Genomic DNA, 113,339 nt, shown 5'->3' with positions numbered 1-113,339 from the left:
ACTTGTAAAGACCATTCCCAATAGAGTCTAATTACAAGAATGACAGCTACCTCATAACTATTAATTATCTTGACTACAGAGAATTTCCATCAATGAGCTCAGTGCCGTTCCTGATGCGCTGGCTGTTCAGATATACTGAATAAATCGGGAAACAATCAGAGTGCCTCCTCTGCAAATGTTTCTACATTTTCTGACCCAGGTACAACCAGCCCAGAGAAGCATAATAAGAAAAAAAACCCACATGTTAAATGACATGCTACAAAGGTAAAAAGGACAGCTCTGTGACCTTGTAAACTCAGTATTTTTAGTTAGAGGACATAGAAACTTATAAGGAATTTGTTTATTAACAACTTTCATAGACTATCGTAACAAGTCTATTAATAAAAATAAGATATGCTGACATGAAATACATTATTCATACAAATAGATGGTCATTTTACCAGTGCAGACGGTACAACAGATTTAACAGAGATTTACAGAACTAATAGTTACTTTGTCCTGGGTTATTGGTAACCTTTACTTTTTTTCTGCAACTGTTTTTGCTATTGCTGGTTTGCCTTCATACTTCCTGGTGTACTTCACATTCAAGTCTACAAACAGAGAAAAAAGGAATCAAGCAATGTGTAGCACTGGTCCTGTTATTGCATTTATATGCCTGAAAAAGTAAACTGGGAAAATAATTACGGTTCTTTTGTGTCTTACATCTGCAGTCATCTCTTAGGGAACAGAAACCCCCCAGTTTCTGTGCTTGCCAAAATATTACTGAAGAACGCAGTAACAGACACACCCAGTGAAAAGAACAAGTATTATAAACTGAAGCAGTGCCCTCTAGCCCAACTGCCTATAGCAGAATGCCCACAAGACTGTGGAGGGTACCCTAGAGCCTGGGACCTCTTCAAAGTAGACCAAGAAGAATCACCACAATCTCTGCACCCCCGTAAGGAGTAGCTAGGACGCAAGACACTTGTAGTAATGTGGAGCAGGAGCTGGTGCCAGAGTAGCTGCTGCATCTTTCTCCAGCAGCCCTGGTATAGCCCCCTGGTGCTGGGGTAAAATCACCCCAGATTCTCAGCTGGCTGGGGCAGTTCCTCAGCTTGGGCAATGCGCAGACCTCAGATGGCACTTGGTGAGCTTTCACTCTTGGGATATTCCCATGCTTGGGTGTGCGAGAACATTCCCTTCTAGCATCTCAGCTTTTTTACCCCAGCATAAAACAGGGGCAAGAAATAATTACTGTAGAGAACATGCCAGGGTGCGGGGGGGGGAAAGGAGGGGTAGGCATCTAAGCTCTAACTTCACAGTTCCAGAAAGAGTTCACAAAATCAAACAGCCTGCTGCTGTTCTGACTTTCCTACAGCAGGCATGTGAAGGACTATCCAAAGAGGATTGCTCTCCCATCACCTTGCAATTGTCTGATTTTTCTCATCCTCTGCTGGGCACACTGGGGAATGGGAAGAAGGATGAGTATAAATATTTCATCCTTCCATTTTGTACCAGCAGAGGGTTTCCTGAGGAGTGAAAGCAATAGAAGGGAAATGTTTGTGGCTGTGAAACATCAGAAGACACAACAGTCTACATCTTTTCTTCTCAGGACATAAATGCAAACAGCAGCTGGCAGACAAGTTCACGGCCCATATTCCCTCCTCACCATAGGCTGGAGCTCTGTCCCATCTTCGTTGTCACATCTCATGGTTCTGTGTTTATGCCCTTTTGTTAAGTTGTTACTTTGATTCACAAACATCTACAAACAAAAAGCAGGGTGAGATCATTTGGGAATGCGAACCATTATGTAAATAAAATAGAAGAAAACATCCTTGTAAGGGAAGATAGTTAACCTGGGGCTATAAAACTAGCTGGTTCCTAGCTGGGTGACACTGAGTGATACTGGGAGGCACTCTGCAGGGTGATGAAAGCAGCTGAATAGGATGAAACAAGAATCCCTCTTACTTTCTCTACTGCAGCAATGAGAGCTCTGGCTGTCTGAAATCACTCACCCAGCTCTCCACCTATTGCCTCATATCATCCTGAGGGCCACAGAGCCTCCCTTCTACCCCCAGATGTTTATCACCCAGCTGTAACACAGATGCCACACATCAATGCCTTCATGTGTTGGGAAACTCCAAGTCCTTGTCTATGTGATGAAACATACTATTGGTCATGCAATGAGGAGGAGTTTGGATGTGCTGCCCCCAGTTTTTCCATACAAGGTTAGACTGCCTGCCCTGCCTGGATGACTCGCCCCTGTGGGAAGTCCTCTCTTCACCCCAGACCCCAGGGAATGGCTAACTACGAAGAATTACAAGTTAAACCAGAGTTAAAGAAAAACTACCACAAAGTTTGGAAGTGGAAAAAGGAAAGCCTCTGTTTGTTTCATGAAGGAGAATTGGCTTAAGAAGTATTCTAGCATTTGGCAAAACAGAGGAAGAAGAACAGAGGTCAAGGCTTCAGCGTTTTCCATTAAGTAACATATTCCTATTCAGGACATGTGCTTAAGTACTGTTCTGAATCAAGGCCAAAGAATAACCATCTGCTTTCTTCTGTAAAAAGGGTTAAGCCTATGTTTATGCTGCCTTTTTATTGTTTTTGTTTGTTTTCAACAAAATTCTAAGAACATTACAGGAAACAAACAAACAAACAAAACCAAAACCAACCAACCAACCAAACCAAAACAAAGCAAAAAAAAAAAACAAACCAAACCAACCAAACAAACCAAAAACAGTTCTGACACTGTCCTGAAGAAATCCTTCCAGAAGATTCACATCATCTGAGCTAGTCTGGCTGGCTGTTAAGACTTTCTTTGTTGCATGGTTTATGAAAGAATGGACAGGACAGGCAAAAATAGTATGGAAGGAAAAAAAGCTTCCACATTTCCAATATTCATATGAAAGGGATGGCATGTATACATTCAAATGCTTCAGATGCAGCTGTTAACTAAAGCTCTCCATCACTATTAGCTATGCAGTGATTCTGCATGGAAAGCTTGCAGTTCAATACAGTAATTATCAGGGTAGAGACAGAACAGTCAGTCCAGAGACAGAAGGATTTAATCAAGAAACATAGGACAGTATTTTGGCAAAAGAATCTGTATATGTATGAAGGAAAGCAACTCAAGTTTGAATCAAGTTTGTTCAAAACTACAGCATCCATAAGATGTATATGAATACCTGACCTGCTACAAGCTCCTTGTTCTTTAGTTTTGCTCCTTGCTGTACAGAAAGGAAAAATGGACATAAACATCTAATCTTAGGGCACACTGTGGATTGTACTGCAGCTAGCTCAGCTATTTATTTATATATTTACTAAGCCTTAAAAAATCAGCCATTGCCTACAGGGTATGATCTAAAACTAGGTAGCAGATCATAGCTAGAACGCAGGGGCCAGAGGGAGGAATTCATTTATTTCAATTTTTAAACTCACTTTTTTAATTTGCATCTCTGAGCCCATCCTGTTCTAAGGGCTTGGAAAAGAAATCAGATGGATTAAGAGTTCAAATTACTAGGTCATGGGGAAAGAGAGTCCTCAAAAGCTTAGAATGGCTCAAATATTTTTGCTGTTATCACTGGGGCTTACCAGCAGTTCCTGATCTACAAAGTATGGCTTCTCTGCAGATCCATCATTTGTTTCCATATCAATAGCAAAGCAAAGGAACATGGCATCCAGCGTCACTTCAAACACAGACAGGAAGCTGTGGGACATCAGGTAGGCAAAAAATCCAACCAGCAACAGAGGAACTACCCAAGCTTGCAACTCCCGATGGTAGTTAAATGCCATCAATCCTCCAAAAACAGTAAAACATACAACAAACACCTATAAAGGGCATTGAGAGAGAAATGCAGCCTTATTAATCACATAATTTGTTTCTTTGTTTTCCTAAAACATAACAAAAAACTCCACCAAAATCCTCAGACAAATTACAGCTAATATTTTAAAAGAACATCTAATGTGAGAGATGGCTATGCATTTTTTGGAAAATAGTTGCCACATTTTGCATTCAATTCAGTATGCAAATTTTGTAGGGCAGGAGCAATCTTCTACTATATATTTACCAAAGACTCATTGCAACAGGAACTGCAAGAGTGGCACCAAGGACACTAACACAAATAAGTAACTCAGTAAAAGCTATGAAAAGGATTAAGTTCCTCAAACATTATCCTCTCTCCCAAATTCATTTTACAGCATTAACACCTAGTTTAACAATAATATTACCTTATTTAAGCTTAAAACCTTATTTACTTTTGGTACAAGAAACAGAATCATACTCTGATTATTCACTTCAGCCTTACGGAACAGTACCTTTTCTTACTCTTACCTTTCCTAGAAATATGATAAAATCTCCAAAACAACTAATGGATGCAAATTCAGCAGAACTCTTTGCCAAAATAAAGACAGCATCCTTTGCTGATGTACAAAAACTTGTCCCATTTATGGCAGTAGTTGTGTACACATGCTGAAATGAGAGAAGATAATGCAATGGGAGATGAAAGACCCTTTTAATCTAGATTTTACTTCAACAAAAATGAAAAGCTTTAAACATGATTTGGAAATGCTGACTTTGTGAATAAAAAAAGTTATTTTGCATAATATGACAATTTTATTTCAAGTGACTAGAGTAACTATGCTTCTAGTGTCAAATAGTTTTTTCTACATCATTTCCACCATTAGCAAATGCTAGAACAGGGATGAAGTAAGTTTCTAAATCCATCTTTATCCGATTTATTTTAAAATACCAAAGTTCTCTACCCTGATTTTTGTTAATTAATTTAACAAAGTTACCACAAAACACTTGCTTGAATCATGCTATTCGAACTTATTTTCCAGGTATCTACCTTCCACAACTGCTGGCAACCTATATATACAGTACAATCAAGCTATGTAGTGATCAAGTAATTTAAAAGTTGATGATTAAAAAAGTTTTATGCACTGCCTTTTTAGACTATTCATATGCTACTGAAATTCAAGCTTATGGCTACAGCCATAAAATAAAACCATTGCATGAAAAATGAAAACAATTACGACAGTGATTGTAAAAGAACAGCTAAAGGACTAGACCAGTGAAGAATCTTGTCACTAAAAATAATAATAATTTTAACAGACAGAAGGGGCAATCAAAGGTATCAGGAATATTATAAGATTTCTCTTTGTGGAAATTGGCCAATACATGTGGGATGGCCTTCTTGGACTGGAGTATTTTAGCACCTGTTCTGGATAACTTGACACACCTGTCCCATTTATGGAACTCCTCAATGAGGCTTTGAAACAACATCTAAAGTATCAGCTAGGAATAACAGCACTCAGGATACCTGAAATATTTGCTGAACTTTGCCAGCAAGTCTTATGAATAGTTTCCCTCTTCTCAAAATATTAGAAGGTGGATTATGTCGCAAGATATTAGTTACATCTGGTACATTCAGAAGAACCGCAGTGTGCAAGGGATTACTGTTTTGAAGGAATTTATATACCCGAACATGTTCTGAAGTGCTTAGATTACTTTCTGCTACACGTAGAAGCAGAAAAAAATGATTTGCTAAAAGTGAATTATATTGGCCTACTACAAAACAGTTCCTGTTCAAAAAATCTGTTTTTTCTTACAAATCAAAATATAAAACAGCTTCAGATATCTCAAGGCAGGGAAAATTATTTCTGCAGAGTCCAGTTTTATCCCAATTTCTGTAATAAACTGTAGTGTAGCAAAGCTATATTGACATTACTGTATCTTAAACTATTGCACAGAAAGAAATTAAACAGAAAGATCCTTTGTATCTTCATTTTTAATATTATTTATTTTATATATAGCAAAGGACTTATTTCCTCTGATTAGTAAGCAAAACAAAGAGTATACGCAAACAGTGACATCCTGTAAGCACTGTACTTATATGGTAGCTAACGCATCCATAGATGGAAAAAATACAACTAGAAACCATGGATTTATTGCCCACTATGAGGAAAAAAATAAATAAAATTAAAGATTCCCCTGAACTCTACAGAAACATGTAGACTATTTGCATAAAAATCTGTTTAAACAAGCAAGTTCTCTCCATTCCCAAATAAGAAAAAACGCTTTCGGTATAACTTTCATTTACACCGTCCTGCGGAGCGCTGCACTGGGGCCTGCAGGCAGCCTGCCCCTTGGCCCAGCCAGCTGTCATCTGTTCCTTGGGCTTCCCGGTTGCCCACGCCTCTGAAAGAGGCAGCCTCATCCCACCTGCCTCACACAGCCTGGCCACTTGGCAAGGAAAGCAGACGGCCTGCCAGCTCGCCCACCCCAGGGTTGAAGGCAATCAGATCAGCAGGCCCAGGGCAGCCTCGCTGGGCCTCCCCCTGCCCAGGGCACTGGCACCAGGTTCAGGGAGGGCAGCCTCAAATCAGGCTCCCTCTCTGCCTTCTGTCTCTAGCTGTCACTGCATTTTTCAAACACGGATAATGCACCTATCTTTATAACATGCTGTGAATTAAGGCTGCTTCATCGTTCCCCTTAACAGACAGGAAACTGAGACACAAAGTGGAAAAATTGGTTTTGTAAGTTTGTTGCTGTCCCTTAAGAATTAAATTCACAGAGCAGATCCTGATCTGGTGAGGTCAGTATACATTTTGCCAATAAATTAAATACAGATTCTGTATTCATTATAAACTGAAAGAAAAAAAAAGTTCTGTTTTAAAAATTAAATAAGAATGCTGAAAATGCATGTGCACTTGTACAAACACTGTACCAAACCTTAAAATAAACAACCACTTGTTCACATTCTGGAATTAGCCACTTCAGTATCTGAGGAATGTGCCACGAAAAGAATTTCTGATATTTATTAACTTGAACAGTTTTCTTGGAAGAACTGGAAAACAATGCTAGAGACTGAATACTACCTGCATAGGCATTTGTGATGCTACAAACCAGTTAATAAGAAATGTAACTTACAACTATTACAACTTCAACAAATACAAGCATCAACTAGTCATAACACAAAAGCAAGAGAGACAGCCAGGTGGTAACCCAACATTACAGAAGAGGCACAGAAATGAATGGACTACTAGAAGGCTACAAAAGTAGTCATTGGCATGGGTGAAGTATGAATGTTACTAGTAAAAGCTGAAGACTGAGTCAAGCGATCTTTGGGGAAAAAATACATTTCCATCAAACTCAGAGTTGCACAGAAACTAGTTCAAATGATTTCGCATCCTTACCCACCAAAGAATAACTAATACACATAAGCTACTCCCAATATTTGCAAATGATTTTGGACTTCGGACTAAGAAGCTTAGCTCTCCCCTTTATTTTCTAGTTGCAGGGATTGCAACCCATTCCTTTTCAAAGAAAGGATAGTTGCGAAGGCTAAGACGGCAGACCACAGTCACATAAGAGCCTGCTATCATTTAGAAACAGACTATTCAAATGTGTTTTTTTTCCTACCGTTGTATTCTCTTTCCTAATGCACAAAAGCTTTAGTGGAATTGGAAATGTGTGAGAGAAGGGCAGCAGGAATGATCCAAAAGGTATGGAATGTCTTCTGTCTGGGGAACTACTGAGTGCACCAGACTCCACTGTCTGGAAAAGAGATGACTGAAGTAGGATGCGGTAAGAGGGCTACAAAAGCACGAGAAATATGGAGAGAGTAGGTATGATCAGATGCTTGCTGTTTTTTCTAATGCAAGGACTAGGCAGAGGGGGTAACCATATGAAGCAGCAGGAACCAAATTTGAAAACAGATGACAGTTCTTCTCACTGTATCCTGTAAGTCATGAGCTCCTGGCCAAAGGATGCTCTCTAGCCGCTAAAAGTTCCCGTGAGTTCAAGGGAGACAGGAGAAGTTCAGGGAAAAGGGATCCACTGAGAGATATTAACCACACAGAAACCACATACAGCTCAGGATGTTCCTAGGCGCAAAACAGATTCAGAAACAGCACTGGAGACAGGGAAACATACACTCTTTATGGCTTTGCAGCTACTCACAGCCACTGTTGGAGATGGGTCACCAACCTAGGCAGAGGTTCTGCCTGGCCCAATAAAGCTGTTATATACTTAAACTTTGCTTAATGCATTGATGTTTTACAGTGGTAGTCTCTGCTGCAGTGACAAGCAAGTACTAATAGCATTGATAGCGTACCGCGGATCAGCAAGCGTGGGAGACAGTGGGTAAGGAAGTGTCTTTATCCTTGCACCATCGAGTTGGTACTGTGTCACCAATTTTGTGAAGAACACAAGCCTCTTCTGGCTCGGAGCCTGGGAACTAGACACTGGTTTCTCAGTGTCAGGAGGAATAAATAAGGAATGTGAATGTTTACATATTTCCAAATACCATGCTATGCAAAAAAAAAACTATTTAAAGAATACATCCTTCTATGCTTCACAACACAGAATGTCAAGGGTCTTGGAAAAACTGACCTGCCAGTTTCATGAGAAAGGCACTGTGGCTCAGATCCAGCCCATAAGTTCCCGGATTGTTGAGAATAATTGCTACTTTGTGTAACAGCTGAATTCAGTCTTCCATTCTAGGACTTGCTTTAATAAAATGAGCTTGGGGAAAGACTGGATTGCCATAGCAACAGAATCCTCTTAAAAAAGAAGCAGGAGACATGCTGGTCTCACATCCCATTTCAGCTTTTTCTGCTCTACTGATATTTTCAGCCTGATCCAATCTGCTTGTTGCTGCCAACTCCCTTGGGGGCTGCCCTGGCTATCTACACCCACTACAATGCCATGCAGCTCAGCCAGGGCTTTTAAATGTCCTAGCTTGCAAGTGCCACAGCTGCCATAGGAATTCCCTCAGAAAACACAATCTAGTGGTAGCAAGTGGAAGTGACGTTTCTGTGGCTGCTGTACAGGCCTTTAGTGACCCAGTGGGACAGCTGTATCATGACTCTCAGGTGGTGGGGGGAAATTAGAGCAGTGTGGGCCTGTGAGGCCCTGCTGAAGAGATGAAGACATGTAAAACTGGAACAGACGTTCAGCCACTCCAGTCCCTGGCTATTTCAAGCTATCATGCTACTCAATTTCTTCTATTAAGTGGAAAGGTCCCTCTTTAAACTACTTAGGGCTTTTCCCTCTCCCAGCCCTTGCATTTGGATCTATTCCAGACTGTTGTCCCTCTGGTCCTTAGGATCCTTCTTCCAATTTCCAGACAACTCCTGAACAGCCTACAACTACTCATTCTTCTGCTTATCTTGTGTTGGCTCTTACCTTTCCCTGCTGTTTCTTTTCCTGATACACTCAGAGATGGCAAATGTGCATGCTCTGACCCTTTACTTGTAAGGGTAGACACACCAGGATATTCCAGTCCCACCTGGTGAGGTAAGGCTGACTACCTAAAACCAGCAACCTGAACAAAGGCATTCATCCCTCTTTCTGGTGCAAGTATTTCATCCCATACCTTCTCCAGGACTGAATCTGCCACTTCTGCAGCCATCTCAATAACGAACTAACGGCTATTGCCCTGTGAAAGACAAACGCACGGAGCACATTCTCGTCCATCACTTCCCCAGTGAGCACACAACTAATACAGAAACTGTTATTTTTGATTCTTAGGCTAATCACTATTTATAAGAAACTCGACAAAAGCCTCCTGATTTTTTTTACAAGCAGTCCAAAAAGCCCAGCTTTGCATTCCACCTTATATTTGCAATCTGGACTTGCTGGAAAATACCTTGTCCTTCAACTTGCCTTGTTTTCTACTCTGTCACATACTCCCTCCACAGGTGTCATCCAGCGGGTACGATCAACACAGCTTTCTCCTGGGAGGGTAGTTGGGTGTTCTCTCCTGTAGCATCTCACTGCTAGGACTCTTACTGCAGAGAACCTGCTCTAAGTGCCCATTGCATCATGATTACATTATTACTGGAGTCACTTAACTGTAGCTTCTGCAATACTAGTGTGACAGTGTTTCCATCAGGGAGTTCTGAAATAAAAACAAACTGAACATGGTCTGAGAGTTGTTCAGAATTGCCCTGCTTAAGAGCACTAAATTAGTGGTCAGTTGTTTCACTGCATCCCATCCCCCTCAATTTTTATTTATTTATCTTTTTTAAGTTGGAGAAGGGAGAGAAGAAAAGCATCAAAGCAAGAACAGGTCATTCTCATTCATCTCTATGCCCCACATAGTTCACCCTATGAAGCAAGGAAAGACCTGCAATATTTATCTCCTATTACTGCATATTTAAAAAGTCTTTAGAAGGAAAACAAACATTTAAAACAAGATTTCACTAAAGATTAATGTTTTAGCCAGTATTTTCAAGATGATTGAAAATTTAGCTTCACATCTAGAAGAAACTTTGCCAGTAACATTAAAGTGCAGTATTGGTTTTGGGAGGAAAAAAAAAACTATTTGATGGTGTGAGGCACAATATGTTTGGCAGCGCACAGGAGAATTGTACTTACATTAGCATGCCTGAATTTGGGTTTTATCTAGGTCATTTCTCCAGAAGGCATTTAAGCACAGCCTCCTGATAGGCTTCCATCCAAAGTTTATGAGACAACTAACTACCATGGATATATGACCAACAGACAGACTTGCTTCTGTTTTTTCACACTAGACAGTTGCTGGCTTTCAGTGCCACTGAAGGGTCTCAGTACCAGCAAATGCAGGCGATCACACTGTGTCATTCACCAGTAATGGCTACCACAGGGCCCGGAAGGCTACACAGCACGAAGCTGTGCTGAGGAAAACAGAGAAACCACATACACTCAGCAGCTCCAGAAATCCATGTGCTGCACTGTGGAGCGGTTGCCTGCCAACTGGCTGCAGATGAACCCAGAGCAGACATAGAAAAGCAGAATTATCCTGAAATAGATATATTGTTTAAAAATGTCATTGCAACAAGGCTGTAAAGAAAAAAAGTGACTGCTTTGATGTATCAAAAGTTAAGACTTTGCCATAACAATTTAAGAGAGCAGGAGACAGACAGACCTTGTAGCTCCCAAACCACATAAAGAAAACAGTATATTCTTTTTACGGAAGAGAAATTTCGATCTCCCAGATTTTACTTGAGATGATTGGATATGTTTATCTGGAACATACTGAAACCATCAGAGCCAGAAGATGAAAACTCTGTGGTAATTCTGACAAGTGTTGGCAAACAGAACTGTCAAGTAAGGATAATGACTTTATATTCACAAAACACTTTTCATCCAGATAGAACCCAGAGTGCTTTACAATTGTTACTAATGGATTATACACACACATGAATCACTTTGCCCATGACTGAAATGGAACAGCTTAAGGAGTGAACTGTTTAACAGCACATAGCAACACTACACCACAGTTTAGCACAGGATCCAGTTGCATATCCAAAAAATTTAGGAAGGCAGAATGTAATTATCCACATTGCAATCTGAACAGGATACTGGTTTACATTATTCCTCCTGCAACAACCGCCACTGGAAATACAGCAACTGTCAGCATCAAGTGCAGCATCTGTCACGACAGGAAGATGACAGGGTACTTTTCTGGCCCTGTTCAACTTAAATTGCAAGAGAGCTGAACACAACTTAGCTGACCCTGGAGAGAAGGAATCTCTTCAGGAATACACACAACAATCAAAGTTAGTGTTACACCCCACCTGAAAGACAGCACATCAGCCCATTGACAACATAACAGGGCATTTGGTTCACACTGCACGGGAAGAAAGAAGCTCACACACTATCACCAATGTTACTTCCTCCAACACCTATATATCATCTGCAAGTTTCCCAGAGGGAAAACAAGGTGCTCTGCTTAATCTGATTATACTTGTGAATGAAAGAGCAAGAAAGTATTTAAAACATCTAAGCAATACAACAACAGGTTGAAGAAAATAATGCAGAAGTGATGGGGAAGGCTTTTTAAGTTTCCAGGTAATTATACACTTATTACAATGGTGAATGTAATAGTGGGATAAAAGGCAAAAGCACAGTAAGGAATGTTAATGAGCTTTGGACCGACTTTTATAACAGCTGTTCCGCATTTCTATAATTTCAACTCATAGAAAAATCAAAATCTAAACTTAAAAATACTTTCAAAACGTTAGATACATACGCATACGTACAAGCAATTTTTTTAAAGTCCCTAAAGTCCTACCCTTGAGTCCACGTTTAACAGCAATGTGAAATTTCAAGGCTGTACCCAACTTTCACAAATCTCAGTGAGCGCTCTTAAATTCAACACTTGTGTTAATCTAGCTGTATGTTAAGCTTCTTAAAACTATAGTTATTTTTTTCCACAAAGACTTTCAATCTTAGTCAACATTTATATTTTTAATAGGCTTGAATATATTCTTTATAGAAAAAAACATTAATTGCCCTATGAAATGCAATAATCTGAGAACACTACCCTTTCATACAGATAAAATTTCTATCAAAATCTTACAAAATGTTCTTGCTTTTGTTCTCCTCTGTCTCCCAAACTGCCCCAGATTTGGAGCTTGTGTAGCACCATCATCTTTGCTAAACTGATGTTCAAACAAACAATTATCTAACAGCAAACACAGTACTAAGATCATTAGGCTAAAAAACACAACTTGTATAGAAATAAATTTGCCTACAATAGATTAGGAAACAGGAAATCTTTTAAGGGAACAAGAGATACAATACAGCCTTCTGAAACAAAAGAAAGTACATTACTGTAATTAATTCTCCTTTTAACAAACACATACCATACAACAGCTGGAGAAAGTAAACACTATGATGCTGGCTATCTCTTTGAAAGGCAGGAAGCCAAAGGGAAAGGGTGACTACAAACGGGAAGCCTGGAGTTAAAATGAACTCTAAGATTCCTTGCCGAGTCAGTGACCATAAGATCTATCTAAAAAATGTAAGTCTGGAAAATTCATCGGTTAGAACCAGAGATTTTAGTGCACAAGTATTTAATCTAAGGTGAATTAAGTGAAAAAATGTTCTTTTCATAGTTGTCCAGGATTAAGCTTTATTTATGCAACTACTTTAGAATGAGAAATCTGACCCTTTATCAGCATCGTCTTGTTTACTTCACTGCTGTTCTTAGCAATGAGAACAAAGAAAGAAACAGAGTTATGAATCAGCAAGAACATCTGATTCCTTGTCACATTGATAATATCACTGCCACCAGAGATAACAAAAGGCGACTGACAAAGAGAAAAATTAGCTATTTACAATGATGTACATGGAGCTTGGAGAAATATACATAAATTTGGAGAAAAGGATCAGGAAGGAAAGAGTATCAGAAAACCTGCTGCATGTCAGAAAGTCATTCATTTCCAATAAAAGCACTTCTGAAACAAAACTGCTAACAAAACAAAGAAGTCCTTCAAATACAGAGAGTATTATATCATCTGGCTTTTCGATCATGGATTATATTCCCAGATATTTTGATAATGGAAATCAGCCAAGACTTCAGTTTTCTTTAATTGGGACTTTCAGGTGGAAAATACTGTATCTAGTTTAATGACGCATCCCCAGGTCTGTTTCTCACTTAATTTCTTCCTTCTACCTGGACATTTCAGTTGTCTCTCTGGCACAACTTAACAAGATGTTGTCCTCTTACCTTCAGAAATAGCAAGTGGCCCTCAGAAAGGGTCATCTCAAGCTGTATTAATAAGTTTTCTAAAATTTACACTCGGTTACCTTGCATGTTTGTCAACTCCCTGTTTCTTTACAACAATCTCTACCTACACTTGAAGAATTTTTTGTTTGTTTAGCTAGCCAGCAGGTAGCTTTGACTTATACGCACTGGGTATTGCTTTAGTCACGCTAAATGGAGGTAGCATACACACATGGTTTCTAAACTAGGTATGCAGATGGTTGAGTGGTGGAGATGACAGAGCGTACCTGGTTAAAGTAACTTAAGCAACCTTCCTGGCACCACAGCCAGCAGGAACAGCATTTCAACAGGCACTTTGCACATGCACTCTCCTGCAATAAAATGAAATGTTTGGTTATTGGACACAGAATTAGACTCAAAACTGCCATTTTAGAAAAGCACGCTTTACAGGTGACCGACTCTTCTAACAGAGTATTCAATTAGGCAGCACATGCTTACTTTTGGATTATAGGACTTGTTTTTAATTCAGACCCTACAGTATTAATGACTGATGAGCTGAGCATATTTTTTTTCTTCCTGTAGATGGAAGATACTTCTCCAGGAAAGAAAGTAAGTGCTGTAAGCAGCTTTGTGAGCTAACAGCTGCACGGAGAACAAAACAGGCAGGCAAGTCAGTAACCCTTACAGTACTATGCAGTGTTTAGGGAGTATAGTTTGGTGGTTTTTTTACGTTTAGTTTTAAACTTTTTTGTCATTTATCAAAAAACTTTCATAGTCCTGAAATGAGCAGTATCCTAATGGACGAAAATTAAAAAATGGGCAGGACTTGTGTGTTTGTGTTGATCCAGAGCATACGTTCACTTTCCAAGACATGAGGAAAAGAATTTTTTCTAGAACAGACTGCAGACCGTTGATCTATATTAATTTCATACTAAAAACAGAGAAGAAAACTCAGTGTTTTTTCTACCCCACACAGCCCCATCAAGAGCTCAGAACTCTTCATCACCAAAGATTTTATCAAGCAAGACAAGAAAAAGATATCTTGGTAACCCTGGTAGCCTTCCAATTTTAAATGGCTGTTTTTCTCAGCAAAAGGAATTTCAGTTCAGTGATATTTGAGTCTTTTTAACCTTATTTTTCCAGAGGCTAGAATGCTTTTGTTTTGGAAAGCAGATATCTTCCAGTTACTGTATGAAATACTCAGGTCCCACAGCTACCACGGAGTTACGTTGAAACCATGGGCCTCCCAACTTTTTTCCCCCAAGTTCTTGAAAATATTCCATGAATAATTCCTTTAAAATGGTGATTGTACATACAAACTCCTGATAGCAGAGAAATACTTTAATCCCGCCATGCTTTGCTGGAGAGATGATTTTACTACAACTGTGTTAATCTCATTAAGTACTGTTTATTAAAAACAGAGTAAGGGGCTTCAACTGCAATCTCCTTTCTGCTATTCGGCTTGAAGACTGCTGTGTAGGAAACACCAGTGAATTTACCTGCAAAGCTTGCAGACCCCTGACTTCTCCTCTTCTCAGAAAACAGGAGCTTATTTTGCAAAGGTGACAAATCTGGGTGAGCTCTACAAGAATGCAGCATCTCTTCTCCCTGTTTAGTACTTCTCCTGCCCTCTACCGAGAGAGCCTTGATGGAAAGGGGCCACAGCCCCTCCCCTCCTGCCATGGGAAGGAGCAAAGTTACTTTGTGGGGCATCCTTTTGTGGACTGAGCACTTCATAGCCTCTTTAGGAGCAATTATGGCAATGGGTCATGTCACATCCTAGCTAGATGATTGGCACCTGGACCAAAAGGAGTTTAAAGCACGCTACTATTGAAAAAAAAAGTAATCTTTCTTTCCCAGGTATTTCTATGAGTATTCAGATTACAAACAAGCATGCCCAACAAATCCATTGATTCTGCTTCCTCTAGATTCAGGCAATACTCTGTCTTCTTTCTAGCACAACTCAACCCACCTACCATCTTTAAACAAAATTCTTAATTGACCCAAATCACCAGGTTTTATAACCGTCATATGCTTTCATATGAAAGTGATGGTAACCCAGACAACATCTCTTCTACATCTCTTGAGCATTGTATTAAGAAGGGCGTTTTTATCTGAGCATTCTCAAAGTATATCCATATACTTCTCAGAGGTACTAGGGATGCTCAAAACTATACCCTGTCAAAACTATATATAACTTGCTTCACGGTCAAGACATTTTTTTCTGGAGTAAAAGAGATGAATTCTAAGACCTACATTTAAAAACTTTGTCTAAATCTACCTCTGAAGTCAGAGCTGTGCAGTCACGAGAGCTCACTCCCTCCTTGCCGAAGTGCCAGAGCTAACCACACCGGTATGTTTTCAGCAGAAGGTAAGAGATGCAGAGTTGCATGAGAGACAGAAAGACTGCAAGCAACAACCACAACAGCCTAGCTGTATTTTTATATACCATAAAAGATGTGGTTTGGATCCTGTATAAATCTCTGGAATAGTTCTTATTTTACATATTCTTTCTATAAACACATATTATAAAACACATGAAATCTTTTCTATAAAAGGTATTTTATACTAAACAATATAATTCTTACTTAACTTCACTTTTTTCAATTTTTTCAATGTGAAAATTCTAAATAAAGCCTTCTGCCAAATCTGTATTTTTCCTTTATCTGTCATAAAAACATTTACATACAAAAACTAAATAAAGGTGTTTTTTCATGTTAGCATTTTCTCCTCGTATAAATATCTGAGTTGAGAGAAAAAAATGGAAGCACTTGAAAAAGGCTTTCTTCATGAAGAAAATGGGATAAAATAAAAATTCACATTATGTCATCCATTTTAAACAAAGTATATTCTTCACATTATTTTTCTTGAACCTCACCATTTAACTACTACTTTTATGTGTTACAGAATTATATACTTACCTTTTGTTTTAGGATATTATAAAGGTACAAGAGAACAATCCTTGGTATTCTCAGTATAGTAATTAAAAATGAGCCTTTTACAACAGTTCCTAGATGATAGCAGAAAAGAATTGAAATGGAAGACAGGACTGGGTGACGTGGTGGGCTATTTTTGTTTCTAGAAAGAAAAACAACATTTTAAAATGTTTTGGAAACTTATTTAAGGAGATATGCATAGTATCATTTTAGTATTTGGAGATTTAAGCATTTAAGCTGGTATACCCTTTCACACATAAAACTACTCCAATTTTCCTTCTGACTTCATCTGAACGTTCACCTTAGTACAAAGCAAAGTAGCCAAGTTTATAACTTTTATTAGATTTGTTTAATTCTTAAGCAATGAATATTTTTATATATTCATTAGTGGAAAAAATATCTAGAAAAAAAATCTATGGAAAAGAACAGAAGAGAACAACATCTGAGAATATTTCTTCAAATATCTCCCTCCAGTTTCTGTCACTTTTATCCTCTCAATCTTTTATTTGACTGTCTTTTCTGCAAGATTTTAGTCTGAAGGAATTAATTCACTATTTCTGCTTTAGCGGTAAAGCTAAAAACAGAAAAAATATGACAAGATCTCTTGTACAAAACTGAGATCTAGTGTCTACTTCCGCTGTTGCAACTTGACTAAATTTTGTTCTAAATTTTGTTCAGATAATTAATGCTTTTTATTTTTCACTGAACAGGTTTTGTTTTAAAATGGAACACAGAAGAAAGGAATTTCAAATGTATGTTTAACATTATAATTTGGCCTAAAAATCTTTTAATTCCCCTGCAATCTGTGTCGTTTTGGGGAAATAATGTATTTCCCAAATTTCAAATGGAAAGAGAAAAAGTTAACCTCATACGACTGGCCTAAGAATCCCAAATACAGGTTTTATTTCCTTGCTTCCTTTATAGAGTTCAGTTTAATGTCAATCATTTACAGAGAATAGTATGACACAGCTCTCAAGAATTTATATGAAATCCAGGAAATGAACTTAAAGCCATTCCCCAACCCCTCTTCAAACACTGCAAGAAAAAAAAAATCATTTAGAGTAACACCATAAATACTTAAAAAAATATTTCAGAGTGTTCAAAAAGAAACAACAACAAAACCACCAATGATTAAGAGTCACAAACTATCCATCTGTAATGCAACTGTATGCAATAGGCCCAACCCTGAAAAATTTACTCAAGCAACAGAAACAGTGGTTAAGTAAAGATTCAGACATCATAAATACGATGTCCTATTTTCATAAGTGATTCCTTCAAAACATCTGTTACCTTGAAAAATTAATAGTTTGCAGAAGAAGCTAAAAAATAAAAAGGAAGTGATAAGAGAGAGTGACTGGTTGGGGCTAAACATCTACAAATATATTTTTGTTATATAAATACTTTTTAATTAAGTCTTCATATACACTACTTTATGATGGGTACCACAGTTCTGCAAGAATCCTGAAGGTATCACTGCAGTTCATTTAAAACACTAACTGCAGTTATATTTAAATATGTGAATATACCACATTATTTCAAATAGGAAATTCCAGCAATGCAGTTGCTGCATTTGTTATTTTTGGTCTCACAACTAGAGGAACTGCTTGGGGATACTGAAATTTTATAATAAGTCTTTTTTTTTTTTTTTCCAAGTTATCAGATTTCCATGTTGGAAACACGTACATCTCAATATAGAAAAGTCACTCTATTCATATAGCACTAGTGTTTCCTTTTCCCTTTTACACTGTCCTACACATTACAGCCTCAGTCTAATCTCAGAATATAAAAGATTAAGTTTCTGCAAGTTAAAAGGTAATCACGGCTGAGAAATAAAAAAAGGACAAAGTTTACTTGATGATTTACTTGCTACCAAGGAGAAGAATAAAGAATGGCTTTCATACTTTTAACAGGTCTGATTAATGAGCAAAAATCTCAGAATTTGAAGTTTAGATAAATTTCTACACATTTGGAAGCTCTTCCACATCTTCTTTTCCTAGCATAGAAATTCTCACAAGGGCAGAGTCTGACAAAGTTTCTTGCTTTGCTTCCAAACAGACTGGGAAAAGAACAAACTTTTTCCCTATAATTCTGGCTCAGGGAAGGACACATAGGAAAATAGCTAGCCAAATGTAACAACAGGTGATGATGCTTGTGATTAATCAAGTTCAAGGCTGGCTCAATTATCCACGTACACCCAAGTACCCTCTAGGATGAAGTTTCATCCAGCTTTTTACATTATGCCTGCAATCCTGAAACAACTTTAGCACAAGCATGCAGTCAGCCACATGCATAAGATTTTGTGGAAAGTTTGTATTGTTCAGTGAATTCTGTGCATGTAGGCTCTTGGCATGGACGCAGTGCCTCAACATATGCCAGGTATCAGGAAAACAGGAAGATTCCTGATAGGACTGGTTACAAGACTGATTAGGCTTGATTTTCCTCTTCAGTATTCCTATTTTATGTCACCAAGGGATTGCTTGATTTATACAGAACACTACCATTCCAAAATCCTGTGAATCGTCCTCGATACTACATCATCTTTTAATCACTTTATTTCTTCAAGTGCTGCCAACTGTCTTTATTTTCTTATGAGCTCTGTGATATTTGATATCTTTCTTAACACTTAGTTCCTCGGATTGAATGATCACACAAGCATTTCAACTTTAATTTTAAAACCACTTTTTTGTGTGATGAAAAAATGCCATCTAGACTCACCCAAAAGTCTTAGATATTTGAAAGAAAAAAAAAAAACACTTCTCCTTTTCAGAGCTGTGCTTATAGTTTTCTTAGTCCTGCCTCACCTTTTTCAAAGCTTGCCTAAAAAGAGATTTACTGTAGAATACTTCAAAAGCATTAACAAATGAATCATACATTCTCCAAGTAAATATGAATTCCAGTTTTTGAAGAAGTACTAAAAATTTCAAGATTTGTAACAGAAGAGACATTATCAGGCTAACAGAAAACTCTCAGAGTGTACTTAAAATTGCCCTTTTAGCTGCTCTCAGCATCACAGGGACAGGTTTGACTACATGCATGCTGATAACCCTTTTCATGAGGTAGGTCAGTAGGGTAAAGGATGCTCATAAATGCTACAGATGTACTGGAAAAGGGGAGAGGAATCCTTTACAAATTTGGTCCTAGTTCATGTCTCAATGACTTTGGTGCAAATCCATAAATCTCGATTGTAAATCCATAAACCTTGGTTTACTGGGAGATATATTTCACCTCTTACTGCGTCTACTGGAAGTTCGTGGTGCTGAGCACCTTAGAGTCAGGTTGAAAACTCCAGTCCTGCAAATGCTTATACACTTCCTGATCATCAACACTATGCAGTGACATACATACAAGATTTAGTTATTGGAGAAGCTCAAACATGGACAGGACCGTGATCGCTGTGACATAGGTCAAGTTACCATACCACCCTCCTTTAATCCCAGGGAAAGGAAAAACCTCATCTCATCAAAAAGGCAAATACGTATATAACCCCTAAGCACACCAAGGTGAAAATAAACCCTCATGTAGGACAGCAATACTAACAAAGAATATATATATATATATTTAGATTGAGCCTTCTTCACAAGTCATAAAAAGTAACCATTTAATCTATTTTATTGAATTAATAAATTATTTCACGAATTCATGTTTCATCTAAAACCAAAGAAGGCAAAATTAATTTGTGGTGGTGGTACTGCAGGTCAAACGTACATTACCTGTAAAGCTGACCCAGCTAAAACAACCACCCTGCCCTCCCTGCTCACAACCCTGCCGCGGCTGCCAGCTGCACAGCACATGGCTGCGTGTGCTGTGGAAGGAGATTTCCGCAAGGAAAGGCCATGCCATTTCCTCGGAGCACTCAGAAGCCAAGAAGAAAGCATCTCTGCGAGGTATCATAAACAAACTCTTGTGACATGCCTTTGCAATGCTGCCCCAGGGAATACATTAAAAACACATAGCAGGCAAGGCCTGAATTTCTGGAACAGCTTGAGATAACCCCTGCCCTCGACAGTGTGACTGCTCTTGTAGCTCACCATCCTCTCCCTGTCCCTTCCCTGCTCTCTGCAGGTCTGTGCTGACAGCCTAAAGACCAGGAAGAGGGGTCACCACCACACCAAACCTGCATTTCCTTTTCCAAGCACAAGTCACTCAAAACAGTATGTTTAACCTGGCAAGCAAGTGGAGGGCTCAAAAGTAGCAGTACAAAAACGATTTCAATACAAGTGGGTGCAGGAACCTTCTGTACTCCACAGCCAGTTCCTGCAGCAGTAGAAAATAGCTGGAAAGCGGAAGACCCTGACAGAGCAGCAGAAGTCACCACAACAGCTTCTACAGCTGCTTCCCTGCTCTGTATGAAGATATGGACAGTGTCTTTACCTTGGGGATTTAGATGGTGTATTGTCCAAATATGCACTGCAGCATGCAAAACAGTAAAAGGCAGCAAAACTTATTTTCTTTCCTGTGTTTTCCCAAGCAAACAATCTAAAAGAACACAGTGCCTCAGCACTCAGCTGCCAAAGCTAAATCAATTGCTAAAGCTTGAAGAACATAAAATTTGCTTAGGAGAAAAGAGCAGCCAGCTACCCACGGAACCACAGACATGCTAGTTACTTGCACTCAGAACCTCAATACGGAAAAAGGAGATGACTTGAACTGTGAGCTCCTCCCTTATCAGGTCCTTTCACAGCATGTAAAGTAGCAGTGTCACTCAGCAGGTCTTAACCTTTTGAAAAACAGCATTTTAGGTTTTGTCAGCACTCTTACTAGCACCCATTCTGTGGAACGGCTGTTGGCTGCGTAGAGGATCCTAGCACAGAATTCGTAATGCACATGTTAAACAGTGCCCTGCCCTGGATTTCTGAATAGAATGACTAAACATTGCTTAAAACAAGAATGGCCACTGGCTGTTACACCTTCCAGCTTTGCTGGTACAGCTGGAGCACTCCTGCATGCAGGCCCTGTGCTGCTGTCTCTGCTGGGCATAGTAGAAACCATTTGGAAACCTTTTGGAAGGAGGCTTTTCTCAGAAACTGAAACATCCAGGGATATGTTCTAAAGAGCATCAACAGAAACCTGCTACCTAGGTGTTGGTGAAGCCCGAAGTCTCCCTTCCCTGATCCCCAATCCCAGTTGTCCCATGCTGCTTTGGCTGAAGCTCCCTGGGCCCTCTCCTGCGACACTTGAGTTTTTCACAGACGGAAACCCTCATTGCTGGGAGTAGAGGAACAGAGCAATGAGGGGAAGAAAGCTCATGAAATATTTATGGAGAAAAATGCTTTCCAGATACTACTCTTCCCATTGTCAAAAAAAAAAAAAAAAAAGCCCAGCAACTGTGAGATTTAAATCTCCCTCACAGTGACAGGGTAGCACCACACAGGTGCATGAAACCAGTTTAGTTTAATCTTACAATATTTTAAATGTAAAAAGCAGTACAAATTATGATAAGTAAGGATTTTTCCTCCACCTTTACCTTTCAATGTAGTATAAAATTCAAGGAAGTTTCTTTACACATCTCAAAATTCTTAACAGGGCTGTTAAAGCATTTACAGTTAACTGAAAATATCTGCACAGAATAAAAAAAGTGGAGCAGACTAGGCACTTATGCAGTCAGAACTGGAAACCCAGAGCAGGGATGAACACTTAGGAAGAGGTCAAACGGCCGATGAATACATGAAATTACGGTAGGGCTATATATTACATCCCCATTTGGAGCTAATGCAGTCTCCTGGAAAAGGGTCAAATGCAGCCTTGTGCCTTATGAATGTCAATTTCATCAGAGTCAACAGTCTCTTGGCTTGTATCATGGCTCAATTTGGCCCAATAACTCAAGTGGTAGGGGGTGAGTCATATTAAGATCACTCACACTGTAAAATCAAGATCTTGCAACAAGCAACACTATTTTATATTAAACTGGATTCCAAAATATTGGCATAAACTGCAGTTCATTTGAGACTACCTTACGTAGAAAGAGACTGAAAGTAAATGCTGCTAAATCCCCAGAACTATAAGGGGGCAATTCAGCACTTACCTGTTGAAGTAGCAAGTAACCACTGCCCCAGCAATTGTCATTTGCTGACAGGCAAGAATGAATTCACTAGTCCAGATAAGGCCAACGAAATGGTACCATGCCATGTAGCAAATTCCAGACAGAGCTCTGTATTCTACTTGTCCTTCTGAAGTGGTCTGTGCAGTACCTGGGATTGGGATTATATCACCATATTAATATAATTCATTAGAGAAGAACAAGTAAGTATGTACGTAACCTTTTTCTTAACATTTATTCAGTGAAATTATAAAAAAATAAGTTCAAGCGCTATTTATTTCTATCCACTCCAACAAAACCAAAGAGCCAAAATTTTGTAATTGAAATAGAATTTTGAAAAATAAAATCTTGCAAAAAGTAAAAGCTTGGGTTTAAATTTGGTCTAAAGCAGAGCTGCCAATAAAGTCAAGAGGAGAAATATAAATCAGTAAAGATTTCTACGAAAACATTACTCAATATTTTAGTAATCAAACGCTTCAGAAGCATCCTAAAAAAAACTTTGTTTTCTTTATTCAAATTTGAAATAAACTCATAGTTATGAAATGTTTTAGATTTTCTCTATAAGGAGCAAAAGAGAAAAAGTACATAGAAATATTAAGGATGTATAACATTGCAACAAAACAAAATTACTATTTTTATGACTACTACTAATTAGAACAATGGCAACTCAGTTTGCATTCTCTATACTTTGCAATCTTTGTGCAAAATACAGGCGTATAAGGAAAGCCTCTCCAAACCCAGTGCCAATAATGCAGACGTCTGTATGGTAGTAAGTGCTCCAGAGTGACTACATTGAGGAACATTGAAAAACGCACTTATTCAAGCTAAATAAAATTGTTTCCACTTCCATTAATAACAAAGAATTCATTCCATACTCAAAAGATAGCTTTTCACAGAAGGTAGGAATAACTCAGGCAACTTAGCAATCAGACCTTTCCCTATATAATCCAATTTATGACACTTCACTTTCGAGTCTAGTCATGGAATAACTGTATCAGAACATTCATTCCTAGTGAAAGGTCTCTAGGTCCATAACCTGTGGTTGTTTTTTTAATGTTTTGATTTTGCTTTTTTTCGTTTTATTTTGCCAAGCCTTTACTCCATTAATCTTCAAGATATACATGATCACAGAATAAAATGATCTCTGGAGGTGAGTGGTTAAGAACTCCAACTGCTTGAAAGAAGAGACAGAATTGTCTTTTACTGCTGGAGCAGCATTCTAATGCCAGCACTAATGTGCACCATCTGCAAGTTCAAAAATACCACAGATAGTAAGCTATGAAGTGGTTCACTTAATTCTGTCCTATTTTCTACAACAACAGAGTTCATACTCAAGAATAGCTAGAAGTAGAAACAATAAAGATTTGTTTTCAGCCATCAGGTTTAGACAAGCTTTACAAGCCTTCACAACCCAAGTCCATTTGCCTGTAAATTATGAAAAATATTAATCCACCCCACAGCAGCACAGCAGAATTATTTTAAAGTGCTTTGAAAGGACCAAAAATCACTACGCAGGTGCATAATCGTTACTATGTGGTTAGCTTAAATATGTGTCTGTATTTAAAAAATTGAATTATTTTACTCCTACAACATTAGCACTATAAGAAACTCATCCCTCTTAGATGCTCAGAGACGAACTATTTGCTATTGAAAGGCATGGAAAAAAGAACAAGTCTATGAATAGATTTATAGCCTACAAACTAAGCATTCTTCCCACAGGTGAGCCAATCTTGTTCTCAGCACTCTTGTAATCAAGACTCGCATCCATCAACACAACACAGCTGGCCCTCAAGGAGGTGTTTGTAGGTACTGTAGGTATCAGGCTTGTTCAGCAAGGCAACCTTTGCTGAAGTGCAAACACAGACACATTTTTTAACTATTTTGTTTTCTGAAAGGTTATCAATTTTAACTGAACAGCTAAACTCTTTGCAGTGCTGTAAGGCTGATCATTCCCAGAAATATTGCTGCTTCCATTATATTCAAATGCATTTTAAGTCTGTGAAATGCAAGATGCTTGCTGTTGTGAAAAAGCTATTACTCTTACCTCAGATCCCTTATCACAAACTCTCAGCCATTCTTCCCCATTCCCTGGCTCCTTGTTTTTAAGTTTGGATACAAAAGTCATTTATCCTTTTTAGATTTTTTGAGAATAGTTTCATCTACCTTGGCACATTAAAATAAGCTATGTGCTATATCTTCCCTTCTTGTTCTGAATCCAAGGGGGGGGGGGGGTTCATCGCCCTTGCTTCTTCCAGGGGCTCTAGACTGCCAGTTTCCTGCAGCACACCCAACTAATTGCCCCCAAATATGCTCATTAACCATAGCCTATAGCCTTTTCTGAGGAATTTGGTCAAACGATAGGTCAATAAAATGCAAGGTCTCCTACCTCCCCATTTCTATGCAGAGACATTATGCCGTTTGGTAGCAGAATTAATCATGTTTTCCAGCATACAATCTACCTGAACATTTCTTTTTAAAAAAAAAGGCACATTTCTGGTTTTGCTTCTCTAACTTTGTCATGAGGATTGGAAAATATCTGCTTTGTAAACTAATTCCTTTTGCTTTTTTCCAGCCTACTAAAATAACTACCTGCAGTAACAACAGCAATGGTTTTGTTTCCTGGCCAACCTTTCACACGGCAGTGTGTACAGCACTGTACCCTGCTGCACAGGTTTTGTTACCTCACAGGAATCTGTTTACCAATGTAAATATCTATGCCTGACTGATACCCTGTCTGCTGGGCCTACTGTGCATATACAATGTTGTCAACAGAACTCCATGCAATGCTGTTTTTCATGTCAGTCCTAGCAGCACAGATAAGCTTTAATGCTACCTTAGATAGGCTTATGAGAGAAGTATATGCCTTTTTCCTCATTACTCCACTTTGATCTCACTGTTCACATAAACTAAACTTTCTCAACAAAGCCTTGAAATACATTTTTAATTTGTCAGCAGAACATTTTTCCTCCAACTACATACTCACAGCAGAGTCTGCTGAAAATGAATCCTTCTGGTGTACTATATATACACTCCTAGCGGTAAGGCTAACAAGTCAGTAGTAAAGAGCTTACAGAACTAGAGTCCTCCAGCTGAATCACCAAATCTGAAAACCTCTGATCAGTACAAATGTTTATCTGCTGCAAATACTTCAAAGCAGTGCTGTTAACAATGCAAACAATCACAAGTGTTTGCAGCAGGATTCGGAACAGTTCCTCCACCTGGCTGTGCACTGACTGCAGCGCGGTGCCATGCCGTGACATTGTACCAGCCAGCCCAGCAGTGCAACAACAGGAAAGGCAGCGTGCAAAGGCAGCATCACCAGCTACACTCTAGTACTCTAAGACTTGGGTTAGATGTTCTTGTTCGGCAGCAGCTGCTGCAAGTTTTTGCTGATGCCCAAAGCAGCAGGCTGTTTTAAAGGGATGAAAATTCCTGGGAAGTCTAGTTTAGCAATTTCATTATCAGAAAAAAGAACCACTGCCCAGAAAATACCGAGAGCCTGTTTATCAGTTCCTGTTAACATGAAAATACAATGTGCTCTTCCCACTGCTAAGTGAGGAAAGGTTCTGGCAGCATGCACTGAATCTTCATGCGTCCTCCAACAGAATTTATTGTGTAATTTTATTTATTTATTTTTTCCATGTAGTGGTATTTACAGCAAAGCTAGCCAACTGTAATTGGAATGTCAAGGACCCTGCAAGCAATAGGTTTTTATTGTTGGTTTAGCTACTGAACAACTTTATATAGCAGTTCTATTGCTCTTGCCTGTAGGATGCACCTTCACTACAGGAAAATCTCACGCTGCCTTCTCATCCTGCATTACGTACACAGTGTTAATGCTACCTGGACTTCATAGCTCCCGCATGCTAGAAAGCTGAAAGACATGTTTTGCTGTGCCAGACAGCCACTTAAGTTCTGCAATGAAACACCACACAAATTTGCAAACAATAAGACTCAACAACCCTAAGACATGACAGCTTTTCCAAAGCACAACTGAATTCCATTCCTACCCGGCTAATGGTTCTAACTGGTGCCACTGTTTGCGCTGTCTCAAAGTCTTGTGGAGTCTGGCATTCTTCCTAGATCTCTAGGTCTGGAATTCACTCGCTCTCTGCTGCTCTTACAGACTCTGAATTACTGAAGTAGTTAAGCAGGTGCCTACCTTAAAATGCATAAGTAGTCCCACTGATTTTAATAGGATTATCAACGGTTTTCAAGCCAGTCATGTGCATAAGTACCTTTCCAAGGGCACCTATAGGTTTCTATAGCTCCCAAGAAGTTAGTATCTTCTCAGAGTAACACTAACTTTTGGAGAGGATGTAAATAAGGTGCCTGTGTGGTCACATAAAGATCAGGTGCATCACAGCTCAAGCGAGAATCCAGTGCTCCAGAGCTGTAAGATGCAGAGACGCTATAAACATTATATAACTAGCGAAGATCCGAGAAAAATGTTAAGAACAGGTGCAGCACAGTAGCAAGTCAATTTCATTTGCCCATCTCTTTGTATTATACAAAAGACTCATGTCTTTATAAAAATTTCAGTTTCTCAGCTTTCTTAATATATTTCCATTTAAGATCCAGAAAATTTAAGATCCATTTAAGATCCAGAAAATACGTGCATGAGAAAAAAAGTCAAAGTGTCATAAACAAGACAAAACCTATATTTTATGTAGTGAATGCTGGCTAAGCAGCTATTTGTCAACAGAGAAAACAAATTGTTCAAAGAGAGCAGATCCTGGGAGATCTTCAGAAAAGATCTGTGAGCTTTTGCAAAAAGTCCCCAGAATTCAAAAAACAAAAGAAATGTCTTCCATCTACAGGGTGATTACAGAAAACAAGTAAAAAATACAAAGCTGGTCTGCCAATGTATTATTAGCCAAACAGTACAGTATATATATATATATATTTATGGGATGCTTAAGTTTTAGCTGTTCTAAAAAACCAAAGCAACCAGCTACCTTACTGTGATCTGCTTTAACCGTCAGCATTTTGAGGACTCATATTTGGGTTGAAAATTTGAAATAAAATTTATAGGAATTTTCTCAATATCAAATCTAGCCTAGAGATCATTATCCTCGTTTTGAACTACAAAAGAAATCTAAGCTGTGGTTTACTGGGTAGAGTACAGGACTGGAACAACTATCATACTACTTGCTGACACCGACCTTCTGTGTCACCTCATCAAAACCCCTTGATCTGTGAGCCAGATAAAAACAATCCTTTATTACCTCCCCAGATCATTAAAAGGCTAAAACTGCCTTTGTTGTCTTCGAGCTCCTCTCAGGAGGAGTTGTTCTGTAATCAGAGCAGCTGTAAACAACTGAGCACATTCAGAAATAAACCTTTCCTACATTACTTTATCGGCACCTAGTGGGCACTGAGGCTGCTGCAGGTCATTTACATGTTACTTACGTAGAAACACCTAAGCCCCTGGACTTTGCCAAAAACTCAGTTTACATCTGTTGGGTAACAACAGCCAACATTTAACATAGACATCGTAATAAAAAGCATACTTGCAAACAAATGATAAAACCAATGGATTCAAGTTTTAATCAGGTAAATTAATGAAACTCGTAGAGTGCATTTTCCTACCTGCATTCACGCTTAGGCTGTAACTTAGAATTGGTACAGATCCTTTATCAGATACACATTCCCTTCTAAGCATTAACATGCTATCTATTAGCAGAAAACTCATACAGGGATTGACACCTACACTAAAAATATCCTGGCAGATCTCAGTTAAAACATATGTTTTACTAGACTCCCTACATGAGCAATATATTGATAGTTAAGTGCCTGAAAATGACCTTCCATTCTTACGCTGTATCTTCAAAAAATCAATTCTTTCAAAACGGAGAGCATGCTAGAAATTTCAACATTGCTCTACTATGCAGCAAGATTATGCTGCCTTCCGTACTGCCATTTGTATCTTGGAGCACTAGCATTCCTATTATGCTAGGGAAAAAAACAAAAAGTAAAATACCTCTGAGCCAAGAGATGTCTGCTGCACTATGAATGTCAGAGCAGGTCACAAGCTATTTGAATTCTGTTCTCCAATATGGCAGGAAAAAAAGGCTGAATGGAAATGTCTAGCAGAAAACAAAGAACATAACCAATACGGGAAAATGGCACAACATGGAAAAATCATAAAGTCTCTCAAAGGCAGTTTTCACTGTTTTTTATTTCCCTGTGAATACATGTGGAATTTGCTTTCAAATGTGATGTGCAACTCACTGTTTTCCTGCAAATCTGTAAAAGCCTCCAGGAAGTATCTGACTAGTTCCCCATCCGGCACTTATCATCAAGCTGTTTCTGTCATATAAGCTAAAATATTTCTACTCTTTTAATGATTTCTGCATTTCCAAAAGCTTTTCAATATGACAGACTCGGCTGGCATTTTCTAAATTTAGATTTAACAAGGGCAAGCTTCACATCCCTACGTGTGCTTATTAAGAGTACCAATGAATATTCTTGTGGGTAATGTGTCAGCTCAGATAAAAATCAAGAATGTAATATTTTTTCTAATAGTTCTTGTTAATTATATATTTAGCAAATCTGTGCGTTATCATTCATTTTATTTACCTGCTGCTATTTTTACTATAGTTAATGTCTATTTTAAATTGCTTCTGATCCAAGCAGGTGCACGAAATGAACAGTTGGTTGATAGCCCAGGAGATGCTCCTTTCAATAAAGGACTGGTCTGAACCAGTGAAAAGGTACCCCCACAAATACAGTTTGAAAATTACTGCCACCTAGCTGCTACGTGCAAAAATGGGATGAAGACTACAGAAAAGCTAAAAAGGTATGTCTAGCACACGATACTGTCTCTGTAATGGGAAAACCCAACTCAGAGGAGTGTGGAAAAGAAATATCCATGACCCTTAAAGCAAAGTGAATCTGTCTGACTATTTAGTCAGGCAGGAACCACTCACAAAGAGACTGCAGGCTGGACATCTGGCCTTGCTAGGTCAGACTGTTTTGTAGAAGCAGGTCATCAGGCAGACAGTGCTTCAAGCAGCAATTTCTGATGGACATGAGCTACTGGGAAAATGGTAGCTGAAACAGAGAGATCCTTGCAAACCTGCATAACTCTCCAAGGAAAAATGGAGGGAAACAGATCCTGGTCTAGCCTAAGCAGTGGCTGACTGATGCACGATACCAGTATAGACTCAGACAGATGGTGTCTCATGTTGCAGGTGAAGTGGGTTTTGTACATTGCATGATTTAACAGGGTGAGACTGAGATGGAAGCAGTTGTCATGGGAGAGGAGTGAGGTGCCTGACCCACAGAGGTGGGGAATACTGCCAGTTTTGGCAAATGGGCTCAGCTACCGAAAAGTTAGAGGCTTTTCTGACCTTGGAGGGATCTGCAAGCCTGTACAGAGGAGTTACTACAGCCACAGGCTCAAGAAGTGGTGAAAGCATATGACAAAATAAAACACAAGCGTTAAAAGAGCTTGGCTGCATTTGCTTCTCCACACACATAGGACCGCAAAGATTCAGGAAAACAAAAACAAACAAACAACAACAAAACACACAAGAATAACGAAAGCTTCCATGACAAACAGCTGTCACTGCCTGCATCAATTCTGTACAAACTCCAACCCACAGGACAACATCTGACTCCTAGCAGTCACTGTAGAAATTCAAAATGAAAAACAAACAAAAAAACCCAACACTCAAATCATAATGATTCCCACAGACAAAAGCTGATATCTGCATGAAGAGTTATTCCCAGAGCTACACACGACCAGCTTAGCATCCTTCCTTCAGGTGATGTTTCACAAAACGATAACCTTCCCCTCCCTCAGACAGTGATGCTGTGCCAAGGGACAGCATCCAAGTTAGCTACGGTTCAGTCAGTGACAAATCTTATAGCGGAATGTCCCTCAGTAATACCATTTCCATACTCATAATCTGTTCTTCTTACACATCTTTCACAGTGTGATTGACTTTCTCTACAGAGCACCTCTTCTACAATTGCAAGAGCCTCTGGGTTGATCCAAATACTACTGTACCAACCTAAATAATTACAGCAGTTGTCAATAAAGTACTGCTCTAAAACAATGTGCTGCCTCCACGACAACTGGGCATTGTTTATAGTCAGAGGAGATTAACAGGAGAGAGAAGACAACTTTTAATGCAGTTATGAAATGAGAACGTTACTTTCCTCATTTAAATACATAAAGCATATACATATCTACCACGATGTAATCATAAATTAAGTAACTGAGAAAGAACAAACCTAAAGCCCACATCTAGGAGCAAAAAACCTTTCTCCTGTAGTGCTGACACACAGAAATATAGCAATGTCAAAGACTGTAGCAAGAGTTAAAAAAAATAAATAAATAAATAAAACGGCTAAATAACATTGCTAGCCCATATTTTGCATACTAACAGCAGAAGGTCACATGTTTAAGAACTGAACTTAGAAAGCAGATAACATTCATCAAAAACATGGAAAGCATATACTTACCTGCAGTTCCTAAGCTTAGTAGTACAGCAACCCAGAATATCCAGAAGACAATCAGAATCAGAAAGGTCCAAAGTGGTTGGAAAAGGAGGAAAGGGATTCTGCTTATTATTTTACCAACAATCTGAAAGAGTGGTACAGTGAACTGAAGCTTCTTTCTTAGCACAAGTATAAGGGAAAGCAGAACAATCTGTTACAAAAAAAGAAAACAAAAAATAGTTGTTTTTTTTTCTTTCCTTAAGAGAAGTAGGAGTTGTTGTCATATGTGAAATTTATATTCCACAAACACTGTGCACTGGAAATGCTTTCTAAGACACTGCCTATATTATCAAGGAGCCTGTGAATTAAAATCTTTAGTTTCATGAAATTAAATCTATGAAGTGTTACTATTGCTGCTTTAAAAAAAATAAGACTCAAAAAACTGCAGTTCACCCAATGGAAACAGTCTGTTTTGCTTTACAGCAACAAACATAAATGTATGTTTCGTGCTACACTTTCAGATATTCTGTATGTCATGAACATGTAAACTTCCTTCCTACTCAAGTCAGCTTGCCACCATTCACAATGGCAGGAGGTCCAGTCCTTTTCTGCAGAAAGTAACTGTAGCAAAACTAAATTGATTTAAGAGCTCTGTATACACTGAAGCAAAGCAGACATAAGATAAAACCTCCATTTAAATAATTCAGTTTTCCCAAAGTACAAAAACAAATTCAAAAAACAACAACAAGGTGTAAACACCACACCTCACAAGTTTTTTGTATTTGACAAGGAACTATGAACTACATTTAAAAGACAGGCTGGAATTCATAAAATAATAAATGCAACCAGTGGCAGTTGCTTCACCAGTTTTCTTGCCTGTTCTACAAAGATGCCACCAGCCATGAGAGAAGAACAATCTGCAGCAGACGTTCCCACTGTCCTATGAATGAAAGTCAGTTGCATACAAATAGACCTTCTCTTACCCTTTTGTTATCAACAGAAGTTAAAAGGTAAGTTCATAACTTACAGAGGATATGAAAAAAATCTGATCTGTAACATTTATATTTTCACTATAAACTCTTAGACTGTTCATATCCAGTGAATCCTAGTCTATGGAACTGCTTTAAGAAAACAGAAATACAAACATTTTGACAAATGTCTCATCAACTACAAATTGTACACTTGTATTGAACAATGACTCCTCTAACACTGCAACATCAGAGTGAAAAAAATGTCTTTAAAAGTTGAAGGCCAGAGTCAGGTTTTCTGTTGGAAAACAAGGTCAGTGAGAGAAAAGCAGAATTTAACCCTGTAACTTGAGGCCTACACACTGCTGCCTATGCTTCACCTACCCCTTTCATTTTCTGAAAGAGCCACCCCTCTCTACTTCTGACACGGTGGGCTGAATGCACAGATCTCATTCACGAGGAGCCAGAGCCTCTCTGTTCACTTGCCATGGTTCTCCAACTAGCTGATGCACAGAAGAATGGGGATGGAACGTTAACTCCTGCATTTCTACAAAACTGGTGCTAATGCTGCTTATACAAGTGTGACACAGCCCTGTGATGAAAAATGAAATTCACAGTGAAGATATAAAACTGTTTAAATGACTGTAAGCAGATCTCATCATTGATTCTCCTTTTCAAATTTGAAATGGATGAGGAATTATTCTTATTGCTGCAGAACCCCTGCAGTTCAAATTTTTTAGTTACAGCCTCCATCACTGCTTACTGTAAACTACTACTTACTGTAATTATTGTAGAGAAGATAGCGTATCCAAGTAGAAATTTTACGTTCTCCTTTTCTGTTTCCAGTTCAGTGCTGGGATCATTTCTGTAGTCATAGTAGAGCCACCAGAGGACACCTGAGACAACTGCAGCAAACAAGCAGTGTGAAGGTGGGCAGTGCTCCCCAGGCTGCAGCATGCAGCCTCCCACCTCCCTCCTGATCCCCTCACCCTTCTGCCTGCACGCAGCTCCACTCAGGAGCCGTCATGTACGAGAGGTACAGTATCCATGATCACAAAGAAAATTCACATCATGGTCTGTTAGTCTGAGGTACAAACCCAGAAGAAGGAGCTAGACTAAAACTCAGCCATATAATTTTGTTGAGGAAATAAGAAGCTAACTGTTATGGAATGACAAGCATTAGCTGGACACATTCCTACAGTTCTCCCTTTCCAAAGCAGGCAATATAAAATTTCACTAAACTTTCTGTGAAACAGCAGCATTTTCGTAACCGCGCTCATCTGCCAAAAGAAATGTCATTTCCAGGCATCTATAAATAACTAAATCTTATCATCACCCCAACACTCAGCAGCTGGAACAGCACAGCCAGATGTTGGCACCCCAAGGCAAGCAGGACTCAGTTTGGAAATGGCTGGGGTAAGCTTAAGGTTACTGAGGAGGGCCATGGAGAAAAGGGACAGCTGTTTGTTCAGCTGTCTCTCCTTCAGTTTAGTGAGATGAGTGCTTTAACTACGCATACACTAAAAGGTAAATATACTTACATAACAACCCAAACACAACCAACGCAATCAAAGTATGGACCAGAAGTGTCCGAATGAATCTGAAGGTTAAAACCACTATAAAACAGAAAGCTGAAAAATACACAAAGTTTATTATTAGTGTTACCAACCATTTAACTTAACTCTTATTTATGTTATAGTTAAGTTTAAGGTTCTTGTAGAATTTGGGCTTTTACTTTTAAAGGGTGGTCTCGAAAGCAACAGCATGTACTGAAGTTGGTTAACTTTTTAACATTTAAAACAGTTATCTATAACTTTCTAGTAAAGAGTTTATAACTGAAATATTTCACCTTGGGAATAATTGGCTATTCAGTAATATTTTGTATAAAGACTAAAGTTAAAATCAAAATATTAAAGCTAATGCTATTATTCTTTTTATCAACAATTTCTTAGTCCCATGAAAAAAGGTATATGATCATATCCAGGAACACAGAATCTGCTGTTTGCTAGCACTGAATTTCACCAGTCTATGCCTCCTGATAAGAAACAAGAACTCTTCCTTGAAAACAACTCTGCCCAGAAAATGTAAAAAAGGTCAGTACTTTTAAATAAAAAACTATAAAGGTCATAGAAACATTTTAAACCTCACATTCTAATTGAATATTATTCACTTTTTATTTATAACCTCATTTTTTGTTTGTAACCTTACCTAGTGCAAGGACACTCAGTCCTATCACAGTATCTCTTCCTGCCAATATTCCACTCAGAATTCGGTGAAAAACATCCATTTCATTAACCATACTTATTAAGACAGATGCATATTTGGAATAGCATTCAGGATGTTGTGGAACACACCGATTAAATAATGGAAAAGATTTACTGGAAGGTTAAAAAAAAAAGATGATGAAAAATGTTTTCATTACTGGACAAACAGTTTCAAACTCACAGCAATCTATTCCACTGCTCCCTTTCAAGCCCTCTGCAGTGCCCTTCCAGCAGCCTCAATACACTTTTGCAGCAGCATCCAGACAATCTGCAACCTACCAGTTATCCTCCATGCCTGGGAGAAAACCTTACACACAGAGTCTGACACAACAGGACATTGGGCATGGGAGTGGTCTGTTACAAGTGGCCAGACAGTAGTTCTATGCTCCATCTGCAAAATAAACTCTTGGCAGCACCATGCCTGTGTTGCTGTGCTAGAACATCCATTCAAGACCAGCCTGGAGAATTACTATCTCAATCACCATCAGCATGTAGCTCCTATCCTGTTTCTAATCTGGCTTTGTCTGCTTTGCTCCTATGTGTTTATGTAAAACCTAAACTCCTGCTAGCATGGCTGTAAACTATGTTGTTGTAGAGAATTCTAGACCATGAATATTTTGCATCATTTTGAGGATATTTAAGTATTCTCAAAGCTGCTCCAAAACAACGTTTGTAATGTACAATTAACACCACCTAATATTTACATATAAAATTATCTGACTTTCAGAGCCAGCTTACTGAATTTATTTATCATCCTGTTTTGGCAAGGCCACACTACAACAAAGAGACATCCCTACCTAAAAAGGAGAGGTCTGTTCATCAGCACTTTACAGCTTCTCTGACTACCTTTGTTGCCACTGTGAAATGTTACTGTGTGAGATGTATATGGTAAGTTCCTTGCCAAATAAAGGAAGGCTTAAAAAGTCAAAGAAATAAGTAAAATATGCCATATTTTTCATCAGTTTACATGCCTTCCTTTGATCCATTGTATAATGCTTTTATGTGTCTCCTGCTCTCTTCTGTGTTTTTTTTTCCCCTCTACTTGCTCTTGTTCAGAGCAGTAGAGGACTTAGCTCTGCAGACATGGAGATTCCAATTCTTTGCTGTATCTTCATGACAGCGGAATTGAAAATCATGGGTTTAAGGATTCTGACTCACTAATTTGTAACAAATTAAACAATACAACTAAACTGACATCTGTACTTTTTACATGCTGCAGAATGTTAGATGCTGACATCCACAGACCTGCGGTTCAAGCCAGTTGGCTGTGAAATGATTCTGACAGAAAATTTCTGGGTTCAGGATAACAAGCCAGGTCCGAGAGCACAGCTTGTTTTCCTTGGCATTGAGGGAGAGAGCAAAAGTCTGTGCAGGAGATAAGCTGCTCCTCATGCGGAGTGCCCTGACCCTGATCTGGAGAGGAAACATCTCTAAAGGGTGGAGGGATGATGAGAATGCAGTCCTTGTTCATTCTGTGGGACAGGACACAGGCGTGTTCACAGGCACACACAGCAACAAAATTTGGATTATAAAGCATCATGTCAGCTACAAAATGCGAGGAACTAAGAACCCTTAAGAAGCTGTTTGGACTCAAGGGTGTTGTAAAGTACCCATTAATTCTTACCTTGGTGGAACTGGCAGTGTGGGACACAACTCAGCTGCCTTTGGATTTAGTGTGTAGCTGGAAACGTTCAGGTTGTAAACACAAAGACAAGAACCTAAGAAATAAGAGAAATGGTAGCTTAATATTAGTTACAATTTTGGAAAAAAATACATTAAGTTTTGTTCGCACTTCTGCTTTAATCCCTTAGAAGGCCATATTCACCACTGATATTCTTGTAGGAATGTAGATTAGAATTAGTTACCCATTAGAATTAATGGGTAAATCTACAGCAACCTCTACAGGATCTTTTGTCTTCTACACTTAACTTCAATTACCATTTACAGATCTTCCTTGAGGGCAGGCACACTGTTTGTTCCATAGCACAATACTTCAGCTTTAAACTCTTGCTCCTTTAGACAACAGAAAAACCTAAACTGACACAAGCTACAATAGAATCAGGTCCCTCATAATTTAGAACAGAATATATGTCTATCCAGAAGCTTAATACTTTCTGGACTCTGCCTAAATAGTGCCAGGTACTCCGCTAATAACACTCTGCTCCATTATATAATGATTCTAGGAGGGAAATGCTGGTTGCATTCAAGCCATTCAAAATGCAACACTGCCCTCTCCCTTGAGATGCATATGCAAGCAGTTTTAGCATGTGGATGGAATTTCATGCCATTTTATTAAGTTACATTGAAATTACTTACACAATATCACAGGTGTTTACAGCTTTCTGTACATAACCAAATGATGACAAAATATCCCAAAATGAAATTAAAACAAATGTTGTCAATTTAAATAGAAACGCTTGACAAAAACTCAACAAAACCAAAAAGAACGGAATTCTGACCTCCAATAAAAATAGCCACTAGTATCTGTATGGTCTACGGTTGATGCATACACTGTGGAATAAGGGTTAGGCCTCAGGTTATTTTACTTACATGTTGGAAATGAATAAAGTGGAGCTGCCTCTTTTGCACAATAGCTACTTCTGCCATCATATTCATCTTGAACAGTAGAAAAATTTAAAAAAAATCTAGGTAAAATAGCAAATTTGGGGCTCAAAAAAGGTAACACTGCCTATGTATATCTGGAATTAATAATTCCACCATGGTTTTAACCAAATTTAAAAGAACCATTTAGGCAAGTTTCTTAAATAGCATGTAAGCTCTGTTCACATACAGGCATCCCCAACAAACCAATTTAGTTCATTCTCAGCAGCCAGTTTTCTGCTGGATAATCTCAGCATCGTGCAGGAACGAATCAACAGCTTTCAAATTTGCATAAGAGAGCTGTAACAATTCTAGAAACTATGGCTCTGAAATAAAGCAGAGATGAGGTTTTATTTTCTGTTGCCATGGACTGCTCAGGAAATTAATGGTAAGAAATGACTCCCTAGCGTAGCAAATAGAAGAATAATAAAGTGAAAGCTTCTCAACTGTTCTACAGATACATTAGATACTCATATTCCCTGTTGCACACCATTGTTCCTTGCAAAACTCTGGAGGTCTTCCAAAGAGTTGAGCTGCTCTTGTGGACAACTAGACACGCACAAGGAAACTGAACTGATTTTGAGGCTTTGCATTTCCAGGCTGCATGAATTCAGAAAGAACACATACCTAGAAAGACAAAAAGATCCTCGTTTCAAAAAACAAGCTTTCTGGTTTTCATAGGTTTAAATTCTGAGTCTTCTTTCCATCTTTTTAAAGTGCTACAAAGCAGATGAAACTTTTTCCACATACAATGAAAAAAAATGGAGTTTGAAGGCTAAAGTTAAGAAGCAATTTGAGAATATGCTATATTTTTACATTTCGTTTTAGGTTCTTAAATGTGATCAGAAACTTCCAAGGTGGGTGCCGCTCTACAAGTGTTCTCTTGCACAGCAGTCAACAGAATGACTGGCAACTTCAGCTTTTTTTAAACTTCCATAAATTCAAACATTTGTCTGTGTAGAATGACTGCTGGTCTGTCTGAAGTCCTATTTAAGACCCTATCTAAGAAAAAAATCGGTATAAAGCATAATGATGTAGTACCTTTCCAAATTCCATCTTAAATTTTTAGTTTCCTTCACCATTTTGCACAATTCTTACACCTTATTTGCCTTTAAATTTAAGCATGTATTTATATATGTATGAAAATGATCGACAACTAGATGATGTATATCGTATGAAGTTATGCTCACTTCTCAAACATTAGATTTATTTAAACATTATCTGATGTACTTACTTTTTATTAGTCATGTCCTGTCCAGAAAGGGGTGCCCCTTTTACAGGAGTGTTCTTCCTACCACATATGTTCCCAAAGCTGTCATATCCAAGCACAAGTCTTTCTGCCGCACCAGCCATCACAGCATAGCCAGTTATAAACATCTATTAAAACATTTTTTTCATGTGAAATCACGCTATAATAGTCTTTCCCTCCCATTCAATAAATATTTCTTTTAACACATGCATTTTTGTCTTGTGAAGGCAAACAGTTAAATCTGAATTTCACCCCTCTGGACAAGGCCAGAGCAAGTCATATGGACAAGTTTAGCCCTGTTGTCTCCTTAGACCCTTCCTTTATCTTGCAGAAAGCGGACAGTACACAAATTAATTTAGCAGAACATCACAGGCAAAGAAAGACAGGAGCTCAGATTAAAATGATTGGAAAGAAGTAGTAAGGTGCTAAATCCTGCCTCTGCCAAAGTTCCTGTGTGTCCCTGGGCAAGGTCACTCAGGTGGTAATTTTCCATATGTAGCCACTGCTTCTCATATTTCAGAGTGCCGTTCAAGACACACCTGGGCACTATATCTGCTGAAATGTTGAGACATTGCAGCTGCTATTGAGGTGTATTTTAAAAACAAAGAATAATTAAAATTCAGGTTATCTTAAATTTCAGAAAGGTGCATTCTTTACCACATGTGAAAAACCTCAAGAGAACTACATTGCGAACTTAGGTGTCACTGCACTGAGCTTTAGGATGCTCTGTCGCTAAGCACCTCTGCTACCTGAGTAGCAGCAACACTTCATCAACATAAGATGCTCTGCCTAGGAATGCAGCATATACCTGCTCGTGTACCCCACGAGGGCCAAAATGCCCTTTGAAGAGAACCTTTCTAAGTGCCAAGAAGCAGTAATTCTGTGAAGTCTTGAGCATTTTACCCAACAACTTATTTACAGCTCTCCAGCTGAGGAACTTGGTGATTTAATCATCTCCTCTGTCCCATGGGGTGTAAAACACATTTTGCATATATCAAGGACAAAACAGTTGGCTCTATGGCTGCACGCAAATTGTTGGCAGCAGCAAGTCTGCTCTGTCCCTCATTAACCACTGCTACTTCGCATAGAGTAGCTGAATATCAGCTGTGCTGGGGAGAGATGGCACGTATCAGATCCAGCGCAACTGCTTTATTAGTTAAGGTTTAGTGCCTTTGTTATTCTACTTTTAGCACTCCTGACTGAAGATAGGATCTGGGCAGAAACTTAGTCTCATACACAAACAAGTAAATGTGTCTCCTTAGTCCTTAGTGTAGTCTCATTTGTGCTTATGGGTTTGCACTGTAACTATTTAAATAATACTATTTAAATTATGCTCACATGTTAAGGTTGTCTTAACATGGAGAACTTTGTAGAGACTCCATAATTAAAGTTGGCATACTACTTGTGTGTGTGATGCTTGTTACAGTAACAAGTTATTTTCAGATCCAGTTATTTACAAAGCAAATACCTGTTAAAAATCTTTTGTGTTTTTTTTTTTTTTTCAGGAGAAAAAGAAAAAAAGGAGCTGACACTGAAATATGCTTTAAAAAAAAATATCTGGTAAACCTAAAGATAGAAGTTACAGGGCCATTGCCATCAGTGCAGCAAGTACTGTGTGCACGTGAAGGATTTTTTTTTTTAAGGTACAGAATGCTGCATACAAGTCATATTGTTAAGCAATAGACAGCTGTATGACTGCTGGAGGGGTGTGTCATTCTCTACATATCAGTGATATGCGTTTCCACAGAGCCAATAGTGTGATTTTTTTTTTCCCCCACTATGTGAATAAATCAGTATTACTTTTTTTTTTTCAAGTCTTTTAAAAATAAGATTAAACAAAACTATTTTACAGAAATTGAGCACTAAGAATAGTGGCAGAGAAAACAAACAAAAACCCTAAATCCTCACCGTTTGACAGGTTTAATATTTGGCATGCCTTACACTGGTTAAAACACCAAGCATAAGACAGCACATTTAAACAAACAAACCAACCAACCAACCAACCACCCTGATCACAAAGTTCTGCCTCAGCTTATGCAGCGTTCAAGATGTGTATATATTCTTCTGCATGAGCTTCCATTAAAGCACTTAATTAGGAATTGAATCTAAAACTGATTTAATAGCGTATTCATTCCTCAGTTGCCTCAGACACGTCGTGAGAACACACTCAGGCTTAAAGACAAAGCATGCTCCCCACAGCTTGCGTGCTGTTCCAGGCACAGGGCAGAAAGCCAGCTGACAGACCAAGAGCGACATGTTGCAAGATAAAAAGGCTACAGGGAGTGAAATAAGTAGAAACAAGAGTCCTGTCGGAGCCTGACTAGCTTACAGAAAGTGGACTCCGAGTATCCCAGCCCTGCACAGACCCGGGATACGGACCGCAGGGGCAGGACCCGACGGCGTGAGCTGGCGGTGAGGTGCAGGAGCCCCCCGGGCAGCAGTGCCCCCGGCCCCGGCCCGCCGCGACCCGAGCACACCGCGCTGCGAGGCTGGGCTGCCTCCGGGCAGGGCACGCTTACCGAACCAGCCCAGAAAAGGAAGAAAAGGAGCAGCCACAGAGGGTCCGTGCACTTTCTATAAACGACCGGTCTCCACTCCCTTAGTTCAGCAACGCATTCTCCGGAATCCTAAAATGAAAGAAAAGCAACTGTGAAATCAAAAACAAGTTCCCGACGCCTGAGATCCTCCGAAAGCACCTAAAATGCCGGACACCTGGCAGGTCGCCGGCCCCACACGGTCCCGGCCCCCCGGGCTCACCTGCCGCCGGCCCCCGGGCTGCGCCATGCTCCCTCCCTCACGCCGGGCCGGGCCGCTCGGGGGCGCCACCGGGGCCGAGGGCCGGGCCCTGCCGGGAGGAGCGCCCGGGCCGGGCAGCGGCACCGCGGTGGCTCCTCCTGCTGCCGGGGAAAGGGCGTTTTCCCTCCCCTCGCCGGGGCAGCCGCCGTCCAAGCCGTCGTTCAGGCGGCCTTGCCGAAATACAGCCCGCCATGGGGCCCTGCCGGCTTACGCTGGGGGTGGCCGTGGGGCTTTGTGTTGTCTTTTTCTGTTCGTTTGTACAGTTACATTACACTGACACTGTAGATCGCACATGGATGTCCACATGAATTTAGCATGCGCAGAAATAACCACCGAGTTAGATCAGCACCTGTGACTGGAATGACCAGTGAATGCAGAAAGCACCGCCCGGCTGCAGCGAGCCGTTTTCTGTGCAATGCTGTCCCTGCTTTTTAGATATATGTTCACCACATCCAGCTCAATAAAGTAGAGAAAGGTAATATTACAAATGAAAAAGATAAAGTGTATTATTGTTCTCTACCTTGACAGTCAATGGAAAAATGTGCTTTTTCAGCAATACAAAATCAGCAACTGCAATAAAATGGAATTAAATTGAAGCTGTTGTGAAAATCTGTTTAAGAGTTGGTCTGTCTTGCACAGGAGGGAGAGGATAAGGCTGGCTTTGCTTAGAAGAAAGAACTTACCTCGGCGTTCAAATGCAAATACAGAATGAAATACTGGTGACAAACTAGCACAGATGGAAGTAAATTGCCAATACCAGAAACTCAGATTAAAAAAAAAAAAAAAAAAAAAAGAGAGAGAGAGAGAGAGAGAGAGAGAGAGGGAAAGAATATGAATCTCTGTCCCAGAGCATTTCAGGCTTCTTCTATGCTAACTGAAAATAAATACATTTTTCAAAGAAAAAAAAAAATTAACCTGTGCAATGTTTCTTAAATTAACTTTTTCTACTGATTTAATATGGCTCAGCACAATTCTGCCTTATATTTAACCCCCCTGCACAAGTGGTTCTGACCAAACATGACAGAAAGGGTTGCTAAAAACTGTTTTAAAAGGGGTTTCCTAAACCTTTTAATTTCCAGGCAACTCACAGCTGTCTTTATCAGCACTGTACCTTTTAATGTTCATGATTCATCAGTTTGTAGAGTTTTCATAATGTAGGAAATTTAGAATGAAGTTTTAAGATTTAATACATGTTGCACAAGTAATTTTGTCTGTAGAACCTAAATAGACAAATAAATTTTCCTGCACTTTTCTCTACTGCACTTTAAAAATACATGAAAAAAAATAAGTCATTTTCCATCAAAATACCAATGTGAAATTTCATGTGATGCTCAATTTTTTTTCTGTAAGAGAAATTTAGTATTTTGATTATATCAAGAAAAATAACAAAAATTATTAATAACTTGTAACTTGGACAGAAGGAGTAACCTCCTTGTCTGACTGAGAAAAATCATTGTGAAAGAACAATGCCAAGGATGAAGGCTAATACTAGAACTGATGGCTTGCTAATACTAGCTTTCATTGTTGATTTGCACCTTTCTGAATGATTCTCCTTAAGCTTTGCATTACATTCTTATTGTGAATGAAGGAAAGCAGCAAGAAGAGCAAAGGTTTTTAACAAATTCAGATTCCAGGCAGATGAAATTCATGGAAAACCACCAGAATCAAGTGTAAGGTCTGCTTTTACCAAATGGCATCAGAATTAGTGTATTCTTTCAATCAGTATGGGAAAGTTATCTTATACTCGACAGCAAATACTTCTGGATTAGAACAGGATTTAAAAAAATAATAATAATATTTTAATTTAATAGTGTTTTTGTTGTTGTTGTTGTTTTGTTTTGTTTTTCCTGAATTTTAAACATGCCCGAATCAAACCTTTATTGCATTTAGTAGTAGCAGGTGGGTAATTCTGTGGCGTGTCACCAGGTGGTGCTCTGCGCCTTGCTTAGAGTTACAGGACAGCATTCCGGACTTGTGCGAAGGGCCTTATGCAGACCACAGCAAATAATAACAAATGAGGATTTTCATGTTACAGTTGAAGAGGATACCCCTAAGCAAGGCTCAGATTTTATAAGGGTTTAAAAATCCACATCCAAAGTGTAATACTGAAACTTTTTTTCTTGTTATTTGTCCAATCCTGCCAGTGCCCAAATGGCCTGGGTCCACTAATGACTTTGAAGTTTCTGCCCTACTGTGTTCAGGTATCCATACTGAGCTTTGGGGTGATGGCCGCCAGCGCCTCACCTTGCACAGGCCTAGTGGCCCTGAGGTGCCTCACAGCTGAACACAGCCAGGACTCGAGGGCTGGCACCCCTCAGCACAGGGGCTCGCTTCAGAGCGTGTTCTCACTGCCACGTGCCTGCCCTGAACACCAGACGGGGTGAAGCCTGCAGAACTTGTACTGGTAGCTGCAAAGGTTTCTTGCTTTTGTAACAGCCGAATGGCTGGCACTGGAGCAGTAAGGGACTGGGCTCTGTTCATGGTCTTTTTCTGCCCTGTATGTTACCTGGGGCAAAGAATTCTCTGTATCTCTTCAGTGTGAACGTTTCTATCAACAGAGAAAAGTTGAGTTTTAGAGGACTGGAAAGAGCCTGGTTCTGCAGCTCGGTAGTTCCAGCACTTAATGGGGAATGGGGATTTTTAGAATTGACAATTTGTGGCACTGATCCTCTTTAACCTAAGTAGAAACAAGATAAAATAGAGTTCTGGAAAAAGAGTACTGGATTCCAGAATTGTTCCTTTTCTGAGAGCACTAATGACTTGGCTACAGAGGTGTACACTGACTTGTGCACCTCTGATGAGAAGCTTAACTTGGAGCCTTTGGTCTCCATCCCCTGGGCCACATGCACAAGACACTGACTTTTATAATATGCTACGTTTAAGTCTTGTATCCAACTACAGCCACTTTCCTGGGAGATTAGTATGATGTGTGTCTGCATTCTTCTAGGAGTCTTCACTGCTCTCTGGAGGATGCACTGCTCCCTGCAAAGACAAAAGCTACTTAAAATCCTAATGCTTCATACATTCTGCTGTAACCAGGAACTCATGGGCACTGTCCTCTGTTTTCGATTCACAAAGTCACTCAGAATATACATAGGAGAAAAACTCAAGCTTCCTGACTCCAAGCCTCTGCTTTAATCACAAGGTTCTTGTTATTACTTATGAGGGTGGTGGTTATTCACAGAGAATGAGTCCTGGTGCTGCCAGGACAGCATTCACAGCTCCTCATTCTTACCAGGAAACTTACCTGGTTAAAACTGGGGCAGGAATGTGGGTTGGCAGAAGGTTTTGAATGAGAGCATGGCAGTTCCTTGCTAGACTGGTTAAGTGAGATGACTACCCCTATGTGTATCCCCTTCGGGGTCAGAAAAGAAACAGAGACCAATTACTTTAATAGCAGGACACAGCAACTGAGAAAGTCAATCTAAAAGCAAACATTTTCTGCCTAAATAGAGAAGGTGCAGCTGGGTACAATTTCCATTACTCTCAAATTATCTTGCTTATGTACAGTAGTTTTGCAAGTAGGCACTATTCTCCATATGTAGCTATGTTACTTGGAATATCCTGAACTGAAACACCCAGAGACTGAACATAATGCCACCTATTATGTTCAGGCTGTTAGGTTTTCTGACAATTTCCACTCTAAAACCTGTTGTTTATGACCTTGCCTTACTCCAACCATTCAGCCTGAAATTTCTCATGGCAGGTGCTAACGATTTTTGGACAATTTCAACCCAAACTATTCAGTCATTTCTAAGAATGAAAGTAGAAAAGCAGACATTATGATATCTGTAGTAAATAAATGCAACACCTTTTTTGGGTATTAGTAAAGAAATTCTTACACATGTTTTGGATCAGAGATTGGCTGGAAAAGGAGAAGAAATTCTTTCTATTTCTTCTCATGTCTGAGAAACGTCATATGCGTTTGCCCAAATTACTTTGATAAATCGCACTGTAGGGTCAGTCAACTTGCTAAGTTTCACAAAGCAGCTAAGGAGTCTGAAGACTGTGTCTGCATGGTATATTCCTGAGTCTGCTTGACACTGTTTGGACTACCCCGAAATGTGCTTCTGACCTGCCACATACTCACACTTTTTTATGTCTCAGTGACTGTCTCGATGGTGTCCAGGTACAGTAGTCAAAGAAAAATGCTGAGATGAATGTAAAGAAAAACAAAAGCAGTGATTGTTTTTGGCAAACAGCTTCTTGCAGTTGATAAGGAATACCTTGGTGAAAAAGGAAAGCAGGGCCTAGGAGCTCTCTGCAAGTGATCAGAAGATTCAAAAGGTCAGTATCAGGAGGGCTCATTAAAGCACCTAACATATAGCCCTACACAGTGAGTCGTTATGCCTCTGTTGAGCCGCAGTAGCTGTGACTGACTGACAGCCAGGAGTGGCTCAGCAAACACACTAGAAATAAGTCTTAGAGCAAAATGGGAGACAGTGATGGCAGGGGAATGACAGCCAGAGAGAGGAGCTGGACAGAGGGCCATCAGAGGGACAGCATGCAGGATTGGAGAAAGGAGTAGGAATGGATGTGAATGAGTCTGAAAGCCAGAAGGGAGACAGCTGGAAAAGTGAGGTGAAGATGGGACAAAGAAGGACGCAGAGAGCAAAGACAGGTCAGCACTGGTTTAGGGAAGAGTATCACTGGCCAGGGAAGAAAAGGGTAGGTCTGAGAAGCACGAAAACTATGTGGGGATTAAGCAAGCAATAGCACAGGTCCTGAATGTGCATAAAAGATTAAGACTGTGGGGAATGAGTAAAAGAATCTGGGTCTGCTAACACCACTCCCTTTCACAGCCAGAGTATCACCTTTCCTCTGCTCTCAGCAACCATCTACAAAGCTCCCTTGGAAGTGTCCTGTTGCACTCCGGCCTGCCTAACAAGTCAGATCGCCCTCCCAAGGCTCTGATCAGCCTGCTAGTGCTGTCAGCTCCTCCACTGGATCAGCTGGCAGAGGTCTGTCCCACGTATCTAGGGAATCCAATCCTTTTGACGATTTGAATTAATGTCTTTATGATGCTCCATGTTAGCTTTTCTGTTTGCTCAGCTGCAAAGTCCCACCTGATAAAGCTATAAAAGAATATGCTTCCAGCTGGGAAACAAACTACTCTACATTATCCAGGTGATCGTGAAGGAAAATGCACAAAAGATGAAATAATATTTTTTCTAGTCATTTAATGTTTTTTTTTTGAGATGTTTCACATCTTAGCCTTAAAAGTCACTCTAATTTAACAAGCTAATAGTCAGTCAATAAGCCAATAAGCCAAGTCCTCCGTTATTCCCAGCTTCCAATGAACATCAATCCCACCTTCTCATGGGTGTTTCCAGTGCATCCAGAGGCTCTATTTATTGTGTCAATTACACAGGAATTTAGAAGAACAGAGTGTACATCTCTTATAGCCCAGCTACATTAGCTTCAGCTTGCTACTACTGAAGACCCCCTCCTGTGATTTACCAGTCATGTGAATCATTCAAGAAAGGAGTATAACATCACAAAGTTAGTTTGTTCCAGTTTCCACATGAGCAAGCAGAGATCTTCGCAAAGAGCCCTTTCGGCCTTGTCAATACCCAAGCTAGAGTACAATCTAACCCTAGCAAAGTTTTGAGTGTGCTTGCTGAGCTGAAGCTGATAATAAGCTCCAGAGCTGAGTCATTTCAAGGTCTTAGAACTGAGCAAGAGGATCAGTGTTTCAGGATTGCATGGTCTTTATACACAAGCCCAGACAAGAAACGGCACTAGAGTTGTACCTTTGTGGAATGTCACAATTACAGTGTACTTACTAAATGGTCTGAGCGGTAAATAGCATGGGTGCCATAAAAGGAATGAGCTTGATTTGGAAGTATATCTGCTATTTGGGACTGCTGCTGTCCCTCTCCATCCCAAAGAGTGGACATGCCAGTACATCCGTGTGCATCCATACACAGACCGAAGAAGTACGTATATTGCTCTTCGCAACACACAGCAAAAGCCAGGGAACAGAACTGGCTGAGTTTCAGAGAAATTGAAATCATGAAAGAGCAGTAAAGATCTGTTTTTGTAAGGCTGGAGAATACTGGTTTGTTCTATAAATTATGTAAATGGAAGGAAGGACACAAGGCACCCTAGAGAGCAGCAAAGGAAACAGGGAATATCTGGGATAAAACCAAGCCAAACAGGCAGTTAGCTAGCAAAAGGCATCAGTCAGTCCATGTGGAGCCTGTAGAGCTTTCTGTGACCGATACAGTCAGGTCTAGCTCTGAGTGCAAAGCATGAGAGCTTTTCATTAATTGGGTGGAGCCCACGGCAGCGTGGTTTTTATCAAGTAACGTATTCATTATGAGGACTAGAGGGAAGTCTTTTGTGCCAGCACAACATCCTTCATTGATAGGTCAGTCCTTGTAAGCTCAATTTATTTTAACGAGGTGGATTCAGCTATTGAACGTTTGCCAGTGAAAAGTAATCCCATTGAATCCCGACAGACGACTTGGTCTGTCGGCTTTTCGTTAGTCCCTTTCAGAAGCGCTGCTCCTGCGCAAGGTACGGAGCTGCTGCTGTGGCGGATTTCCCCACAGGATGTCACTCTTGGGCAGCTTTGCCAGCCCTGGTCTTTGCCTTCAGCAGAGGAAGGATTATGAATTCCAGATGGCAAAAGCATACACAGCACATCACTTTGTTTACAGTATCAGCTAAGTGGCCTAAGTGCAATTTTGTTGTTGATTTTAATTTTGGACTTTCTGGAACTGCTTCCCACTGGTTCCTTTAGTGACTAATTAAGAGTAATGTCATGGCTTTAGTATGTCTAGATATTTGTTGTACAGTTTTAAAAGCACGTACAATTCTATCTGTATTTTTATAGTTGTCTTTTTAAAACTAAACTTTTTACAGTATAGAGAGGCATAGACAGCAGCATATGTTTTTTCTTTTTACAAATAACAGCTTTTATACTGGGAAGACATTAGATCATCCAGTCCTTTCAAACTTACCCGGCCTAATGCTCGCAACCACAACACAGGCAGCCAGCAGAAAATCTACTCCAGTTACTGGGCCACTTTGTAGACTTCATTGTATTCTCTGCATATGTCTGGTCTCTTACTGCCATTACTATACATAGGAATAATCATTACGGTAGTGAGGAATTCCAGCATAAAGCTCTTCATGTGTAATGACATGCTTCTGTATAATTTTATAAAAATGAATGAGAATCAAAATTCCACCACAATGCACTTTAAAAGACTCAAAGACATGGCATCTTTGTTGCTTGAAAAGAGAATGCTGAACATCCTGCTTTGTTCAGCGTGTTAACAGCGGGAGGAAAGGTAACTATTTGCTCACTGGCAATATATTCGCCTTCCAAAGAACTGACAAACTACTTTATAAACATGGATGTTTGAACATCAAATTTAAAAAAACCTATATGCAAGTAGTCGTAGGAAGTCAGATAATGGCCAACAAGATGTCTGTTTTTTATCTGACTTATTCCTTATACTATCTCTATTTTACCTTCATGGTTTTATAGAGACACATTTTAATAGTCAGGACTTCTCATAAATTACCTGCTCAATTAAAGTTTCACCTTAATTACTCATGAAAAGAAAATCAACAGTGAGCAGAAGGCAGCCATGACTAGCAGTTAGCGATAGTTCTACAGAACGTTGATGGCATGAATTACGTATAAAGTTTATTCATCTTCACTAAAGTTATACTGAATCAGCACCGGGCCACTGATGAGAAACTCTCTCAGATGACAGGCTCTAACTCACAGAAGTTATGTAGTCATCCTTATAGGCGCAGCTGCTTTCAGGATGAGTCCAATAGCAGAAATATTTGCTGGGAACTATGGCCCAGTTCTGCGAATCCCAATTAAATGTAGTATAGCTAGAGAAATAATTACAACTGTATTAATAAGTGATTATATGCTACTGTTTCAGAAAAGAGAACCCTGAAACCTAAAGTCTTCTCCATGACATTTTAATTTTCCCCATTATCAAAAGTATCTATAAAATATCATTAAATGGTGTATGTCAGACTCTGTCTTGTAACATCCTATCAGGCATATATTCACGAAGTTCAGCTAGTTAAAGCAGCTGGATGCTAAAAACAGGAGCCTGGCAGCTCCATGTCATCGGTCAGCCATACTCTTCAGGGCTTCATCCATTTCCCTCTTGCTACTTAAGGTATCAATATATAGTTTCATCTAATTTTTAAGCACTTTGCAGCAATGTTTCCATTGATTGTTTAAGGTGAAAGAAGGAACCATTTTTCTATGATAGCAGTAAAACCAATATTTACTTATTTTGTAGTATCGTCACTGAAGTTCATTATGTTCCATTTTTAAGATTAGGTTTAAGAAATGCATAAGAGAGACATGTGAGACTTCCTTTCAAGTAATAACACTGCTTCTGTAATAACAACTAATTTGCCATGGTCATAATGCTTATTACAGAATCCTGATGCAGCTTGTCAGCAATATTATTTTGTAAAATGCTTCTGTAGTGTTAGCTAAAATGAGATACAGTATTACTGCTGTAGTAGACTTAGAGACCTATATGAAGAAAAATGTACATGAATGTCTAGATATTGTTGCAGTATTGATTTATTTTCATCATGTGCAGTTAAACCTAGGAGTGTTACAAGCTGTTGTGATTCAACAACAGAATAACAGTATCCCTAATCCATTACATCATCAGGAAAGTTATAGGATAGCTACTGTACTTTGTTCATTTTCATGCAGTAAAATAGTTATCACTTTAAGAGCTGTTCCTACAAGAGCTTTTTTTTTTTTTTTTTAGTAACTCTCATTACAGTGGAGTAAACTATTAGGTAATGTGTGATACAAACACACTTGATGTGAGGTAAAAATATCTTCTTTGAGCAGCTATTTCAGGAAACAACATTTTGCAGCAATCACTGCATGTTTAATAATGGAAAGATATTTTTTGAAAAGAGGATGTTGACCATCTTTCTAGTGACTAAAATTTGAAATGGTCTGAGCAATGACAGTATAATACAGTTTCCTGTTCACGTAACATGTTTGCACAACATAATGTTACTGATAATGCTAACTGTTTAGTGAAGCTTATAAAACACAAAGGATGTGCATGTGTCTGGGAATTCCCATGATCCTTCCTGTCTACCAGTAAGGGGGATCAGACAAAACTAACATCTATGGGCTAATCATGCAAAGGCTTATTCATACGAGTTGCCACTCTTCACCCTGCTGACCTATGAACTTTGTATCAAATTTCTGTATTTACATAAGTCAGTTATGCAGCTAAAAGTAATCCCATTGTCCGTCAACACTTGGCTCAGAAAGTAACATGCCACAGCAAACAGGGATTTAAAATTTGATTCTATTCTGTGCATGTAACTATGGTAAGAGAGTTAGAGGCAAGGGGCAATCCTGCACTGTTTCTGGCTTTACTCTGAAACCATTGAAGTCTGTAGGCCAGGTAGTGGTCTTGCTACTACTGCTGAAAGCAGAGTATTTGAAGCACACCAGGACATAGCACCAAGTTGAACTCACAGTATGCTCCCATATGATTATTTGTTTGTAGTCGCTTGCTCATTCTTGCAGCAAAAAAATGCATAGGCTTGGGGTTATACGCAGAGATGTGACCTTTAGAGAGTTCCTCAGTTCTTCCTTACCTCACTAACTGCTGTCAAACAAGTATCTACCTCTGCTTGCCTCAGCCCTGCTCCTTGGTAAACTGCAAGCTGTGGTGCTTTCCTGCTCTTGTAAAGCACTCTCATATCTATCTACGTACAAGAAGTAAGCTATCTTTGCCACAAATGATTTTGTTTGTTCTATTAACCTGAGTATGGTCTGTTATGGATGAATGTAAATACAACAAACAGTAAAAGGAGAAAAATATGCATATCAGATTTAAGTTACAACATTGATATTATTCATGTAACAAGATGGTTGAAATTCTAAAAATAGTGGCCAGTGTACATCAGTTTTCTTACTCCCAGATGATATATTAAAAACAAAACAAAAACAACAAAAACAAACAAACAAAAAACCACCACCACCACCAACAACAACAAAATATTTGATTTTGTACCAGGAAAAGAGGCATCAAAACTAAATATATTTATTCGAGATGATGTAATCTGAACAAAAACATTCAACTGTGACATATTCCCCAGAGGAATCAGCTATCTGCAAAGAGGTTTCAACATTCACATCTGTGGGAGTCACAGTGAGAGCCTGATTTCCTTGAATGTATTTTTTTTGAAAATCACTCAAAAAAAAAAAAAGTTTCACATGCCAGCTTTCCACAGAACAGTGCAACTTCCATTCTCACTACAACATAGTCCCAGATAAGTATATATTGTATGTGTATGTGATGATCTGAAATGACAACAGCTATAATCCAAAGAATTATAGCATGTGTGGTCTGTATTATTTATCAGACTTAAAGAGGGTTATGAACCAAGAGATGGAGTCCAAGGTAAACAGGGCTTTAGCCATTGATAACAATGTGTGTCATTGATGTAGCCTGTTAAATGGCATCTGGTCAGATCTGTGGAAAGTAGCTGCAAGTTTTTAATGCATATTAACAAGCTGTACTCCATGGTTTGTGTCTTATTACTGCAGAGTGCCCTGAAGCTTTTGTTTAAAATTAGAAGCATGAAGATACTTATTTTCCAAACATCCATAAGCTACCTGTGTGGACAAGGAGTCTTCATTCCCTTGTACCATATTTTTAAAGCTCTCCTGTTAATATGTTTGTAAATCAAGCCACTAGTCATACCTTTCCTGTTGCAGCTTGCTCTTTAGGCTTTTCCATGACACACGAAGGTGGTACTTTGGCACTCTAGAACACTTCAGATTTCTGGAAGTATCCGTAATACTTCCAGGTAACTGAATAGGAAATTCTATTATTGCTCATACACGTTTGTTGTGAATTTTTATCATTTGGAAATCGTTACATGTAAATCTCACTTCCTTCCCTCTAGGGATCAGTGAAGGAGCTTTTTAATACTGACTGATAAAGCAAATTTGGTGGAATATAGAAAACAAAACAACTGATGTGGAGGAAGATACACTGATTGTTAATACTTGCTGTCCTTCCTAATGTTTCAAAACATTGATTCTGTAGCTGTCATGTCTCATGCCCAGACTTCTACAGGGATGGAAACACCTTTGTCAGAATGTCACAAATATTCTGGGGATTGTGTATATTGATTTGGGAACTTTGACTTAGGTACACTGTTATTTACCAATGCCATCCATTCTTCAATGGCTTTCTTTGTTTCTAATACAATCTTTTTGTATTTTGTGTTATTGCTTTTATCCCATTACACCAAATTTGGGAAAGAGAAAACATGAGATGTGGATAACAGAATAATTGGTAATAGAGGCTGACTCACCCCTATTCAGAGCCCTGTCAGATGAGGCTACGCTCATCAGGTGGACTAATGTGTGCTAGCCCTGTTGTTACAGCCTGTTGGATAGACATAAAATGGTTCTGGAACTGCCAGGCTGGAATCTTTAAAAGAGTTACAATTGACTGAAAATGGCTTTAATAAAATGTGGAGTGGAAAAATATCCTCAGTAAAATCTAGTAAAAATAAACTTTGTGTGTATGCCTGTACTTCAGGTTGAAATCTGGGCTGGCAGAAATCAGCCTGTGATTCAGGGACACAGCAGGTCTGCAAGCCATCAGGAGGTCATCTGCAAAATGACTGCAGAAGGACCGTTCCCCTGTCCCCCTCACACATGCACTGTTGTGCATGCAGCTGGCAGTTGTGTGAGTGCTTCCTAGCAAACACAGGCTGCTCACAGCCGCCGCTAGCCCCCAAATCCCAAAACATTTATATCCTTTGTATTTTTCATTAATGTGCTTAGAACAGCTAAACTGTAGTACTGTAAAGCAATAACATTGTGCTTACAATAAGACAATAAGAATGTTACTGATTTATCTCCCCCTGGAAATACCAAATAATTGTGGAATCCATAATGGCTTTTCCTCTATGCAACCTGATTAGACCCTATTAGAAAAGGCTGCAAATACCATTCTAGGCTAAATTCTCTGCTCATCCATGTGATGATGGAGCACAATACACAGATGGTTGTACTCTCTGCTGCAGGAGACCTTCAGAGACAGAGAAGGGACTCCAGAATATGTTCCAGGACTTCATTTTGCCTCTCTTGTCTGAAGCAGATTACTTACACTCCATCTGCCCCAGGCCACAGTGCTTTAAAAGCGTAGGGTCTGGTCCAAAGTCTGATGACCTTGGACTCTAACTGAATGTATGCTTCACAAACTGTATAAAATGAATTTGCCCTGTTACTTGATCTGCTCTGAGGCTTTAAGATGATGCCTAAATGAGCAGGCGGGAGGAAACCCTGCTGTCTCAAAGAAATATGTAATATGCTCCATGTCTGGTATCAATTATGCCATGGGAATCTCAGAAGCAAAAAATTTAACTGGTGAGATTGTCCCTTACTTCTTCACCAGAAACCCAGCACTTTTGTCTAAAGTTCAGCCAGGACCACTTTTGACTGAGGCAAGGGGGATCAGGCTTTCAGCACTTTCCCAGGGTATCTCTTTTATAGCTAAAATATTGTTCTGTCATTCCCCTTCAGATTATTCATGGTCTCTATAATTACCCTAGTAACATCTATTTTTCCTGTTCTTCTATTTACTGTTATGATACTGTTTCATTCCCAAAATTGTCAGTAATCATCTATCTCCCTCTGCTAGTTATTTGTTGAGTGATTTAGGAAATAGTGTAAGAATGTCTTAAGTGAATTGAGCTGTAAGACTGTAAATAATGCAGTAAGAAGCTATGCAGTATCTTCCAGGTTTTTAAGCACAATAAAAATATTTACTTAACAACCATCCCCAATGTATATTCTTTAGGAAATAGCTTTCCCCAACTATCTTCAGTGTTTGTGGCTTAAAACTAAAACAAAACAAAGTAAAACCAGAAAACTGAAAACATGAGATGTCATTAACTCTCCTTCATTTACACATACCAAGTCCAGCCTTGTTCAGTTTAACGCGAGTGTTTATTCCCTCTGGAAAAATCATGCTGTCAGAAGTAACAACTTAATGAACGATGATGAGCAGTAAATACAAAATATTTATATTATTATGATATGCATAGAGCCTTCAATGTCTTAAAATTGATTTATTGCCTTAGCTAATTTAATCCAACAATGAAGATGTCTCAGAGGGAGGAGGTGGTGCGATGGAAAAGATGGAATAATAACCATCAGATGGATCCCCTTTGCAGTCATACACTAAGAATGATCACAGTCATTATCTGTTTTGCTATTAGCAGAACATTGTTCTCTGAACACACTATGGGAAGTGAGGATTGAGGAACTGGGTGAAAGCGATGTTGGCTTCTGAGAAGTTGTATTTATCCAGCAAGGGCCAAACTGACAGGAGACACAGAGTCTGGAGGACTGGGGTGAGGCAGGTGTCAGCAGGGCTGCAGCACAGAGGTTCCAGGCCTGGGCTGAGAGAGGTGGCAGGACAGGCAGGGCAGCAATGAGGAGCTGTGGCCCCAGCACTGTTCTGGAGGCTGAGCAGACACGGAGCAGTAAGGCTTTGGGGCTGGGAGGATGATGGGAAGCAGGTGTGGTGAGAAGGCAGCTATCAGGGCAGGGTTCCAGGGGCAAGGCAGGCATGAAGGAGGGACACCTGGGGCAAGGGAGGACCATGAGAATGAGCCTAGAGCATAATGAGGAGGTGCAGCTCATGGCACCGCTTCAGATGTGGGACAGGCACAGAGGTATGGGCTTGGGGCTGAGGAGGGCCACCAGGATGGGCCAAGAAAACAGTGAGTCCCTGGCACAGCTTCAGAGAAGATAGCCTCTGGCAGCGCGTCTGACGTACGGGCATCTGCGGAGGCTCAGGTCTCAGGGGAGCGCTGCCAGGCCAGGCCCAGCGGATGGTAATGAGCTGGGCTGGGACAGGCACAGATGGGGACCTGGGTGTGGTGAGAAAATAGCAGCGGCACAGCTGAGAGGTTATGAAATGACAAAATGCCCAGACCTTGGCTGCATGCCCTGGTAAAATAATAAAAACGAAGGAGAAGGAAAGAAATCACTTGCTCTTGTAAGTCATCTGTGTCAAGACACAACAACATTTCTGAGGGGTCAAACACTGGCTTCGGTGTGTCATTGTCCAAGGCAACAGACTGTAGCCTGACACTATGTTTTTCTTTGCAACAAAGCTGATGAACAATTTACCATTCTCTCCTTCTCCAGGTTCTTGGCAGAAAAGAACCTTTACTACCAGCTCCACCATGGAAGAAATCACATTTCTGGTTTCTAAATTATTATAAACTTCAGAAGTGAAATAGTTCACACTATTGTCTTGTTATTATTGTTTTCCTTGTTTTTCTGAAAACTCTTTCTTCGGTTTAAAAAAGGAACATGAATGATATACACCCTGCAGCCAGCTAAAACTGAACATCTAAATCCCCAGAGAACTGAAAAAGGGTTGACTCATGTATAAGAAACTTGCTGAGTAATACTAACCCTTAAAAAAAACCTGCTCTGACTGTTGCAGACTATTTGCTATTCTTTCAGACCACATCCTCTACAAACAGAAGGTCATACTACTTCATGTTGCATAATGTCTGTGGCAGTTGTGCTTTCTATTAGCTTTATTGGTGCTTAATAAGAATACAACTATTTTCCAGTAATTTTGCTTGTTATGTCTCTGTGTCTCTGTATGGTCATGCTAAATGCTGTGTCAGAAATTGCTATGAATAGAACTGCGACATTCCTTAGCACTGAGCAGTACTCCGACTTTAGAAAGGAGAAGTATAACATAAACCAAGCATTTTTTTTCCGTGTGGTGCCACCTATGTATGTACATGTATATTTATACATAAGTATATATGTGACATGCATATATGCATATGTATATAGCAATACACATACTGCCACATACATGACGGAGTGTGGTATTTCTGAATGTTGATGTTCAAACGTCCTATCACCTAAATATAACTTCTTACACAGAAAAGACAGTACAACCAACCTGCATTACAGACAAATTTTAGAGTTTAAGGCCTACTGGTAACAAGACTTTCCTGAAAGCTTACCATGTGTTAATTCTGCATTCCTTGTGAACCCAAAATTCCCATTAAAGTTGATAAAGCACAGTAAGCTGAAATTTTGGATCTTAAAATCTATTCACACAGGTTTGTGAATGAATATTGACATGACTAAGACTGTTGTCTTTGGGAAATTAGAAGGAAGGGTTTAAAGTTTGTTTACCTCAGAAATGGATCTTACTGTAACAATAAGAATCTGCACACTGAGGTGATCTTCCAGATCTTATTTGTTTTGCTGGTTAAACATTTCCATGATTAAAGGTGTCCAGAAACACACAGTGAAATGTGGAAGCTATGGTAGTATGTTATTGAGTACACAACCTCTAAACACCCTAGAAATGGCAGGTAGGTATATAAAAATATGAAGTTAATTCTCTAACATTTATCAGAAACTACAATGAAATCTGCCCTACTGGAATATTAAACCACAACTAGGAGTTGGGTTATGTTCAGCTGTGACAATAAGAGAATACACTTTTCTATTTTAATAGATCACCTTTTGATGTCATATAGCCTTTAGTCACTGTCTCTTAAACGGACAGGATATATTTGTTTTGAGAGAAACTTCATCTAATCTCAACATCAACCTATATTTGTTGATTTCAGTCCATTTGCCAAAGACTTTTCTCCACTGACCCAGAAGTTTTGCTGATGGTGCACATCACTTTATGCCACTTTCTTTGATGCGTCTTTACAGTCATTTTACCATTGTAAGAAAAGATCGTGGTTCTCACAACTACATTTCAGCAAAGCAAACATGCAAAGATATGCACTATCCTTACAGAAAATACAAAGATATATGTTTATAAATGTAAACAAAAGTGCCATAGCTCTCAGCAGAACTGAAGATTTAACACTGAAAGCTAAGGTTTGCAGGTGGCTTTGGCCAAGACACTTATCTCTCTGTGACCCAGTTTTCCCATTTGAGAATGAAAGACAGTATCACCAAGACCTCCAGCTTCCTTTTATAGCATTCCTCAGACAGTTTGCTTTATCCAAAACACCTTGAAATGTAAGTGCAATGCACTCCTTGTTAGTGAGTCTGGTAGTAGAGAAAGAATACTAAATACCCTTCTGTCTCATACTGCACACTATTATAATGAAGGAGTACTTTCATTAGTTTTAAAGGCATTTAACCATATCTTTGAACTCTTTGAACGTACCAAGATTTGAAAATGATGACGATGACTTCATGAGAAGTGATTATCTTCCCCAAAGCATTTCTGATTGCTTATACCTGTGGTGGAAACAACAGAAGCACGATATTTCCCAGGGAATGTCAATGCTTTTGGTTTTGATGCTGATCAGAAGTCTTAAGTCTCTGGTTTAGAAGACTCTTTAATTCCCTTTTGTAGCATGAGCAAATTCGGTCTGAGTTGGGGCAACTAAAACAAAATTGTGATAAACAAGATTTTCACCTTTGGAAGCTTGATTAAAATCTGGCTTTGATCAAATATGCAGGCAGTTTTAAGTTTAACACAGGAAGAAAATTCATGATTAGCAAATAATATAATGCATAACTATTCAGTGGTCACAATATGCAAAGAATAAGACACTGAACACTAAATTAGAGAGCAAATACTGTGTGTTCAGTTTGGCCAACATTACAGGCAGACATTTTGCACATTCAGTTTGTTGGTGGGAATTACATTGACTTCTCCTAGAGTGTGGTATCTATTAGGTATAAACATTTATCCACAAGTTCAGACTACTGTTTGATAACTCTGCTTATACAGTGTTTTAAACTGAAGTGTGAGTTTATATTGGGGCTAAAAGGTGTATCCGGTCTCTCTGAACATGAGTCTGTGGTCATACATGGGCTCTGGGTGAATTTGATAGCATTAGGAAGGGACTACTTGAGTGCCTTCTCCCTAAGCACAATCCTATTAGCAGCATGGCCATACATAGCTATTCCTGCTCAGCTCAAGTCTGCCACTGTTCATCCCGCAGCACCTTGCAGCAGCATCAGATGACACAGGTTGCTGTACTGTTCTGTGGTCCTCTCCGGGACTTGGTTTCACATGAAGTGCCTTATCAGAGAGATACGTAGCAAGACTATCTTAAGCCATGTGGGCATCTGGACTACAACATCTAGGACAGATCAGGCTCTTAGCTTGCTTGGTCTTGGACTTATATTTCACCTACCAGCATAAAGGTAGACTACATACACAGAGTGCTAGCAGGCTGCTTCCTACATGTTTCCAAATAAAGAAACAGAAAGAGAGATCTTTCTGCATAAAAAACTTTGTAATTTTTTCCATAGATTTTGTTTTCAATTTTTTGTTTGTTTGTTTTGATCGTTTCCAAATACTCTGGCAGAACCAGAAATTCATTATTTAATGTCTTCTTGCAGGGTCTTGGAACAGACTGCTGGAGGGGGAGGTCTCTGACAGAGATCTATTTTCATGAGAATCAGACATTAAGAGCAAAGTTCCTTTGAGTTTGGAAAGATTTCAGCCATACATCTGACTTTAACAAAACATCTGTCTTTGTTCATTTCCAGCACATTTATTTATTTTGAGAAAAATAACCACCAGCAGCCTATTGGTGGGGCTTGGCTTCCTGAGTCAGTATCACTCTCTCCAGTGCTAGCTACAGCTTTTTTATTTTCTGAATTAAGATATTTATTTTTTTTCTCAGAATCAACCAGTGTAGTAGATTCAGAAGTAGAGAGCACAAGAAAAAGGAAGAAATTGTGTTGATGTAAACCTCACAGTCCAAGAAAAATCCTGTTGTACACTACATTGATGGAAAAGTGTTAGTAGAAGTCAATGAAGGCTCATCAGAACAGACACAAGTATAAAAGGTGAGAAGCCAGAACATTTTTTTCAGCAGTGGAGTTTAACAGTCCATCTACCTACTCCCAAATCTGTATTTGTACAGAGCATTTTAAGAAGTTGAAAAAAATATCATTGGATGTCAAAACTTTCATTTCTCAAAATAGTTTCTACTACTGCACTATCTCCTCATTACTTATCTGGTTTCTGTTTGCAATATACCTGGCATCAGCACATTCCTGGGTCTACCTACTCACTGTTGTGGCTGAGCTAACAATGGTTAAGACAACTTAGTGAAAAAGAAAATAACAAGCTGAAGGGCTGGCCTCTTTAGCTATTCAAAGAAGAAATTAAATAGCTTTGTTCAGCTTTTAACCAGACTCTTTGCACTCATATTCATGAAAACACATTCTACAATAATAATTTGTCTGTCATTAAGTTTTTCCTTTTAACAGTGTGGGAAAATAAAATTATGTTCAGCTGGCTTCATTGCTGGATCCTCAAGTGTATCTATTTGATGCTGGGGAATCATTAGCTTTTATTTTTTTATAAACTGGAATTTTGTGTGCCAGGGAACAGAAAAAAATAATTAAATGTCTCATCTGTGAATGAATATATATGCCAAGAAAATGGCTGGAAAGTTTCTTAAATTAAAAGTCGTATTCTACAGACAGAAAATCCCTCTGTATCAAAACACATATGGTGTTTTATTTTGGTAATTGCACACTTTTGATTCAGAGACTATCTAATTCATTTTCAGAGATTAAAATATTATTAGTTTTAAAATTTAGCGTTTTTCAGCACATCTCTCAGTTCTCAAATGTTCTATACTTCTCTGCTTTATAAATCTGGAAAAGATTGATATAAAAGTGGGAGGCTGTGGAAAAGGAAGAACATCTGACTCATGCAATTAGAAATCAAGGCCAAACCACTCTGCAAGGAGGAGGTAGTAATATCCTGGGAAAACTGAAAACTAGCTGTTAAGAACAAGAAATGCCAATTACATTCAATAGGTCTATGTGAGCCTGTGTAATTGGTGCATTGCTCTGAACATGTAGTCAGCTACACACATTTAAAAGTAACGTGACAGAAACTGACACTAGTGAATTAATTCACTGACACAAGTGACAAGTGAATTAATGAAACCAATTAAAATAACTGCAAACTTACTGGGGCCTCTTTGTATTTCAGATAATAGTTTGGATATGTTTGCAATTCTAGTGTCATTGTATGTCGTAATTTAAGGATCAAAACCAAACTTTTTCTTAGCATTTTCTACTTTTCCTGAGATTCTATGGATTCTATGATATTTCTATATTAAAATTATTTGGGCATTTGTAAATATTAATACAAGACTGATCATCATGTAAACAAACCAAAAGTTTTATTCTGAATAAAAATCCTTTTTTTATTTTATTTTTTTTGCTCAAAAGTGATCACTGTCTAATTAAAAGTTTGTATACAAAGCCAGCCCTATTTTGGAACAGAAAAATCCCTTTTTTGATTGTTGGAACTGTTATAACAGACTGCTGTTACTGATTCACATGGACAGCTATCATCTTCTTCTTAGCACTAGACACCTGACTTTATGGCTTATTTGCCTTTATTGCATATATGGGAGCTCTGTTTTTAATGAGCAGAGGTTTATACAGAGATGTCCTCTCCTACATGGGTCAAGAACTAAGATTTCAAAATGTTTTTTCTGCACCTGAAAAATTAAATAACTCTAGCACTGAAGCTGCGGCAGGACATGTGGGATCTCTCTGGGTGCAGGAAAGCAGAGGCCTGGTGAGACAGGAGCAGCACAGGCACTGCCAAGAGCCGGCTAAGGCCCCAGTGCTCGGGGAGGGCCTCCTTCAGCTGTACCAGGAGCTATCCAAGAGGATACAGGGGCAGGCACGAGGAATTGTTCTCTTCATATTAGACCTCAGATTGGCCCAGATGCCTAAAAAGATTTATCTTTTTTTTCATGCAATGGGCAGAATCACTTTTAGTTCCTTTTAGTTTGACTAGCAATAAAGTCAGAGAGCTTTTCTGTGGGAGCTGTGACAAACATCGCTTGGGCTGGGTTACCTGCGTGTAATGGCAAACATGAACAATACAGCCATGGGAAAATGGATCCAGAAGATGTGGTAAAGGGGAAGGAGCAGCAAAAACAACTATGGCAGATTCTGGTGAGGCAAAAAGTACAACCATTAACAACGAAGCCTATGAATAATTATTAAAACCCACTAATAACTACCAGCAAGGCCAACAGAAACTATAGGAAAACCAGTCCTGTTAGCAATGATAGCAATGCCTTGCATAACACTGCAGTTATCATAACAGCAATTCCAGGCAGAGAACTAACAGCAGTTTCTGTTCTGCCTGTGAACCCATGAGAACCAAAGTCCCAGTCGTGGTGCTGGGAGACACTACAGGAAATAGGGAAGTCCTCCTAAGAATGGAGTGCTGTTAACTCAGAAGCCACTGCAAATATGTTTGAGATCAGTAACTGAGAAAGGGATGAAAGCCACCCACATAGATTCCCGTCCCTCTGGGGCATTCCACACAGTAAGCATGAGGTGCAAGGCAGTGGAGCAAATCTCTTTATGCAGTCAATTCAGATAACCCTGGCCTGAGTAGGAACAATTACTGGTGGTGAACTCGAAACTACCCCAGAAATCCAACCTTGAGCAGTACCTTGATAGTTCACAGATTTATATATATATGGAGACTGAAAACTAAGGCACATTGCAAAGGTGGCGTGAAGCAAGGTGAACTAAACCAACTTGGCTGTATCCTTGAGAACGACCTTGGTACTACAAGCTGTTTGTATTTCAGGTACAAGAGGCAACATAACAAGAAAAATGACTTGAAAGCAGAACTGGGGTACCAGCTGAGAGCTGGGAGAGGGATGCACCTTGTAAGGGGCAAACCCAAATGTTCAGCCTTTGTTGGTGCAGTTGGGCGGAGGTTATCCTTCGTGTTGGCAACCAACATGAATACTTGTTAGCACTTACAAGAGGCACACCAAGGAAGAAAAAGAGGTCTTTTCATATTTTATCCTGTAATCAGGAGGTGACAAGAGCAGAGGCTATCCCTTTGTGTGGTGTCTCATTGTGTGCTTCAGGGACTAGGTAAGATCCACTAAATAATGCTGCTTGTCATGTCTGTGTGTGTATGTGAGCTGCCTATGATGATGTACATTTCTAGCCTGTGCATAGGAAAACAAGTATGGTGCTAACAGTTACTCAGCAATTATGGTACCTAGTAATATCAGCCTACGACTGGGATTCATGGGCCTCACTCCTGAAAACAGCCTTGGAACATCTAATGGAAAAATATTGTCCTTTTTCTGACCCTCAATTGTTGATCATTAGCCAGTATCCTGCTGAAAACAATGCTGAGACTGCAGGGAGATGTCTGTAGCCCAAAGGAACTTAAAAAAGCCTTGGAGTACAGTGTAGTACAGAAGTTCTGGTGAAATATCTTGGGAAGTGAGCTGCTCCCACAAACCCTCTGCAGCTGGCTGACATTCTCCTGTATCGAGACAGATTTTGTCTATGGTCAGAGAGCCCTGTTTTGTACGTGCTGTTCAGCAGATGGTTGATCAGCTTCCTTATACTGAAGTTTCCTGGGGAAGATAATCCCCAACATGATGGCAGGTCAGGGGATTGAAAGCACCTGAAAAGAGACAATGCTTCTTCGGGCTTTCCACCATTTGAATGGCTGTATAGAAGGCAGCCCTGAAAAATACTGGACCTCTTCCAAGAATATGATCAGAGAGTCTATTTGTTCTTCTTTTGTCACTGGTAATAAAAGCAGCAACCAAATCTTATGCTTATTTAATGTCTTGGATTAACAAAACAGCTGGAGGCTTAAGGAAACATGGTGTTACAGAACCACACCTGGCACAACACTAGCAAACAGCCCGAGCCCCAGAGCTCAGTCTTGCTGCACATCCTGGGCCCTGACAGGTTCAGTCTCCTGCTTACACTACACAGTCTCAATACAATTCTAGAAGCTGCTCTGGTTTCCAGGCAGGTGATACACCGTGGTGAACTCTGCCAACCACCTCCCTGGCATAGCTCTTGGAGAACATTCAAACTGCCCCAGAGTCTCCCTGTCAACTTGGTTAAACGTCAAGGCAGGCATAAATAGACAAAACATGTGAGGTGAAGCCTGAAAAATTCAGATGCCTGTCATCAAGAATTAAGAAAAGATAAACCCTTGTTTAGGTGTGGTAAATTTTTCACTGGAATCCCCTTTGTCTATTATTAAGCAACAGAGGATATTTTGGGGGATAGTTTTAATGATCCATTCAACAACCCCATTAGCTGGTTTACTAGGAGCAGAAAAGCAGAGTGCAATGCAGCACAGTGGAGGCCTGCATATCTGCCAAATACACAGCACCTGAGACTGTACTCTGTAAATGGGTGCTTCTGAACAGTGTTATTACTCCTGTGGGATTTAGGTTGCTACTCAGTGGCTGACATAATTAGTCACTACTTTGCTATGTTTTTGTAACAGAGTCAGTATAAACTCACTGATTAAAAAAATGAAAATGAAATTGTACTTAGCTCTTTAAAGATATAAATGTGATTTATTTGCTGCAGGTAGAAGATAGTTAATTTCTTGTGTTTTTCTTGGTGTTCTATTGCTTTTCAATTTATCAGTCAGCTCTGTTGAACAGGCTGCGGAGTTCACTGCTACACTGTGAACTTTTATTCTTTATCCCAAAGAATACACATGAGAATTAGGTTCTCTGATTATATTTTGCTTGGAATGGTGCACACAGGCCAGAAACAGTATCTGCATGAAACCTCTGCATGCCTTTGCTTAGGGTTGTACACTTTCGTTCAGTCTTGCATACTGCTAAATAATGATATGAATCATAAAAACTACACCATTTAATGCAACGAGAAAGAAAGGAATACAGTCTAGTATAAAAAAATCTGTGTTATAGATATCCATGCTCACATCACTTAAACTTCATTTTAAGATTATCTATCTCATAGAGCTGCTCAAAGATTCTGGAGGGCTTATGGCAAAAGATTGTGGCCCTCACATTGCAAAATGGATTATATAAAGTAGAGGCCCTTTTCAGCCCCTCAAAGGAAGAAGTCACAAGGAAACTCTCTCACTTCTACCCTTTTCTGCCTTCCCATTTGAGACACAGAATTATATCCATGCTAAAATTCAAACTCCATCCTGTTGCTTTGTTCTGTGAAAAAATGCAGGAATTTTACTACAATTACATGCCTACATCTCACTGTATAACGCCTGACTGGTGGCTCTTTTAGTAATATACTATGTGACTCAACTTTAATTATTAATACTTTTTTTGAGAGAGAGCTACAGGAACGTTGATGAAGGAAGGGGGGTGGGAAGGAAATGTTATCTTTTTAGTAAGGACTTTTCTAGCTGCATAGCTAGTCTTAAACATTAATTCAGTCCTGAACTGAAAAATTACTTTTGCAGATAATAAACTCTACATGTTATTAAATTATTAGCTACATTCTTGCGGTCTGTGGATAACTCCAGACTACCCAACTATTTCCCAAGCAATTGAAGCTCTTTTGCATCTTTTGCTTCTCTCCTGTACTTGCACACGCTCTAAGTGTGGCTCATCTGCTGGAAGTGGGGCAATTTCTGAAATTTCCGTATCTGCTCAGAGTCACTCATCATGTAATGCATGATGATATGGGAAAAAAGCAGAGCTTGGAAAAAGTCTTTTGAAATCAACTGTAGTCATTGTGGATATGGATTCATATCAACAGCAGCTATGTCATGAGGCACGAGAATCCTTCATTAGCTCTTCTCCCTGTTTATAATTATGTTTTAAATGAAGAGTTAAAAAGTCAAAACAGAATCTCACTACTAAAGCTCCCAAGTCTAACAGTCACTAAGCTACTTGACTGAAGAAGGGTGTCATAAATATCTGTTAAAAAGTACTACCAGCACAACATCATACTAAGTATAACTGTTCTTAGAGGGTGTTGGTTTTTTTTGTTTATTTTTAGAAATAGACTGAATTTGCGTAAGAAAGAAATTTTGCAGGAAAAAACAGCAATTTTCCCAGTGCTTTCTTATACCTGTTAGAGTAGTTCTGTGCAGTTCTGTGAAATCCACTCCCTGCTCTATTCAAGTCTTTTCTCTTATGTTATAGTAACTTGTAATAGCCTTGCGTAAATACAGGGAAAAAGAATCACACTGTTAACAGAGAAACATGATCAGGCAGAAAGGCAAGTAAAGACTTAAACAGAATTGGATTGATATTATCTGCTAAATGAACTTGAATTCTGTGAAGTGAATACAAGATACAGCACAAAATACAGCCAGCAGTCAGGCACTGAGTATCAGTTTGCTATTTCAGATGAAGATGCTGTCATCTTGAAGAAGTTTAAGTGTATAAATACTGGTAAATCCAGTGACGTGAATCCTGGAAATACATTAAATAACCCCCCATCACTGCTCACTGAACTTGAGTAAAATTGACATCTAAATGAAATGTTCTGTTTTGTCAGTTTTAGACAAAAATTTTGTATTGTCTAAATATAAAGAAAATGTGAAGCAAGTCCAAGGATAAAATATAATTAAAAGACTGAAAGTGATATCATTATACAGCAGTTACTTATAGTTCAGCTTGGTTAGTGCAGTAATCATCCTGCTGTTGGGGTCTACTGTCTAGGGTATTTCTAATATTGTCTGATACAGGTATCTGGAGAAAACATACCTTGTACATTTTCAGGATGACACTGGGGTGTCTGAATTTCTCCCACTGTAGTTTTAGAAACCTGAACATAGAAGACAAGCCCCTGATTAATTTGTAACTGTTTGGAAAAGCACAGTCACATTTGACATGACATGTTAACTAGAGTGAATAAAGAAAAACACTGAAAACTGAGAAACACGGTCCTGGTAAAAATAAATGCAATTTCAAGCGACTAAGACAACCGACGTGGAAAAAATATAAAAATAAACAAACAAACCGGGAAAATATAAAGACGACAACACTACAGTAAATTGAATGGAGCAAAAGGAGTTTTTTTGTCACTGTTTTTTTTTTAATCTAGAAAAAGGTAATTTCTTCTGAGACTGACTTTGATCCATTTTGAACTACCAGATATAACCCTGAAGAATTCAACTTGTTTACTCATGAAAGCGTAAAAGAACTTAACAGTGAGTTTTCACGAGTGAAATTTTGATTTATTTTTTTTGCATTTTTCTCATGTCAAGAGAAAGAAAGTGGAATGTCATTTCTTTAGGGAGTAGCTTTTATATTTTATCCTCTAAAGCTCTTAATCTTTCAGAATAACAGAACTCTCATCTTCAACTCATTTGAGGTTGAGACACAGGAAAACCGCCCACGTATGGTCACAAGACTAAGTATCTAACTGTTTAAATGGGTACGGAGTAGAATAAAAACACATCTTTTTACCCTCAAATATTAATTGTCTAATACATTTTTCTGACTATAGATAGGATTTGAACATCATCTACTCTATCAATAATTCAAAAAATTTTTAAAAGAAATAAAATGGAAAGACACTTGTCTTTCCCTCCAAACTTTGAGAGCGCTAAACATCACCACTTCATGGACATTGCTACCACTTAAATTAAAAGAAACAAAGAAAAACACAATACTCAAAAGAAATACTGGGGAGTGTATGCTGCTTTTAAGATGGAGCAAACTAGACTGCAAGGTTAGCTGTAGTCTTTCACCCTCACATGAAAGCGTGACAAACTGAGAAATTTTGCCTGCTAGTCACCTGGACACCCTTAGAACCACATCTTCAGGAGAAAGTTCTTGCTTGGCACTTAAGACCATTAAGAGCTTTCCTGACAGTCTAGCGATCTCCAATCCTGAAACAAATTATGTAGCAGCTGGTCTCCAGACGTGAAGCCCTATAAGCCGGAGCTCTGTAGCAGCAAATCGAGTGAATTGGAAAGGCAGCAGATAGGTCTTTGTAAGAAGGTACTGCATGGTATCAGAAGCCACTCAATACAGAGATATTCTTTGCCAAATATTTGTTTAAACAAATGACGGTTTTCTAGTGAAAACCTGCTTAGTAGAAAATTGGTGAGCAGCCCTACTTATCACCTTTTTATGAGGCCCCATTCACAAATGAAAGAAACAATCTATATCTTACAGAACCTGTACCATTGGACTACTCAAAATAAGACCTCGCAGATCCAACTAAAACTAAAAAGCTATAAAAAAAACATATTCAGATGAATGGAAAGGAATGGGAATCTCACATTCCATGTCCTCTTCCAATGCCATGAAACTAAAATCATCCATTATTTAGACTATTCATATATTTAACAGGTCATCTTTAATAGACATATGTTAAGAGCTGTGACATCTATCAATTTTAGAGCCATCATGCAAGGTATAAACCTCTGACACTGGTTTGTGCTCTACTTCAAGAATATAGACAAATTCTTTCAGTTCTAAAGCTTCTTTCAAACTGTTATGTCCCTAAACTCTGCGCTGCCAGAAAGACAAAACTTCCTACGAGGGTAGTATTCTAATAACATAATGTTCTCTTCTGAAAAGAAGTAGCATGTGATCATTGTAAAAGCAGCTCTTTTTTTGTGGCGAGGATTTGTGTGATCTGATGGCCTACAGATGTGCACTGAGAACTGCTTTCGGTCTCCTTCCTGTAGTCTACATGCTTAGTCACTACAGCTATAAATAGTCCCACTCCTACTAGTTTTTATTTTTTTTCCAAAAGAGCATTCATCAGCCCCCTTCACAGGAAGATTTCTCTCAAGGGGAAAACAAGAGCTTGGACACATGTATGGATGAAACAGTATTTGTTAAAATTTACAAAAAAAAAAAAAATCAAGTACATGGCGTAGTTTCCTCAGAAAAAAATATTTGAATTTGCTGCCCTCAACTCCCACAAAAAAAATTTAGCTGTTAGTGGGCGGTGCAGGAGGAGCTGGTAGGAAGGAGCTGGTAACAATTACTAGTCAAAGTTTTGGTCCTTGTTGTAGTCCGCCTTCTGGGACTTGCCACATGTATTCTTTATTGCAAAAATCTGTTGGCAATTGTTACTCAGCTCCTCAGAAGGCAGCCTGAGAGTGATGTCAGCTTCCCAAGGTTTCTGCCGGGAACGGTTCTTAAAACAGCAGGAAGGAGTCTTTTCTACCCCTGTGTTTTGTTCATTATTCTCAGCATGTCGTCAATGATATCACACTTCTGTTATATTGGGCTTTTGCCAGAAAACCTTAAAGAAACTCAAAGAGGAGGTCTGGTCTAAAACTAATTGAAGAAATCACAGGGAAAAGACTTAACAACAACTTCAGAGAATTACTTCAATCCCCAAATATTCCTTTCACCATGAGGTGCATGACTCCTTCTTCTCTTTTACAAAGAATTGGGAATTTGAAAGGGGCCCAAACCTAAATTCCAGTCCCAAATTCTCCACATATTTTGAGGAAGTATTCATTAAGGTCTGAACTGTGCAGCTGACCCCACAGTAATGGATGAATGAAATGGTGAGTTACAAGCACCTGAAGGGCATAGGATGTTTATAACTTTTTTCTTTTTATTTTAAATTAACCTATTTGATTCCCATGCATGTAATTGTCCAGGCACCCCTCAAGCAGCACAAGTGAGGGGGAAGAAGAATTAACCTACCCATAAGCTATAAAATTTAACCAATGGCTTTCCTGAAAACTAAAAGCAGAAAATCTAAAGGTCAGTCACATTGCAGTTTTGGGTGCCTAAACCAAATTTCATTATAAATCTAAACATTTATGGTTTTCAGCTTATTTAAACGAAAACCTCAGTTTAAGGCAAACTCTTCTTTCTTTCTTTTTTTTTAAAAAAATGAAAAAGTATTTTCCTGAGCAGGTTTTGTTAATGTTTAAACACCAGTTGGAATTTTATGGGGCTTGGTATTTTTTGCTACAAATGAAATAATATGCAAGATACCAGTTAAACGATCTTCAGAGTGACAGAGAAATAATTAATTTTTCATAAGATAGTTTTTATTCCCCTTAAATCCATTTCAATTTCTTAACTCCTCTCCCTAGGCATTACAGACCTGACTCACGTACTACGATGAGTAGTGGAAAGCACTCTCTGTACGCACAGATGCTTTCTGTGACACGTTGGAACTGGTATGAAATGCCTTATAAGGTATTGCACTGCTTTGGCCTCACACAAATTATTCTGAGATTTTTTGGCCTGAACTGTATGAACTAAAAAGTTAAGTAATCCAAAACCTGCAGATGTACAAGGAGGAAAAGCCTGGTGGGGATTAAGTGATGTGGGGTTTTAAACAGATACGTTATGCAATAATACGCAACCAGGGACATGGGTTAGACTGCTTCTTTGTGAGAGCTTCTCAAATCTTTACCTTTTCATTTAATTAAAGTAATAAAGATTTTAGGGAATAAACAGAGTAGGATCTCAGTCACGGGTTCCTAAGGGTAAAGCTACGTTCTGCTTCCTGCTTCATATTCTGGTCAGAGGAAGAAACCGCATGATGTCAGTAAAGAGGGCCTTCAAACTCCGGGCAAATGATCCCTGTTCAAAGAAACAAAGATGCACGGGCTGTAGATCTTACCTGTATTAGTAAGTACAGATACGATACTCAGGATAAAATACTTTCACAGAGTTTGTGCTTCTAAGGTATCCTACATGAACCATACTGCTATAAGATACTTTTGTTACACTCCTTGCTTGGAGCTTCAAGCCCCAAGGTTACCTGACAGTGAAAGTAAAATCAAAATCTTACTTCTAGCTTGCTTACATTACTGCATACAATCAAGGAAATCACAGAATCATCTACGTTGGAAGAGACCTCCAAGATCACCGAGTCCAACCTCTGACCTAACACTAACAAGTCCTCCACTAAACCATATCACTAAGCTCAACATCTAAATGTCTTTTAAAAACCTCCAGGGATGGTGCCTCAACCACTTCTCTGGGCAGCCTATTCCAATGCCTAACAACCCTTTCAGTAAAGAAGTTCTTCCTAATATCCAACCTAAATTATACGTGGAATCAGGGTTAAGTCTCATATAAGCATTTAGCCAAAAAACAACATGAATTTCTAGCTTCAACAAGCTGCCATATATGTTATATTTTTCAGTTCTGCTGAAATGCTGCTTCATCCAGGTCTAAAGTATGAAATATGTTGAAAGATCATGGTAACATTTCATTGGGAATAACTGATGGATAGCTGAATTTGTTTTTCTATATTATCTGTATACATAGGTTCATCTGTTCCTAGACTATATAATTTCTACATTATTATTTCCTTTACTATAATACCTGAGTATATCAGTCAACACTAAGACCTCAGTGTGGTGGCTTCATACACATAATAAGATGCCTCGGTTGCAAAAAGCTGAATAGATGAGACTGTGCAGAAAGGAGATAGTGTTCCCGCTGCAACACATAGGAAAATGAGATGAAAGAAGATGCTGGTTTCAGTTTTCAGACTTCAGTATAGTTTAAGTGGAGCATTCAGTATTTCTCCTTCTCCCTGATTCTCTCTCTTGTCTCCTTTCCGAGTAGCATTTCATCCCTGCTTCTTAGCATTCATGAGCTGCCTTCTTGCTTCCTCTCCTGTATACTTTGTTCTTCCCCCTCTGTCCAAGCTCTCTCTAGCTTGTCTGCTCAGACAGTAAGTTCTTCAGAGCAAATACTGTTTTATTTCCTGTTTATATAGTACATGTAGAATAACAACATCTCAACATCAACTATTCCACAAATATACACACCTGGTACAGAAGAACACATGAGTGATGTTAACCAGTGCCTTCATCTCTTCAAGGTAACAACTACTAAGCTGCATGGGTACATACCTGCCACAGCCTTTTATTTCCCCTATAGCTTGCATTAAGAAAAAAAAAAGCTCAATTTCTTTCTTAATAGGAATGCCTTGTTCACAAAGCAGCTTCTAGGCTGACATCATTATAGTGACTGATCATAGTAAGTCTAACTGCTAGAAAACCTGGTACTTCCACATACTTTAAAATTTAATTCTGAGGTCCACATACTTTGTGTCTGTTTTTTTTTTTTAGTTACTCACAAAGCCGCTGGTTAATAACATGCATACACAACTTATACGAAAGCGCTTGGTTGTGTATAAATTCGATGGGAAGAATCTCTCGTATTTTATACAACACATTCAAGAGAGACCCCAATAACCTTTTCTACCCTAGTCCCCCTGTCAGTAGAACTTGTTGCAGTTCCTATGGAGCACACTGATGTTCTCCAGGGATACCAGAAACTATGTGAAAAATGAAAGGGCAGTGCCCCATGGGGTTGTCAGGATTAATTTTGAATATAGGTGCACGTGTTCATCATTTACAGAGAAAAAGCTGTTAAATTTCTACAAGCTAGTAGTTGCACACACTGGTAAATGGGACGGTTCCTGACAGGGAATTTGGAAAGCAAGTGCTCTTGTGACAGCATTTCACCTGAATGTGAGAACATACATATATAAAAAACTGTGACTGCTTCAACAATTCAGCACTTTGCCATTGTCATTGCCAGCACGTTTTTTATAGTGCTATGCTATTTCCTGCTCTCTACAAATGGCTGTGAAGCATTTTAGTCCTGACATTTTAAGCAGTAAATTAGAAAAGGTTGGATGAGGTTAAGATGAAAATGAAGATGAGTCCAAAGGACCCAGTGGGTCAGTCTTCACACCCCATGACTTGCTTATTTTCTTACTAGGGATCTTATCTAAACTAAACTTGTTAACTAAAAGACCCTGTGCCACTTTCAGCTTATTCAGCCAACTCACACCAGCATCGGAGCAGTAGTTTACAAAAAAGACATACAACTTAAGAGCAATATTTGCCTCCCTGTGTTAGAGGATCCAATGTTCCTCTGCTGTCTCAGACATGATTTTCTTCCCAGCTGCTCCCTCATTTCCTTGGGTGCAGTGAAACAAATAGGTTGCTCAATAGATTACTCTGATATAATGTTATTTCATGGATGTTTGTGTAAGAACAGCCAGTGGCTTCTAACCTTTCAGGCTGACTGATTTACTGCCCCTTTTTTTATAGGGAGAGGTGTTAGTCATTGTTTTGCACTATTCCGCTCAGGGGTGTGGCATCGCTAATTTAAAGTAACGCCAATTTTAGGAAGTTACAGTGCAATGTATAGGCCCCAAAACATTCTCCATCCCACATTTTTTGCAAAGAAAGCTCTATTATTTCCATTCTAGCCATTCCAGAAACAGGTACATGCAAAACTTGATTCTCTGCCCAACTCAGGAACCTCCACCACCAAAAAACTTATCAGTGCTTCCAGGGCAGGAACACCTGAACACCATGAGCTCACCTCTCACCTGACGGGAAGGTGTGTGACCAGCAGTACAACTACTTACTTTCTCTAAGTTTCTCAGAAACCACATGGTCCACACACATTTATTTTTTCCTCCAGTTTGTCTAGTTGCCAAGTGCAAAGCCCAGTGTCCCTCAAGAACATCACTGTACACTAAGTTACCATGTGTACTGAGAGGCATGTTGTACATTCTGATAAACAAGTCCTGGGGTGAGATAAAGAAAGGCTGCCTGTTTAACTGGGAAAGGAGAGCGCTCCATCATGAGAGAAACTGAACATGCTCAGACTAACTATAAAAGTTCCTAGGGTACAGGGTCAGGCAGCCAGGAGGGAGACAGTAAGTGGGAAACTACAGATTGGGAGATTGCTGCGAGGAGGAGGGGGTTCGCCTGCTGTGGGGAGCAGATCTAGTGGCAGTATGACAGAGCTGAATAGAAGGCTGTGACTGCAATAACAAGGGAGGTAGGAGCAGACCTGCATGGCTGGTACTGCGTGCCGAATATCTGCAGTGTGATTAGGTCATTTTACTGCAGAAAAGTTCTGGTCCTGTAGCCAGAAAGTCCCGTAAGAAGTTGGAAGACATGCTATGTTCAGGGGAAAATCTTGTGCTTTAATTTCATCTGAAAGGTGCCAGTTTGCATACTCAGATTGCTAGATAATATCTTTTCGTAACCATCAGGATGTGGCATGGTTAACTGAAAAGATAACACTGCAGTCTGTAACTGTGAAAGTGGATTTGTTTGTCACCTGGAGAATATATAGGAACAGTGCCCCAGTCATTCTGAGCTGCTATACACGTAACTACGTTCAAGATCTATTCCACTGCATTACCAAATTCGGAAACATGAAGAAAGTATTTTCTGTATTAATAATAAATTCCTGACCTTTATTGTGTAGTTAACCTCCTGCCATTCACTCTGTGATGTGATGATACAAGGAGGAAGTGAGAAATGGAAATCCTGGTAATGAAAGACAAGCTCAGAGCAGAATGAGAGGGAAGTGCCATTACTTTCTGATCATCTGAGAGGTGCATTACAGGAAAACAGCGTCTAAAATCTTCTTTGTGGATTCATACATGATGTAAAGAGAGATGCTTCTAATTGTACAAGACGAGCAGTAACTTATTTAGTTAGAAGAACGTAACTACATTTTCTAAGCTTTGAAATGAGTATGCGTTTACCTGATTCCATTTTTACAGTGAAACAACTTTGGCCGCTTTTTTAGATCTTAATCACTTTTGAAGAAAAGAGAAGAGAAGCGAACTGTATTGCAATTTAAAAGTTGAGTTTGTTATTAGTAGTAGATACACCTAGAAACCCACATGTAAACAATACATTTTTAAAGCGTCATGATTTTTAACTTTGTTCAAGATCTGAGATGTGCTAATGTGTTCCAGTTCTCCAAAACCAATTCTGCCTATGACTATAGAGAGATTAGTTTGTTTTCCAGTTTGAAAACAAGTCTTAGTGTCCTCTACAACCCCATGTCAAAAATTTTAATTAGCTTAGAATTGGAGTGCTAACACCCAAATTTTGGTTTCTCTTCTGCTGACACTGTGTCTTGTGCCTTTGCACTACCAGTTCAATCACAGGAATACAACAGGTGGGTTCTGAGGCAGCAAGTTTTGTGATCACTTTGTATAAATCTGTCTTGGAAATCCCAATTCAGTAGCAACTTCCTCCTCATGCTCTGCCACATTTTAAGAGTGACCCAAGCTCCTAACTCTAGAGTTTTCTGCAGTTCATGTGCATATTTCTGGGTGTACAATCACGACAAGTTTATCTTTCTGTAGGTCTATTCAAAGCAGAGCTTAAAACCTTTCTAAAGGCCTCTGACAATGAACAGCAGCACATGGTCATTATAGGGGACAAAGTGACACAGGAATATACTGAGAGGAGTTAACTGAACTTAAATCTAATTGTTCTTTCAACTCTACAGAAGTATTATTCTGCCTGGTACCTACCTGAATACTACCAGAGGTCACCTGCCACCACTTCCTAAGAATGCAATAGAGCAAGTATATTCACACATGGCAAGGCATTTTAGGTAAAACTAGGCACTTAAAAAAGTTAAGTGATACAACAGGCAGTTGGGGTTTTATTTTTTCTTTTTTTTCTCCCTCTTTTGCAATTTCCTTTGGGCTAAGACAGTGTTGATTGTTTGGGCTTACATTTGTTAAGCAAGCATATCTAGCTGCCAGAAAAATTTCAAAATATCAAGTCCTTTGTGGTGTATATGGACTAACAGCACGATAAACTGTTTATTTTGGCATGAATTTAATGTGTATGGAAGTAGAACAGTATCTCAAAGACTGCATGGTATACCATGCAACTTTCAGCAACACACAGAAGTGTTGAGAGGGTACCTAAATATATAAGCTAAAGTCCCGAAGTTCTCTCAAAGGATACAAATACCTATTTTAGTTTAGGTTAATGAATAAGGATTTTCCAAAACCCACATATGGCTTTGACCTGTAAATAATTTTTAAGGATCCCTGTAAGTATGGATTGAGAGGTCTCCTGCACAGTGGCTTCTACGGTATTCTTTCTTAATTTGTTAGTTCTTGAGCAAAGTACCACGTTCTTTGCTTTACACTTTATGCTAGTGTCAATAATTAAGAGTGCTACAGACCAAATTAGAAGGCCAGCTACTTCTGGTAATCCTACTGTTGGCTTTATGCTGTCACAGATGCAAGCAACCGGAATTAGGGAAGAGTGCTTCTGGTAAAACACGGAACAGCTGTATCCAGCTTCTGCTTTTAGATGGTTGTGAAAAAGCAGTAAGATTCTCAGAGAGAAGAAGAAAAATCTAAGAGTCATGCTTAAAAGAGTCAGGAAATGCACTAAGTTTCTCTTTGGTAGAAAGAATTACATATTTTTCATGGTACCAGCCTTTTATAAATAAAAATATTTTTAGAATAAATTTTAATAAAGTTCATAAATCTTTATTTTTTTAACAAGCTCTTATAACAGACTTCATAACTGCATAATAAATTGTATAAAAAACATTTCTAAGAATATGAAGAATATGACTAGTGAACCTTTCTATCTTAATATTACCATGAAGACAAAGTTTTGTAGCCTTCCAAACTCTTGTGTTTAAGTCTTTCTTTGTGCTGCTGTTTAATAATATCAGCAAATATGGAAGAAGCTTGCTAATAACGTAATGACAGTTTTGTTTTGTTTTCACTTCTTCATTGCACTGTGGCAACAAGAAGAAATTAATTAGATCTGTTTCTGCTTACTGTAATGAAGTACACGTCATCTTAGAGATCCTGGCATGAATAACAGTTAAAGCCTGAATAATTTACTTCAGCAGAAATTAATTCATTGAGAGGGTTTGTGGTGAACAGTGTATGTTATGACACATTCACTGTAAAGATTTTCAGCAGCGGTGTTAAAGAATTAATTTGACCAAGGATATGAAACTTGACTTTGTTAAAAATGAAATCACAAGGGAAAACGTCATTTTCTGTCAATACATACATCAGTCATCAGTACGTGAACCTGATACAGCAAACAACTTCAAATGCAACTGAACTCTATAATCGCTTGAAAAATAAACCAGAATGAGCTCATCTGCATGTATAAACTAAATCCATTGGAGGTCAAGGAGTGTTCAACAGGAACAGTTATGCAAAAGGAACCCATTGTACCCACCGATGAGTAGGCACAGAAGCACGGAGTGTCTGGGACTTTTTCCAAAGTGTCAAGCAAAAGTGAACAGAGGAAAGAAAGGCAGCAAAGCATAACTAGGCCTTAACTTCTCTCTTTGGACAGGAAGAAGAGATTTCCAATAACTTCCCCTTCCTTTTTGGTTGGTGGGATTCAGGTTGTCCAGTCTAATTCCTGGTATTTATCCATGTGAGAACAGTGACAAACTACAAGGAAGAAGAAGCATTAATAAAGTCCGTATTAACACCATGTTTTCTAGAACAGGCAGCTGGAATGCTGTAAGGGCATTACAACTCTAATTCACTCATTTGTTGAGTTTTATTAGCTCAGGACTAAGCCTTTTTTGCTCAGTCTTGCGAAGTACAGACAACTACTACTAAATTACATTTCTTGGATATCGGTATTTATAATGAAGCTTTCAACAGCACAATCCACACTTCCTACAACGTTTTGACTGATTTGCCCATAAATTGTGAAGCCTTGTTATTTGAGCATAGTACCTTTACTCAAGCAACACTGGTTCCGTTAGATGTATAGACAAAAGGCAAGAATACATGGCCAGAATTTTTTTCTTTAATCAGAGATTAATTTAGAAGGTATCACTAAAGCTAGTCTGAGTAGGGCAGAACTCCATCCATTTTATCCATTATTGTTCTGCAGCAGAAACAGACCAGACCAGTCCAAGAGGTTTTAAACTTGCAGCTTAAAGAAGTATCTGAGGATTAGTCTGCCTCAAAGACATTTTGTCTTGTGAAGAATCCTGTGTTATATAAACTATCATAATATTTACATATAATATTCTACTTTACAGTGACTGTTCAAAATTTGCATCTTATTTCTGATCAAGCTTCAGGGTCATCAAGCTTCAATTTCCAAGCATTAGCTGGCAATATGAGTGCCTCCCTAGACAGGAGAAACAGCTCTTCTGCAGACAGTTTCTTCTAGGCTAGCAGGAATTGTTTCTTTGTCTTCTCAAGTAAGCAGGTTGAATTAACTTATTATTGAACTAAGGAAGACTTTTTAAATTATTGTTCTAAATGATCCTGTTATTACAACAGCAAAAAAGAAACTAATTTTGTTTATATTATTTCTAAAAGTTACACTGGATAGTGACTAAAAATAAATGGGATAGTTGAGTAATTAGAAAAAGAAGCAAAGTGAAACAATTGGAAAAGATAATCATTTTTCCGATTCTGTGAGTCAAATCAGTTAATGTGTCTAGCCAGGAAAGAGACTGAAAGTATTGCAAAACATATTGCTGTGTTCTTTTTTCCCTTTTACTCTTCACCTGGAAAGGAAAGACTACAATTACTTCTCCTGTAATCACTAGCCTTGATTATGCCTCTAGCGTAGTAACACAACATTTTAAATGTAAGTTGGTCCTACATGGTCTGACATATTGTAGCTCAAATGTGAGAGCTAGGCTAGTAGAAAACTATTACTACTTTTCCATACAAACAATATTCTGGCAGTTTTGCTGTAAAAACTGTTCTCCTAAAAGAGAATGTACAAATGTATGTGCCTTATGTGAAGGAATCAGGTCATAGCAGACGTTACATTGGCTGAAATCATTCTGGATCTGCACCTTCACTGTAGGATTGGTATTGAGCTGGTGCTACCAGCTTCTCCATTTAAAAACGTCTTAGGACTCTATTTACTCAGTGCAACAAGAACACCCTTGCAACTGACAATGACTTATGCTCAGTCTTCCAGGTTCCTTCCAGCAAAACAAAGACTGCAAACAAAACAGCTGGAGGTCTGGCAAATGATTAACTTAGCTTGTTGGTGTACTCACAGCAATGATGTGATAGGGACATAGGCATCAGAAACAACATAATCCTAGCACCTCGGAAACATTCAAAACTTCATAGGAAACCTAGGCCAAAATGACTTCTATGCCTGAAGAATGAAAGGCAGCAGTCAACTTGGTGCTGGCAGCAAAGAAGATTCCAAGAATGAGTTGATGAGGAATTAATTAGTTGAGCTTAAACCATGTTGTTGAAGTAAACGGGGTCCTTGGAGTGTGCTTGGAGCTGTCAGAGAACTGATACAGGTCTGGGATTCCCACCTCAGCCTGACTGCCTCCCAACATCTTCCTTCCTTGCCTTTTTCTCTCCAGACCACAGTACAGGGTTCTTCCCAGCCCAGCCCCTTACCGGGATTGCCTCCTCTTTTCCCATCCCAGCTCCCCCTACAGCACCCCACTTGTTGATGCAGCACGCCTGGCCCAGCTGTGCTACTTGTTTACTCCTCTGCCTCCTGCCACCAGTAACAATGTAAGTGAGACGTGAGGGGAAGCACAGATCTGTTACAACACCAAATTTTGTTATTTTATTTAGAATTACTATTTAAACCTAACTCAGGAAGGTCTACGCAATGCACAGTGCAACCTATTCAAAGAGGGGTCACATAACATTATTAGGAGAATAGGAGATACAGCATACATCTCTGGGATCCCACATGAGCATGCTTCCTAAAAAAAACCCTCACGTGGCTTTCCTGCACGCTTTCAAAGGCCTATGCCACATGCCAACAGCTGCTTAGCCCCCAAAACACGCAGGGACAGAAAACCAAACAACACCAATGGTTTTTGCTGCCATTGTGTTTACACCATCCTCTTGTAGTTTAACAGCCGTGAGTGCCTGAGCCAGGGTACATAGGAGAGCCTTTCCAAGCTTTACACAGATGAAAACCTCATCACAAATCACAGAAAGACAAAGAAAAAAAAACTAAGCTTGTCTGGCATTTATTTTTTACTGACGTAGTCTGGGTTTCTACCCAAACTACCCACTAAAGAAAATACCATGCAAACTGTGCACAGCATCTGTGTACCGTATGTCAGCCTGGGCTTGGATCCAAATCATCCACTAAACAAAATACTACAGAAACTTACTGCACAGCATCTTGTATCATGTGTGCCATACTCTGAAATATTTATCTCCCATACAGTAGAAGGCTAAGAGTTCTTCCTCAGTTCTGCTGCTGCCATTAATATCCCCCTGTTCATTCACAGGTAAATAGACTCCTTTTTTGTTTTGTTTCTTTTTTGGTTTATTTTTTCTTTAACTAAAATAATTAGTGTTTTCAGATGTAACTATTTTATAGTATCATTTCTTATATTCTTACCTTGTATATTAGCATCATTAATTACAGTAGCAGTTGAGTCTGGAAAGGGCCAACAAGAAAGAGCAGCCAAAAAGTAAATGGTTTAGTAACAAGAATTTCAAAGGATTACTACAGAGCAATTCTGTATTTTTAGAGCCATTTTAAACTTAATATATTTGATTAAATTTTCAGCTTCTGTAAAGTTGTATAGTTGCTGAAGATAATGGCTTTAACATGCATTTAGTTCATCTGCGTATCAAGACCAATAATTATATGGGGAAAATAAACATTATTGGATGCAAAAAAACAACATGAAATCTGTTTTGAAACTGACACATTCCCAATTCCAAAATATTTTTGCTTGTATTGCTTTTATATGACAGAAAACTGATAGAAGAACGATATTTACATGAAAACATCTTTGCAGATTTCTAAGGAAGTTATGCAAATTTCCCCATTTAGAAAACGACGTGTCAGGCTTTGACAGTTCTATTCAGAGATGTAACTTCACTGACCCGGCAATCTGTGACATCATTAGTGGAACGACCGTTCCAGGAAAATAAATTATTCTTTTTATTTTGGTCTTGGAAAGCTACCCACAGAGGAAATGCTTTCAGTGCTCAGAGACAACGTCATTATTGCCATGCTATTAATGTATGAAGTTGCACCAGTTACACCATTTACACGAGGTATAGAATTTATTTTCTGTTTTCAAAAAAAATGAATATCACTTCAGCAATACTGCTCTTTACATTTTCATTTGAAACAACATGAATTTGCTATATGAATGCACTTGGATATTCTTAAAACACTATAGGAAAAGAAATACTAAGATTCTAGATTGTTTTAAATAGAGGAAAATATTCTGGGCATTACAGGCATACTAACCTCTTTCACATCCTCCAGCCCCCACATATCAGTAGAACAGTTTGAAAAAAATATTGAAATTGGTAAATAAAATACTTAAACTCTTTTCATTTGCCACATTTGTTCACTAAAATAGCATTTTATAGTACTAACTGTAGGATCATAGAATCAGTAACTGAGTTGAATTTTGTGCTAAATCCTCTAGTTTTGTCTCCTCTACCTGACACCCACTGTGCTCATTAGACAGTCGCTGTACGTGACTTGCCACGGTGGCTATTTCTTAACTCCATGCAGTATTAGAAACACCACTTGCACCACGGTGCACTATGCACTTTCATAGCCCCATTTCTACTTGCCTCCAATCACTTTCAGCACTATCCCTCCTTTCTTACTGTATTCCAAGACTGAGTCAGTGAAATTTTACCCCTTCTCTTCATATTCTCGTCTTCATTAGGCAACGACTATTCCAGTTTACAGTGCAGTTTTCCATCATAACAAGTACCATCATAGCAAATTGCATCTTGCAGCAATAACCTGCCTACACTGTTTGCACAAGAATTTCAACAAAACCTTCCACAGTACTTTTCACAACAATAAGCTAAAGACAGTTGGCAGTGTTAGTAAATAAACCATTATCTGGCATGTATTCCTGACAGCCCTAATTGCACAGACTGCGCAGTTAAACTAGTTCCTTTGCAAGAGAACCAAGCTCACGTCACATCATCACAAAGCAAGAGCTGTTTCCTCTGCATCCTGCAAGCTTCCTGAAACCTCTTGCAGTTGTTCTCTCTCCCTCAATTCTGAAGCAATGATGTAATCATCATACTGATGGTAGATTGCAAACTGCAGAAGAACCAACTTATTTTAGCTTCAAATGTTTTTCAATGTACGTTATGTCTGTTCTCCAGGTAATGCCTATGGAAGCTCTAGAAGATAAGGATAGCAACTCCTCCTAAACACCTGCATCTAGGAGAAAGTTCCAGGAATTTATGAAGACCTAGTGACAGTGATAACACCTTCTTTCGTACCTGAATAAGTTCTTTCTCAGGTACAGATAGGATTCAACTATTTAATACAGGACAAATGTATTTTAATTTTGACACTGAAAATTTAAGACCAAATTTCTGAATTCCTATCATGCTCTTTTCTCATGCCTCACAAGCCTAGCTGGCTACAGGGAACTGCACACAAAGGAAAGAAATCACACCTCATTCCCACTTGTCTGCCCTGCCTTAGATTACGAATAAAGTCAACATTGCAGTGCTAGCAAGTGGACTGAACAAACGTGTGTATATTTAGATTAATTAGTATTCAACTTTAGCCTAAATTATAAGGCTACTGTTTGTCATCTCCCTATGTAACCATTAATTTTACGTTAGTCTACTCCAGAGGGCCATTCAGAGCAAGGCCTGTTCTATCTCCACTGACTGAAAAGGGGGTGAGGTGAAACTGAAACTCCTAATCTCAGTATTTAAAGTTAAAAGTAGAAAGATAAGATACATGAATGCCCTCTTATCCTCATAACTGAGAAGAGCTCAGTATTTCTATTTATATTCCCTGTTCCACTTAATTTTCTACACATATTCTTTCTTCATTCAAAGTAGCCACCATATTTCAGCAGGTATTAAAGATACGCAAATCAGATTGGAAGTAATCACTAGTTTTATGTTCTTTATCTTACAGTTACCTGATCAGAAGCATTGGGTTTTGACTCACTGAACTATTATCTGAGTTTAAGTAATGTATTATAAGCAAGCTTAAAAAAACATCAAGACAAAAATCTCACATCTCTCACTTTTTTTGGGGGAGGAATCTACCGAGTCAATCTACATAAAATGGTAAACTGACAAGTACTAGCCATTAAGTCCTTTTTCAATATTTTGTAAGGTTTTAGAGCAGGCTGGAGAAAAGAAAAAACAAAGGTCTAATTAACCCCACACCACCAAACCCCCAAAATCTTCTGTCATAAAATAGAGCCTTATTGGAAACAAGTTGTAAGATGAACAAGTCCTGGGATATTAACTAATCACAGAATGGCTGTCAGACTGCTGCCAGTCTGAACAAGATATATGTGACTATGTTGCATTGGAAAAAGTTATTTCCAGCAGAGAAGTATGAGTGGCTTTGTGCATGTCTTCATCTGGATTACTGGAGAAATATGGGTCACCCACATTAATGAAAGGAAAACTCGAGGTTTTACAAGCACAAAAAGAGGCTAGTAGTTAAAGATCCCATCTGACAAAAAAAAGAGGAGAAAGCTTAGCTTGTTTAACACTACAAGTGAGGATTCTGAAGTTCTGTTCTCCATACAGAGAAAAAACAAATGGAGGAAAAGAACTATTCAGGTTAAAAATTAACCTGGGCATTAGAACAGAAGTATACATGAGTATAAGGTTAGTAGCAGTACTTTTAAGCTGAATCTTAAAGGCAAGTTCCTATTAATCACACTTCAGAACAGTCTTACTGAATAATCTTTTGACAAGAAGATCCTCAAACACAAAAGGTAACTCACTAGGTACTGCAGACAATACTGACAGTGCAAATTAGAAATTAAACAGCAGAATTACATTAAGCCCTGTTTTGTTACTACTGGCCTGTTGAAGTTTTGGATTGGTGCTGCAGGACTCTATTTCAGGACAAATTCTGACTACCACTTTTAACCATCTTTTGTTTAATTCTAATGATTCAACAACCATCTGATTCATTGTTGTTATGTGTATCTACCAAGTGCCAGGCACTCTCAAGTACCTTAAAGAGAGGTGAGATGGGTACCCATTTTTTCCTTGCTGTATGACTCATTTAAAAGTTGTATTATCCAAAAATAAATCAATAAAAAAAACTTATCACAGGTATTCAACCTTCCATAACTGTAAAAGTCTGCGATCCATGAAATCCCAGTCATATTTGCATACCTCTATGAAACCAACTAAATAGTATCTATTGTGGTTAATCTGAATTACTAATACAGTAGAAGATACATAAGAAAACCATAACAGATGATAAGTTTTTGAAGTCATAATAGGCCCTTATCTTTTTTTCCCCCCTCTCCCTCTATGGAAAATTGTTCCAAGGAAGGGCACACACACGACCAGCTGTATCAATTACAATACTTAAGATAAGAAATAGCAACACAGCATAAATCAAACCATTAACTATGGAGATCGCTGCCAAAACAAGCAACAAAACACACAATTCTGAAGAAATATGGAAAGGGATGGAGAGAGAACTGTACAACAAACCAACCACCAGGAAATAAACAGAGTGAATCTAAGTCAGCAAACCGCAGCCAGACAGTTTGGGCTAGACAGTACAGTTTACATGGAGACTTGTGTTGAGGGTGTGAAACAGCTGTAGTGTATCAAACAATTGTCCACAACACCCTCTGATAGATTTTTATAGACTTTTTGCTGCCATGAAACCAGCCCTTATTTCTCACCTAGCCCCCAAGATGAGGGGCACTGGGGCACAGGGACTTTGCCTAGCCTGCTTAGTAGTGTTACTGCTAGTGCACTGGAAGGAAAAGGTGCTCCTGAGTCCTCACACTGTGCTTTACAATACATCCTTATGTGAGTCATGAAACAAGACTGGAGAGAAACTCTGTATGTGCACCCACCCGGATATATTTCTGTAAGGGCCTGTTGTAATCTTTGCTGAAGCGCAAGGTAATATCTATGAGCGGATGCAGCACACGCAAACCGGGTCATTAAGCAATAAACAGACATTACTATCTCGATCGTTCTCTTCATTAGTGCCAAAAGCTTTTAGTCTCTTGGGTGGAAGGTGTGTTTATCATCACAGTACACACCCAAACGTGTCTCACTGAGCTTATGAATCCTAACTAGCATTACCTTACGTAAATACAAGTTTCTCTTATCTTACTAAGGTGGAACATTTCCTATTGGTCTATTGGCCTCAGTATTACAGCAGTGAGGTACTAGCCCTTCTACCATTCTACTTTGGTATTTTATAACTTCATTCCAGGTGAAGAGCAATGCCTTGATCCCACTTTAATCCCACCTGGGATGACTGGCTGCAATACATATATTTGGACTACAAATACATATTTGTGGTATTAAAATGAAAACATTTGGTTTTAGTCTTATTAACATGCAAAGTTTAGAGCTTCAGATATCACTGAGGTACAAGCTAGCTTAGATAACATTTAGATTTAACTGAAGTCAGCAAAATACCTGTAAATGTATTATTGATTGGGAGAATGTTTAGTTATCACTAGATTTAAATTTGTGACTTAACACAGTGAAGCAGTAAAAGTCATACTGACAAGACTGAGCCGTAACCTCTTAACTGTAAATTGAAGGTGGAGACAGTGCTAGTGGACCTTCAAAGGAAGAATACAAGATAGATTTTCTGTACAAAGAAAAAAGTGAAAATGCAGTACAGATTGGGAGCTAAGAAAAATTTGCCACTGATCTGCAGTCTGCTTTAGAAGCATGTGAGCTGACAGCGTGTCCTACCAGGAACAAGGAGTTTAGGTTCCTTGGTCCACAGCTCAGCCACAAACGCCCCAATTACACTGCATTTGACAAATAAAGGGCTTTCAGAAACGATGACAGATTTCAAGGAGAAGCATGACTGACATCATGGGGTCAAAACTTAGCACTGACTGCGTATGCGATGACTAAAGAAAAACAAAGTAAAAAGGGCAGTGAGAATAATAAAACCCTAAAATGGTAGTGGGATTATTTGGAAATGTCTAAAGAAATACTAGCATAAATAAATGAGAGAAACTAAAGAAAAATAATCTAGGTAAATACTATCTTTTCACCTAAAAAAGCTGCCTAAGGAAATCCTATATCCAGTAGCAATTATGTTTAAAAATGCCTCTTTTCCTTTCTGATACAAAGGGAAAGAAATATTAGTTGTGACTGCAAATTGTATATATTATTGTTGCTCTATTGCAGCAGTTGTGTACTAAGAAATAATGGATTTTGAAAAAAAAACAAAAACAGAGTTTTACAAAAGTATAACATTAAACACAAGCAAAAAATATTTTTACAAGCGTAGTGATTTTAGCCTGTGTCAAAGCAAATATTTTTCTGTGATGTTACAGCTCTAGGACAGGTTAACATGGCTTGCCATTTAGACATCTAGTATTTTGCCTATATGTCATACTTGAGCATGTCCAGTGCTCCTATAAATAAGCTATCAAATAAAACTATTTATTTCTTAAGCAAAACAGATTTTGCAAAGGTCAGAATCCTTCCTTCCCCTTTTCCAAAATAGGTGCAGAGCAATAGTAGAACTGATCCGTGCCTAGCTCTGCTAATGACTGAGCAGGTGAATTGCAGCTCCCATGGAGTCTCACTGACTGACCTCGTTTGCCATGAATTATAAAGTCTAAACTGCTACAGTCCCTTTTAAATACACTGTTGCCTTCAGAGATTTCAGAGTATTTTCAGTCATGCCCTCACAGAAGACTGAGTGATTTTTCTCTTCCAGGCCTGTTTGGGACGGGCAAGAAGAACAGCTTCTGTCCACGCACCCACATACACACTTTTTTACTAACCCATTACCATGCTTTATCAGGCTCATGAGACTCTCATTTTCTCATCCTAACTGCTAGGATAACATCCTAACATCAAGAATATAGTTTCTAGTTGAAATGTACACTCACACCCTTGTTTATCTTTGCTTGCAGTAACTGCATTTGAAACAAGCTTCTTCTCTGCGAAGCACTAGTAACAGCAGCTCCTGCAAACTCTCCAGACAGTTGCTGACCTAACAAGCTAGGTCCTCGTTAAGAACCTACGTTAGGACAAGAGGTCCTTTCCCCACAATGCCATTATCTCTCTTCAGACTTGAAAGAACTACTTTCCTCCTTTGTTTGGCCAAGGTGCGGTGTGTTAATCCATGCCCGTGACTGTAGCTTGACAGCTCAAAACCTTGCAAGTCAGAGCAGCAAGATATTACATCTACCCTGGTCTCCAGGTTACCTCAGAGGCCCAACTTTTACCAGGAATACCCTTTGTATATTAAAGACAAAGTGTTATATAAATATTGTTTCAGAAGCTTGTCTATCTGGTAGCATTTACAATTTCAGCTAAAGATAGATTGCTTCTTTAAGTAGTACTGTGTGTAACTAACTAATATATCTACTATATAACAACTTCAGTACTGGGGCGGACTGTAACCTTTAAATGTCTGGCACATGTTGATGCCTAACTTCTAAGTTATTTAAGAAGAAACTCTGAAGTTCCCACTGCACATCTGGCAAGAATTCCTGCTTCAGGTAGATAAAAGACTTTGCCTTCCAGTGGGAGGGAAGTAGAGTAGCATCACTTCTTTACAGAAGTAGGTCCTTTGAAACAACAGTGAGCCTTAGTGCAAGAGCTGGTATTGTTCCCGGCTGCTGCTTTGTTGGGAAGAGCAGCCTCTGACTGTAAACATCACTTGTTCCTGTTCCCTGGGAAGCCTCATTAGTGGACTTTGAATGTTCTTAGAAAAAGATGGATTAAGACTTCTCAAAATCCTTTCCTATTCTGACTAGATTTCTTGGCAAAGGATTAATTCATCCTGGCCTGACTACGGTCTGCTGATCTGAACATATTTACAGGATGGTAAATTTTTGCCCTGCATCCTGGTGGTTTTTTTAAGGAAGCAGCCAAGAATGTTGTACAATCATTATCCACAACCTGCGATGATAGGAAACCAAATAGGAGTTATGAGTGTTTTACCCTGACATTGCAGGTATCTTGGCAATACCGATTTTTGATATGGTGTGGATAAACAAAGTCTGAGGAATACCATAAGTGGAAATAAAAACATTTCTGTAGAATCAGAAGAAACAAATTTCAAGTGTTGACAACACTAAAAATTACTTGATGGTTAATAGTGGTAAGTGAAATTCACCTGACCAAAAAAAAAAAAACCACACCACTAAACCCACAGCATTTAAATTTTAATTACTGCCCTTATCTGCTTTCTTTATCACATCAATAAAAATAGTGGTATATCTTGAGCTTATATTTTTGTGTTTTGCATGCCTACTGCTCTGCTTCTCTGTTTTTATAGTGGGCTGTTAGGAATATTAAATGTTGATGTAATCATACATATCTGTTTGGCAAGCTTTTAAGTTACACACAGATTATATAAAGCCCTTTATAAATCTAAGGTAGCTGCTGTGTAAGCTTCACTCATTTCCCTAGTTTCTTGTTTGCCACCTTCCCCCCAAACTAAGGCACAATTCTAGGCCCTTTAGCAGCTTTATGCAGCTGTTCATACATATACTGAAGTGCTCTTCATTACATTCTTTCTGCAGAAAGCCACTTGCACTGTTAAACATCTCCTAGGCTACTAGGAAATTTCAATTATTATTGTTTAATTTTCTTAACTTACTGTATGCTTTTAGTGTCTTAACCTGTTTGCAGCACTGCTTAGGAATCATAATCACATACTAAGAATCATAAGGTCTATCTCACTGTATAATGTTACCTACCTACAAATACGAAAGAATTCGGAGTCTTGCTCCATAATTCAGCGTGAATTTCAAAAAGCACTTCTGTAAGTACTCGTGTTTGGCTCAGTCACCCCCGCCCACAGCAGAAGCCATCTCCTGACTATTGTGGGAGAAAAGCCAACACATAATACATTGCTTGTAAAGGTAAGTAAGGGTACCGAGACTGGTACTCCCACTGTTTTATAGGCACCATTTTCACAGCACAAAGACAATGCAAGACACCTTTTGTTGTATACGTCTTCATAAGACTATATTCCTAAGACTGATTATTCATAGGAACATATTTTAAGCTACGTATTTGTGGACTGGAAGAATTTCATTATCCTTGTAAAAAGTAATATTATCACCCCTTTGTCTAATAAAGAGGTGGAAAATGCTTGCAAGATCACAAAGGCTTCCTGTAAGCTTTATCAACTATTACAGATTTCAGATTAAACCGTACAGGGGACTTTACTGATATGAAGACACCTGGAAGGCATTTTAGCATCATACCAGATAAAAAGTACTCTAGGGAGCCATCTCTCTTTTTAATGAGGTAACATCCCACTGATTTCAACATCTCCCTGTTTTGCACACCTTGTGTATTCTTCCTTTCCTTCCCCATTCAAACAATTTCCAATAGCTGCTCTCTTACAGAAAGAAGCTTCACTTCTTTCTGTCTGACAGCTATAAAATGTTTAGAAGCTGTTAGTGTGTTTTATATTGTTATGTAGATGATGGTAGGAAGTTGAAAATGCTATGGATGCCTCCAGATCCACTTAGACATACTGTGCAAGCTGCTCATTTCATTCCAGAAGGTGCAGGAAACTGATGGAGGTGCCAGCATGTACTCAGACTGAGATACATCCTGCAGTGCAGTCTTCAGGTAAACAGCGTCAGGCAGATATATTGGGCTGACAGTGGAATATGGGTCTTTTGTAACATGAATTAGAGATCTCTGTTTATTGGGGGAGAGATTCTGTATCACCAGTTTCACCATTTCCTCCTTCTGAACTCAAGGCAGGCTCTGAAGTAGAGCAGAAAATTTTTATGAAGCCTTTCAGCAATGCTTCTTTAACAATTAAAGACTCTAAAACATTAAAGAATTCACTAGATGCTGCATGAATTTTCTGCATAAAGTCATGGTGTTGGATCGCAGAGACCAAGAGTCAGGTTACATATTAGCACCCTCCATTCAATAGCACCCCCAATACTGTCCCCTCCCATCAGCCGGGCCTAGAACACTACACAAATTTTAATCAAGTTCCACAAGAAATGGGTGAGATAAGGAAAATAACAGGTATCAACAGCTTATGAAAAATAAAAACAAATCTCATAAAAATTATGTCCCCAAAGATAAATAAACACTCTTGGGAAGAGCTAGAAGTTGTCATCCCAGATTCTTCCTCCATAAATTTAATTGGTAGATTATGCTGCCTTTTAATACATGAAATTAGTAAATACAGAAGATAAAAATAGTCCTTTTGAGGCTACGTTGGAAAACAAGAAAATAGAAACGATGTTTAAGCTTTTAACTAAGTAATGAAGTCTTCTTTACAGCTTTTTTATACAGGAAAATTTTTTCAGCATCTGACTTCAATTCAGAAAATTCTCCTAGGGCTGAATACTTGCATCTACTAGAAACTTCAAAATACCTTTTTTTTTTTTTTTTTTTGGAACATACCATAAATTCTGAACATAAACACTCAGCCAAGAAATATGATAGAAACCATATACAGACAGGTCCCAAGCAGCTACAAAATTCCAGTTAGCAAGATCCCTCAAAATCTGAGCATATGCAAATGAAATTTCAACAAACCTTCATTCTCATCACTTCAAAACAAAGGAGGCACACAGGAGAGAAAAGGAGAGTAAGTTTCTGACAGAGACTTGAACCTCTTGGAAAGGCCTTTCCTCCCTTTATGAACTACTGCAAAACTACAGAAGAGAAGCATGCTGGTTCTTAGGGTGTTAATTGACAAAGTAAATGGGACTAACTACTCTTCCAGGTGGTCTTAACTTCTGTTAAGTAAAATCTAGTTTGACAACTAGAGCCTCAGAGTGATACCTATCACATATTTTATCATCATTAACTGACAATCATTAATGGAGTTCTGTAGACTTACATAAGCTTTTCTAAACAAAGGTTTAGAAGAACACTGAAGGTTTACTCAAATTGGTTCTTTAAAGACAGATTTGCACTAAGGAACTGTATCTGGAAGAAAATTAAAGCTATCTGAGGCAAAAGCTGACTGAAAGGTTATAGGAAATACAGACAGAACGGTATAAGCATTATTATGCTTTCGATGTGGGTGTTTTCAAGTAATGCAGTGGGAAAAAAAAAAAAAGGTATAATCCCTGACCAACATTCAGGTAAACTGGCTGTGAATATGAGGAATATGTGGGTTTACAGCTGAGACAATCTTTCTCACCAGGCTGCAGAAAACAGACCTCATCTTGGGCTAGAGGAGCCCAGGTGCCTACCTCCCTGTTGATGGAGGCTGCCTGCCTTTGGTGACCTCAGCCTGGACCTCTTCTGGCTTGCCTCTCTCTTGCCTGCCCGGGGAATGCTCACTTCCACTTACATTCTAAATAAAAGCAAGCCTGTAGACAGAGAAGTCAGAAAATCAGGTTCCTGAGAAGGAACAAAGTCAGCAACAGCTGGGTCAGGTGTCTTAGTCCATCTGCAACTGTGCCAGCCCCTTAAGTCTTCTTTCAGTTTGAATGCCATTCCTTCAAAAGATCCCCAGAAAATCTGAGAAGCAAAATGCTCAACAGCAAGGGACAACGTTATGTTGATTTTAACAGTAGTCTACTTTCCTGCAAGTCTGCTATAGTGGGAAGATGAGGCCCTTCTCTAGTCATACCACATTATTAAAAAGAGTTAATATTGAGAAATGTATAAAAACTCAGCATTTGGGCTGATTATACTCTTAAATTAGTTGCATGTGTCTCAGTTAGGTTTTATTTTTATAAAGACAGGGGGCAAATTTCCTAGTGGAAATTCCCAGTGATGGTTTTAGCTGTGTACTCCTTGGTATTAAGAGTTTTTTCTTCAAACCTATACACTAATAACAGCAGGATAACCTGGCTGGTTTTTGAAGCAGTAGAACATAAATATTTCCAAACCCTTAAAAATGAATAATTTGGCCCAGTGATTTAAAAACAAAATTTGTCTCAATACCAATAATTTTTAGCAAAACAAACAAACAAAAAACAAACAAACAAACAAAAAAACCACCTTCTGAAAGAAGGACAGCTGCTTTTCCTGTATGGAAAATACAGAAGTATTCAGGCATGGCCTCAGCTACCAGGTTTTGAAGGCACTGTGCCGATGACACTGCTCGTAGAGAATAAGTCTGGAGAAGAGCTTAAGACCAAAAGCAGTGAGATCCATACACTGAGATTATAGAATCATAGAATCATTACGACTGGAAAAGGCCAGCAAGATCATCTGGTCCAACCACCCCCCTACCAACAGTATCACCTGCTAAACCGTGTCCCTAAGCACCACGTCCAACCTTGCCTTAACAACCCCAGGGACAATGACTCCAACACCTCCAGAGATGAACCATATCTCTAACAGTATTTTCTTAGTTTGCATTAATTAAATCAGAACAGGTCTGTGCAGGAGCCTCTTAGTTTAACATACAGTTCTATCCACCCTGCAATAAGAATGTGAAATTCCACTCTTGACAGTTTTCAGCTAAACAACATTGATTTCACATGTGGATTATGTCCCTGGTGGAGACAGTCCTGTAAATGTATACCATCAAATTAAATCAGTATATTTTTCTGTCTGGGAATACCCACATAAATCATGATGTAATTCACGGGGTTTTTTCATTTTTTATTTTTTAAAAAATACCTTGTTTAGGAAAAGAGAACAAGGATGTGACTAGTAGTTGTAAAGAGAAGTAAAATAAGGAAGGAATAAAATCACGCAGTAAATAAGTGACTTTTACAAATACAATAAATCCAATAAAATTTCAGTGATTTCATGGCCTGCTTCTATTCCTTCTCACTCAAGAGCAAAAATAAAGTAGTCCTATCTGAATTACTTAGATTCACTTTTTTTACTAATTTACAGAAGCCCTAATAAAACCAGAACCTCAAATCTTGTATAGCCATCTACACATTACCAAGTGGGTGTATGACACTACAGAATCAACTTAGTACATTTCATATTCAAAACTTATATTAATAAACAGTTTGCATATGTTGCGAACTATGTGTTTCTTGTTTGTTTTGTCTCAGTGTTTCAGCACTATGGTTTCTGAAAACATGGAGATTATGAGAGCGAATGGTAACAGGCATTTTTAAACATATAACAGTTTAAATTATGACCCAGCATAGCATTAGGACATGACAGATAGTGTCCAAATGTGCTAGAAAGCCACAACCCTTAAACTTCCCTCTTTCTGATGTTGTGTCATCTGCTTCTTTAAAAATCCCATGTCTGCCTCTCTCTTTTCACTCACTTCTCCAGATGAAAAAACATAACAAGCAACACTTCCGCCCCAAAAAAAAAGCACAAAAAGGAAAAGTTCAGTTGATCTCAAATAAAGAGATTACATGGAAAGCAAAAACATAAGAGTTTTGCAACAAAAATCTAGCGCACAGTTATGGTGCTGATGACTAGCATAAGCTAGGGTCTGAGAACAAAAAAGCAAAATATTTTGGTTCTTCATATACATTAAAATATGTGCTGTATAATTTCAGAGTATATTTGAAATTGATGTTTTACAGAAAGCTCATCTGTCAAGCTGGATATAGCATTTGGGGATATCTCATTGCTCTCTATGTCAATAAGTACCCCTTTGAGAAAAGGGAAAGAAGTGGTCCTTGGACCAGTTTCTACCACAAAGTAAATGCAGACTCATAGTTAAACCCATATTTAATAAGGCCTAAAGATTCCTTCATTTTTACTAGCACCAGTGTATCCTTTAAGTGTGTATCCCATGTTACTGGTAGTGGCAAAAGTGCAAATGCACACACACATTTTCACCACATCAGAGGTACGTTAGTCAACACGAGCCTTGGAAAGTCTGCAACACACAGCCAGTGCTGTATGGTTCTACCCTGTCACTGCAGTGGTTAACAGCTGGGGGTATAGTTGTTTCATACCTGGAAATTATGATGCTCTGAGAATTTAACTCTGGATGTCAGCAGGAAAGTTTTCTTTGGAATTTTAAACCAGAATTGCTGTGAAATACACTGAGCTGGCTGGCAGAAGATACCATTAGCTGATGATTGTTTCCTTTGCAGAAAGGGTCAGGTCTTATGGAGAAAACAAAGTTCCTGTATGAATCGTAGTTTTAAGCCCGCTGATGAAGAACGTACTACGGCTGACCGATGTAGGTCTCACATGCATATCCAAATCTCATATACCTTGAACCAGATTTTCTTTTCATTATCAAATTAACTTCATAAAGCTTAAGTTCTTATATAAGCAGTGCAAACAAAATTAGTATATATGTCCTTTTAATAGAGTTGCGCGGCTATATAAAGTTTAAAAATAAATGCAAATGATTTGGAAGTAGGTGATTTAAAACTCAGTTCCAAGTTCCTCAGGTTCAAACTTGTTATAAGCCACATACCTTCAAATTATAAATGTGGCTTGTAATTGAAAACTCTTCTGAAAATCTCTTTCAGATCTGGAGACAAATTACGCTCCTTTAGGACCGGAAGGTGACTTTTGATCTGTTTCAGTAGTACAGGTTTTTGCACCCAGAGGTTAATGATGTGTAGGAAAGCTGTTCATTCAAGTAGCACATCAGGTATTGCTTACACGATATTACACCAACACTAAAGAAAAAGTTTCCAGACATCAGATCTATCTTAAAAATTGAAAACAGAAACTGGGATTACAAAGCTAGTTTAGCTAGCAGTGTAGAAGGAAAATCTCTGAATTTGAATTAGGACAGAAGTAATTGAGATGACTATTATTTGCTGTCTTTCTTCTGAAAGCACTATTGAAGGCAACTTAGTCATAGACCCAGTCGCTCATCTTCAAATCTAAGACACTTGAAAGAAAAAGAAAAAAACAAAAAAAAAATATACTTTTTGTAATACTTCCAAGAGCAGTAACTCCAGTTATAAAGCTGGAGTTGAGTCTCTGGATATATTCAACTCAAATGTGTGTTTTGCAATTTAAAAATGTCATGAAATGTCATGAAGAGAAAATGAAGTCTCTAGACAGATTAATATTTTTAATGTGAAGATAAATTTACATTGGATTTTTTTTTTTTTTTTGCTAATATAGTTAGACCTGTGAAACTTTCCTGGCCAAAAACTTTCTGTATAGTTGTTTGATGTTCCAGCTTTGCTTTTGTAGGACAGTTCACTTATTTAACACAAGTATTCTATATGGGGGAAAAAAAAAAAAAAGGTTATGAGGCATGTTTTTTCTTATATTAATTCCCCTTGCATCTAAAAGCAAATTATCATAAACATTTTCATCTGGAACTACTGTTCTGAAGGATATATGAACCTAAGGATACAAAAATAATCTACCATTAATTCTGTCAATTACAGGAACATTTAAAAAGTTATTTTATACTAACAAAATGTTTTAATTTTTATTAACTAAATTTTCTTCATTGTACTTCACAGTGTCAGTTACTTTCCACTTCTATACTGACAGAGAGAACCAGGGAGAGTTGAGGAAACAGTACTGAATGGAATTATAAAACCCAGCCGAGTAGGAGGCTATTAAAAACACAACTGAAAGGGGAATTAGTTGCTGAGCAAAAACTATGGAAATGTGTCAAACACAGGCCGTATTTGCCAAGTGATCAAGACAAAATGTAAAGCTTTTATAGATGCTATGTACCATGGCAGTTTAATTTAACAGCATTTTTATTTGCAACATTCCTTTTTATATAACTGACTTTTCTTTCAGGGTTAAATCAGGACAAGATATGAATGTCAGCTACAAGTGACAGAGAAAAGAGGGATGGCAGAAGAGACTAACAAAAGCTGCTCTCCTGCTTGCCCCTCTCGAATAGGAGTCTGTACCACTGATCACCGGCAAATAACCAGAGAGGCAGAAAAAAAATTGCCTCTGTTTCTTTCTTGGCAGAAAGAAAATGTGTTTCTGTGTATTTGTTAGTTTCTTTAGACTTCTAATTTCTTCTATGCCATCAAGGCTAAGACCAGAAAAGTGTCTGTCTCCATCCTTTCTTTCAAGTAGCTCATAAAGGCCTGCATGAGTCTGGTATTATGTGTGTCAGATTCCTGGTTAGATTGAATCATTAAGCCTTAGTCAATTCATGGGTAAAGCAGCCCCTATTTATATTCAGAAAGTGTCTGTGTTCCAGTTCTTAGGGCTACCTCCTTTCTTTTCTAGAAGATGCAAGTATCGAAACCTTTATCATACATAGGAATTAGAACAAGCAATGAAAGAGGAAATCCTCACTGTATGCTTAATCAAAACCTCAAGTTACAGATTCAAAACTGTTAGTGAGTTGTGCACCACTACACGACTTCCCATTTAATGCAGGAAGCCTTTTCAAGTAGAGTAATGAACTTGCTAAACTCTGAATGATTTCGGACAAGAACGTATAAAGTATTCAGAAACATTTAAGACAAAAGAACAGAGGGCCTGGAGACAATCTTAGATTTTGGGGACACAGTTTTGGATTGGACACAAGATAGCAAGACTGGATATAAGCAGAATTGTGCAGTGAGGGTTTAAGGCTATGTCAAAAGAGATTGGAAGCTGAAATCCAGCCAATTCCGGCCTCTCTTACTGGAATTTCACCTCCCTTTTAATTCCTGTCTCTGCCTGGCAGTACTAAGTGTTTGCAAAAGTAACACCTCAGGTTCAAAGGACTGCAGAATTCTTCCTGAGATTTTAAAATTCCAAGGTGATAGAAACTCAGCTCAAGCCTCTGTTGTGTATCAAGGATGCCTACGCCAAGCATGCCTCACAACAGGAGAGAGGCAAGAAAGGATCCTGTGAAATATTTTAAAAATGCAGTCCAAGATTTTCTTTGCCTATTTTACATTTTAATTGCAAGACCTGGAGACTCTTAAAATTCCAACCAGATTAAGAACAAAGGAAAGTAATATGTAAGATTAGAACTAGGTGCTATAAAATTTTATGCCTCTTTTTACTAAAGCATTTCAGGAAAATTTATCAGGGCTGATCATTATTAAAAAAAAAAAAAAAAAAAGGAAATGCTATCAAGGAAAGCAACAGTAGATCCACCACAGTCCCAATTTTAATTTTATTGGGACTGCTAATTATCAGCACACCATTATCTACCTTCAATACGTGCTGCACAATACTGTATTTGATCAAGGAAATTATCAGCACAAATGCTACAGGATATTCATCAGGAAAGGCAAAGCTATCTCTACCAATCTAAATCTTTCCAAATCTTTTCATATCTATCAAAAACGAATGTGCTGGAGCTGCATAGAGTGAATGGAGTTGTTATCAAGTTGATAGCGTACACTCTGAGCTTTGTAAGCACAAAGGAAACTATGCAAGTTGGACAGTCAGGTTTTGCACTAAATTAGGACTTGCACTAAAGAATGGAACAACCTCCAAGCAGATTACCTGCTGGACGTACACGTATGGAATTCAGGAGCAGGTATATTGTGCTGTATCTGTGTATCTACAGGACTGTAAGTATGCTTCTCTATTATTATCAGATACAACTTGGTTCTATTTACTTCTTTTTTCTTAGGCTCTCTCCCCAAAAGCCAAAGGGAAAAAAATAAAAACAATAATTGTGCTGAATTGCAGTGGAAGAATATATTTGCTCTGCATATCATTTGAACATTAGTCTCAAAGAAGTTCTTCTAACTCTGAGAAGTTAAGTTAGAAGAGGAAACTTTTATAAGAAGTCCTGTTTTCAACCCTCTGTTTGAACAGTTGAAGTGCTGCTATTTTTAATGAATCGGACTTGATTACATAAGTACCAAATTCCATGTTAGTTTCATGAATGCCCCTCATGGGCCCATGAACTCAGCAACCTCTTTCTCAAGTTCTTAAGCATTATGTTTCTTAAGGTGTCCCTGATGGACAACAGTTTACAAAGATTCCACAGCTAACACTCACCTGATCACATTCTTTAGATAAGAAATAGTTTTTCTTCAAAACTTTGTCCCCAGCATCTTTGTGGGAGTTTCAGACGTATTTGTGCTGGTACTAAAGTAACTCCTAAGACCCTGCTTTATAAACCTGGAAAAGTCTAAAAGGATTTTGCCAAATCTTTGGGACTTCTTAGGTGACAATTCACAGCATTTGACTGTGGTACTGACCTATTTATGAACTGACAAGTTTTTGTCTCAAATTGCCTGTAAGTTAATGATTAACCACAAAACTCAGGGCATGTAGCATTTGAGATATGTTAAGGATTTTTCTTCTGAAGGAATCTTTGTTGCAGAATTGTTATCTGTTATAACGGTGCAATAGATGCTCTCTCTTTTATTTGTAGTTTATTGTGTCCTGTATGTTGTGTTCTGCTATTAAGAAAGGGAGAAAAAGAATGAGTGAGAGGCATAGAAAGCAGGAGCCTGCAATACAAGCAGAGACTGGGAGACTACTGAGATCAGGGAAAAAACATACAGCTAGTTCTCCAAAAGGTTAAAAAAAAAAAAAAAAAGTTTTTTTCTAGGGACCTAGAAGGACTCTATCAAGTGTATTGCAGCCCATGAAAGACTGGGGAAAAGTACAAGCCTAGAGGACAGGACTGTCTTTTGGAGGAAAGGAGGAGTCTAAATGCAAGTTTGTTTTGAGTTTACAAAACACTTTGGGTAGGCAATGTATGAAAAAGACCCAGGCAACTGTACTTCAAAATTTGCATTAACCTGTGGACTTGCTACCAGCAGAAATACAACGTCACCAAAGCTCTGAAGAGCCTAAGTTCGTAACTGGAAGCTTACAGGGTTGTTTTTATTTTTTGGCTGTCCAGGTGTCCTAGAGAGCCAAGGAGTATTTTCTCTTTATATGAAAGGTACTTTTCCTCCTACACTGACAATTGGTTTATCAACCAGTTACAACCAAGACAGACCAAATTAGGAGCTGGAGGGGAGGCACATAGTCCAAGATGTTCCTGCTAGTATCAGCAGAAGTCAGTATGGCCCAGTAGGGTTTAGATGATGCAGAATGATACCAGGAAATAAAAATTGATCTAATGTTATTTAGAAGTTAAGTATCACAGAGAAAGAACAATTATAATTGGGCTCCAAATAAAATCAGGTTTCCAATATTAAAACAGGTATGCTGTCTCTAGCTGTTCAGAGAATCATTTGAAATCACACTTTTTATGAGCAAAATCATTTGAACTTTCAGACTGATTAATACTATTCATTTTCAGTTTTTCTTTTTTCCAAGGCAAACATTCAGTTTAAGAACCATTTTCTTTACGATGTGCTTTACGTTCCATTCAAATACACTCACAAAGCTCCAAATGCAGCTAATCAAACTGCTATGTTTTGAAGGTAACACTTGGGAATGCCAGAATTAAGGCTCTACAAGAGATCATAACTTGCCTTCTATTGCATTAAAAGAATATAATAATACAGTTGTTTTAAATTTCTTGAGACTTTCGGGGTTCAACATTCAACACTTGGCTGCAAACCACAAAGATTTTCTAACTAAACACGGGTTACTGGAAGTTTCACTTCACCCCTTCTTTACTAACTCCTTAATCAACCCACACAGGTCAGTGAAGTGTACTGTTAGCCCTCTGATATAGTGAAAGAATGCATTTGGATGCTGGCCACTACAGGAGGATTGCTCCACACAGAGGAATGTGTTGCCTGAGTTCTTACCAGTTTTTGCTGTAATCAGCCAGGCTAGAGCTGGCTGAGTTAAAATTGGTTATGACTTTCAGACACAGACAATGAGTATGTCTGTCAAGACCAGTGCAGTGTATTGATATTCAAGAAAATCACTTCAGACTTTGTCCCTAGATCAGACCTATGATGGTTCTTACCCTTTGTATTGGACAGCTAAGAAGCTGGTTAGTAACAGTGATGTCCCCCCTACTCGGCATAGCTTGTTAGCAGAGCTTAAACTTTAAGATCCTTACAATGACTCTGTGATCTGAGCTGACAAATAGCCTAAAGGAGCAGAGAACAACTAATAGGTGATATGGTCTCTGCCAGTATTCTGTCAATACTAACCGACACCAGAGAACTCAAATCCTTCTTTCATTCTTTCTTTCTCCTTTTTTTTTTTTTCTTCACTTCTTTCCACATCTTTCAGAAGATCTGGAAGGTAGACTTCACTCTTGTCATGATGATGACTTCTGAGCTCAAACCAATGGTGCACCATTAACCATTTAAGTTTTTTAACACTTTTTTTTTTGTTCCTATTTTAAGAAGGTTTCCAATCTGACTCTGAGGGACAAGTGCATTTATTTCACTAAATTGTATGCCTAATCTACATTGGTTTTGTATCATTTTAAAGTAATGTTTCTTTACAATAATATTTAATTATTCAGTAAATCGTAAGCAATTATGTCACATTAAATAGATATGCCTAGGATTTGGGTATTGTTCTTTCCATTAGTATTTTATTAAAGAAAAAGATAAGAAGATGAGTAAGAAGGTGAATATGAAGATAACAATAAGAATACTTCAGTTGTATTTTTCTGAAAAAATACCGTTATTTATTTTCAAAATCTCTAAACAAAACACTTTTTTAATCACATAGGGTAACTAATATTATAAGTACATTTCTAACTACTACTGGCATGATTTGTTTTCTGAGGAAACAAGAATCATAAGGATACTAAATTCCAGTGATAACAAAAATATACTAAATTAGCTAAGTTAATTGCAATACAAACTTAAAAAGTGCAAAACAAAGATTGTACTGTGACAATCATTACAAATCAGCCATTTCCCATTGTGCAGGAAGCTTTCAAAACTTCAAGGACTACCTCTGACCAAGGAAGCAATCAGTGCTGGGTCTCGTAGTAACCTGTAGTACCATACAAACTTACCTAATGTTTTACAGGAAGGAGACAAATGCAGTATTTTGATGAAAGTATAGAAAGTATACAGAACATATATGAAAGTAAATAGAAAGATGACTGACAGGACACAGCAATCTACAGTCTGATACCTGGGGAAGAAAAGTGTATCTACCTAATGTCATCATTAGTGCACAGACTGTAATTCAAACACATGATAGTGAAAAAGTTGTCCATATATTCCTGGGCTAAACAGGAACTTGGGATACATCTTAAAAAGTCAAATCTATGTTTGATAATCTCATTGACTCTCCTTGGGTGTGAGACAGAAAAGCAGACTTGGGAAGTGGAGAAATCATTTCAGAAGGAAATCCCCTGAACTGTAGAAGGGACAAGCTACCAGTGGGAGTTACACTGGTGCAGCAGGCTAATTCTGTCTGATTATCAAATCCAGAATTAGTCTCCTGTAATAGCTAAGATGATCCATTCTCTAATTATCTTTAATCTATTCACCCCCAAATCAGCAGTAAAGGAAGCATCAACAGAGTACTGTAATGTCAAAGAACATAGATACAGCATATTAAAGAAACTATCACTTTAATTTTGCAGGGTACTTTCCGTACAGATATGTTTTGTTCCTAGCAAGTAACTCGAAAAGAGAGCAATACAATAGCATTAAACATTATAACAGCCAAATCAAACAAGGTTCAGTTTACCTTTTCATCTCCCACAGTTCTTAAGAATGCATGTAATGACAGACTGGGAACCACACTTGTTCAAACTGAAGCTTGCCTGACCTTGAAGGCATGTTCACAACAATATTTTTAGAGCACTGAACTTGACTTCCATTTTCTTCATGGAGAAGTTGCGTATGCCACATCTAATATAAAAAGTCCGATTTTTTTTAACGATTGAGTGGGAAAGGAAATGATTTCCACTAGCAACTATAAATAACTGCTTAGTAGAATTAATTTATTCCAGTTACTTCATTAAAAAGTCATGAGCTGAGACTGGATTTGACATGAAAATAGATTCATTAGTGGACATGCCTTCTGTTAAACAGGAACCTTGTCACTTAATACTGAAGTTGCTCACTTTTTTTTCTTTTTTCCCCAGTTTGGCCACTTATGTTTGGAAACCAAACCCAAAATAAATTGCAGGGAGAAAAAACGATTTTTTGTTTTTTTGACTCATGCATGAAGAATGTATACTGGCCTAGGTGAAAGAATGTTAAACCTTAATTTGACCTCACATATATTGAAATGTAACAGGAGTTCCTCTACTGTTGTCACTGGTGATGAAATTTGCAAAAGCAAGCTAGCTGGGATTAGGCATACTGGCTTTGCCAATGAGTATTCCTTCCTCATGAGCTCAGGCATGAAAAGAAAACATATGTAAATAAGGTCTGGGAGTTGCACCTGTGTCACGTCTATCATCATTTGGAAAATAAAATCTTACAAGAGAGATGCAAAAGAACTGCAAGATTAATTAATGTAATTAAGATACTCTGGGGTAAGGGAATTACTCTAAGAGTTCTCCACAACTGTGCTGGAACACAGGAGCAAAGGGAAGACAGACAGCATTGCAGTGCTGAACAATAGTGCAACCTCCTAACAGTTTGGTAAAGCTAACCAAAAACATCTAGGCACAGAAGGAATTGATACAATTCAGTGCTTTTCTCTGTCTCGACAGTTTCTGTTGTATTTCAGTGACATTAAATTGCTTGCCCTCTGGCAGGAGTGCCATAAACAAACACAGCTGTGTGCAGCGTCACACCAGCACCTTACTGCTCCTGACCACACACCTGTGGCATTGCCATAGTCACTCAGATGCACAGAAGAACAGATGCTGAGAAGACTTCCATGCATCAAACTAAGCAAAGAATAGTTTAAATTTTCATTTAGACAATCTCTTTTACTGCAAAGCATCCCCGAAGACAACAAAAATTAAATGTACACAAATCTGTATCTCGGGTTCCTCTTCAAGAAATAATGCTGTGAAACAATTTCTGAAAAGGATGGTAAATGCATCCCACACCATTCCATGAACAGGAAACAGAAAAGCAGCCAGTAAGTTGGAGTTAACACCAAAGACATGTCCACAGGATTTCCAGCATGCACACAGCTCACAGCCTCCCCCTGGCACGGCTCCCCAGCAGGCACCCTTCCACACAACCAGATCCCAGAGCCAGCGCAGACCCAAAAGCTCCCACAAGCTTTGTTCTTCTGCTAGTTTTCTGGTTTTCATGTATCAGTGTAAGTGAGAGAATGTGTGTACAATAAACGTGATAACAAAATTTAAAAGCACAGTATGAGAAACTCCTAAAAGATTTGCTTCAGGAATTCTAATATCGACCAGTAATTCCTATCGTACGTGGGATCTCACTTTGTGAAATACCTGTTTTGTTGATATCAGCTTAGCTCCTTCACCACACCTCATTCATCACGCCGCTCAGCAGCTATGTAGGCAGGCCAGCAGCAGTCGGAGCACTGCAGAGCAGCGCAGGGACCCGAGAACTGCTGACCAGTGCCCGACCCCACCAGCTCCCACGCCTGGGCTCACGGCCACCCGCGCTACCCTGGTGCAGGTCCTTCACACAAATCAGTTACTTAGCCTTTAGCCATATATGAAGTATCTAAATCCTGATATCAATTTTCTGTATTTTTCCTTTATCTTCACTAGAGACATTCCACAGATATATTTTTTTCTTTGCTTAATTAAAAAAAAAAAAAAAAAGGAAGCACAAGCCTGTGATTGTGGCATAAACCGCAGAAATCAGTATAAAATGAAGACATAGTACATTCCTGACTTCACCACGGGTTTTCAGCACGTCCATAGGAAAGCTGGGTAAATACAGTTTCCTTCCAGTGTATAAAATGGTTGGAATACAACTCATAACATGTAAATAAGCTAAGTTAATTGATCATTTTGAGGTATTTACATGCAGAGGAAAAAGCAGTGTTGATGTAAACTTGCTCTCATTTCAAGATTTTTGAATGGTCTTTTCCTTTTAGAAATTTGGTTGGAACTGAAAAAGATTGAAAGAACAACAAAGAACTATGCTGGGTACATACAGTGTATGTTATTGAATTTCACAGCCTATTTACTACCATAAAAGCAAACATATTGTAACTGGCAAGTATTTCCACTTACCAAATACAGTAATTATAGTACTGCTAAATCATGATGTTTAAAAGGCAGCAGTATTTGTAAGTCCATGTATGCCTTTCCAGTAGTGTACTTGATTGAGCAGCTCTGTAATATAAATGTTCAGGTATTTATAGAAGAAGGTACCAAAGTCACTGAATGCTCCCTAAACTTCTGTTTTATCTAAATAAATATATTTAATTGTATATGTAAATTCATTAGCCAGTAATATGCATTGCTGAGACACATTAAAGATAGATCTAAAAAGCCAAGTGAATGGAGCAAATATCATGAGAAATTTCATTTTCAAAAAAGCTCCCAGGGATTTCAAATCTTACTCACACAAGTAGATTTTTCACTACTGGGCATGAGAACATTGCTGAGTTTCATGTTAGCATGGAATGATGAATGTTCTATAGCATTACAAAATTTCAGAACTTTAATAAGTATTACAAAATCTTACCTAAAATGTTGCAAAACTACCAGCATAGGGAAACTGATCTTTTACTGATGTTATCTGAGGCATTCTACTTCAACATCAATAATTATATATGATAGTACACAAAATGTATGATGTTGAAATTGCTTTGCTAAGCAATAAAGTATTTCTTAGCTATCTCTAAGCTAACCAGTTTAGAGTTCTAGTAGATCACATAACAAAAATAAATACATGCATCTCTCTCCAGAAACCAGGAGTTTTCCAGATTTATTTCCCCTTTTCTCCTCACCTTTCCCATAAGCTATATGTGGTTTGGTTCCACGGTGTACATATCAAAGAATGAAAATCTGTTGTCTGCTCCTAATCCAACAAACTTTCCCAATGGTGAATAACCTTGATTCCACTAAGCTCATCAGAGGGACACACAAAGTGGAAAAGGTCATCTCGCTAGCCCAAGGCGTGCAGCCAAGCTTTTGCTCTTGTATGTTTCCCACACTTTCAGTAAAGTCAAGATCATGGGCTCTACCAACAGAAATCTCCTGTTTATTTCAATATTTAAGTGGACTGATCTGATTTGCGTTAGATGCCTGTACTAGGAAAACATGGACTTCACCTTAGGAGAGAAATTTTTCTCTGCTGACTCTAAAATGAGCAGAGGATGACTAAATCAGCTATAGACATATACACACTAGATGCTTACATTTTGACATTCCACTGTGGAAGCCAAATTCTAAATTTCCATAGAAATTGCTGGACGTCTAAGTCAGCATAATGCTTGCCTGCACGCAGCAACACATCTTTAAAATAAGGGGAATTTTTCTGTCTTAAACAGGCTGTTGAAATACCATTAAAGCGGACAGGAAATGTGACCCAGAGTGTCACCGCTAAGTCACCAGCTGCTGAGCAGGCTCCCGGCTCAGAGGCATTACCCCTTGTCAGGCAGTGCCGGGCTCCCCTTACCTCCCACGGTTTGGTGCCTGGAGTTGGGCAGCATGGTGACTCTTATCCTTCGGTCAAATCTGCACCAAGACTTGATGGAAGAGGAGGAAGAAAGCAGAGGCGGCAGCAGCGGCTTTCCTCGCCTCTGTGCTTCTCCCTTCTCTGTCATCCCTTTCCCCTGATGACTTCATACAGCCACTGTCCCCGGAGCACGCTGCCTTCCTCCCACAGCTATCAAATTTTCCCTCCGACTTCCTTCCCTCGCCACGCAAAGTTTCACTGCTTCCTCCAGCCTCACACCCAACCTCCCCTGCTAGATCCATACAGGCCCTTCTGTTCAGGCCCTGCTTCCCAGCGCCCTGGTGAACTGGCAGCCTGCTCCCCTCATCCTGCAGTGCCCAACAGCCTCTAAAAGCCTCGCACTACTCAACAGGGGATGGATATCTTGCCGGAATCTGGAACAAGGTAACACTGGTCGAGGTGGTTATTCCAGACAGTCCGGAAGGTTCCTCGCCTATCTCAGGTATGGGCGGTCACAACAGAGGAGATGGCAGTGAGGAGAGGATATTGAGACCGTCTCCGTAACACAGCTGGCCTGCTTTCCATCTTTTGTGACTAAACTGCCAGGAAATTTAACTGGAATTAGAGCTTAAAGGTGATTTACGGTTTTATATAAAACCTCTTTTCTTTAAGAAAATGAGTGTCATTTCTCTTTGTGAAGACCTTTGGAAATCAACTATGATTTTGTAAGATCACGATCTTGAAAATCTAGTCACACAAGATCAGGATTCTACACAGAGCTAAAGGCATGCGAGCCTTTGGGCTGATGTCATGCTAGCGTACAGCTGCATGGAGACAGCGTTGAAATTTGATGAGAAAAACCAAGGGAGGAGAGTCAGGTGTACAGGTGGATTTTCATTAAGGTATGCTGATAATTTAAAAACCCCTGGCTTTAGGCACACCTTGAAACACGCCATGTGATGGAGGCTGTGAAGTTGATGTAGTTTGGTCCATACATGTTTTACATGATGGGACAGAACCACTTGCTTGTATCGAAGCGTGCACCAAGCATGAAAGACAACTAAATGCGAAGCGTCCCTATTAGTCTTCTCCTACCCACACTTTCCAAGTATAAGTCTTTGTAAAGGCACCGAAACCCGAAGAAATGCCGGGTTAACACCGCAGGACGCACCTCCGGCGTGGGATCCCGTTTTGGGCGGGAGGCACAGCGCATTCCCCCCCCTGCAGGCCGGGCGCTCGGCGCGGTCGCAGCTCCCTCCAGGGCCCCGAGGCTGCGCCGGGGCGTGAGGCCCGCGAGCAGGGGCCTTCGCAGAGCCCCTCGGAGCGGGATCCTCCGCTGCCCGTGGAGCCTTCCAACAGAGCCCTGTAGGGGAAGGGTCAACAGGTCCCCGGGTTATGAAGGAGGTGAGGGAGAGAACCCGAAACTTCGCCTGGCGCCTGTGCGGACAGGTGAGCCCCGGCACGCGTCGCTCAGGCGTGAGGACAGGGAGAGAGAACCGAGGAGCAGTGTCACAGCGCGGCCCTCCGGTGCCGTCCGGTGCGGCGAGGCGAGGGCTGGCACACGCCCCCGGCACCCCGGAACGTGCCGCCCGGCCCCAGCAGCGCCCGTCGCGTCCCGCGGCCCGGCAGCGGGGACACCGGGGAGCAAGGGGCACCCCGCTCCGCCTCCGCTGCCCCGCCGCTCCCGTCCCCCGCGCTCCCGGCCTCCGCCGCTCCCACCGGCGAGGCGCCGGCAGTCCCCGCCTCTGTCCCATCAGATATAAGCCCGCGCTTCCCGCCCCTTCGCAGCTCACCGCCGATCCGCCCCTCGAAGATGCTGCGCACCCACGCCGGATCCCGGGCTCTGCTGCTCGGCGCCCTGCTGTGGCGCCTGGCCGCCGCCGGTGGGTATCAGCGGGCGGAGGGCGCGGGGCTCGGACCCTCTGAGAGGGCGGCCCCCCCCGGGGTGAGCCGCCCCGCGACGGCGGGGGCTCCGTCCCCGTCCCCGCTCCGGCTGCGGAGCGCTGGGGTGGCCTCGGGCCGGCTTCTGCTGAGGGGAGCCCTTTGGGTACCGGGGGCGCTGGGGCGGGGGTGAGGTCTGTTCGCCTCGGCCGCAGGGCTGAGCTTGCGGGGGGCAGAGCGGGCTGCGGGAGGTGATGAGGGTGTCGCCAAGCGCAGCGCCGGCCGCCCGGGGTCGCGGAGGTCGCGGCGCTTCCCGCGGCTCGGGGCTTCCCGGCCCGCTGCCCCACGCCGCTCTTGCCCGAAGCGGCGGCGGCGCCGCGGCCTGCTCGGCGGGGGCAGGCCGGGGGGCCGGGGTGCGGGCGGCCGCTGCCCCAGGAGGGCTTTGTCCGCCTTCCCCGAGTATAAGGGCTTGTCTTCTCCAAGTAAATGAAGGGTTTGGCTTCCCCAGGTAAATCAAAGGGGGAGCGGGGCTCGTGTTTTCTGCAGAAGATACAGCTGGGGTGATTTTGAACTACACCGTATTTGCTTGGTTCTTGGACTTTGCCACAAGCGTCCGAGATTTTGTAAGTTCTTGGGGGGTCTTGGACCAAAAAGTAGAGGCAGCCTTAGACAAGACTCCGAATAAGTTACCTCAGCAACCTGGGAGTTAGAGGAACCAGGAAAGAAAATAATTTTGTTCTCATATTTCTCACCTCTGCCAGGACACATTCCTTCATGGAGTCAAGCATGAGCCCAAAGGGCAGGACCGAGCCTTTTTGCCCAAAATAACCTCTCTTAGCAATTAACAGCAACTGCCTCATTTAACAAAGCAGTGAATGCAGGGAGACAGGAATTACCTACAGTGCAACTGATGATGCTCTTTTCTGTTTTTAAAGGTAACACAGAACTACCAACAGCAGTTAATATAACTTGGTCTTCAATCAATTTTAAAACTATACTACAGTGGCAGCCAAAACCGTCAGGCTACTTCTATACAGTAGAAATACATGGGTAAGTAAATAACACCATGGCATGTACCTTAATGGCAACTAGGGAAGACGCAGACAGAGCGTTTGATTATTTCTGAGACCGAATGTAACAGGAAAAGAGCTCAGGCAAGGGGTCTAGGAAAACTGCCAACCCAGCTGTTAATACTTCTTTATATCCAACTATAACAATATCTGATTCAGGTTTCTGGCTTTGCCCACTTCAGAAATGATAAGTTGAGCTTTAGATCAGTATTTCAATTCTGAGGTTTGATGTGGGCCAGCTGCACTGGAGATGTAGGGCAGGGTACTCAGAAGTTGACACTCAATGTGACATACCATGTACTAGAGAGAATTTCACCTTTTTATGTCTTTCAAGGTGTCTGGACCAAGTCTTTGTTCTTCAGTCTTGGGAGGCGTCTGATAAATATGAGTCTGAATTTTATTCTAATCAGTGAATCACTATAAATGTATAATTAATCTTGCTGGGTAATACTAAAAATCCCCTTTATTTGTCTAGCTCCGTCAAGACTTCCCCTGTCGTAATGTTTTATAGAAGCTATAAAATACTGTGGACATAAAAAACAATCAGCTTATGTGAAGTGTCTAACACCTCTTTTAATACTGCACAAAAACTTCCGTGAAGTTCAGTAATAAATCTGTATGGTTCTTAGCTCCCATATTAATTCATAGACCATTATTAAACATGCCCTGAAGGGAAAACACATCATCAGCTCTCCCACATATTAATGAAAATATGATGCTGTAGTTTCTTCTGTGTATAAAAGTTGCCTAGAAATGAGAGCTCTCATGACTAATGGATGAAATACCAGTGCAGTGGTCTCATGTGCCCTTTTATTCTTTAATCTAAGGGAGCGATAAAACGAATAGACTTAAAAGCACATACTTAGCAGAATGGCACAACCTATCTTAGCAGCGTGATTCTACAAAAAGACATCAAAAGGACACAGAGCCTTATCTAGCACTGTGCACTTTGAAATGTTTTGTGAATCTGGAGTTTATTTCCAGACATTTTTGCTTGTGAAATACTGAAGCCTGTTTGCCCAAGATTCAGTGTAGAATCAAGTGTAGTTCTGATACAGAGGCACTTCTTCAGACAAGGTGTTCCCATGGATGAAATGCACTTAAATGTTTTCTTTCTCTTCCGTGTACTCTTACGAAAGTACATTTGATTGATCACCAAGATCAAATCTATTCTGTCCTGTTTCAAAGGAAGGATACTAAAACGAACAGATCTGTGACATAAGAAATCTAGTGAAGTGGGAAGGGACTTCTGGCAACTCTTAAATAAAGTTTGACCTACCAGGAGGAAAACTCATTTGTTAATTTCCAGTCATCGTTCTTTCTCTTTCAGCTAAGTTTACACAATTTTTCTTTTCCTTAATTCACCAACAAAAACAAGAAAAAGAATTGAAGCAGTAATATCAAATCTGTTTTTCTGTTCCTTCTTGCGAGAATGCAAAGTGAGCCATTAACACTTATTTTACCAGTTTATTCATTATTTCTCAAGAAAATGGACCCACCCTCAGCCCTTTAAAAACCAAGAGAATTAATGGGTCATGTTTTTTGTCAATATTTTTTCTTGTTTCTATAATGCAATTCTGCAATTAAAATTGCTGCTAGTGTCAAGTTCTTAGTGACATTTCTACCTGCATAGATGCAAACACAAGTGACATTAATGAGGAGACATTGTAAACGATTAATTTACGTGGCAGCTTCCTAGTACAACTAATGTTTCTTAAGGCAATAGTTTTCAGATGCATCAGTGATCAGGGAGAACGCTTTCTAAGTGATTTACACATCTTTTTTTTCATAAGTCAACAGAAGGAAAAACAAAATCAGAACTGCTTCTGGTTTCAGTTCAACTCATATAAGTTCATATTGTTAATTCATATGTGTATCCAATGACATCTTACTGTAATTACTATTGCTCATATTTTACTTACTTGATTCTACTTTGAGTTGTGAAATATACCTGTACAGAACTATGGTAAGGTTTGGTTTGGTTTTTCTTCTACTTTTCAGCCTATACCTGAAAGGTTGTTCCACTGACTGAGGGAAATCTATACAGTCTGAGGGGAAAAATGTTTTTAACATATATAAATAGCTTGTAAAAGCCTGCTTGGGAAGAGTTGACACTTTGTTCTTACTCTTTTCAGACAGACATCTGACACAAAAAAAAAATGCACACTGACCACGGAAACAGAGTGTGATATTACTGATGCACTCAGGAATGTGAAAGAGACCTATACAGCACATATATTGTCTGTACAATCCACAGGGATGGATAACTTTGAAGAACCACCTTTTGCAAGCTCTGAAAAATTCACACCTTATAATCAGAGTGAGTAGTATTGCCAATTAAATCTTATCATAAACTTCATTTCAAAATGATTTCCACTGACTTAAGGTTTGTATTTGGCCTAAAGATTTTTCCTATAGATTCTTTTAGTAGCCCTACTGATATTTTAGAAGAAAACATACAGGTGTAAAGATTTCCCTGTTGCAGGGCAGTGTCTAAGATTTTATTTACGACTTGTTTCTCACTGCAGTAAATTGAACATTTTATTACCATTGTGTACTAGATACAGATATTTGTTAATAATCCTGTACTGCCTTGGCTCAGTAAACTTATAATTCATTTGAGGAGGGAAGGAATTAGAGGGAGGAAGAGAAAAAGAGCATATTATATAGAAAACAATAAAACCATAGAATAGCTGATATGGGGGGGGGGGGGGGGGGAAGATAATAATAGTGTTTTAATCCTAAAAATGCTTTTTTAGCTGTTCTTGGAAAACCAGAGATCCAGCATTACACACAGGATTCCAAACTGAATATTGTGTTCCAAGATCCACTTACACCTTATATGTTTCCTAATGGAAGCTTTCAAAGTATTCGAGATATTTTCAAACATGACCTGGAATACAAACTCTATTACTGGAAAGATCAAAGTTCTGGAAAGGTAAGGTCTTGCTCTAGTTTTTATGTATTCCATAGCTATAGAATGCTGCATAATTTCTGTACCACCTTAAGAGCTAGCATTTTTGCAGAGAATATCTTCCTGATTTTTTTTTTCTTTACAGAAAGATGCAACTACAAAAAGCAATACTTTCGAAATAAGCGTTGACAACAAAAACAACTACTGCTTCTACATACAGGCAATCATTCCCTCTCGCAGAGAAAACCGTACTGGTCAAGAAAGCATGGTGCTTTGTACCAGTGTAGGAAGAACTATCTTAGATGGTATGTATCTCGTGAATTATGTCATGCTGTCTTTAGCATTGCAAGAAAAAAGTGCTTTGATTTTTGAATATATTTCGTACTTCCTTGAAGTGTGATGCCTAAGTTGTAGAATAAACTATTTGTTCTATAACCAAGGGGACACAGACAAATGTGGAAACTCACGGGAAGAACGCCATTAAGGAAAAAAGAGTCCAGCATCTTCAGCTGGATAGAATTGGTTTCAGGGTTTTGCTACACTGCTTTGTTTTAGTTTTAAATTGAGTTGATGGCTGGCCACCAACATTTCAGATCTCATCACTGGCCTTCATCTTTGTGTTGTTGTTCCATTGTTTGCCTCAGATCCTTCCAGTACTGGGTCCCATAATAAGTGATTGATTAGCAATCCAGAATAGGAGTGCTGGAAACCTGCATAACCAGCATTTCTGTTGACTTGCAGTTTGAACTAAACTTTAGTTACTATGTCAAAAGCAGATGACCAGACTGAGACTTTCTTTACTGTTACAATGCCATGTCAGCCGACAAACTGACTTCTTTGCTGGTAAATAAGTTAGTGAGTGGTCAGTGAATCAGCCAGTTTAATTCCAAACAAACAATTTGGAAAACAACTTTCTTCAGTATAAAGCCATGATTATTTATTAAATAGTATCACATTACTATATCAGATGAGACTATCTCATCTGTAGGGGAAAAAAAAAAGTAGAAAACCTCTCCCAGAATTGGCTGTCTCTAACTTTCTTACCTAGATGTATACTTTCATATATCACAACAGTTTTGAATTCTAGTAAATTGAATAAAAATCTCTTCTATTGGTGTTTTCTAGCTTCTAGCCTAAAAAAAGAAATCCACTTGGACGTAGTTTCACAGAATTAATGCAGGGGTTTGGGGAGGTGCTTGGCCTAGTCTTGAAGTGGTAACATGGTATTTTAGTGTACTATCTAGTTTAAAACCTATTGTGGACCATGTGAAATATTACATGAGTTCAACAATTCCATTTTAAAATGAATTTAGTTCATGTTGAGGTGATCGTTCTAATTCTGTGATGCTGTTAAATACAGAAAGCAGTTTTTGAGTTCAGTCGGGTGGGTTCTAAGAATTTGTATTGTGACATGTCTCTGATAACTGAACGTTGGATTTTTTTCTCTATCCTACAGAATATGGAGCAGAAGTCTTTATCATCATAGCAGTGATAGCAATTGCAGTCATCACTCTTGCCATTGTTCTATCAGTGATCCTGTGTAAACGCAAAAAAGCAAAAGCTGCAAGAGAAAAAGAACCGTTTAATGGTATCTAAGGAAAAACTACTGTGGATACTCATGGCAGTTCCAAAGCAAAAAAAAAAAAAGTGAATTGGGTGAAACCTTTAGCCTCTCTGGTAAAGGAGTTTTGAAGCCAAAACCTTATGTGATTCGAAGATCTATTAGACAGTCACAGATGAAAAATCCCCAGATACCAGGAAGCCCTCGTGTCACTAGTGGCTGGAGGCTGGAAGAGTATTCTGATCTGTTACAGTATGATTACCCTGCACATATACTCTTCCCAAGCACCTTGTATTGTCCTGTTTGAAACAGGATTCTCAGCTAGAATCAAATGAGTCTTTGATTTGGCCAGGTATTCTAAAGTATAAGCCTTACTGAGCCAGACAACTTATGGTACTTGTGATGGGAAAAAACACTACTTTTGAAAAATACGTTTCTTTTACTAACTAAAAGGAACAATTTTCTGTTTCTGTGAAACAAAAACCTCTATTTATCTGACTTTCTTACAACATTATTAACTGGTGAAATGGTCTGTTAGTTCAGATGGGACAAAGATGCTACTATCATTTCTGCACTTCTTGGATAAAATTGGCTTGGTCTATTTATCTATGCATATATGCAATCAGTGGTAAACAAACTGAAACTAGTCTATTGGTGACTTTAATGAACACTCTTGAGGTAGATAGCTGCTAACCATATGGAAAGCATATCTGGATTACACTACACCTCTACTTGTACAAACAGGGTAGTCAGATGGTTCCAAGCAAGTGTTAGGGTAAATATTTTGCAGTTTGAGGCAATAATAACTCACCTCAGGCAAACACTGAGTAGGTAGCAGTATTTACTGCATTTTTAATTTTATTTTGTATTAAACGGTGAATCAGTAGGTTCTGTGGTACAGTATAGATTCAAATCATGTTGGTGATAGGTTTCGGAGGTACCTTTTGCTATGACTATTTTAATATTTATTTTATGAATGTCAATCTAATTTTTGTACTGGTGATATCTGTATTTATGATACTAATTTATACTTTATTAATTTATACTCTAGTGAAATAAAGGTGACTGGGAAAATAGGATTTTCTTTTGCCTTTTTTTTGACAAAGTACAATATTCATTCAAGAACTGAAGTTAAAAATATGTTTAGGAAACATATCTTGTGACAGCAGTTTAGAAAAGTTGTTGGAAGTCTAAACGGGACCAGGTGAAATAGACCATCAGGGCACATATCTGTAAGGATAAAAATAGAAGACATACTTCATGAACTGATAAAAGGTTTTGAAGAGTTCCAAGTTGTTCTTGGTTTGCTCTTGCTCTTGCCTTTTTCCAAGTTGCTTGTTTGAGTGATTATTCAGTATCAATTTCTCATTCTAATGGAAAGTATATTGGACACCCACCCGTTTGGATGTCTATTTAGGGATTCCCACACCGTTGCCTAAAGCAGTTGCGGTATTTGTGTTTATTCAAGGCACTATGGGGCATGGCCCAGAGATAAGAACTGCTGCAATTTGATACCTCTTGATGCTGCTAATGGTGGGGATAGGCACCAAAACAGGAAAGAAACAAACAGCAAAAAAAAAAGGAATGGGAAAAAATGAATCTTACAGTTTACACTAATTGGCTGTGTATCTCAAAACTTTATATGTGCCTTCAAAGAGAATATCCATTGTGTTTATGATAATAACCTATGAGTATCCCAACCTATCAATTTTTACAGAATTGTATTTGATATTTGTCATCCTTACTATACAATAGATACTTCTTTGTATGGATTAAGAGTCCTGTGAATATGCCAGTGTGATTTATGGTCATTTTCTTTGTCCTTGACTTCTGTTTTTTACAGGGTGGGAAAAAATTGTTTACATAATATTGTGCAATAACTGCTTGATGCATTTTCTGCTGATGCACAAACCTTGTAAGGAGGAATGTTACACCAGCAATCAAAAATATGAAGAGTGTGTGGGAGTAAATTTAAAAGCATTCCAAAGTTGTCACCATTACTCCCCTTGCCTCTGCTGTTCTACTTCAGTGGTTTCATTCAGTGCAAAGCTCAGTAAAGGGGAAAGTTCATAAGAAAATTAAAGCCCGTAGAAAACTGCACAGCATTCAATAAGCTATATCATGCATTTGATTATCGTCATCTACATAGAAAAATTATAGATCATGCTTCACTACTTAGGAGTTTTTCTTTTGTTCTGAATATGAAGGTTGTTTTTAAAGAAAGAAAGGAAGAACACCCATAGATATGCAAACAGCACCTTAAACGGCATTAAGAATGACCCCTGCTGCACAAGTTTTGGAAAACTGTGGTGCTTCTGCTCCCTAGCTACAGTACTTTATTGCCTCATCAATAGTAAGTAACCAGAGTCACAGGGCCTACAGATCCAATTT

General features: G+C 39.0%; 2 protein-coding genes across 10 annotated transcripts; one reads left to right on the top strand and one right to left on the bottom strand.

Moving 5' to 3' along the window:
* Window positions 1-325: 325 nt before the first annotated feature.
* SLC44A3 (solute carrier family 44 member 3) lies at window positions 326-105,118 on the bottom strand. Of its 9 annotated transcripts, none has more exons than XM_083847480.1 (16): window positions 104,694-105,118; window positions 40,504-40,611; window positions 37,970-38,112; window positions 37,226-37,362; window positions 35,759-35,852; window positions 34,079-34,248; window positions 33,412-33,501; window positions 32,651-32,775; window positions 30,927-31,113; window positions 22,437-22,602; window positions 16,400-16,556; window positions 13,766-13,849; window positions 4,310-4,447; window positions 3,571-3,807; window positions 1,649-1,741; window positions 326-590 (listed from the first exon to the last, which is right to left on the bottom strand). In XM_083847480.1, exons 1-16 carry the CDS (start codon window positions 104,733-104,735, stop codon window positions 585-587), a joined length of 1,977 nt encoding a protein of 658 aa, XP_083703606.1. In that variant the 5' UTR covers window positions 104,736-105,118; the 3' UTR covers window positions 326-584. The 9 variants fall into 9 exon arrangements, with proteins under 9 accessions (XP_083703606.1, XP_083703611.1, XP_083703605.1 ...); XM_083847485.1 differs by lacking the exon at window positions 104,694-105,118 and adding an exon at window positions 103,523-104,069; XM_083847479.1 differs by lacking the exon at window positions 104,694-105,118 and adding an exon at window positions 101,374-101,543.
* Window positions 105,119-105,260: 142 nt separating this feature from the next.
* Window positions 105,261-112,027, top strand: F3 (coagulation factor III, tissue factor). The gene is made up of 6 exons (XM_083847536.1): window positions 105,261-105,405; window positions 106,339-106,453; window positions 108,609-108,793; window positions 109,233-109,411; window positions 109,533-109,692; window positions 110,844-112,027. The coding sequence occupies exons 1-6, from the start codon at window positions 105,336-105,338 to the stop codon at window positions 110,981-110,983; spliced, it is 849 nt and encodes a 282-aa protein (XP_083703662.1). The 5' UTR covers window positions 105,261-105,335; the 3' UTR covers window positions 110,984-112,027.
* The last annotated feature ends 1,312 nt before the right edge of the window (window positions 112,028-113,339 follow it).

The sequence above is a fragment of the Anser anser genome (genome assembly GCF_964211835.1).
Source record: "Anser anser genome assembly, chromosome: 8".
Lineage (NCBI taxonomy): Eukaryota > Metazoa > Chordata > Aves > Anseriformes > Anatidae > Anser > Anser anser.
This window is presented reverse-complemented; position numbering and strand designations above follow the sequence as displayed.

Coding starts and splice junctions, on each gene's coding strand:
- SLC44A3 (XM_083847487.1), bottom strand. CDS start 40,768: ATGGCGCAGCCCGGGGGCCGGCGGCAGGTGAGCCCGGGGGGCCGGGAC. Junction 16,557..22,436: donor GTTACTTGCTACTTCAACAG/GTAAGTGCTGAA, acceptor TTTTCTTTCTAG/AAACAAAAATAGCCCACCAC. Junction 13,850..16,399: donor ATAATATCCTAAAACAAAAG/GTAAGTATATAA, acceptor ATTTTATTGCAG/GAGAGTGCATGTGCAAAGTG.
- F3 (XM_083847536.1), top strand. CDS start 105,336: ATGCTGCGCACCCACGCCGGATCCCGGGCTCTGCTGCTCGGCGCCCTG. Junction 108,794..109,232: donor ATTCACACCTTATAATCAGA/GTGAGTAGTATT, acceptor ATGCTTTTTTAG/CTGTTCTTGGAAAACCAGAG. Junction 109,412..109,532: donor AAGATCAAAGTTCTGGAAAG/GTAAGGTCTTGC, acceptor TTTTCTTTACAG/AAAGATGCAACTACAAAAAG.